This window comes from Anarhichas minor, unplaced genomic scaffold (genome assembly GCF_050575085.1).
Source record: "Anarhichas minor isolate MPS153535 unplaced genomic scaffold, ASM5057508v1 ptg000004l, whole genome shotgun sequence".
Lineage (NCBI taxonomy): Eukaryota > Metazoa > Chordata > Actinopteri > Perciformes > Anarhichadidae > Anarhichas > Anarhichas minor.
In genome coordinates, this window is record NW_027466450.1 from 15,797,153 (window position 1) to 15,926,528 (window position 129,376).

General features: G+C 43.1%; 4 protein-coding genes and 1 long non-coding RNA gene across 7 annotated transcripts in view; 1 reads left to right on the plus strand and 4 right to left on the minus strand.

Annotated features, from left to right (window-relative positions):
- Positions 1-14,935, minus strand: part of kalrna (kalirin RhoGEF kinase a) — a 109,666-nt gene extending 94,731 nt beyond the window's left edge. The window contains exon 1 of the mRNA XM_076112316.1: positions 14,869-14,935. Coding sequence (XP_075968431.1) covers positions 14,869-14,935 — 67 coding nt within the window. The remainder of the gene's footprint in view (positions 1-14,868) is intronic.
- A 10,340-nt stretch (positions 14,936-25,275) lies between these two features.
- LOC142964476 (aryl hydrocarbon receptor-like) lies at positions 25,276-54,605 on the minus strand. The gene is made up of 11 exons (XM_076104812.1): positions 54,043-54,605; positions 49,531-49,718; positions 36,040-36,143; positions 33,049-33,138; positions 31,635-31,767; positions 30,309-30,442; positions 29,979-30,181; positions 29,647-29,756; positions 28,640-28,781; positions 26,730-28,344; positions 25,276-25,425 (listed from the first exon to the last, which is right to left on the minus strand). The coding sequence occupies exons 1-11, from the start codon at positions 54,081-54,083 to the stop codon at positions 25,276-25,278; spliced, it is 2,910 nt and encodes a 969-aa protein (XP_075960927.1). The 5' UTR covers positions 54,084-54,605.
- A 6,156-nt stretch (positions 54,606-60,761) lies between these two features.
- LOC142970667 (uncharacterized) lies at positions 60,762-87,091 on the minus strand. Of its 3 annotated transcripts, none has more exons than XM_076111052.1 (11): positions 86,530-87,091; positions 78,599-78,789; positions 68,936-69,039; positions 67,264-67,353; positions 67,006-67,120; positions 66,776-66,903; positions 66,104-66,300; positions 65,811-65,920; positions 65,269-65,410; positions 63,395-65,099; positions 60,762-63,297 (listed from the first exon to the last, which is right to left on the minus strand). In XM_076111052.1, the coding sequence occupies exons 1-11, from the start codon at positions 86,586-86,588 to the stop codon at positions 63,220-63,222; spliced, it is 2,919 nt and encodes a 972-aa protein (XP_075967167.1). In that variant the 5' UTR covers positions 86,589-87,091; the 3' UTR covers positions 60,762-63,219. The 3 variants fall into 3 exon arrangements, with proteins under 3 accessions (XP_075967167.1, XP_075967156.1, XP_075967178.1); XM_076111041.1 differs by having other exon boundaries at positions 60,762-63,300; positions 86,530-87,090; XM_076111063.1 differs by lacking the exon at positions 86,530-87,091 and adding an exon at positions 85,226-85,847 and having other exon boundaries at positions 60,762-63,300.
- A 12,640-nt stretch (positions 87,092-99,731) lies between these two features.
- ndufa10 (NADH:ubiquinone oxidoreductase subunit A10) lies at positions 99,732-105,210 on the plus strand. The gene is made up of 10 exons (XM_076111076.1): positions 99,732-99,891; positions 101,372-101,540; positions 101,686-101,901; positions 102,100-102,186; positions 102,386-102,507; positions 102,747-102,826; positions 102,959-103,013; positions 103,099-103,184; positions 103,469-103,577; positions 105,015-105,210. The coding sequence occupies exons 1-10, from the start codon at positions 99,817-99,819 to the stop codon at positions 105,081-105,083; spliced, it is 1,068 nt and encodes a 355-aa protein (XP_075967191.1). The 5' UTR covers positions 99,732-99,816; the 3' UTR covers positions 105,084-105,210.
- Positions 105,211-116,512: 11,302 nt separating this feature from the next.
- Positions 116,513-122,348, minus strand: LOC142964483 (uncharacterized). The gene is made up of 2 exons (XR_012957529.1): positions 122,130-122,348; positions 116,513-116,950 (listed from the first exon to the last, which is right to left on the minus strand). It is a non-coding gene; the product is annotated as an uncharacterized LOC142964483 (long non-coding RNA).
- Positions 122,349-129,376: the final 7,028 nt, after the last annotated feature.

Genomic DNA, 129,376 nt, shown 5'->3' on the forward strand with positions numbered 1-129,376 from the left:
AAATGAAGAAAATTCAGGATTTACATTCACACACAACTGCAGTGCGACTCTCCTGCAAAGAGCCACTTGTGGTTGTACTGGAGTGTTTTCCAGCCATCTATGACACACACACACACACACACACACACATAAACCCACTGACTCAGGCCAAACCACAGCATACTAAATCTTCATCTGCCTCAGAGTTTTAGGCTGGAGTTAAACTGAGGACGAGCAAACAGTAAGGCAGGAAACTAGCTAGTGAAGAAGCCTCACGACAAGACATTTGATAAACTAGAATGAATCGCTTCGTGGCTGGAAGTCATCCATGTCATCACTTCGTCATTTTATCCTTTCAGACGTTTGTGTGAAATTGACATAATTAGCATAAGAATTCTTGACTTATGTTATGGACAGACAATCATTCAGCAACACCTACGAAAAACAACGATCTTTTCCGAAGTAGTGTTGTTGCCGAAACCTAACTGAGTTTCCTGTGAAGACGGTAGTTTATTTTGAAAAGACAGCATTCATGCAACGAGCAAAAAATGTACACGTGCTTTGTAGGAAAATGCACGAAAGATGAGGAGGAACTTTTCTCTATGAGGATAAGTTGAAACATCACACCGTCCTTGATGGCTACAGCTGTTGCCAGCATGGATCCATAAAAACTGTGAGTCAACAAACTGGTAAACTGAGTAAACCAGTCAGGGACCAGTCAACCCGTAAATCCGTCAGTTCATCAGTTACACAATTGGTTGTTTGGAGCTTTTGGGTCTTTTTTTCGGTGACTCGTCAGAACCAAATGAGTCAGACAGCGACATAAAACCATTCACAGCCAAAAGATGGAAAACTAACCCTCAACAACATTGTACAAAACTCAATTCTCAATGATTTTAAAGTATTTTTAGTTTGGAAACATAAAATCTGGTGGCCAAAGAAAAGCTCCAATGATTTTAATACCTTTTGAAAAACTATTTCAGGGGAACAAAAGCCTCTTTCTGAGCATCTCAGGAACTGATGTCTCGCTCAATAAAACCAGCACAACTGATGAGCTCCAAACAGACGCACCAGGATTCTCTTTCAGGGGTCGGCCCCAAAACAACAGTTATCCCACACTATTATTTTAAAAACAATATTTCACCATTCGTCAGTCTTCACCAGCCAAAGCTACAGTGCTGTACAGCTGCTGTTGTGTTAGTTAACCTGCAAACTACACGGAAGTAGTCACAGAAATCTCCTCAAACTTGTATCTATTATCATTTCACTAAGAATACATGCTTTTTCCTTGACCTCATTTGATCTCTCTCTTTCCCCCAACACACACACACACACACACACACACACGTAAACACACAGTAGTTTCCTTGCAGCCAATAAAGAGTTTTACTGCTGTGTAGTACAGAATAACAGGGTAATTACTGACTGCAGTGAACTAATGAGGAGCGCTGATGTTTAGGCATGGAGAGGGCAGTAAATCAGAACCAAACTGAACTAAAATGACTAACTATCCCACGTAGATTCACCACTTAAAACCTAAATCTAATTAAACCTACAATTAAAAACCAGAACCAGAGAAAAAGCAGCAAAGCCTCACATCTGTGAAGCTGAAACCAGCGAATGATCACAAAATGGGTCGGTGTGATATTGTTCTGCCTTAAAGAGCGCGAGACAAAGGAATCAATAACATGGTGTACGGGTCAGATTCTGATCTGCTCACAGACATACAGCTCAGCCAGCTGCTGGAGAGCCATCCCTCTGAGCTTCACACACACACACACACACACTTCACACTTAACCGAAGGGTGGTGAGTAATTACTCAGGGTCAAGCATTCTGGTTATCTCCAAGGAAGCCCTGTCAGGTGTGTGTGTGTGTGTGTGTGTGTGTGTGTGTGTGTGTGTGTGTGTTGACAGCCCCACTCAGGCTGTGACTGAAATCTATCCCGATTGGACGGTTGGCTAGAGACTCCAGGTGAATCACGCAGCTTCTTGCATCTTCTTTCTTGAGGGTATTTCTACTAACACATGGAGTTTGTACTGGGCCACCTGGGAGTCCTGCAATGGGTCCAGTTCAGTCGGGAGAGACTCCACAAGTGAAAAAGACTACATGAGGTTCAACGTGCTAAAGACACTGAGACATTAACGGCGTGTATTGGATCGGTTTATAGACGTACTCTAAGACCTTGTAAACCAAACTGTTTGTGTGGAGGAGTGGAGGCAAAGAGACAAAACAGGCTTGTTAATTTAAATAACCTTCAGCTCAGATGATCACTGGTTAACAGGAGAGCATGTGAAGAAATCCAAGTGAATTCATAGGATAAGAAGTAAGAGGGAATAAGGATGATGAATGTGTTGGGCTGCATCCACACTTATACCTTTCAGTTTTCAAATGCATAACTTTTGTTACGTTTTACACCGAGCGTCCACACTACTCCGGTGTTTTTGAAGCCCTAAAACAACAGACTTGAGACGGAGGCGGAAACAGAGATTATTTTGAAAACCATGATGCAGACAACCACATTTGCTCCCTGGTTGGTTCTTTTCAGTAACAACATCGTCGATCCCCTATCTCGTGACCCTTTTCGGGAAACAAAGCCTCGACTACCAGTCGTTAGTTCAACATGGATTTCTAATGCTACTACTGCCTACAAGTACAAGAGGCTATTATTTGAGCAAATGGCGTGTCCAGCAGTGTTATAAAGTACGTGAATGGTCATGTGGTATTTTCAGGCTTGTTAGTACGGATGGAGATTATTTCTGTAACGGTGCTTAAACACAGAGATTGTTGTATTAGTGTGGATGTAGCCTTAAACTTGTGCTAAAAGATTAATTTTTGCAAAAAAGTAGCAATCGTGAACCCGACATGATAAAGTTTAGCTGTTTAGTGCGGTTGAATCGGACTCTGGTATGTTTTCCGTCTTGGTATAAGTATTTTGGCTGAGCTGAACACAGTGGACCAGAACGACTGCACCAAGACCCTTTAGAGGAAGCAGCCTCGGTCTAAGCTAAACGGTTCCCATAGCTAGGTGCGCTTTGTATTCTGGGATGTGGATGAGCGAAATTAGGAGTTGCAGCTAGCCGCAGAATGAATCATGGTCTGACCTGGACTGGCAACAAAGTGCTCTTCTTTCTTCATGTTTAAACAGATAACAGGACCTTTTTCTTTGTCTCTCCAATCCGTTGAGGGAACGTTCTTGTGGCTTTGAATGCTGCATTTTGGCTCGCTTGAATAAACCAAGAAGAAGAAAGCAAACCAATAGTAAAACAGAACAAGTTTGCTAACTAACAAACTGATTAAAAGCAAAACAAATGAACTAAAGATCTAAAAACTCTATCAAACCCACAACCCGACCAGTATCCATTCATAAATGTCCTCCGTTTACCTGGCCCAATTCTTAAAAATTGCAAACAAATATTCGTTTTATTCAGTTGTGCTTGTTTCACTTTGACTTTGTTTGTGAATGAACCCGGCTACAGGACTCTGGTACACCTGCAGTGTTCACATTAAACAGATGCAGCAGCTACAAACACACAGTCATATATTTGGTGTTGATGACGGACTGCTGGAGTGCAGCAAGCCAGTCCAACAAAAATATGAAACAAGTGGTGACTCAGCTGCAGCTCAGCATGTGTCCACACTGCTTCAGGGGGTTTGGAGATTCGCCCACAACAACAAAAACGATCTGGTTTCTACAGAGACCGCAGATTAAGATGCTGTAGGTTTCTGGGCTTCGCTGCATTTCTTCTTTTTTTTTTTTTACTTACTACTGTCAGAAAATGCTGATCTGGGAAAAGAGCATGGAGCCAGACAGGATCGTTTTGTTGCACCTGTTAGGACAGGACAGCCTTCACTTTTATGATCCCTTTGGTTTTATGGCGTTTAGTGAACTCAGCAGATCTGTAACAGAGCTCTGCTCAAAGTCAGTCTGAAGAAGGTTGGATCAGCCAAAGGGAATAAAAACAACCCGGCAGGACGGAGCCAGGCTCTCTGCATTGATTTTAAAATGTCCACCAAGGCACGCACTGATCCATGTGGGGAGAGAGTGACTTATATACTTCAACCTTTGAGTTCAACGTAGTTTGTCAGTGTGTTGTCTTTTTTTTTTTCATATTTATTTTCTGATTATCATTGTGCAGATTGCAAAGCCCTCCGAGATACTTTTATAATTTATGGTCCCAGAAATAAAATAAACTTAATTTGATATACAAGTCTTGAAAGTACATTTTGAATCACAGTAAAATTTTATTCTTTATTCCCATTTTGCTTAACAGTCTGACTGTCTGAGGCTGTCAATCAGGATAAGAGCTTCCTGTCTCTGTCACACACACACACACACACAAAGACAAAGGCAAACACCTGCCCGCAGCAGTTAATAACATCAAGATCTATTAGCGAGCACCACTAATCAGCCGGTAACACACACACACACACACACACACACACACACACACACACGTCTGTAAAATGTCTTCGTGATCGATTATAGTCAAAACGGATGCTCATTACACTAACGCACACGCACCATATGGCTGCAGCTGTCCAAAGAGAAAGCTTTTAGGGAGGGAGGAGACAAAGGGAGAAGGAGGATGAGAGGAAATCCTTTTCTTTGTATTTATCTATTTAACACTCTTTCTCTCTTTCTCTCTCTCTCTCGTTTGTCCCCTGGTGGGTAATAAGGGCTAATCCACTTAAGCTGCCTCTCTCTCTCTTTCTCCCTCTCTCTCTCTGTTCCTGTCTGTCACCCCAACATCCCACATATATACACACACTTCATTCTTCGCACCCATCTGCCGCTGTTCTTGACACTGGGTGGGAGACAAAGAGAGGGAGAGATGGAGGGAGGGAATCTCTCTCTCTCTCTCTCTCTCTCTCCCTCCCTCTCCTCAGCAGCAGCATCTTATTGTTCCTGATGACAGCGGGGGGGAGACCCTCTCTATCTCTCTCCATCTCACACACACACACACACACACACTCTTCAATAATAGATGTGAAGCTCCTCCCTCCACGTTTCCTCACCATGACTCAGGACTGAGGCCTCATTTAAAGGAACAGGACACCCCCACTTCTTGGCCATAATACTTACTGTAAAAGTTAATCAATTTAAACTGCTGGCATACGGTATGAAATTTCAGTAAAGCTCCATTCTTATTACAAAAGACCAAAAAGCTGCAACTTTGCAAATATAAAGTACATAAACACTTTACAACCCAAAAAACGTGCCTTGTCCTGAACCGTTTGGTACAGGACAAGGAACGTACCGTTACACCCCTCCCCTGCAAGATTAAATGAGCCACAATAATGCTAACATAAGATCACTAATATACAGAAACATGAGATCGCTGAAACAAAAAAAGGCAGATAAAAAAATAGAACAATACTAAGATGGAGGACGTGGAACAACTAGTGGACTGGTGAAACACCTGAACGTCAACCAAACGAAAGACATTGTTACGCCGATGGAACCGTCCAGATCACACTCACTCACTACAAGAGCCCAGCAGCTCCTGCACGTCCTGCTAAGGATGAAGACAGCTCATCTCCCCCATCACTTATCACATTCTACAGAGGGACAATTGAGAGTGTATTGACCAGTCGCATCTCTATCCAATATGGGAACTGCAACGCCTCAGACGGGAAGAGTACCAGCCAGTCTGGTACTACTGTGATGAGCCATTTCATCTCATATACGCAACATTATCCTGTTCATGCAATGTGTACATTATACGTGCAACTGAAACCCTTATGTGCAATATTAACCTACATATGCAATTTTATCCTATGTATATTTACACATTTAACTTATTAGTTTTACTCTTTTTTGCATGTTTTATTACAATCATGAGCTAGGTGCGACATCATTTCATTCTGCTGTGAATAGAATGGCAATAAAGGGGCAACTGTGGCTAAGGGGATAGCAGGGCCGCCTTTCTATCAGAGGGTCGGCTGTTCAATCCCCGGCTCCGGCTCTGCTAGTTGCATGTCGATGTGTCCTTGAGCAAGACACTTAACCCCAAAATTGCTCCCGTAGTTGAGCCTACGGTGTAGAAATGTGATAGACTCTGAATTGTAAGTCGCTTTGGATAAAAGCGTCTGCTAAATGACTGTAATGTACATGTGCTGGTCATGAGTCTGAGCGTTTTTTATTTGCATGATATGACGTCCACTTGGAAGATAAAGAAAGCTGGTTATAAATCTACTCGCATATACAAAGGTTTATGACGTGCATGTTTCCACTCCTTGACGTCCAGCCCAAGAGTTGTATTTCTACATTTCCCACTCTGCTGGATTGGCTTCATCTTATCACCAGTAATGAAAGACAGGAGCAATGCTCTAATCAAGCTCAAAACTATATCGACAGTCCCGACAAAGCCCGTGTGGATTCTGTGCACCAGCTGCATTAACTGTCAAAATGACAGATCATACAAGTGAGGGGGATTAGCTCCGTCCCAAAGCTGCTTGAAGAAATTACATTTTAATGACATGATATTCCCAGATGGTACCGGTATGTCCCTGCTGTGAACTGAAAGCATGACATGATCATTTCCCTTTGACTCCATGGCAAATGGGAAAAAGGCCCCGATGAGCAATAATAAAAAAAGTTAAAGAAAGAAACATTTCTTTTCTCCAACAAAAGCGTTTTCTGGAAACATTTCAACACTAAAAACTGTGCACAATTTAGCAGCGCTCCTAAAGGCCCGATGAACATAATGCAGTATATAGCTGAGATCAGGGGTTTGTCTTGAACCAATTTCAGTTGCAACAGACTTCTGCTGGCTCGGTATGATAGGTTCTGGATTTTTAGCAGATTATTAATAGATGGGAGTTGGGACATGAGCTGAAGAATGCCATTACAGTTCAGCATTACATTCTGCTGAGGGCCAGATGTGCACGGTTAACTGGGAAGTCCACTGAATCTACACTTACAAGCCTGTTTACAGATGTTGGGGAGTACTACTGCATAAATCAAAACAGTTGCATAAAAGCTTTTTTTTGACTCCAGAGAGAGCTCCGTTAAGTCTGAGAAATTGAGCACCAGTTGGAGCTGAAGACTACAAAAAAATCTGTGTGTGGAGTTTAAAAAGAAGTTAGCTTACCAGAACTCTGTACCTCGCTCTCTGCTTGAGGCTAGCGATGCTCGAGGCTACATTAGCTGCTGGTAGCCTAACACAACCCAGTCTCCGATTGAGCCATCGACTTGCATTGTGGGTAATGTAGCTGTGCTAGATTATGACCGGGCGGCAACCTTTAGTTCTGAAAAGTGAAGCCAACGCTGAAGTGTTTTAAAAAGTGTTCATTCTCTCTACTGACCAGCAGGGGGCGACTCCTCTGGTTGCAAAAAGAAGTCTGATTGTATAAATGACCCTACGTCTCACTTGATTTATTAGTGTGTTAACGAAGCTCACCTGCTGCACAGTGAGAGAAGAAGTCGCTCAGTTAATTTGACTGTAATGTACGTTAATATGTATTCATGGCAGCAAATGATCGGAGGTGTCAGTGTAACTGCTTGCGATACTAGAGGATTAGTCCAAGTAGTGTTACTGATCTCATTAAGCTCTATTTAAACAACAGCCTTTACCATTAGCTTTAATCCCAATGCATAAACTCAGTAATTAATGACAAAAGTCCAAACTACAGCTAGCTGGGAGGCGGGATAAGTACTACAAAATCCTACTAAACAAAATCACACATCATAATTACAATTCATCCAAACTCTCCCTGTCGCTGAATTTCAGTACTCATATGGCAGGTTAATCTGTCTCTAAGCCTGGACGAAGCAGTGTGTGTGTGTGTGTGTGGGTGAATCAGAGTGAATCAATGGATTACTGTTCATTCATCCATGTAAAGTCTCAAATACACACATGCGCTTATCCATGTAAGCCAGAGTCATTCTTAGATGTCCTTAACACACACAAACAGTATCTGTAATGTAAACCGTGAGCATTCATTATTTCAAGTATTCCCTTCAGAAGAAACCTCTGACAGTAGAAATGTAGACTGTTTCAAGGCTACACGTTTGTTCTCAGGGTGAAATAATACTTCAAACAAAACCCGTCTAACTAGGGATGCACCAGATCTGAGTCGGCAGATTGTTATCGGCATCGATACGGACCTAATTTGCCAGATTGAAAATCCGCCAGATGTAACTGCATCCACATCATTGTCATTCTAAGAGTCATTGTTTCTCGTATCAGTTGGAGTCATCCAGTCACAGAAAGCTGCTGACTCGGTTTTTAGTGCGAGAGCCATCCCTGTCATCACGTTACCTTGTGTGAAAGATTCCAATAACTTCCGAGCAATGCGATATATACAGATTTTAAATCTGGGAGGAAAGAGGGTCACTGGTATCAGATCTTCCGCAACAAGGCAGACCTGCCACTGTTGGTCGGGGGACAGGCGGCAACCTCCGGTTCTGAAAAGTGAAGCTAATGCTGAAGTGCCTTAAAACCTGCATTCTCTCTAATGCCCATCAGGGGGCGACTACTCTGATTGTATAGAAGTCTATGAGAAAATGACTCTACTTCTCTCTTGATTTATTACCTCAGTAAACATTGTAAACATGAGTTTATGGTCTCAATCTCTAGTTCCAAGTCTTCTTCAATACAGCATGATGTTCATTTTGTACATTATGGTCCATTTAGAGTCAAACAGACCATAAAGCAGGGGATGCTTTAGGGCGGGGCATACTGTGATTGACCAGAGCCGTATACGCCGTCTCTACGTCACTCCTCAGCAGTCTGAATACAGTTACTTTGTATTCACTGGTCGCAAGAAAAAAACAAGATGGCGATGGCCAGAAATTCCGAACTCAAGGCTTCAAAACCGCAGTCCAATGAGTGACGCCACGAGGACTATGTCCACTTCTTCTTCCGCAGCGAGGCAGCAATTAGCAAGCGAGTGGGACACACAGACAGCTTCCATTCACGTGATGCATCGAATGAAGTACTCTCTTGGTATCGGCATCACTTTAAAAAGGTACTGGTGGTACTTCCAACCCTGTAAACTGTACTAATGAGAACAACTGCACACACTGTTGGACTGTCTATCCTCAAAGGCTTTCATGATGTTCCACTCGGCTGTACAGATGAAAAGTGACCAAGTTGTGGTGAAGAATGAAATAAAAAGAGAGAGAAAGATTTCAACCATGCCCACTTCAACACCTTTCCACACCTGGTGACAAGAGGGCATGAAGTGCAAACTCCACGTTGAAGCTGCAGCTGAAGCCGCCATCTTTTGTCTTCACCAAACCTCTCCATGGCGAACAGACATTAACTCACGGCTCTCAGCAGATTAGCTGAGACAATTAACTCTAATTACCTGCTCATGCACACAGTGAGTGTGTGCTTCAACTCCTCACAGCTGGAATATGAAGAACACACACTGGAGATTCAATCTCACGAGACGACGCAGCTATTCATGCCAAACGGTAACGGTATGAAGAAAAGCACAAAAGATTTTTTTTAATATTTGTATTTTAAGAGAAAAGTGACTGGATTTTAAACGAATCAGCATTCAGCATGAATCTGGTTTCCACACTTGAACACCGTCCTCAGCCTTCAGCCATGACGCCACATGGTCGTAAGGTCCCAGCATGCCCGTGTAAGGCTCTGCTATGCTTCACCTGTTTCTAACGCGACAAAGACCAGAAGGACGTCTCTAACTCCAGCTCGTCTGTTACTCTAACGAAGTGAGAAAATGGAGTTTTAACGATGTAGCGTAGCAACGGCAGCAGCTATTGACAGACAGCTGGCGTCAGCTGTCTGATGAACACTCAGACACTGCTCTCTGATTGCGCGTTTGTCACTTCCTGTTTCCGCCTGATGATTTAGGATCCTATTTATAAACCGCTGATTAGCATAACATTGAGCAGCCGCTTTCCTGTGCGGGTGTGTTGTGACGCCTTTTCTTCCTTTTGTTAATATTTTTATTTCTCCGCTGTTGCTTTCTTTATAGAATGTGAGAATTCTGTCTAATTTCCATTTCATGTTTTTGTCTTCTCTGAGTGCTACCACCATTTCCTACGCATACAAAATTCAAGTATGACTTTTTCTAAACACACCAACTTCCTCAGCCATGAGCAGGGAAAGAGAAACCTCAATCAAAACGGAATAAATAAGATAAACACAAGAAAAATACATGTGATTGGAGCTTTCAAGCTTGTATATAAATGGTGGTAAATCTACAAAGACCTTAACGTTATACCATCAGCCACCAGTCTGCGGAGGCTGGGAGATCATTACACTGAAGTTTAGTCAATAGATAAAATCATACCGTCGGTGGAGTTGAAGTAGGGGTGTAAGAAAATATAGATACACTTGAGCATCACAAGATTTTACATGCAAAGACCAGACAGCTGTTCATTCTGTCAAAGGTCTTTATTGCGATGATATTGTAGGGATGACTATTGGTGCTTCTACAAAATGTTCACACATTGACTTTTTGGATAAACCATCATCAGTAATGTGGATATAATGTTTATAATAGAACAGCTAGAACAGTCTGATCAGACAATTCTATCACTTTACTGTAATGCAGCCTTTAAAACCAGGAAAAGACCAGTATCATTACATCACTAGTCTCAAATCCTGATATCAAAACAATATGAATTCATTGCTGTATCATGATATGTATTCTATCACCAGATTATTGCCAATACACAGCTCTTTGTCCTCTGACAAACAGTCATTGACCATCGTTACATCAAGATTATTTAAATTTTTATAGCTGGAATCGGTGCTTTTGATGTAGCATGTGTGAGCCCAAAGACTACTAATTTGAAAAAGGGGCCGAATGACGTGCTTCAAGCAAGAATGATTTAATAATCCAGTCGATCGGGTTTCAGTGCAGAGCCGGCAGCTCAGCAGCAGTTGACCTCCCTCTTCTGAAGATCTCTCTCCTCCAGCTCTCTCAGTCCTTGTTGACAGTGCCTCTCCATCCGCCATTTCTTACAAATTCAGGTCTTTTTTTTTGCCATTTCTTCGCCTTTATAGCACAGATTGCAGCATTTAAACTTGCATGGTTCAATGTTTTGAGTTCACTCATTCAATGTTCAAAGCTCTCCTTACTGAGAAAAGAAACTGAGTATTGGTGGAAATATGTGTGGGGAGTGTAGGTTTCAAAACGTGTTACCAGGTTTAGTTAACATAATACACTGTATAAGAGAAGTGGAAATAGTCAAAGTGATTTGAGGACTACCATTTTAAAGCCTTGAAACCATCATTCTGGCCGTCGCCAATTTCGTTTTTGGCCAGTGCCATCTTCTTTTCTGCAAGCAGAAGTGACGCGAGAGGGTGGAGCGAAGTACAACTGAATGCTGATCAAGACATTTTTATGCAACTGAAATGTTACAGTTAACTGTCGTGAACTCTGAGACAAACCCAAGGTAGTCCCGCCCTAAAGCATCCCCTGCTTCATGGTCTGTTTGGCTCTAAATGGACCATAATGTACTAAATGAACATCATGCTGTATTGAAGAAGACTTGAAACTAGAGATTGAGACCATAAACTCATGTTTACAATGTTTACTGAGGTAATAAATCAAGAGAGAAGTAGAGTCATTTTCTCATAGACTTCTATACAACCAGAGGAGTCGCCCCCTGCTGGACATTACAGAGAATGCAGCTTTATTTATTAGCTTCACTTTCCCGAACCGGAAGTTGACGCCTGGTTAATAATTTAATAACTGGAAAAAGAATAAAGAGCACAACAGCAGAATGAAAAGTGTGTAATGTGATGTTAATTGTCAATATCAGAAATTTGATTGAACACTTGAGGACAAAGTTTTAGAGTTAAAGCAAGAGGCACCAGCATCAGGCTCCCACATGTGTCATTACTAAGTCTGACAGCACGCTGGTAGACTGAATTCAGCTTTGCAGAAAAGCAGCGCTCCTCCGCTGCCATAATGGAAGCAGCGGAGGGGATGTTAAATGAATGTCTCTTTTTTGTAATTAGCCATTGTCAGGAACACGCAAGCTGCTGATTAACAGCCGGGCGTCGTATCAGACAGGTATCAGTATTGGCAGATACTCAATAAGTTGGGATTGCTCTTAGAAATGAAGAAGCGGCGCCATCTCTAATTTCCTCTGTGCTGAAGTCGAAGTCGACGTTCGGCCGATGGAGACAGATTCCTCTCCGCTTCTCCCTCACAGCTGTTCAGACACAGCGGTGCATTTGAATGTGTGCCGGTAGCTTTGATATGTTTTACTGTGGACTAAAAGCATCTAATGTCACTCTTGTATGTGGATCACTTTCTCAAAGTGTCCTCTGTCTCAAAGCAAACAACACAGATTAAAGCAAGTCATACATGATTTGCCTTTCTGACAAATCATGTTTTTGCCTCAGTTTGAAATGCTGCATGACACTACATAAAAACTACACCACCCATGAGGCTCAGAGGCTTTAGAAGACGTCAGACTCGTGCCGCTTTCCAGACAACTTGAAACTCTGACCTCCTACTAAAAAGAGTACAATGAAACGCCACTCAAAGGCAGAAGCTCCTACCTGTGAACTCGAGTCAAACCCATCTCCCCCGACTTCACCGAGAAGCAGTAGTCTGACGTCACACAACAGTGGAAGCGCGTATTTTATATGGTTAACCATCAACTAAGAGGCAACAGTGAGTATATTTGCTGATGCTTAATTCAAATAATGCATACTATCAGACAGTAAAAACCTGTTCTGGATATTATTAATGTAAAAATATGAGATTAGATAGCTGGTTATGTTAAACAACCTTTTTCTTTACGTTTTAGGGTCGTGCATCTCGAACGCTTAAAAGGTCGGAAGCTGGAAATTTCCAGTTGGGGAAAATTCAAACGTCCGAGTTGTCTCAAACGCAGCATCGGTTCTATCATGTTGAGAATCAGAAGCGGAGACGCAACACTACGCTTAATGCAGCAGGACGTCAGCTCGCCGTCAGCTGCACCAGCGTCCCACTTGATAACTGGTTGGTTTCTTCCATCATCTCTCTCCGGGACTCACACTTCACTTCCCTCCGACAGTCGTCGTACCTTTTGACCAGATTTCAATGAATAACACTAGTTTTTTCCCTCTCAGCACACTGTCCTCATTGTTTGTCCTGATGAGTCAACCAGTAGATTTCCATGTCCATTCGCTGGAACTGTTCCAACAGACAGTCATCTAATATTATGGGAAGAAAACCAAAGCGGAGGAGATCACACATGGAGCCCTGTTACTTTATACAACACACACACTGTCTCACAGAGTGTGTGTGTGTTTTTATTTAATAAAGCACCTTAGCAGGACTGTTCATGATAAAGTTATTGTACCGAATTACACTGACAGAGACAGAGAGTGAGGGTGTGTCCCCCTCCAGCACTGTGTGTGTGTGTGTGTGTGTCCTAAACTGATAAAATCGTATTTTGATATTATTCTTGCACGTTTCTATCCCTCTCTCTGTCACACACACACACACACACACACACACACACACACACAGAAATACAACTTGAATTCACATAATCTCTGGTAGAGACCTGTCAATCACAGTAAGCCCCGCCCTAAAGCATCTGCTGCTTTATGGTCTGTTTGACTCTAAATGGACCATAATGTACTAAATGAACATCATGCTGTATTGAAGAAGACTTGAAACTAGAGATTGAGACCAAAACTCATGTTTACAATGTTTACTGAGGTAATAAATCAAGAGAGAAGTAGAGTCACTTTCTCATAGACTTCTATACAACCAGAGGAGTCGCCCCCTGGTGGACAGTAGAGAGAATGCACTTAAGACACTTTCTCATGCCTTCACTCGGCAGCATTTTTTGTCTGATCAACTGTCAAAAAAACACCAAAAATATTGAATTTCTAATGTCATATGACAAAGAGAAGCATGTTTAAGTAGCTGGAACCAGAGAATAGTTGGTGGTGTTGTATGATGAATGATTTTAAAACAATTAAATCATTTCTCAGAGTAGCTGCTGATGAATGCTCTGCTGTCCATACTAATTGATTAATCCGCTAATTGTTGCAGAAATTATGAAAAAAAAAACCACAACAAGTCAAACATGATCTGGTTTCAGCTTCTAACACAGCGCTGGCGGCTCTCATCTGCATTTCATTATCACTGCAGAACACAGATTTTTGGATTGTTGGTCTGACAGAATCAGCAGTTTGAGGACTTGATTGACCAGGAGATTAATCAATGATGCCAGCTGTGTTGAGCCATTACGCTCTGGAGAAGTGCCACACACACACACACACTCATTATATCATGCACACATCCATATACACACACACACACACACACTGTCTCTCACCTTTTGACCATTTTAGATGAAATGGAAATCAGAACTGTCATCAGCTGCTTTTTATCTAAATGCATCAGTGTATGACACACACACACACACACACACACACACACACACACACACACACACACACACACACACACACACACACACACAGCTTGCTTATTAAAGCTCTCCATACAGTAGATCGTGATTTAGTCGCATATCAGACAGACTTCCATGAGCTGACCTGATGCCTCCATGATTCCTCTTTCTTTTGTAGAGAGCATCGGACACACGAGCTCACACAGTATTGCACGCGCACACACACACACACACACACTGTAAATGCATGTAGAACATCAAATAGCATCACACATGAGCGCGTTTGTCGTGGTGTTTTGGGGTGAATTAGACCGATGCTTCGCACACAGCAGCAGAGCTCACACACACCAGACTCCCGGTGGTTATCTGCACATTTCTGCTGGTGCTGCTCACTCGGCTTCGTGCCTCCTCTCTCTCCCGGTGACATTCACCCACTCTCTCTCATCGTGGCGTTCCTTCTGTCTTCTTTCTGTTGTTTTTTTGTGGCACATTGTTTCTCATTGTGTGCCGTGTTTTGCAGCCGCTCGTCCGTCCTACCTGTTTTGTAGAAGGCATCAGTGTCGGGGTCGCTGGGCGCCTCCTCGGCCGCTTCTGCAGGGTTCATACCGGAATCCGGTTCAATACAATCCACCGACAAAAGGAAAGGCAGGAATAAAGCCCCCTCCGGTCCAAGGGGAAAAATAAAATCCTCGCGTCTTGTTTCTTATTCCTCACATGTTCTCCGTTTACCTCTCTCTCCCTCCATCCCCCCCTCGCCGGGCTGCTTTCTTTCTGTCGCCCTTTCGGTTTGTTTGGTGTTTCAGGGGCTGGCTTCGTCTCCCTCTATTGTTCCCGGTCCAACCTCCCTCTCTGCTGCTGTCCGCCAGGGTCTCTCTACCGCCCTCCCTCCCTCTCCCCCCGTACCCCCCCCCCCCCCCCCCCCCCCCCCCTCCCTCTGGCTCTCTCTCTCTCTGGCTCTCTCCCTCCCAATTCAATGCATTGAGCTGTATTGGCAATAAATATACGTTGTTGTTGTTAAAGGATATACATTATTGTCAAACAAACAGCAATACATAATTACCATCATCATTAATAATAGAATAAATCTAAATAAATAAAGTATTTTATTTATTGACATGTTTTGCTGATGGTGGCACTAAAGGAAATGAAGGTGCCCAGATAATAAGAGTTCATCCTCTGGGGAGCATCACAGCATTCATTGTTGTGTACAAATACAATGTGTCCTCCTAAAGGTTGCTGTGTTTGTTCATATACGTGTTCATGCATCATGTGTTGTCAATATATATGAATCACTAATTCTATATCGCAATAACGATGTTTATCACAAAATAGCATGTTTTCTGGTAATGTGATGAAGATATAGTCTACCTGACGTAACATTGTTTTTATATACTCCTGTGTGAATTAAGTACTCGACAAATGAAAAATACTGAGTATTTCCTCAGTAAGTTAAGATATTCAGTGTTGAATATATATATTTTCGGAGAAAGTTGAGTTAGTGTGTGCTTATTATCGAGGTAATTCTTTGTTTCACGATCACATGTTCTGATCCAAACAGCAGCACAGGATAGAGCAGCTTGTGATAATGATCTTTAGTTTGTTCTCTTTCAACGTTTTTTTTGGTCCAGAACCTGAAGGCACCTGGAACATGCTTGATGTCCATACTGTAATTGTACTACTAATACTTCTGTCTGTACATGAGACACTATGCACAGAATACATCAGTACAATCTCTCCCATTGTTCTTCCATTTAAAGTTGTTCCTTATTGGAACCCAGGTTCTAAAGACAGATGGTGTCGTGTGCTGCACATAGAAGAATAGCCCTGAAAACAATGTCATGATTCTGGGCTGTAAACGTAAACGTGACCGAAACGGAAACATTATGAATCATCCTCTGGAGACCATGACCATATTAAACAAGTACAGTAGTCCTCTGCTGATTATAGCTGCTGTGAATCTCAAGATGCATCCGTTTATTCGAAGCAGACAGCAAATTAAAAAATATATAACATTTACTTCACAGAGAAATGTAGAAAATGTGTAAATATTCAAATAGAAAATAAACTGATAACATTGTGAGGTAGACTAAATAAAAGCATTACACGTGGACACTCACAGGCTGCTATATAAATATAGGTGATGGTGAAACAGATGGGAAAACCTGACAGTCAAAAGTAAACTATAGAATTCAAATTAGAGGTACTGGCATGTCAAACAGGTGCTTTTGTATGAATATCAGGTACTTCAGTCAAACAAAAAGAAGCTTTTCAGACTGTGGTGACGCTGCAGAACAGGATTCTGTTGACTTGGAGTTGATACTAAGAGGCTTCTCAAGTGATTCATCCACTTGCGTCACAAAAAGCAGAAACAGAGTTCTTCCTACACTGTAATCTTGCCGATACACTTTCCAGTGTTTGACTGCAGTAATGCATGAGACATATTAATGTTCTCCATTATGGTCCAGTGTGCCTGTTTGAGAAGAGAGTGGAAGCTTCTCCTGCAGCTTTCAGGAAAAGCAAAACTCATCCTACAGCATGTCATCATTATTATTATTAACTTTACAGGTACAACAATGATAGACACAGGAAAGGAAAGAGGTATATATTTACAAACCTAATAAACCAAATATTTATATTCATTTTAATATTAACATCTTGCAGTTACTGTGACATAAATTGAATAATTACTGAAGTAATAATATGGCTAGCTTCTTTGTGTGTATTAATGTGTGTGTGTGTGTGTGTGTGTGTGTGTGTGTGTGTGTGTGTGTATAAGGGTAGAGAAAAGGATAAGAATGACCATTAATCATATACAAATATATAATAATAATAATACTAAGAAGAACAATAATAAGAATAAAATCAATAATAAGAATAATGAATAATTCATTGTTAGAAGGGAGGAGTGAAAATAGCTGACATTTAGAAATGTCAGCTATTGTAGGATGGGGGTCCTGCAGGGCTTGAGATATAACGGTCTGGGGAGGCGGAGTCACTGAGGCTCCTACTGGGCCGAGGATGTGTCCACGTCAGTATGTTTGTATATCATGTCAGTATGTTTGTATATCATGTCAGTATGTTTGTATATCATGTCAGTATGTTTGTATATCATGTCAGTATGTTTGTTTATTGGTTTATTTTACACAGGTCACTCCCCCCCCCCTCTTGTATTCAGACCACGGTGAAGAGTATAGTATCCACATCACACAACACCCACATAATCTACAGTTCTATGATCTTTGACGCCCAAATAATCAATGTTATCAATAAATCAAATGAAAGCATGTGAAAAGAGGTTTGTTATAGGGACAAACCTATGGGTAATGATTACCAACGTCTGCAATTATATTGAGCTACATTTTTAGCATCTTTTGAGTAAATTAATTAGCTTTTACAGCACATTTACTATTGAACACTGTCATTAAAGCCAAAGCTCCAATAAATCAACTTTATGCTTCCTGCCCAGCAGCAACACAGCAGACAAACAGAGGAATCAGTGAAGAGCAAACCAGAGCTGCTGGATCATCTGTGAGGTGTCTGCAAACGATAAATGCTACATTTATACCGCCTTCACTGGATACAGGATGATGTGTGCTAACATATGAACCTAAGCAAAGTTGTAAATGGAGAATATATGTTAAAGGATATAAATATGAAATAATTTGGCACACTGGGAATCTATATACTGACTAGATTTAACAGGAGAGTAAACTCAGCTCATTAAATTCTGTTAATCCATCACAGCTGATGAACACATTGTTAGATTCAAGCTGTGTTTCATCTCAGCAGAGTTGATGAAGGAGCTTCAGTCTTTGGTCTCCAGTCAGGAGGAGGCCGCCTGTGTGTTCACGGTTGAACATGTCCCTTTAACTCCCCTTTGACCCTCCTCCTCCCCCTCCTCCTCCTCCTCCTCCTCCTCCCCCTCCTCCTCCTCTGGTGTACCTGCCGGTGTGGGCGTCTCCTCCTCTCCCTGAACGCATCACCTCATCAGCATGGAGGCCTCCTTAGAAACAGCTGCTCCACAGTGTCTGGCTCATCTCGCTGTGTGCTGCTGCCACCTAGTGGAAAGCCCTGCACATGACGGCTAAATTGTCGTGTACGTTTTTGTCACATTTGACAGTTCCAGAGGGGCCGTTAAAGCCCTGCTCAGGCCACTTTTAATGGATGATTTGGGGCTTTTCAAAATAATAGACTTCTTGCATGCTGGCTTGTTCAACGACACTGAGGAGAGACAACCACAAACCCCCAATCTTTTCTTTTTCCTGCATTCCTCTCCTTTTCTTTCAGGTCCTAAATCATTGTTTTCTTGTTAGTCATAGTTTATAGTTTCTAATCTTTTCCTATGGTTGATCTATATTGGGATTTTTTGGTCAGATTCCCTTTTCTGTGAGCGAATTGTTTTACAGACTTGACTTCAGAGCGAATATGTGTCACAAGGAGGAAGTAACGTGCAGAAACAGTCCAGATGAAATGATTGTCCCTCGCTCTGCATATACGCAGACTCTAGAAGGTCATGAACCCAACTGTGGAAATGTGAATCCCACTATCTTCACTCTCTTTTATTGCTGCTGCCCTCTGGTCCCCCTCGTCTCCAGTCCCTGATTCATCGCATATTGTGAGCCAAAAGAAAGGTCAGAGCAAACTCTATAAAGCCTTTGCTGAATGGATGCTACAAATGCAGAACGTGTGTGAATGTGATGCTCTATTAGAGGGAAATAATACACAATATCCTGTGGCACTTTGATTTTAGACAATTTCCTAAATCCCATAGAGGTCAGTGTTAGACATCCTTTGTTTTCTTTTTGCGCAGTAACTTTATTGTCCCGCTCGTATGAGTCAAATCAGTGGCTATGCATTCTGTTTAGTACTTTGATGAAACAAGTGGGGCAAACTAAGCTAACTCATTTGATCTTAACAAAGCTAGCTAGCTGCTAGCCAGCAAATAAACATCCATTGATGCTAATGATGTGATGATGCTGGTAGCAAAAAGATTAGTGTTGAATGAATTCTCTCTTTTTAGCTACATAGCACAATCTTAAAGGAAAGAGCTGCCTCTGACAGGCTGAATCTACAGCACGGTGGACCGGTCTCTGCTGGAGGATCTGGGTCTGTCCACGGTGGACCAGTCTCGGCTGGAGGATCTGGGTCTGTCCGGTGGACCGGTCTCGGCTGGAGGATCTGGGTCTGTCCACGGTGGACCGGTCTCGGCTGGAGGATCTGGGTCTGTCCACGGTGGACCGGTCTCTGCTGGAGGCCCCGCTGGAGTCTCACCTGAAGAGGTTTCTGGTGAACCTGCATGATGTCATCTGGTTTCAGTGCACTCATCTCAGCCCTGAGGCTTTGAGCAGAAACATTCCTGGTCTACAGTGTATAAGCCTTCAGCGGTGATCATGTGTCTCCAGCCAAATGTTTTAAATTCTGTACCAGGCCTTGGTACACACACACACACACACACACACACACACACACACACACACACACACACACACACACACACACACACACACACACACACACACAGGTGTTTCCACTTAATTACCTCTGCAGTACTTGAGATTGGTTGACATCTTCAATCTTCACTCTCCTGTTAGTTGCGTTGCACCTGTTTTCATGAGCTCATGTAATTCCCGGCAAAGCTCCGCCCACCTGCGACCACAGCAGAGGTCTGATTGGCCGGAGTATAAGTGGGAACACCTGTGAGGTTCTGCAGGAAGGCAAATCAAAGCACTTTACATAAAAACATCAAAAGACAAAGTTCAAAAGAAACAAATTATAAAAGAACATTTTCAATCCAATAGAAAATAAGAACAAGCTAAAATTGAAATCCCACTGATTTAAAAGCACAGAAGCAACAAAATGTAATTTAAGAGAAGCTAACGTATACTAGTTCTGCTGAAATCTGTGTGAATATATTACATTAATACGGATGTTCAATGCATAACATGTTACAGTTTTAACTGGTGCTCGTCCTCCCAGGTGGTTACCAACTACCCCTCCAAAGGGTCCGAAAATAAATCTGGGGGTGTGTGAGATGTTTAACGGGAGAGGAAGCTAAGTACTGCAACATTTGTATTCTGGAATAGTTTTTGCCTCGAACAGTAAATTCAAATAAAATCGCGTGTAACGTTTAGATGGATCATCACACTAACATGGCCCCCTACTGCTTTTCTTTCGCATGGGGCCACCAGCCAAAAAGGTAGACATTGACTGGTTTCATTTATGAAGATGCATTATGTTTTATAAGCTTATCATATGTGTTTATTTGTATGTAAAAGCTTGGAGCTGAAGACTAAAAGGTAAATTGAGAGTGTGATATTTGCTTCTCATGTGTAGAAGTATAAAGTAGCATGAAATGGAAATAATATAACAAAATACTTTAGTTATCCTTTCCTTAGACAAGTCAAAATGTCATCTAAACACTCCCACAGCTTTTTAATTAAGATAAACTCGGCCAAAATGTTTCCGAGTGCACGATGTTTTTCTCTCGCAGCTTCTTTTTCTGTATCTGACGTCCGTGAAAACCACAGCGTGGCCCTGACAGGCCGAGAGAGGGGAGACGTACCGGGGGGGGTGAGTCACTCGTCCCTTCTCCCTCCACTTCAGAGGGCGACTCTAACATCGGCCAGTTATTATCTAAATATGTCTGCAGTCATGACAAAGCTCCCGTCTATAACAACACGCCTCGGGCACATTTAGTCCCATTGTTCTCTCTTTAGGCAGAGATGTCTTTGCATAAACAAGGCGAGGTTATGCCCCCCCTCCAACCACCATTCAGCCTCACCCTGGAAATAGGCCGCTATACACCCACTCAGAGTGACGTCACTGTTGCCTCTCTCTGACTCTCGCCTCCACATATTCATATTAATGTCGCTATTATTGGGTTTATCTTGTAAAATAATGTATGATCAAATTTACCACGACCGTATGTCAAATCTAAAACTAGGTTAACAATCGGAGTATGTGTGCACATTGAGTCATTTCATCCGCATCGCATTACATTACATTTACTTTAATGGACAAATCCTGACACATGTATCCGTTAAGGATCTACAACTATATGTATGTGATGCAGGTCTGGAACAAAGGCTATACATATCAAAAGGTTATTATAAATTTAGTAGATTGTGGAGCCTTGAATTACTTGAGAACTCTCGAAAGCCTTAAACCTGAACATAAATCTAGTCACCTTCCTAAAATCCAGGAATGCATCAAAACACTTGAACTGGGAACTGGAAACAGGATAAAAGCCTCATTTTCTTTCATTTAAATTAGTGGAATAATTCATGAGACATGGGACGCTTTTTTTAAAATCTATTGAACAATCCCAGAACGTTAGAGCATTTAAAACCTGGATAGTTTCCTCCTTGGTGGAGTAATACTAGTAAGTCCACTTATGACAGTGACTTTTCACACACTTGAACCTCCAAATCTTCTAACAAGTGTCTTCACCGTGTGAAGAAATGTGGAGACACCACACAGCTCCTCAGCAGTGTTTTAAACTGTGACTTGACACGGCGGATTCCCGTCTCGCTCATGCTGCCCCGCTAACGACACGAAGAGCAGTGTGTGTGTGTGTGTGTGTGTGTGTGTGTGTGTGTGTGTGTGTGTGACGAAGTGTAAGAAGCCTGCAACGGTGTGGGGACCATATTGTGACTGCGTGTCCCTCGTCGACCTATTCAGAATACCAGCGCTGCTCCCCCTCTGGCCGCCCGACATCACAACGCATTACGGTGAAGTCTGCAGGCAGGGCGTGCGATGTCAGGCCGAGTCCCGTCAACCGCAGCTGCAAGGATGCAGGAGTCTCTGTTTGTTTGACAGGAAAGTAAGAGGCTCTTCAAGGAGCAGGGATGATACAAACGATCTCAGAGTGGACTGATACCGAAGAGGACAACTCTTGGATTTTCAGCTGGGATGAGCTGGAGTGATTCCTGGACTGACTTTGTGAGCCTTTTGTTGTAAAGCGATGGTTATAACTGCAGCGTAGATTTAAAAGCCACACATCAGCAGGCTGGTGGAGGACATATTCAGATACTTTACTGATGTAAAAGTACTAATACCACACTGTAAAAAAAACTCTGTTACTAGTAAAAGTCACGCATTGCAAATGTTACTTCAGTAATAAAGTAAAAGCATGAAAGTGTTAAAAGTAAAAGTACTCAATGCAGAAAAATGGCTATTAGAACTATAATATCATAATATGTTGCATCATTAAATTATTATTACTCATGCATTGATGTACAATTGACGAAGTAGAAGTACAAGTCCCTAAAATTAGAACTGTACAGTATGTGAGTAAATGTACTTAGTTACATTGCTCCACTGCTGTGCAGCATCAAGAGCTTCTAAAATGAGCACTGAGCATCTTTGTTGTTTGTAGCGGCTCCGTTTCCAGTTAATCATGCAGACGTCTCAGAGTTAATGTGGTAATGATTTATTGATGTTAAAATGCTTCACATGGCACCTCTACAGGTCAGGAGCCGGTGACACAGGTCACAGAATGAAACTCTCCAACATCTATTGAACAAGTCTCAGCAGTATGGCACCATCTTCAGGCTGTCATAGAGTCCAGTGTTTCGTGATGAGAGTACTATTTACACTTTAAAAAACAAAGACAAATAAAAGAAATCAACAAAGGAGATTGATAAGCATGTGTTTTTAAAAATAGTGCTCGAAACGGGTGACTTGACGTAGAACTATGTACATAGCTGTATTTGTCGAAGCTTGTTTGCTTTTATATACACGTCTTTTTTTCACATTGTTAATAAGTCACATCAATCATATTAAATATAGCAAACGTTTCCACCCGTAGCAAAAAGAAAGGGAAATAAACGCGTCAACTCGAATGACATGTAACCACGCGTGTATCACATTTCAACATAAAACATAGAACAATAATATTAATACCAATAGTAATGACATTATTTGAGCAATTGAAATGGAAATCTCTTTTCAGCATCTCTTCGCCATGAAATGATTCTACTTCGCATCACTTTCCAGTCGCTTTGCTAAATACAAGAAACATTCAGATCTGTGTCCGTCCAGTAGAGATCTCTTCTTCTTCTTCTTCTTCTTCTTTTAAAACTCACATTTGGTTTTGTTTCAGTGTTTGCCATTCTGTCACTGCTGCGTAGACCTGAAGTCACTCACCTGATATATATATCGCCACGCTTTCTACCGTTTAAAAGAAAACGTCGGATGAGAAGATCGATATGAGTTCATCTCTGTGAGTTCATATCGGCCTTCGCTTCCTCACGTCCTCAAAGACGTCAGACTTTTCCTTTAATTATCTGGGATTGTTGCTGCGATGGACTTGTGTCTGGATTCACCGATTCCCTCGAGGAGAGCAAGTGCAACCGCCGCTTAGCTAAGAGGGGTGACGGAGCACGACGTCTTTTCTTATTTCTGTACAAGAGAATGTCTCACACATCAACTTCAGAACAATCAAGAATGCTTCCTTGCTGCAGGAATAAATACAGGAACAAAGGACTTCTTCTATTCAAGTCGGTTCAACTTTTAACCAAAGTAAAAGAAAGAAAACTCATCCAGAGGTCCAACATCATCAACGACAAAATAATAATAATACTTCAAGTGGAGGAAGATAAAAATGATGACACTAACAATTGTACGGAAGTGTTTGTGCTTGTGAGGACATTAACCCGTCACCTGAAATGTGCCTCAAAATAAGAATAAAGTAAAATGCAAACGGGTCCATGTTGCATCGGTAGCTTCAGAGATAAAGCGGATGTTTCTCATCACCACAGTATCCCCGACCACACGTCTGCATTAAGCGGCTGCTTGAAATAAAGTGCAGGATATTTCTAGCCATAATTTCCATATTCTATACTTTAAAAAAAACTAAAACATTTATGGATTAATCTCGTTGACGAGTTCAACAAAGAAAGAAATGAAAGATTACATTCTTGTGACATGACGGAAAAACCTGTGAGCGATGCTGCCAACTGCCGGAAACCAAAAAACCACGTTGTCACGTTGGGAGTCGTGTGTGTGTGATTTATGGTGCGTTCAGGTACAAAGTGAACCAAATGACCCTAAAACCAAATGATGATTGAAAACAGGAAAATTCTGATGGGAAACACAAAGTCACAACATAAAACTGCATTTGATGCTTTGTCAGATATTTGTCAGTAATGTTCCTCCTCAGTACATTCATGACGTGGAGATGGACGACCACCTGTCTCCGCTTCAGTTTGTTTGCTTCTCTTTGACTGTTCATATCTCAGGACTGCAAAATATGCCGACAAAGACTTCTTCAGATGTCTTGTTCTGTCCGACCGACTGTCCAAAACTCAAATATGTCCAATTCAATTCGAAGAAAGTCAGCAAATCCGGATCCAGCAGACGCTTGAAAAAATTACAAAAAATAATAATCAATTTTCCCATTGATCAGCTAATCCCTTAATCTACTCATAAAGTGGTATTCAACAATTCATACTAATAAACTGATATCCGCCATTTACCCAACAACACACAATATTAACCCGTTATTTATGAATATTCTAGGACACGTCGTCCTCGTGTTATCTTACGTTTCCACTGCGTACAAAATATAACAAAAAGCCATGAAATAACAGATCAATAATGTGTGTTAAGATTTAAATATTGGATAACAGAACTATCCATATTTTATTTTTACGCTTCTAACTCTAAATTCTGCTTCGTGTTGTAGCTGAACGCAGATTTGTGAAAATCATCTTAAAAAAACTTTTCTGTATTACTTCAAATAAACTGAGCTCTCTCGACTGCATTATTGTAAACAAAGGACTCGTATGATAATATGACTGGATATACAACAAACACACAAACAAAATAATAATTACAAATTGGAAACCTCTAGGCCTACGTTTATTCAGCTTTGTTTGTCGTGTTATCTAGAAGTATAAGGCTGGTCCAGTCACTGTGTGTGTCCTGCTGCGGGGCAGCTGGTCAGAGGTAGAAGCCGGTGGCCGGCGGGTCGGGGAGGCTGGACAAAGTCTCGGGGACGGGCATCTGGACAGCTGGGGGCGCTGCTCCGTTTCTATTGGGCAGAGCACAGCCTCCTGGGTAAGTACCGGTCAGGAGGCAGCCGTTCTCCATCTGCACGAGGCAAGAGGACGTCGTGAATACACACAGCAGGAAGTTATACTATAATATACAGTCATATATGGAGGAAGAGGAAGCAATGCTCAGGAAACAGAAACGCCCTCAACACCCAGTTTCATCATTAAAGTTAAATGAATTGAATGTTTAAACCCATGTTGTTAGAATAACCACGTGGGGGAGGTGTGGTAGTAATACAAGGAAAAACTCCAAGATTGAAGTTCTCAGCAGTATGGCACCATTTGTGTCTCCAGTGTTTCGTGATGAGATATACAATTTAAAAATCAAACAAAAATAAAACAAGCATGTATTTTTAAAAATAGTGCTCGAAACGGGTGACTTGACGTAAAGTACATACCTGTATTTTTTCACATTGTTAATAAATCACATCAATCATATTAAATATAGCAAACGTTTCCGCCGCAGTAAAAAGAAAGGGAAAGAAACGAGTCAACTCGAATGACGTGTGACTAATCTTCGTGGGTTTTTTTTTTCTCGTAAATTTACGACTTTAATCTTGGAAGTTTTTTCTCCAAATACTACAACATATTAAACTGTACTTCTTGCACCATTGTTTGCGTGTTAGGTTGAGAATCTCTGCACTGCATCTCTTCTCATTCTGTCCTGCAGAAAATAAAAAACAACAGTGCAGCGCTTCCATCTTTTGCAGGTCACAGCACATCCCGTGTTTTTAACCTCTGAATATTGAGCAATGACCCGAAATGAACAAAACAAACAAGACACAGATGTAGAAAAAAAAAGACAGCGCTGTTCCTCCTCTCAGGCCTTTTCCTCAGAACTATCGTCCTATTCTGGGTTATAGACATAGGCCTGATACACAACGTAGTTATTAATATAATTTGATTAAAGTCTGATCCATAAACAGTAAGATTTAAAACGCTTGAATCAAATTGCAGAACATCTCACTAAAAGTCAAGATGCAGGCTGAACATCAGACATGGTGACAAGCCCCAAATAATAATTCCACTATAATATTAGACCAAGAAAAGCAACACATTCTCATATTTGCAAACGTGGAACCAGCAAATGTTTGGTATTTTTACTTGAAAAAATGACTTGACGTTGCCAATCATTTTCTTTTCATCAATTAATCCATTGTTGAGGCTCTGTTGGACTGACCCCTGAGCACCAGTGCTAGTGTGGCTAAATACAAACAATGTTCCCAAAGACATTTTTTTTTTTGATATTATAGATCCTTATTAAACATACGATTTCGAAAACTCAAGAATGAACTGCCAAGTTCAAACCATAACAACATGTCAGCGTTTCAGCATCCTCACCTTATTGGGACCGGGGTCATGAGGGATCTCAGAGGCCACCATGCCATAGTGGTCCAACTGCCGGCAGGGCTTGGCTACTCCTAGGATCTGCTCCAGGGAGGCGTTGGGGGGAGGGCACTGCGACAGGCTGGAGATGACCTGCGCCAAAGGAACTGGGATCTGCTCCGGCTGCAGTTTACGGCTCATCCCCTGGAAGGATGAGACTGTGGACTCGGCCGCGCACTGTTGTCCATTCCTCCCAAACAAACCACCTCCGCTCATGGTGTAATCCGCATCGTCAATATCAGGCATGCTGCAATCCATGCAAGAGTCTAGCGAGGGGTTTGTCGGGGGTTTTCGGCCGTTCTCTAGGCAGGAGGTGCCTCCCAGACTCTGACTGAATCCGTAGTCCTGCCACTGGGATTTTCCCGCCACATGCTCCGTGCTGGAGATGCCACACAGTCCGTTGAGGTTGGCTGCCTTCTGATCGGCACGGCACTGCTGTGAGAGATGGTTCTGTACCCTGGGTATCTGCTGCTGCTGCTGAAGGTAGCGTTGATGCGTTTGCTGCTGATGAAGCTCTCCGTCCAGCTCCGAGGTCTTGCCATTGAAAACAGTCCGTTGCGTTTTATAGTGTTCCAGTTGTATCCCTGCACCGACTAGAATGTCTTGGGCTTTCCATTGTCCATTGGCGATTGATTGATTTTGCCCCAGCAGCTCTCCGTTAACTATGGTGCTGGCCAAGTGGTTGCTCTGCTGGTTCCAGTTGGCTACCACTTTATCTGGCCGCATGTTGAGGTGCTGCTGCATCTGCTGGGACAGCTGGAGGATGGGAGCGTGCCCCACCAGGGGAGGCTTATGGTGAGGAAACTGCATTTGTACGTTAGCGTCAGAAGAGGCATTGCTTTCAGGTAACGACACTGCGGTGGCTGTCTTCGAGGCAGAGCTGAGAGGCACCTGCCCTCGGTGCTCTGTGGGCTCCGTCTTCCCCTCTATGGAGTCGTAGATGTATGAAAGGATCTCATCGTTTGTCAGCAGGTCGTCCAAGGTGGGCACGCGTTCGGGGTCCATCTCAACCCTGATCATCCGCTCGTCTAGCAGCAGCAGCTCCAGGTCCTCGGCGCTCAGCCCCAGACCTTCCAGAGCTCCAAACAGATCGCCGTTTGAACAACCCCCCTCTTCTGAATCCACGACCCCTTGGCCCTCCAGAGAGAGGGAATCCAGAGTAGCCAGCAGCGGGTCGAAGCTGTTGCCCAGCTCCGTGAGGCCTGGACCCAGCACGCCGTTGCTCGGCTCGTCCCAGCTCCTGTGCAGGCTGGAGGGTGCAGAGTCTGAGAAGCCCATTTGCTCTCCAAAGAAGCTATGGAACGACATTTTGGGCTCCGGGGCGGGCTGGCAAACGTACACCGACTCATCCTGACTCATGAGCGCCCCGAGAAGAGAGCCAGGGTCCAAGCCATCCCTCACCAGCCTTTCAGTCCGGCTCTTCTTTGACTTAATGCCATTTTTGTCATGGCCTCCGTCTCTAAAGGCTGCTAAGGGATGGTTGGACTGGTAGAGCAGGGCCTCACCTGTCGCATAGGTAAAGGGTAGATGCATGGAGCGCTTACGCAAGTGTTCTCCTCCCTCTTCATCCCTATAAAGACGGAAAACATGATTATTGTCTGGACACAATTCATTTATTTAGGATGCTAGCTTGCCCATTTACCCAGTCTGTGTCCCATCATAACTGAAAACTATACATGCTTCTATTCATAGTTTTCACATGACTGAATAACTGAGCTAAATTCCCTGCATAAATCAGATTAAAACACATGGGAAACTATAATTTGTTCCCCTAGAAAGTTTTATATTATATCAAGGAGCTAGAAGTTTACTCTGCCTGTCTTTGGTTGGTTTACAACACAACAGAAACGGACAGTAAAACATACAGGAGAGGCCTCTGGGTGGCGATGATGTAGTCTGGTTTGCCGTTCTTGTACACCAGCCTGGCGTTGGCCTGGACCCATTTCCAGCGATTCTCCTTGGTGAGGAGCCTGAACACCGTCAGACCACTCTCTCCAGTCTTCATCACTACAGATATAGGACACAAACACACGTATGATGACTGAACTGCGTGACAAAAAGAATATAAACCCGCTGAAAGCATTTTATTTCAGCAGTGACAGAGTCCAAAACTGTAATGTTGCACATTGGTGGTAAAATCCAAGTATCATTTATCCAGCCGTATGCTAAAACTTTATTATTTAAAACACTACCACGTAAACGGTCTTGCCTGCACAAGTGAGATGTCAAAGATGTACTCATTTTTCAGATTTTTCTTTTAGCCTGGAGGCATGCGAGAAAAACTAAAGTTTTCCTCAAGAATTTAGAGTAACATTCAGCGAGTAATTCAAATAAAAACGGTCATTTTGTGGCTGAAGTTTTCCTTTAAGGGGAACTAATATTAAATGGAAAATCAATCAAGAGAAATCCTGTAAATCTTTGGGAACAAGTGGAAGCTGTGGCTTGCTGATGGCCGGTTACGCTCTGGGGGATCAATGATGAATATCAGCAGAAATGTTTGTCATTTATTATTATTTCTTTGACATTTTATGACTTTATTTATAATTTATAATTCAAGCCATATTATCTGCCCAGAGAATTGTTTTTGTTGCTGCTGTTTACGTTCCTCATGATGCAAATTTAAAAAATGCACAACAGGAATGCACTCCTGTTTTTGTTTTATTTTGTTTGTCATGTTTTTCTTATGTTGTGCATCCCTGTGTTGCATAATGACAACAAATGATGCTTGAATCCTTTATTAGAAAGACGAAAGGGAACGAAGGAGAGAGATAGATGCACTGAAGTCCTTCGGTCGAGACTCAAACCGCGAACGTCGTGGTTCCCGGTCGGTGTCTCGACCCCTAAACCACGGTGGCGTGCCAACACAACTTACTTCTGACATGGTTCTCCGCGCAGTACAACATATCCGCTGCATGGATGAACTGATAGCCAGACCCTCGTACCCGCAGTTCAGCCTCCGTGTACCCCAGCACGATCTTCCCCCTGCACAAAAAAAAGACCATGATTACACAATGACACATCATACATGATACACAACACATCTTACATCTCATCTCAGATCTTCTTCTAGGAAGTGTCTCCTACAATATAACATTACTTTCTGCTACGATTGTTTCATCATCTCTTAAAGTTTCTCAACAAGTCAAGTGACAAGAAGATATTTGACACTATGACATGCATGGGATGTTTATGTGTTAGTATTACTTTGCATCGCAGGCCAAAGGTGTGAAGTCCAGCTTGTGTTTGGTTCTGAAGATCATGTTCTTGGTCCTGATCTCCAGGATGGATGGAGGCTGCAGAGGAGTCGCGATGGCGAAAAGGGCGAGCTGAGGTGGCGCCTTCCCTCCGTTCTCCTGCCGCTGGTTCTGTCCGTGCAGGAACTTCAGTCTGCCCTGGATGTTCAAAGCCTAGACGGAGACAGCAAAACAGATCAAGTCTCTGAAATGTGTTGGTCTCTGAGAGACTGCAGAGCCCCACATGAGATTTTGCAATCCTGCAGGTTTTCTCTCTTGTGTGTGTGAACATCTGACCTACCAGGAAACCCGAGGAGTTGTCCAGGAGGCAGCGAAAGCGACACACGAAGCTCCTCTCCAGAAAGGACGAGTTCTCTGGGGGAAGCTGCTCGGGCTTGTAGGTAACCACGGCTGAGCTGCTGTCCGGTTCCATCTCTGTATTTACAAAAAGAAGACATATGGGGCTGACGTCAATTGCAATGACAATATAAAGTCAGTTTAACTTGAGAATTTGGCAGTGAGCTAACAATCCCCAACGTCCACTCTTGAACAATGCAATCAAAAAAATTATTCCTCTCGAAATGACACCCGAGTCACATATTGGGTTTCACTTTGAATTGTGGAACAATACGGAGGATAAATCTTAGAATGAGTTGTGCATGTGCATGTACGTAACACCTCTGAAGCAGTGTTTCTTGATTCCTGGAATGCCTAAATAATGTCACAAATAAACTAAAAACCTAAAAGCACATTTTAATAAACATATCATGCCGCCCACTGCATTTATTCTTGAGCTGGACTTTAATCTTGTCTGATATCATCAGCTGCCCTTCATCACATAAAGCAGACTTATGTAATGAGGCCTGGAGCGAACTGTCTCAACACACCAGGTGGCAGCATTTGTTGCAGCTGGTGGAGGAGGAAGACTGTGAACGGCGTCTCGGTGCAGCAGTGGGTTAGTTGAGTCAGAGCTGTGGGTCCTGGTCTAAACACAATGCTCAGAACCACACAGACGTAAGCAAATTAAAACCCAAATACAGATCTGGGGCCACTTTACTTCCTTAGCCACACTGAAGATTACAGAGTCATGTGACTTGACCTGAGCATGGTCTTATGGCTTAATGCCTCAAACTTAACCGTCTGATATTGATGTCCAAATGTGCATGTTCACACAGGCTGTGGGCTGCAGTGGAGCGCAGCACTATTTTTACACAGAAATTTAGTAGAAGTTTGCAATTAAGCCGTCATAGATTTCAGATATACAGAGACTTGTAGGAAGTTGTGATAATGCAAAAAGAGGAATCGATGCATGTTCAACCAATGCACGGAAAATACCTGCATGACGACCACAAAGTGACACAAAATATCAACATAAAGAGGCAAAAGCATCACAAAGTCTTTATGTCTTGGGGCCAGTTGCCACAAAATATCTGCAAACTGTACAGATTTAACCGCCCTTCTGGCATTAAATATTCAATTGCAGAAACACGACTAGGAGCCATGATGAGACAAAATAGAACCTTCATCTCAACAAACCAACTTCCTTGCCAATATAATACATATATTTTTTGTAGGATCTCTCAGTTTCTCTAAATAACAGTCTCACGTAGGAGGAGAGAGGCGTCACCTTGGGGGGAGTCCTGGGTGATGGCAGGCGCAGCAGCAGGAGGAGGATTCAAAGCCCAGTGCAGGTTTCTCCTGAGCTCCTGCTGGTCCTCCGTGTGGACCAGCTCGTACACACTCTGGTGCATGACGTCGGTCTGAGAAACGACAACGAGAGGAAGAATTAGCTCGTGCCGAAATAAGGAAGTTACATGCAGGATGTACGCAAGATTATACACCTGAAAAATAACTAGTACAGGGATTTAATGTATACTGACATCAGTCAGAATGTACTTATACATAATATTAATAATCCAAAACCAACAAACCCATCATAGAAATACATAATATCAGGTTGCATGCTTGTTGGTTTGGTGTTTAGGGTGTTGCATGATAGTAACTAGTAATCGGAGTGTACTACTCTCATGTTTTTGCAGTCACAGAGGTATATGGTAGTAGATGTAGCAGCAGTATTAGCAGCAGTAGTCCCACATGGGTAGACCCTCTCTGTAGTGTGTACTTCTTGGAAACACGAGTGCTCAGGTAAACACTCAGCTGTCAGAGTCTCAGTGTGTGCTGCTCTGTTCACTGCGGCCCCACCGCTGAGACCGCCGGCTCGTGCTAAAGGCTAAGCTATAAATAGGTCAGGTCCTGTTGCTGGTGTGTGAGCCCCTGACTGTGCACCATGCAGAGAGCAGACCGATGGGTCAAACGAGACCCCCGAGATGCTGCACGCAAGGCTGCCACCCGGACCCGGTCTTTGGGTTTGTAAAACAGAGCCTCTGGTCGTTTAAGATGATCAGAAATGTGCATCTATAGGTTCTACAGAGACGAATCAAAGCTAGGCTACACGATACAGATTCCCATACCTGAACTTGTGTATCGGCCGATATTGAGTATCAATCAGATACCAGTGTATTAAAAAAGAATACATACACACATAGTGACGGCTATGTGGGCACGATGATGGACATGAGACGGACAAGGTAGCCGAGCTAGCTCAAGCTCAATTCTTATACCTCTAGCTCATGAATTTAGGGGTTTAAAGGCGTGCCAACATTCCGGAGGCTTCAGGAAGAATGAGAACTAGCCTGCCTGCATATTTAAACTGGAATGGTATAGCTCGTATGCAGCTCATCAGTAAAAAAGGGACAGTACATTTAATTTATCTACCAATAAGTAGACATTGTTGTTTGCTATATCTGTCAGTCACATGACCCTCTTCATGCTCATTATAGCAGACCCTCATGACTGATTTTGGAGACTCCCCAGCCCCTCCTGGGGGGGGGGGCGGAGCTAATAAATACACACTGTTCAAGCCAGGTGCTGGAGGTGTGTGCGATGTAGAGGCCGAGACCACAGTGGGGGATCTCTATGTCACATTTTCTCTTTTTTCTGCTACAGCATCAAGTCAGAGGTACAGACATAGAGAAGAGTACCTGGTGGAAGCCCAGGTAGTCCTGGATGGTGTGAGAGGAGTAGAAGATGGTCCCACCGGCTGAGAGAACCATGACGAAACCGTTGAGAGCCTGTGGGTCAAACAAAGGATGCAGACAGTTAGCAGAGGCATTCAACTATTGTAGTTAAGACAATGGAAAACACATTGTAAGAAGCTTTGCCTGCGCTTTCTTCCAGTCAGTAATGATCGACCAAAATATTATACATGAGGAGGTGGTTTGCAAGTGATCCTGATGAATGTCGCTCATTTCATCAACAAAGAGACACAAGAACAACCACAAAATACACAACATGTCCTAAAATAAAAAATCACAAAACATCAAATGGCCGTAAAGAGACACAAAGAGACACAAAGAAACACAAAGAGACACAAAGAGACACAATGTGCATGCGGGCCCCTGAGCAGGCTGCTGTATTCGGTGACTTTGGACTGAGAACGAGTCGGTTCTGCACTTCGATATCAAAGAAGTGAGGAATATCGTCACAAAGTCTGCATCCAAAACAGATACAGTGAATCACAAACCTTTATAATGGAACAATGTTGAGGGTAAATATCTTTTTTTGTGCCCAGATGCAGACCGTTAGTCAATGAAGATATGATATGAATTATTTAATTGGTGTAAAAGGTAAAAGAATTTATATAAAGTTCCTCAATTTGTTAGTAACAGCAGCAGAGTGGAGGTTCAGGTTCGTAATGTCGGAGTAGATTGGAGCACTACAGTAAAATAAAAGCTTGGATCTCAAAAGGAAGTATAGTAGGAAGGAAGGAAGGAAGGAAGGACATGAAATGAGGAGACCAGGAAGGAAAAGGAGGAAGCATGCTGAGTGAAATGGAGCACATTGATTGTTTCTCTTCAAAAGGGAACAGCTGGTTCAACGTTTCCACCTCACTAAACGCGCCATGCCCTCCCTCTGTTTACCAAATGTTACCATACACACACACACACACACACACACACTCAAGCACAGTCATCTCTTTCCCACCCAGAGATGAGTAATGCTGGAGATGTTATCTTTTTGAGTCACCACACACAAACATCCAAATGTCAGGTTGAGCCACTGAGCCGGCGCTAACTTGCGTCCCATGATATCACTTCTTCACTTACTCGTGTTGCACTAATCTTGAAATAATCTTAACCTCTTGTGTAATTTCCCCACAATGTTAATTCAAATTTAGGAAAAGAAGACAATGCTCTGCAACGCTGTGCGACCGTCAGAAATGAGGCCATATCTTTGAATACCAGATATTCTACTCATGTGCCCTCATTAACCTCCCGGCTGCAAGTGATTGGATTCAGTCACGAGCGTGAGCACAAGAAGAGCGACGGCTTACAGATTTATTTAGCATGAAATAGAATAAATTCATGAGAATAAAGATCTTTGTTGTCAGCTATTGTCAACAATGACCAATTCTGCATGTTTGTTTTCAATAATGAAGAAAGAGTAAACCATAATTAAAACTTTCTGCCATGTTTCCTCCATTTTCTGGGTCTGAATAATTGATGCGCTCACATCTCGTCTATAATTCACCAACGTCTGATGTGAAGAACAGCAAGGAGACCGACTCAGACTCAGACTCAGACTCAGGCTTCAGAAATAAAGCTCGCATTCCTCAGCCTGTGAACCGCTCGCCTTCTGTCTCCCCTCTCATCCCGACTGAGGAGGAGGAAGAGGAGGAAGAGCCCCCCCCCCTGTGGAACACTCACTCGCTTTTCCTCCAAATGAGCTTTCATTTCTCATTACCAGCAAGCCGGGGAAATGCGGGCTTATCATAATAATGAAACCTCCCCCGGTCGGGTCGGGGCGCGGCGGGCAGGCTGTTTCCTCTCCTCTCCTGGAATGCCGTCGCGATGCACATTGGGAGGAACTGGACTGGAAAATCAATGACTCCGGCGGATCCCAAAAAGATCTGGCAGCCGGCGAGCTCGCTCTCCGCTCAATCCCACGTGACGGTGCAGAGGCCGCGTAACCGCCGTAAACCAGGAGGGATTGTTTTTACTCTAAAGCTGTTCATCGCCCTTTTCTTAGAAAAGCTCAACTGAGACCTGGAAGTCTGGCAAAATGTTTCAAATCGTGAATGTTGTATTTTACAAAGAGATGACATCAAATTATGATTATTTTTTAATTCTATTTGCTCCTTATGTTGTTTGTCTTATTGAACCCCAATAAGTTTCAAATGAGAGATTATTAAATATCTGAAGGTCCTTGAACGAATCATGTGTCAACGAACGAACGCTTCTGTTAGGAAACAAATCTAAGCTTAAAATAGTTTTTATAGTATATAATAGTTTTTTCTTAAGTGGCTGCTTTGTTTAAAATGTACTCGACATGTCTCGTAAAGCTATAAAGGAACTTCACCATGGTCACATGACTTCACGTCGCTATACCGCCAAGCTGAAGGCGAACCAGTCGGTGTGATGACGTTAAGAAGTCTCAGTTAGCCACAAAAATAGGACCAAAGTTGTTAAAAGAAAATGTTTAAAAACAGGTTGACAGTGATTAGAATAAAACTGACTGAATCTTGTCTTTGAACCACAAACCTCAAACGTCACAGCTCTGTTCAAATGAATCCATATTTAGGCAGGAATCATTTTGGGATAAATTATCCCAAACATGGAGCTCTTTCAGATTCGGATGCGGCAGACAGCGGCAGACGTATTGAGTGGTAAGCTGCCCTGAGCCTCTGAGCCTCGGTCATTGGCCTAAATAGATTTTGGGCACTTGTCAGGAAGAAAAAAAAAACCCCCAAAAAAACAAAGTGAAAACACGAGAGAGGTCCAGACACACAAACTGAATCAGAGCAACACATCGCTGTCCTCTGAATCATAACGAACGTATTGAATTTTGGCTGTTTTTGGGGAAAAGAAGCGTTTGTGTTCGCAGCAAACAATCTGTTGAGGAGATGATTAAAGATACATGAATGAATGTGACGTGGATAGAAACACAGAGAACAACGAGCACGGCTCTAATACCTGCAGCAACAGTTCGCCTTCAGGAATCTTGGCCTCCGCCGCCGCTGCTGCTGTTTTGCTGTCGTCATCGTTCACAGCAGCTGGAGTCGCTCCGGTCAGGGTGACTGTAGAGAGGGACAGACAGGGAGGAGGAGGAGGAGGAGGAGGAGGAGGAGGAGGAGGAGAGGGACAGACAGGGAGGAGGAGGAGGAGGAGGAGAGGGACAGACAGGGAGGAGGAGGAGGAGGAGGAGAGGGACAGACAGGGAGGAGGAGGAGAGAGGGACAGGGAGGAGGAGGAGAGAGACAGACAGGGAGACAGACAGACAGGGAGGAGGAGGAGAGAGACAGACAGGGAGGAGGAGGAGGAGGAGGAGGAGGAGGAGGAGGAGGAGAGGGACAGACAGGGAGGAGGAGGAGGAGGAGGAGGAGGAGGAGAGGGACAGACAGGGAGGAGGAGGAGGAGAGAGGGACAGGGAGGAGGAGGAGGAGAGAGACAGACAGACAGACAGGGAGGAGGAGGAGGAGAGAGGCAGACAGGGAGGAGGAGGAGGAGGAGGAGGAGAGGGACAGACAGGGAGGAGGAGGAGGAGGAGGAGGAGGAGAGGGACAGACAGGGAGGAGGAGGAGGAGGAGGAGGAGAGGGACAGACAGGGAGGAGGAGGAGGAGAGGGACAGACAGGGAGGAGGAGGAGGAGGAGAGGGACAGACAGGGAGGAGGAGGAGGAGGAGGAGAGGGACAGACAGGGAGGAGGAGGAGGAGGAGGAGGAGGAGAGGGACAGACAGGGAGGAGGAGGAGGAGGAGGAGAGGGACAGACAGGGAGGAGGAGGAGGAGGAGGAGGAGAGGGACAGACAGGGAGGAGGAGGAGGAGGAGGAGGAGAGGGACAGACAGGGAGGAGGAGGAGGAGGAGGAGAGGGACAGACAGGGAGGAGGAGGAGGATGAGAGGGACAGACAGGGAGGAGGAGGAGGAGGAGGAGAGGGACAGACAGGGAGGAGGAGGAGAGGGACAGACAGGGAGGAGGAGGAGGAGGAGGAGGAGGAGAGGGACAGACAGGGAGGAGGAGGAGAGAGGGACAGGGAGGAGGAGGAGAGAGACAGACAGACAGGGAGGAGGAGGAGGAGAGAGACAGACAGACAGACAGGGAGGAGGAGGAGGAGGAGGAGAGAGGGACAGACAGACAGACAGGGAGGAGGAGGAGGAGGAGGAGGAGGAGGAGGAGAGAGACAGTTTTTAGTCCTGTGATGATGTTTGCAAAGCACTGCTGCGACTGTCAGATCGCTTTATGTTTAGTGAGCTAAAGATGCTGCATGCAGGCCCGACCCCGGCTCCTTAAACATTCATCACATGCAATCTGAAGGTCTACTTCGCCAAATCCAGAGCTTTTGTTTGGTCTAACTTGCTCACATCATGATCTTTATGTCAGCAGTGATCTACAGCAGAACAGGGAAACAAATCTCTTGTTGTTCTTTCGCTCTGCAGCCCTGAAGCTTTACACACAGAGCAGTTTGATGCATACTGACTGGAGTGAATGAATATTAGTCTTTTACATCCTCAACACTGAATCTAACTACATGAGTTAAAGGGAAGCGTAACTATATCGACATACTTCATATGCTAAACGAATTGATGAGAAATCACAGCTGTTGGAGATATAAAAGCTTTCTGTCTTCCACAGAAATGAGTCGTTGCCACGCTCAAGCGAGGCGACAGTTCCTTTAGGCGACACGATATCTGCACTTTACAGCCCCCCCCTGCTCCCAGTCCTTCATTGGCTGGTGGCCCCAGCTGTTCTCATCCTAATGGGATTCTCCTTTTTTCCCAGCGTGACATCAAAGCAGTTTTTTCTTTCTCTGTGTTGTTTGTGTCCCAGCAGGCTTCAGAGGATGCAAATGCAAGCAAGCAGCACGGAGCTGACACGACACATGTACACAAGTAGGAACAACACACGAGCACTGGGTGTTGATGTTAAACTGTTAAATCTAAGATAATGTTTTAGGAAACTCATCGTTTCCTAGCTGAGAGTTCAGAAGAGTAAGACGGAGAACTTCTCTCTTTCTGGCTTTGTTTGGGAAATAATGGATTCTCTATGTGCATTTTATTAACTTGTTTGCTTCTCTACTAAATGTAATTGGTCACAAAAACAAGCCTGGGTGCGTCTCAAGAGGCAGGTTTACAGAGTTATCTGAACTCTGCTGAGAAAACACTGAACAGTTACTTCAGTCCAGGTTTAATTAAGTGGATTCCAGATAACTCAGAAAAGCCTCTTCTAGGAACGGATCCCTGAGCGTCGGATCACTCTCCGTGTCCGTGAATAAAAACACTGGCCGCGTGGCTCAAATGAAAGGTGCTCAGTTGTGCACAATGTTTACAATCTGACCGCCAAATAATGAGTAGAAGAAGACTGCAAATGTGAACAATGTATGTTTCAAATGACCTGAAACTAAGAAACATGATCCTGTTCTTAAGTCATAAACACAGCAAAGAATATTTAGATCAGATAATGGATCACCAAATTCATTGTTCTCACTTGCCTCTCAGGGCTCCCGTATGTAACAAAAACTAAATATAAAATGTAAAGTGTTGTCAACCACTGACCTAATAAGCTGCAGACTCATTGTGTTTGGTAATAACTGCAGCTGAGTTATCTCCACACTTTGGTGCTTTTGTCTCATTGGTTTCGTAGAGGATGTTTGGACTCATAAGACAATAATTTACTTTTGCAACAAATATCCCGATATCGATTACTTGAACGACAATCCGAATGACTGATTGTTTCTCCAGTGGGAAGATTTGCTGCTCTTCTTCGAGTTGAGATCTTTCAGTATTCGGACACTTAGCTGACAATAGATCATCGGCTGATTCATGACAATCAAGTAAATGGTTAGTTGCAGCTGATCTCATGAGAATCATTCGCTGTTTCTCTAATGTGAGACGATGAGCTGCGGCGATGTCATGAGAAAGAGAGCAGTGGTCGGCCACGTTAATCTCTGACCCCTGCAGGAGCACCGTGCTGCGACCCGCGATCACATTTGACCCCCGAGGGTGGTGTATGACATGGTTGGGTGACTGGGTTCTGGGTCAGATCTTTTGTTGTCTGCAAAGGGGGTTAACAAGGAGTCCATCCGAGGGGCGGGGCGGTGTTCGGAGTGTCGGGGCAGACACTGGACAACATACGGGCTTTGCTCGGAGGGTCCGACGGGGCTCGTACCTTCACACGAGGCACGGCTTTGGATCGACACCCCTGACCTTATTCCCATACACCTTGGGTCGACTCTTCGGAGAACAATGTGCAACTTAATCTAACGCATCGGTGAGGAGATGCCGTGGTGCAACACATCGCTAGATATGTCCTTCAGTTTATTAACAGCCAGGCTTCTTTGTTTGCGTCTCCCTTTGTTCGCTGTCCGTCTCCATGATCAGCTTTCACACATAAAAAAGCTTGAGACAATTATCACATTTTGATTGGTCATTTATCATTCAAAGAAGATGACCATTTCCTGCTTCCAGCTTCTTAAATGTGAGGGCTCAGCTAGAAATAGTCCATACGTCATATTTTTGAGTTTTGCACTGTTGGTCGAGTAAAACGAGTAATCTGAAGGCTTAACGTTGGGCTCTACTGTAGTGGGCCCTCTTCACTACTTTGCAGCCCAACTGCTTAACAGCATATTTGTTTGAAGTAAACATGTAAAAAGCCTGTTTTTATAAGTAACAAAAATAAACGTAAATAAATCATTTACCAATAATAATTCATTGGAAAAACATTTTTAGTTGCCATTTGTTCACCGGTTCAAGTTTTCCTGTAGAACATTATTTTCTCACTTTTGAATATATGTATTCATAGATGTACTCATGCATCCTTTAGCATTAGCACAATACTTTGGAGTATATTAACTGTTTTTGTGTACTACCTTTCAAAAGTGTATTGTCAACATGTCAAGTGCAAATTGTCCCCTTTCATACGACTTATTACTGCCATAAGAAACACGGATTTCAGAAATCTATAATGTCCAAAAATAAAAAGTATAACAAAAACAAAAGAAGCTACAGCTACAGCGGTTACATTGCCTGTACGTCACCTTTGTATGGAAGACTGGAGAGCACAAAGACAACAAAATCACAACATTTGAATTTAATGATCATGACATAACAAGTTGTATTCAGCTTCTTGAGATTATTATAAAAAAAACACATTTGTGACACTCTGGTGTGATAAAGATATAAATTGCTTTCTGCCAAAAGTTGCTTGATGTGTAATCTAACTAAGCGTTCCCGACCACAGACAAACAGGCACATTTTGAGTCTGTAATCATATCGTTGCAGGGCCTTGTAGCTGTAATTTGGCTCACCATCAATCACTAAAACATTATGGGACATTCAGACATTCAGCTTTAAAAGGTCAATCTCTGCCAGTTTTAGACCGTTACATCACCACTGGTTAAAGTCGAGATCGAAGTGCTTCATCATATCTAGAAAACAAAGGTTATCATCATGATTATATGATCATTATTCCCCGATAACAAGAAAGAAAGATTATTTTGATAGTTGTTTCCTAATGACGAGAAAGCAAAGTTTGTAATGTTACGATCATATAAAACCCATTGCCCTGACGTGGTGCCCTCTCTCTGCATCGGTGTTTCTTCTGTCAGTGAGCACTTCTCTTTGTCAGCATCTGTGTTTGCACTTTGGTAGTTTACACATCAGAAACCACAGGTACGCAGCAGCGGTCGCTGGCGTAATCCAGCCAGAAGAAATGGGGCAACACAAAGCCTCCTGAATGGCCAGGAGGAGGACAAAGAGCAGATCTCGTTATCAGGCTTCAGCGGGCACAAGTGTACATAATGAAAAATGTACATTTCCCACTGCCGTCACATACATGTGGCATAATAGCGCTCGGCCGATCTCCCAGAGGCCATTCCAGTGAACTGGATAGAACAGCTTGGCTTTCCCAAACATGCTTATCTTTGCATAACGGAGCTCCGAAGTGACTGGACAACAAAGAAAGTCAAAATGAAAACACAGAATATGACACGAGCGGGTCAGCGTCCATGACCCCTGTGTCCAGATGAGACCATCCTCACTTTGCTTCTATTTTTCTGCCTCAACATTGGTTGATTTAATCTCAACCCTTCTCAAATGGAGCAGATGGCGCCGTTTAACTTGGTTTTAAAATCCATCTTGGGCGATCGGATCACAAGTAGACGGCACTAAACTCAAACCACCTGTCTGTTTGACAGTTCTGAAGTGTAAACACTGATGCGTTCTTACGTAAAGTAAAGTACGTCATCAAAGCTGCAGCTTTTCTTCTCTTCCTCAAATTGGTGAAGCTGGCTTTGTCCACGACATCTGTAATTTTTTGAAAAAGCCCTTGAAGATATATTAAGAGTGTATCAAACATTTTGGACGATTCTGGTCAGTCTGTGTTGCTTGGATTTCTTCTTCTTCTTCGTTTAATGTTCCGGCAGACTAAGAGGGTCGGCGGTACGCTTCCGCAGTAACTCGGCCCTGGAAAGGCGTTACAAGCAGTGAACGCTGTTTGAGGGCTGTAAAGTGCTGCCAAGATGAACAAGCCGATGGGTCACACACACAGCTTCCTTTCAAATTCCAATGCCAGGTGTGAACTGATGTACTTAGGGATGCCCACTTGTGATCGGGTCCCCCAAGAAGCCTGACGATACCAGGTGTGTGCAATGGCCATTAGGTCGTCATCCAGTAATTTGGCTGAATTGTATCTTCTTGTAACTCGTTTTTTTTAGTGTTGCTCCAGAGCTGCAGTACAGTGATGAAGAGGAGGGCTTTGTGGGTCTTCTTCTCACTGGGCCCCATGTCGGCCCTCGGTCTCTATCTGCTCCAGTATTCGACAGATCAAACAAGCAGTGACCCTGAAAATCAGACACTTCAGCTGCCTTTGGCTGGTATGTTTGTCTCTTGAAGGTAGAGATGCAGCTTGAACCAAACTTTATCATAATATATATTTTAACTTATCTCCACCACCCATGCACCAAAGAATGGTGCAGTCACTCTTTTAGCGGACGTACATTGACGTGGAGGAGTTGCAGCCTTGCAGCCTGTTTCGCTGCTGCAGCGCTCTCCTTCAATACTGGACCAACTTTAAATAAATGTTGTCCCCATTAATCTCAAGACATGGGAAAATAGGGTTGTAAAATACTGAAATGACTATTTATTGTCTCAAAGCTAACCACACACTCTGGGGTCAAGGTCCTGCACTTTATCGCCTCAGTAGAATGTGTCACTGGAGAAGAAACGATGCCAGTGGACGTAATCCAGGCAGGAATTTAGGTTTTCTTCGTAGATTATGAATGTTGTCTTTTTTTTGGAGACAAAGTTTTAGAACGGCGCAGACCTGCAAAACTTAATGATGTCCAGTTGTCCTGGGACTGTGACCCAGAAGCCAGCTTGGCTCTGGTCCCGGCCTTCATCGCGGGGCCTCTGGCATAAAGCTTACCGACACCGCTCCACGGAGAGCCAGACCTCCTGGGGTTTATCTCACAGGGGGCTTTCACTCCGCTGGAGGCTCAGACCCAAAAAAACATTTAGCTCACTGCAAATATTTATCAAATATTTGGCCATTTTCAATTTGTCCCATAATGCTATTTACAACAGGATTAGCGGAGATGTTCTGTGCTTGTGCCGCCTCAATCCCCTGTCCATCCTTACATGCCACCCTGGCCTCTTTCCAGAGCGTTGTTACAGGTTGCTGTGTACCCTCGATGACAACGAAACACACACACACACACAAACATGACGCTGCCAAGAAGAGACTTACAAAGCTTTTGCGACCAATCACAGGACAGATCTGGGATAACGTGTTACTTAACACCAAAGAGCCGCTGTTAAAAGCAACACTTTCTCTTCTCTGTCGCTCATTACAGAGTTATTTTAAGACAGATGTAGTCATGCAGACTTTAGTGAGCTTTACAATGCGGCTCAAGCTACAGTGTGAGTATTAGTATTGATATGGTATGTCTTTCTTTATATAACTAATCAAATTAAAAATAATCCGTTATATATAGCCCTCTGCTGTATATAGCCCTCTGCGTACTGTTCGTTCGGTGACGTATGGGAATTATCTTGTTTGTTTACACCACATATTACATGTCTGAATCATGAAACGTGCTATATTTGGACAGCCTTAACCCAGCGTATTAAGCCCTGTAGAGGGGGGGGGGGGGGGGGGGGGGTGCACGGTGACAGGGACCCATGATGTTGGACGTCCTCAGCCGCTGTGTTAATGTTGACGATTAGAGGACACGCCCCTCCCACATGGCCCATGCTGTACTGGTTACATAGAGGAGGAGCTGCGGTTTGTTTTGGAGCCATGCCAGGACCGATTCAGGCCGCGAGGACGAGAGCGAAAGAACAGAATTACTTTTACTTTCACGGAGGAGAAGGCCGTCAGTCATTTGTGACCAAACACATCACACTTACAGACTATATTTACTGCACTGTCTGCTGGGTTTGCTTTTTCCTCCACATTACTGGTGACTTTCACATGTAGGTCATCTTTATTCTCTTACTTTTTGTTTCCTCCTCTGTGCCTCGATCCTGAAATGCACCTGCAGAGAGTTTGCATGCTTTACCTTTTTAGGTCACACTGTAGGTTTATTTAACTTTCTGAAAATGCATTAACATATATTTGACTAATGCGTCAAAGTAGTCTGTAAAATAGAAAATCAACTGTTACTCTCTATTAAAATAAAACAGCAAACTCTTGACCTGATTGAATGAACACTTGTATCTGCAGGTCTGTTATTGGTCATTGCTTTCTGATGAAATGCCTCCATAACTCTCCACCAACATGAGTTTCTGAATCAGTAAGAGATGAGCTAAATGCCTGCAGCTGCAGAAGCATGCTTCATGTGAGGCCTGCAGCACACTGCCTGGTTTTAGAAGCTGTATATTTGGATAATCAGAGTGACTTGAACAACAAATCAACGGACAGAGTAACGTGACAGCGTAACCTGCACCCGTGTTTGTTTTTCCATGAGCTTCTTTTAGCGTCTCTCTGTAACCAGGAAGTCTAAAGTCACTGCAACACGCTTCAAAACCGTCTGCTCAGCTCAGGTGATGATCTGTAACATGTTAGCACCGAATCAGGAAGTGCAGTTCAGGATGCTGACAGCGTGGAGGAAGCACTCTGGATGCAGATCGGCTGTGACAACTGACATGCAGTTTGTGTGCGTTGTCGTTTCACAGCTCTGTGCTGTTCAACTCAACCAGAAGAGAACTCAACGGGTTGTGAGGTACAACTATGTTTTGAGTTGAACGTTGGAGAACAATTACAGCTGCTTTAGCAGGTACATTTACTAAAGTACCGCGCTTCACTACAGTTTTGAGGTATTTGTACCGTATATATGTATGTTGAGTGTTTTAATTTTCCGCTACTTTATACTTCTACTCCACTATATTTACCTGATAACTTTAGTTATTTTGCAGATTGAGGCCAATAATTAAAGATAATCAACAAATAAATTACGATGCATTGTTACAGGTTAAGATAATATAAAACTTTATTGATATCCGGGGTGGATAATTCATAAACTACCCTAAAGAATATAAAGTCATTTTCCACATTTACCATCTGCAATTAAAGATGAACACATTAATGCATGAATAATTATAATCCAATAACAAACCTTATGAAATATGCCACTCTGCATAACAAGTACATTTTACTTTTGGGACTTGAAAGTATATTTTGGATGCACATCCATTAGTTATTAAAAGATGCGAGTGCTTCCTGCACCTCTGTTCAGCAGTGCTATGTTATGGGTAAGTCTCCCAAATGTTTATTTTGGAACACAGAACGTTTCAACACACCATTTTTCAGAGCAGTAATTTGTCAGGATCCTAATCGGCATCACAAGAACTACACTGTCATCACGTGACAGAACAAAAGCGTTGAAGGTTAACAAGCTCCACGGCAGCGATTGTGTTTCTCCATCCCCTCGCTGTGCAGGACGAGGAGAGCAGAACCAGCGACCGTGTGCTTCAGCATGCACACACACCGTGCGGTGCGGTGCATGCACACGGTGTGTGTGCGAATGTGTGTGTGTGTGTGTGGTAATTATTCTACCAAAGTGTGAATGGCAGGGGAGTAAATATAGAACGTTTCAATTCCTCCACCCCCCAAACACTGCAGTAAATGAACACGCGATGCAAACATACCGCCCCCACATCCACTAACATACACATGGATGCACGCAACACACACACACATACACACACACACACATACACATGGCCACACATATAGAAGCTGAACATGAACACGCGGTCACTAATGCAGGAGGGGAAAGCACGCACCCTGTGCTGCGTTCGTGTCTCCCGAGGTTTCTCGATCACATGGTTGCATATTTGCTTATGGGAGGCGAATCCAGATAGGTGGGAGGAGGAGGAGGAGGAGGAGGAGGAGGTGAGGAGTGATGGGATTTGGGGCGGGGTCACTACTGATTACCAGGTTTTCCCCCTTTGGTGGCCTGCATTCCTCACTGTGCCGTATCGTGATCAGCGGGGCTGGGGGATGGGGGTTAAGCCCTGTAGGGCAAGGACGGAGGGAAGGATGGGCAGAGGGAGGGAGGGAGGGAGGGAGGCAGGGTCGTCATGAAGGGATGACCCGCTGATGATCATGTAACCCAGATAGCTCTGCCTTTCGTATGTGTGCACATAGATGACCTACAGGAAGGAGGGGGAAGTGGAAGTGGCTTTTTCAAACAACAAATCATCGCCTTCATTCAGACCAAAACAGAGATGTAGGTATCATGACATGTCACAAGACTTTCACAGCAGCTTACATAACCGGTCCTAGAGCAGCAGCGGTGGCGGCGGTGTCGGCCTGCTATAGCAAGGCTGCAGATATTTCCAGCTGTGTGCCAATTCTCTGCGTGCCGTGTCATTGGCAGCGACGTATGCACATTAATTTCATTAAAACGGAGTTATTCGGCCTTGTTTTCTGTCAGACATCAGGCCCGTAGCAACACGTTCTGCAGAAGAACCCACAGCAGATGAATTGGAGTTGATCGACATGAATTCAGCTGCCAGTAAAACGTCTCACAAGAGATGCGGGACTCTACTTTAACATAGCTTCTATTAAATCAATCTACAGCGTGCTCGCTGAGCGTACGCGACAAAGCTACATTCTACTAGGATCAGCGCAGCGTTTTACATAATTCATTTTCTATATTCATGTCCTGATCCAGCGGGAGTCGCGTAACGCATGTGATGTGCAGGTCCATGTTTGCCAGCTCCATTAATGGAAGACATTTGAAGCCGGTCCTTTTATAATGGATATGATGGCCTACCTTATGGAAACTTGTGAAAAATTGATATCTCCTTCTGCTGCCGCTGAGAGGGCATGTGAAACAAAAGAATCAAAAGAATCACTGTCGATGTACTGCAGTGGACAGGGACATCAGCCAAACATATTTCAGACACCTAAAACAAGGCCAACTTTAAAAAATCAATGCAGTTTACGTCTACGCTATATATAGAATATTTCTGCCAGGTTACTTTGCCATGGGATAGCTATAAAGTATATGTTGCCGACAGGAAATTGAAGCCGGTATCTATGCTTTCTTAGATCTCTCTCGTTACCTATCAAAAAGAAACGTTTGGCGAGAGCATAGATGGATACAATGGCTTCAGTCCCCTGTCGGAAACAGCTGTTTCAATGGCAAAGAAAACTGGAAAAGGATATTCCTTTACATAAATATCATACTGCAAAAGAACGTGTTATGTTGCCTTTGTTCTTTTATGTCACATTTTCTTTATTAAGCTGAAAAATAACTGCATTGTATTTCAGCGATTAAAAACATGAAAGGTGACAAAAATGTCAACCGTATTTTAAGTTTCAGCAACCACAAGCTGTTGTCGCCGGCCTAGCAGCCACTTTTAACACTCAGCGTCGAGCCCTGAACATAATTTCCACGTTCGACTCATCACAGTTCTGCCTCTCACGCATGGAGCATAAATGATCCAAAAGGCAGACAACAGCTGTGAAGACGGTTCTTATGGCTGAAGAGCGGCAGCCTCACACCACAGAGTGGGGTGATCCCAGGGTTATCGGTTTTAAGAGAGTTAACGCCCCTCTCCTCAGACTGGCTGAGAGGGACGAGCCCTATGTAGCTCCTGATAATAACCAAGATGGCAGCTGGGCTGGATAATACGTGTCAGCCAGATTAGCCGGGGCTTTTGTTCGACTCCTACGACGTGTTCAGCTACACGCACAGCCATGACCGTGAGTGTTTTGGGCCCAAAAAACAAGTACCCAGCAAGAGAAACTCTGCACAGCACAAACAGTTCCAACGCATTGTACTGCTGCGTGTAGGTGAGCCTCCCCGAGTGTGGAACAGTTCTTCTGACCGTCCAAACAGAGCCGAGGGTTGAAGCAATGGCAGCGTTCCCAGAGTGTACTGGAGCTAAGTCATCGCTCCGCAGACCACCCAATATTTTATGCCTCAGACGAGCCGGATTCACGCCGTTTACATGCAACAACAATGGCTGACCACGGAGACGGCCCCGGAGCATCGGGCCCCCTCGGGGTCCGCAGAGCGTTCCCCTCCGCGGAGCTGCAAGAGCCCTGAGCTCGTTAATTACTTAGAGACCGTCCAGGAAGTAGGCTAATGCAGTTAGACAAGAGGGCTTGTCTATAGGCTACACTTTGACCTATTGGTGCTGAAATCCATTATCAATAATTTACTCTGACAGGACGAGTAGCCGGCGAATTATTCCATATGTTATTCTAAATTTCTAAATACAGTAAAAATAGAAAGTTTGCTTCATTTTGTTTCCTTGGGGCATCAGAAGCCTCTACGTATACACAGCATGTGAACCCAGCAGTCACACAACACACATCCGCCCAAAAAGACACGCTGGTATCACCGGCGCTGTATCCTGTCCGTCCCACCCCAAACTGCCATCTCAAAAAAGCCGCTGCCTTAAACAAACATTGCTCTACCTCCATTTCATAAATTCTTTAAACTCCGGGGTTTCTCTCAATTATTCATGCTCCACAAGAGCATCCGACGGCCGCATTGCAGCATTCTCCGTGAAAGATCACCGCCTAAAATAACAATGGCTTCCCTCTGCATGGTAGAGACGACCGTCCAACGGCCATTCGTTGGCATGCAGCTCTCTCTTTCTCGATGCTTTGGCGTATGGACGCCATGCAGAGCTCCATCTCCTAATCCTGGACTAAGTGATGCCGCACAAACACACACATGCACAGACGTGGGTCTTTATGAAATATTGAGGGGCCCTTCTCTGGGATGAAAACATCTGAATAAGGCGGCGGCTGGTTGCTCTTCTCTTGCCGCGGTGGTCGCCACATCTCTGGTTTAATGAGACGAGCCGTGAGATGTGGGGGAAACAAATACAGAGCGAGCGGCTCGGCTGTTGTGACATTCTCGTAATGGTCGAAGGGACCAAAGCAACAACTGAAGGCATTTGCGAGCAGCCGCTTCCCTTCACGTTTTGAATTTTTGAACATCGTATGCATGCGTTTTTTTACACGACCCGTCCACACTCTCATTTAACGTCATTATTTCCAGCTTTGTATCTGTAATCTCTGCTCGTCCAGCCCTTCCTGTCCCACCTGACTCTGCTGAAGATAAGAAGTGGACGTGATCACCGCGTGACGTCACCCATTGGTTTGTGGACTGACGTTTTGAAGGCTTGAGTTTGGCATTTTGGCCGTCGCCATCTTGTTTTTTCATCTTGAAAAATTACAGTTAACTTTCTTGAATTGAAAACACACTGTAAAAGGGTTAAAGTTGTAAGACGAAGACATGGACGACTCCCAGACCGGTGGTAACGACCTGTCAATCACTGTGTAGCCCCGCCCTAAAGCATCCCCTGCTTTATGGTCTGTTTGACTCTAAATGGACCATAATTTACTAAATGAACATCATGCTGTATTGAAGAAGACTTGAAACTAGAGATTGAGACCATAAACTCATGTTTACAATGTTTACTGAGGTAATAAATCAAGAGAGAAGTAGAGTCATTTTCTCATCGACTTCTATACAATTATAATTATTAATTTAAGTGATTATGTGATAAGGTTCATTAAGATGTGACAAGGTTCATTAGAATGAAAGAAGACAACTGTGGGATTGCCATAACATGTATTTTTTTCACTTATGATAGAGCTAGGCTAGCAGTTTCCACTTGCTTTCAGTCTTTGTGCTAAGCTAGGCTAAACCCATCGCAGACCTCTCTCTGTGTGCTGGACACATACAGTAGCTCATTCATTTGATATCGATCTTCTCTGAGTTTCATGGCACACGAGACGATTTCCCAAAACTGTCCAACTAATTGGAAACAGGTTTATGTGACAGACGCGATCAATGCGTCCATTTGCTCTTATGCAAAAGGATCAACCGAATAACAAAACACATTAATAAGAGAAAATCCAACTGCATGATGAATGATATGAAGTGACACAGCCATTCCTGTTGTACGCAGAGCAGTAAAGATTAATTAGATTTACCAGAGAAGAAGTTCTTGGCCCGCAGGTAGCTGACACTCAGGCGGAGGATGGAGAGTTTGTCCAGACTGGCGGTGACCTCCTCGGGGAACGGCAGCAGGCTGGCCAACCGCTCCAGCTCCCCGTTCAACCGGTCTCGGTGCCGTTTGGACGGGTTGGACTTGGCCCCTTCAGTCGGTGCCTGCTTCACCCTGACGGACGTGATAAACGGAGAAAGTTGTCACAATAAACTCATCAGTAGGCACCAACAGAGGATTGGTTTGCCTTGCTTTCATTGTGGCGCCGGGAGGATATTTTGGGTCAAAACAAATGTCTCCTACAAAAGTCGGCAGAACCGGAGGTTTCCCTCGAAACTTAATTGACCACAGTTTTGTTTTATGGGAATGTCATTTTTAGGAGACTAGGCTGAATATTTTGGGGGTAAAGTGACAAATATAATATAGAATATTTTTGATGGGGAGAAACAGGCAATGTGAAATAACCTTCATTCATATAGAGCGCTGCAGGGATGACATATTGTTGTCGGCCAAGTTAGCATCACTCTGGTTCCTTCCACAAATGGATTTTGGATTATTGCAGAAAATAATCTCTGTGGCAAACAAACATTTATGATACTTAACACATTTTGTTCAGCAAGATAATCTTCAAACATAAACACCACTTTTATGATGTTTTAAAGCCTGAATAAAATGTTCAGGAGTACAAAGCTAAAGTTAGGCTGTAAAGGAACTCCACCACGGTCACATGACTTCACCACCACTAAGCTGAAGGAGGACTAGTGTTAGTGAGGACGTTTAGTCGCCTCATTTAGACTCTCCTTAGCAACCGCCTTTATTTTAAGACACTTAAACGCTTCTAAATTCACCAGAGAGGTATTTACTGACCTCTTCTATATCGTAGAGCTAAACATTAAAGTCTCTTGAGCTTGTGTTAACCACAGACCTTATTTCAGGCGTCTAACCAAAAGCAGATTAAAGAAATGTATTGACTTCGAGACGAGGGAAGTGGATCTGCAAAAACGCTGACTCATTTCTGGGTGCTAGGACTCGTTCCAACTGCACTCTGTTTGATCAGCGTTTCCCAGTCTGACCGGAGTTCCCGAGCAGCGATTGGCTCTTTTAGAGACTCCTCGGCTCTGATTGGGTGTCTTTTATTGCAAATAAGGAGCAATAAAAGGAGGCTTTTTGACAGACTATCCGTCTCTTGTACTAATGTCACAATATAAATACAGTTTGAGCTAATATATATAATATAATATATTTCTATTAAAGTTACCGAATGTAGCTTAAAGTGAACCACAGACCTGGAGAAAACCCCAGCTCAAACTCAACAACAAACATTTGATCATTTGATGACGTGTAGCAGTGACTGATGCACTGATCGATCGGCAGCGGATTGAAACCGTCGTTCTTTGGTGAGAAACTTGAATTAATACAGTGGTTTGAAGGAACTTAAATAAATATTAGAGAAGGAATTATGACCTGTTCAACTTCTTAACACGAGCCAAATGCAACTTATATAATTAAAACTACTAATGCCATTATTCTCAAACAATAGAAAAACTGTTTTATTCCCTATTCCTTTGAATTGTGTGTTTTTACGCAAAAAAGTAACGGTTTACGCTGACTTCAAGATGGTTGAAATGATATTTTTGGGATGGTCATGGAAAAAGTTAGTCAGCAGCCTCGATGTCAATTAAAGCTCTAAGTAAGAAAATGTTAATCGGCAGGTCAAACTTTTAAAATAATCAAATCTGGCCAAGAATATTGCAAAAAGTGCATCTCCAGCACTGACTGTGTTCCCAAATGATTTCAGTAAAGTGAGTTCAGACTCTGATCTGTGTTTGATTGGCCAAGTCTCTGCATGTCTATATATTCTTATTATCATTATTGTTGTTTGATAATTACTTTCCATTTATTATCTTTAACATTAAAAGTATTCTACGGTATTTTACCTTTTTTTCAAGTTACTAACCATCATCTACAACAACAACAGGGTTTGAATTGAATTGACAGTTTATAGTCCATAATAAACAGTTCCTCACTGGGTCTGAGACCCTGCAAGAGATCTCAACATAAACTGGATGAAGAAAAAACATATTTCTGCTGCACAAATTTAGATCTAGTATTTTCTGTTTGTCTTTAATAGTAAACAGCTTCAGCTCCGCGGGGCTGTAAGAAGAGTTTAAGTTCCTGAGTGGAACCGCTCACATCCTCTGGGGACCATGATAGTCACATGCTGTATAAACAGAGGAGGTTGTAATCAGACAAAGACTGGTTTAAATGGGTCACAAGCCAAAGCGGTTGGACTCCACGTGGCAACACACAGATGTGGACCAAACATATTGCTGATTGTGTGTCACCTGCTTCAGATAAGAAAAGAGCCTTCAATGAACCGCAGGGGAGAAAATCAGGTGTTGCAGCACAAAGACCGAAATAAGTACAGAAAGAAAATGAAATGAAATGAAAATACGGGCCAAATCACAATTTTAACCATGTTAAAACCAAATATATTCAGATAATTTAAGCATGTTCTGTTTCTCAACAGAACAAAATGCATTGTTTTGTTGTTGTTTACAAACATTACTAATGTAAAGAAGCATTTAACTGAATCGGAAAATATTAACAAGTTAGATTTAATTGCTGTCTTTTTTATTTTTTCCACAAACATGAACAATATAGCAGCAATATGATCCGACATAGTGTGCAGTTCATGTACCGCGACACTCAGACACTGACACATGAACATCTGTTTATACTGTACACCATGGATGTCGGTGTGTTTGACCTGCAGTGCTGGTTAAACACACATGTGTGGATACAACTATAGGATAAAAAAATATTGCATCATAATTAATACCTTGATTTTATATATTTTCCCCACTCTGTCTATAAGCTGTCATGTCGTTTGATCAAATGTCTTTCATGAATTACCAGAGTACAAAGTCATGTCTCAAAACTGCACGTTTGATCTGATCAACAAACCAAAAATTTAAACGTTGGTCAATCTGGAGATTTCAGCAATATGGCTGCTCAGGTGGCAGACATTATTATTTTATGGATGTTATGAATAAATTGAACCTTGATATGAAAACACACAAAAGAAAAGCAATAATTATTCAGATTGTGAAAACTGCAACCAGCGAGCAATAAATCCATCAGTTATCAAAGCAGTCACTGATCAGTGTGTGTGTGTGTGTGTGTGTGTGTGTGTGTGTGTGTGTGTGGGAGAAAAGCCTCGTCATGAACCACACCTCTACACTGACCCTGCTCTGACAACCTGATCCACTGAGTCAAATCTGAGCTTCTCTGTAACCAAAAGGTGCCTCACCATAGTCTGAGTCCATCATGAGTCCATCATGAGTCCGTCTCATCACAAGAGGATTATGGGAATTTTTCATTTGTGCTACTTTTGCAAAAACTGAGTCTCTCTCTGTCTCTGTCTCTCTTTTTTTAGGAATTATCATCAGTTTCTGACATAAAACATTCTCCCAGATTAAAGCATTTTCAATGGAAACCGTCTCACTTCCTGTAACATGTTTCACTCGCAGGATATGAATTACTAATGATAAAATAAATGACTTCATCAGAAGAGCAAAACATAAAGACACAGAGGTGAATCATCCTCCTGTTCAGTCTTTATGAACACATGTTTACAGTGCTCACACTTTATAATAAAGTCAAGTTGTTCATATTTAATTTGGATGACCTCATCATCACTGCTGAGGATTTAATCATGATGGAAAAAAAGACGTTTGGGTTTTAAGTCAAAGCCTTAAAACATATGAAAGGCTATTTCTTTCAAATTGCGATTTGTAACATATTAAGCTCAACAAATACATGTTTTTATTAATAAACGACGGATTATTAAATATCCTAAACCAATCAAAAATAACCTGACGACGTTAAAAACAATGTGTCTGATCGTCTGAAGGGCGTTTTGACAGAAAATGGCGCAACAACCTGCATGAGGGCCCCACTGACTCAGAGACGTTATAACAACAAAATACAAAATAATGCGAAATAAAAAATGCGTGTGTTCTTTACGTTCATTTGCAGGAGTATTTTTTTTAAATAGCTCTATGAATACAAATCTAAGAGAGAAGCGTTGAAGGTTAAAATCAGGCCGCAGTTGCAGGCCTGCAGTAATCCGCATGCATTAAGAACCCGGCACAACGTTTTATAACGCACAGAAAACCTCCACCTTATTGTTTTCATCATAGAACATCAATAAACAACTCATTAGAAAGCATAAATACGCATCACCCAGCAGGTGCATTTACGATTATTTGCGTTAAAGAGCAAACGAAACCTGGAATATTTTCTAAATCGATGAAAGAAACTGGTTCTCTAAATGTTCTGGAGAAGAGCTGCAGGCTCGCAGCGGGTTCGTGCATTTAGGAACCAACATCAGAATATTCATGCTCTCCAGGTCGGTTTTCACTATTTAACACGAGGCTGTTTTCAGTGAATTTAATTGTCATTTACAATAAAATAAATAAATAAACGAACTTACGCTCTCTGGACTGGTTTTCTCCGCTTGCGTCCTGCATACATGACGGCTCCTCTTATATAAGCCTCCGATGAATCCCTCAGAAACACACAGAGCCTCTCTCTGCGCTACATGTAAGCCACGACAATATTCTGCTATAATCCTCCAGATCAAGACCGGCAACACATTCTTTAAATACAAAAATCAGAGAAATCAAACAAAATAATAGCCAAACGAAATAAGTTATAGGAACAGGACCTCGTTTTGTTTTCTATGGGCCGATGCACTTCGGAGTTAAATCAAAATGTGCAGGAAAAAAACAAGAGATTGGGCAGAACGCGATCCGCTGAAAAATTAATTTAAAAAAGAGAAAAATAAGGAAACAGTTGCGGTCCCATCGGCCCTCACGGAAAGATGAAGTTGTTCCAAGTAGAAAGACGATGTTGAGTTTTCATCCTCATGAAGAAAAAGATGAAATTATCTGAGAGGAGACGCAGTCTGCAGAGGAGCCCTCCTCATCCCCCTCCGGGTTAGAAATACAACTAAACAATCTTCAAATAAAACGCATAGAAAGCTCCAAGTATTTACATTTTATAATCTACATCAGTGCTGCACTCCAATTAGCGCCGGACATGAGCTGCAGAGGAGGAGGAGGGGGGCAGCGAGTGCGCGCATTCCACTGGCGGGCACACCCGACACAGATTTCCGACGGTTGCGAGCACGAGAAGCTTCTTATGAAATTTACAGGACAGGGGCAGGAGGCGACGCGCGCCCACGAGGGAGAGTCTCCTGGAAACACGGGTCCACGCCGGCGCGTTCGCGAGCGGGTCCCAGCGTCCAATCAGCGCTCACAGAGAGAGATGGAGGTTTATGTTGAGCCTGCATTGGCCCGTGCTGAATGTGGGTCAGAGGTTAGACTTTTTAAATAATGTAGCTGAGTTCATTCCAACGTTCGGAGGAACTCTCTATGTCTACGAAGAACAACCTGAAAAAACAACGATAATTGATCTGCAATAGAATATATTAGACAAAGTGACTGTAATTTATATTTTTGTAATAACAATGCAAAGAGTATTATCACCTGATTCAGCTGCTCCTCTTTACTTTGCTGTTTTGGTTCACTCTCAACGCTTTTCAGCCGCAGCTGGTGGGATTTGTTAGATTCCAAAAAATCTGTAAATAGTCACTTTACACTAACCGCTCAGCAGCAAACAGCAGACGGACACCGTTAGCGACTATCTGGTGAACACAGTGGAGCATTTAGCAGCTAAAGAGACGGATGTTTCCCCTCATGAGGTGGTGGAGACCAAAAACGGAGCTAAAAGAGACAGAATACTGGACTTTACATTCTTCAGGTGGCCACCACGTCCTCAGGAATACTTTTTCTTCTCGAGAAGATCCCGTCGTGTAAATTCTAAGGATTCCATTCATTTGATGATTTAGTCATTTTGACATGTCAGGACAACAAGAGGTTTCATTTTGTTCATCAGTCCCATTGTGCTCGCTGGCTCACAACAGATGCATCGTCAATGTTATTCATTTCACCTGTGCTGCTAGCTGCTCAGCTGCAGCACGTTAACCAGCAGGTAAACGGTGCAGGTGTGGGCCGACTCGTCAGTTGGCCCTTTTCACAGCAGCTATTTGGACATTACCTGCAGGGAAAACACGGGTTAATAACATTATGGCCCCATTCCATTTAGGTGGGTCAGGGCCCTGGTATTGTGCATGCTGCAGCTCACTGGAATGGCTGTGACACACGAAATAACAAAATTAATTTGATCAATGACACCTGTTCTTACCGGGACATGTCCACATGGCTGCTGGCAAAAAGAGCGTGTGCCGTACACTGTATATAAGAAGTGGACGTAGTCATCAGGACGTCAACCATTGGTCTGTGGACGGATGTTTTGAACTTGAAACTAGAGATTGAGACCATAAACTCATGTTTACAATGTTTACTGAGGTAATAAATCAAGAGAGAAGTAGAGTCATTTTCTCATAAACTTCTATACAACCAGAGGAGTCGCCCCCTGGTGGACAGTAGAGAGAATGCAGCTTTAAGGCACTTCAGCACTGGCTTCACTCGACAGAACCGGAGGTTGCTTCCTGGGCGTGACACACAGCTGGAATGTTGTGTTCCTTTTGTGTTTATGAGTTGTACTTATTGATGATCAAACTTTCTTCCCTTCAACGTTTGTGTAGCGCCTGGCAAAGGCTCCGTTTTAACCGCAAACCTTACTGACATCACATGTGTATTTATCTTGAATTTGTCAATTTATAATATATATACTGTACATATATACCACTATACCACTATAGTTATGAAAACTGTCATAGTCGTCCAACAAAGATCATGAAATGCAGCGGTGTGACAAAGCAATAGACAGCTGATGCAGCTGTTCCATAGGTCATATTTAATTTAAGTCTCTTTAAAATGACGGCTCCGAGGACGTCTCTTTGGTAATTGCTCGCTGCCTCGACTCCTCTCTCCTCGAGTCTCCTCCGCTCGCATCTCCTGTGGGCGGGACAAAGACGCTCGGAGAGAAGGCGAGGAAAGGAATCGAGGATTTACAAAACTGGGAAATGAGAAAGGCCCACTATCGGCCCATTGGTTTGTAAATTGCAGCATTTGTTTGTTTATATTTTCGTTGGTTCAGCCTGCTGTCAATCAAACACAGACACCAACACACCAATGAGAGCAAAATGTGAATTTCCTAATATCAAATACCTGTTTTAGACAATCATTTTGACTGCGAAACGATGATTTGTTAGACCTAAAATTAGAATGTCATCTAAAGTTATGTTTACTTAGTTAAACAAGGACATATTCAAGAATATCACTTCTTTGATAAGAATGTGATCAAGTGTTCAGTCAGTTCAGATTGTATTGTCATTTATTTTCTAACCCTTTTAATCCAGTAAATCTCCAGCATTGAAGAGAAGGCACTGAAACAGCATTTAAACCTCTTTGATGGGAAATAACTTGTATTACAGGAAATATAATTGAACGGTTTAACAGAATAAATGAAATATGAATAATTCAGATCATTTGCCTCGGGGAGACTTGGAGTCACGACTTCAGTCTGATCTTGTCAGACTGTGTGTAAACAGCTGCGGAGGTTTAATTAAACACGACTGTGTTTTGACAGCAGACAGAGACAGATATGTCGAGTTGTTCGTGCTATATGGAAATACATAGACCTATACATTGAGTCACATGACCACATCAGACCCCCCTCTGGGCACTCAAGACCCCCACAGCACATGGAGAATGAAAACTAGGCCAACATGCTGGTTGTATTGTAGTGGGCTCTATTATCTTTCATCTGTAAAGCATCAGAACTCCCCTGCTCTTCAGGATGACTTATGGTTCTATTTTTGACACTAACTGTCTATTAGTCGGTCAAAGACCTTCATCCAGGGTGTCAATTGGATATTCAAGGTTCCCAGAGGATTGACTCTTTCATTTTGGACTACATGGCCTTTTTTTATTACAACTATGCACGAAATTGACCTATAATCTAAAATGTGTTGCCCAGTTTAAAAACAAAGCTGGTGAAAAATACATACAGCTGGGTGACAAATGTAAAGGAAAAAAGCACAACATGAAGCGTCTTAGAATGGAGTCAGGCCACCACGAGCGTCTACAAAAGCTTCAGTGCTCCTCCACAAGATATTCTCTCATTTATATAAAACAACCTTTTATTAAATCAGGTAATATCATTGAGATCAAGATCTGCTTTGTAATAGAGACCCGAGTACAGCAGAAATAAAGAAAACATAGCCAGACATAACAAAAGGCAGAGTTACACTATCAGTAACACCGTGCTGCACTCTCCACTCTTTTATTCACGTTCTTCCTTGAATTTGTCCCCCGTCTGTAGTTGTTTTATTAAGGATTCAAGGATTCAAGGATAATTTATTGTCATTATGCAACACAGAGATACACAATGAAATGCAGATGCAGCAAATTCTGTGTGTTTCAGCATCAAGCATCAAGATGTGAACACAGAGTCCAGCTCCTCTGGTCCCATCAACATCAATGACACCACTATGAGAGCACTAGGACTTTGCCCACTGCTTACACGTGTAAGGAGCAACATTGTGCCATGTAATAGTACCGTTAAGAATACACAAATATTATGTTCATAATTCAAATGAAATACTGGTTTTGCCCAAGAGGCATCACAAAAGTGTCTGCTGCTCTCCAGCAAATCGAAATAAGTATTTTGGTGCAGCAGCGACCATCAGACGAGTGCATGTAAGTTATGGATGTGAGCCTTCATCCCTCTGCACAGACATTCAGCAAAGCACTTGTTTACGGTAAACTGTCATACATACGCTTCCTTTGACTTTGAATTGTGTATATTTTTCTGTTTTATGCGCCTGTACACACCACTGCAGAAATCCGTTGGCACTTGCCCTTCATGCTTCCAGGAGCTTGTGTGTTTGTTTAGACACTCGTGTGTCCCGCGGGACGGCATCGCCACGGCTGTAAATGTGTTTTTCATGCTCCGAGCCCAAGAGAGCGAGGAGGAAAGGGAGCTTGTGGGCTTTTTAAGTCTTGTCTGCCAGTCAAGGTTGTCCTGTCGGCCTGTTGGCCGTGTAGCATGGCGGGATTCGCAAGCTAGCAAACTAGCCACCAGCCCGCTGTAACCATAGACTGTATATAAGAAGATGACGCAGTCATTGTGTCGTCACCCATTGGTTTGTGACAGCTTGAAATGGACCATAATGTACTAAATGAACATCATGCTGTGTTGAAGAAGACTTGAAACTAGAGATTGAGACCATAAACTCATGTTTACAATGTTTACTGAGGTAACAAATCAAGAGAGAAGTAGAGTCATTTTCTCATAGACTTCTATACAATCAGAGGAGTCGCCCCCTGGTGGCCAGTAGAGAGAATGCAGGTTTTATGACCCTTCCGCATCGGCTTCACTCGGCACAACATGGCGAAAGTCTTTTTATCAGCAAATAGCACTGCAATCTCCCACTGTGGAGAATGTGGTGAAGCCATGCTTTAGGTTTACTGGCAACTCAGTTCCTCATTATTGTATGTTTAGGACACAAAATAAAAAAACGATATTCTCCTGACCCTTTGTCTGGAGAGTATTCGTATAATATAATGACTTAACTGTTAATATCATTACCTTATTTTTGCAAATAATCATTAATTATTTTTTTTTCAACATAATTATACAGTATTACCATCTTAGATATGAGATATCTTGCATGTAACATTGACAATCTGTCAAAAATGGGGCAAATGATACAGCCCTGTATCTATCATTAAAACAAACATGGCAGTACAAACAATCACTCAACCTTTTACGGCCTTACAACAGGGATAGACTATGAAAGAGAAGTGGGATGTCAAATCCTACAACGAGTTGTATATAATAATATACATTAGCATGCAGGCTCTTTGTCCACAAACTTTAAATTGTGCCTTTGCAGCGGAAAACTACTGAAGAATGTTTGAGGTTTGTGGCTTTTTAAGTCATCAGTTGAAATGTGGCTTGGGGCCCCTGAGGGGGAAAAGAGGGGCCGGATATTATTTTACAGCTTTAAAGAAAATACAAACCAATAACGTTGGCAAGTGGGTTTTTGGCAGTAAAAAAAAAGCATTATTATATCTCACTCAGTAACAAAAGAAAAACTACATGGAGAATGAATTAGTACACAGGCCACACATATTTAACTTCCTGTTCTCCTGAATAAAACCACAAACACTTCCTGGTTTGAAAGACATAAAGTCGTTTTCTAAGTATATTTATTTCAGTTCTTCAAGAAAGTAAAAGCCAAAGAAGAATCCTTCACATTAGTTGACGATAAGAGAATGATGTTGGGAGCATCAAGAACAAACATTTGTTACTGTACAGAAATCACAATGCCTTCGATTTTCTGCACTTTTCCTTCACTTTGTTGTGCTACAAACGTAAAGTGCAATTTAATGTCTGACATAGAAGACCTTGCATTTAAAAAAATAAAAATAACCTGAAAGTTATTTAAACAATGTAAATATCAGAATAAAATAAGTAAAAGGATGTCCAAAATGTAGTTTCCAGTACACAGCTTCCACGTCCAACCGTCAGGTTACCCCATTAAAGCAGGCTGAGTGTATTTTAGGTGGAAGTTACACAATCTTATACTATGATCCGACTGAGCATCAACCTTGTTTTTGCGGCTATACTGTATGTTTGTATGCCATGTTTGCCCGAGCCAAGAGAACATATATATATATATATTGGCTACTTATAACCTTATTCATATTGTATTATCGATGGACGTGTGACCACAGACTCATTCAAAGACTTCAGGTTAAATATTAGTGCTGCTTACATGAGACAGACGGGGGAGAGTGAGCCCTCTGGTGGACAGAACCAGCATTGCTCTCCAAAATGATGAAAAAGAATCTCTCACCAGTGCCGTGTGCTCCCACTCAAAACCCTCCCTTTTATTCTATTCTATCCTTTTTTATTTTACTGTATTTGGTTTTATTTATCTATTTACCATCATATCTGTATTATACTTGTACACGTTTGCCTTTGGTAATGTTCCTAATGTCATTGTTGTGCTCTTGGTCCGAGCAGAGGTGGGTCATGCTGGGTAATGTCGCTGTGTTTGTATACGTGTGCACATGGTTGTATTGAGCAAAACTCCTTAAAAAGAAAGTTATAAAAAAGAAGAAAGAAGTTGCCCTTTAACATGGATTTTTATAAACAAATGAGCCAAACACATTTTGAATCATTGCACACATATTTATGAAAAAAAGCATTTAACAAGAGACAAAGGCTGGTTATTTGTTCAACATATATTATGATATAGATACTATAACTACTTGGCTAAATATAAGTGGATTATAATGACACTGAAATATGGCAAGGCACATGTTAGCATAAAAACATCGACACAGCTGTGAATAACTCATTTGGCTCCTGGGTTTCTTTTCATAGTGGCTACAGTCACGTCTGTATTAAAGTTCAATATCAAAGGTGATGTATCGTCCTGACAGCCTCCACGGACCGAGATCTTCTCCATGATGGTGCTTTCAACACAACGAAGACAAACTAGCAGAAAGGACAGAGCATTACATCTGTGCCCTGACACCTTTACCATTGCTCTCTTGAGGATTTCACCATTTTTAAGCATTTCACTGAAAGCTATTTCCAAAAAAACGAAAAGGTCAAATACTGAGTGATTTCCCACAGTGCAGCAGGGATACGATAGAGCTGCCATGGTTTCTCAACTCAGGTTAATCCAAAACCATTCCTTGTAGTGTGGAAATAAAGAGCAGATATAACGGAGCTACAATGAAGAGAAGGAACAAAGTAAATATGGACAGAGTGCATTGTGGGACCTGGTTACTCATCAATGCAAGAAATCTTACCATCTCTACAGAGATAGGTCACGTTAAGTATTTTTTCCCTTGTTTCCATTGGTGCGGACGTTCTGTGTGATGGAGAGATTCCTCCGAGCCTTGAAATGCACTTAAGGATAAAACCTTTACTTTACAGTAAACACACTGCGTCCCCTATGGACACGGCTTCCCTCATGGTAGTGCAGCTCTAAAGGATGGCCGTAGAAAACAATATGTTACTATACAAGAAGGCACAGATACATTTACACGAAGATACGTTTTAAGCTGCCCACTCGGTACGAAAGGCACAAGGAAAATGTGTATATGGTCGTGATGCCATCATATAAATTAATGTTTGGGTTAATACACGTTTTAGGGCGTTCCTATGTAGGACCACAGAAGTCCATCCTTTGAAGTTGTGCATTTGATTTAGAACATACATCACATGCAGTAGATGGATGGGAGGATGTGTCATCTTTACGCCGCTACCTCGCTCAACGTCTTCATTTACTGTCTGGGTTTTTTTAGCATTTTGTTGTCCGTTCGAGGGCAACTTTGCTGCGACAGATGTGACGTTTTTGTTTGACTAAAGGTTTTGGTAACTGTTGAAGAGTGTAGAGCGGAGGCCCATGCATCATTCTCAGGAGCAATCTTTGAGAAAGCTTTCCCGTAAAACTACCTCACTGTTTGTAGAATAGAGATCATTCAGGCCTCGACTGTGACTCATGGACGTCTTAGACTCCTTTTTCTTCTCGCAATCACTGAGCATTCTGTTGAGATGAGTGCATGATTACAGTGCGGCGTGGTACGAAGAGTGATTCTATTGACGGACTGATTTCTTAAGGCTCATTGTCACGGGACTTCCAGTTTACTTTAAGTTCCATTACTGAATATAATAAGATGCATCTCAAAACGACCCTCGAGTACACGTCTGTATTAGCAGCAGCGCATTCAAAAGAACTCAACTGCAGCTACGCTTATTTTCAGTTTAAAAAAACAACAACACTGAAATGAAAAATAATGCGACAAATTCAAAATGCTGTCATCCCAGGCAGAAGTTTACAGGATGCAGAGCTGATGAGACAATCAGACGGGCAGTCGTTTCCTGACTGCTCTGCTTATTGCGGACATGTTTTCTGTCGGTCTTACGTTTATGTGTTTGACAAACCTCTGCAGCGTTTCTCCACTAAAGCACTGAACCTGCTGTACACGTGGGAGGGCGTGTGAGCCAGCGAGGCTCTTTTGGTGAAACGAATACTACCGGTTGGATTACAGATTGTATTTACATCAACCACATCTAAGAGTTTTCATTAAAAACATACAGATTATTTTATCTGTAATAACATTGAGTTGACGTTACAGCTGTGCTTTCAGGTCGCTGTCACTTTAAGTGATTTATTTTCACTGTTTCTTTAACAAAGATGATGACGACATCTTTGAGAAAAGGTCATCATCAACGTTTAGAATGATTATATATATATATCTTCTAGTATTTTAGGTATTCAAAATTGGGAGATGAATGAATGTCTCAGACGTGACAACACCTGGTTTCCCTCATAAAAACCTATTTCTTTGGCTGTTTGGATCTACTTGACCAATCCTCCTAGCTGGCTCAAGCTCCATCCTGCTAAACGCACTTGTGGCTTTATACTTCATTATTACTATAGTGTATCTTCACTCAAAACTGACGAGCACAGCTTTTAAACATTACAGACTGGACAGAGTATAAACGATATAAAACATTATGAATAAGGCTAAGCACGAGAGTCTGTGGATAAGCGCTGATACAGGCCAACGATACTGAGTTTTGGCCTGCGAAATAACAATGCGGCGTGACTCTACTCCGCCAGGTACACGGCCACGTCCTGAGCAGGAGTGGCAAAAACCCCACTGAGTTCAGCGGAGACTCTTTCATCCTGCTGGAGAGAGCAGAGAGGACACGAGGTCAGAGGAGGTGCTCTCTTCTTAGGGTCAGTTCATTAAATCATTTACAAAATAACAGAATGTGTTTACCTGAGTCTGTTGGTGGCATTCCAGGTAGTGCTGAATGTTGAGCGAGTGCTCTGACATGCTGGGCGGGTTGATGTTGGTCTTCTCCTGGTTGATGGCGGACGTGCCCACCACGGACTCGCTGTGGCTCCACTGGAAGTAGCAGGAACCTTGAGGAGGACTCTGATCCAGGGACGCGTCAGCCCCCCTCAGGCCCGAGGAGCCGGAGAGAGCCAGGACGTCGCCTCCTGCTGGACTGGAAGCAAAGTGCTGGTCGAACATGCAGCTGCTGTGAGCAACTGCCTGGCTGCACGTCGGCCCTCCCGGCTGAGCGTGGTTCAGTTCGGCGACGCTGCTCGGCCACAGGCCGGCGTGTGGGAGTGTTTGGCTTCCGGGAGTTTGGCTGTGGGGTGCCGGCATCAGCTCGTGTCCGTTCTGCACGAGGCCGGCGTGAGGCGGCTTCTGCTGCCGGCTCTGCGGCCACTGCTGAACCTGTTGGCAGTGCGTTTCAAATGAGGGGCTTCCTTGTAGACACGTTGTGGCAAAGGGAAGGGGAAGAGTAGGTGTGCTGATAGAATTGAAGGCGTTGCTAGGAATCAGGGGGGGCAAAATGTCCATCACGCCGGGCGCAACGTTGTTTGGTTGCCGAGCAGAGCTCTGCAGTAACTCTCCGTTTGGTGCGATTGCGGGAGCCGGAAAACTGTTTTGAGGACACCGCAGAAGCTGGCCGGGCTGCGTCTGTGCGGAAATCCCCAGAGGGCCGCCCATGTGGCTGATAGGTGCCCGCCCACAGGACGGGAAAGGGGCTGAGGCGTCAGGGACAGTGAGCTCTGGGAGCTCTATAGATGGGCTGAAAATATCCCGGAGCTGCAGCTGTTGAACAGCAGGCAGGTTCGGGTCAGCCTGAGTAATGAGGGGGCCGAGGTGGGAGAGTTTCTGGGTGAATATCTGAGCAGACTCTGCAATCACTGGGCCGTTCATTGTTTCCTGCTGGCGAGCGTAGAGACCGTTCATCGGAGAGTACGTATGATCAGGGCTCGGTGTCTCAAACAACTGCGGCTCGCCGAGTCCGGCCTGGGTGAAGGCGTCCGGCTGGTTGTTGTTGGCCGCTGTGAAGCAGCTGGGAGGGCTGGCATCTCCCTTCTGCTTGAACAAAACAGTATCGATGAAGTCAAAGATGTCATTGGTGAGGATGCTGTCCAGCTCAGCCTTCACGTTGCTCTGCTGATCCCCGTCCTGACTTAATCTCTTCAGGGTATTTTCCCACTCCATCAGCTCCACGTCGCTGACGTCCAGATCCTGCAGAGCCGAGCAAAAGTCGCCGTCTTGAGCCATTTTCTCCAGGTTGTCGATCACAGCCATCACCGACTGTTTGGCCTCCTCCTTCACGACGACGGCGTCGCCCATCACGGCTGTGTCTCCTCTCTCCTGCCACGCCTCACCGGCCACGCTGACCAGCGCCTGGCTGTCCATGAACACCTGATCCATGGGCAGAGGGGTGTCCGGCACCTGCATGTACACCGATTGATCCTGACTCAGGAAGCAGTCCAGCAAAGAGCCGGGGGTCACGTCCTTCTTCATGTCTTCCACGTTGCTGAACATTGTATTGAACTGAAACTGCGAGACGTCCACGGAGGGGCCGGTGTTGTAGAGGACGCCCTCTCCTGTGGTGAAGCTGAAGGGAAGCTGCAGCATCCTGCGACGCAGATACTCCTCGCCCTCCGCGTTGCTGAAACGGACCAAATAGCACACGTTAGATTCCTGACTAAAGGTCAGACTCTTACGATTTAGAAACCTGGTCAATCCGCTGTCCTGGATTGTGCCATCTAATCATCATCGTAACCAATCGAGACACACACAGTTCAGTTATTAAGGATGAAAGAGGATGGAACACTCACACTAAAGCTCTCTGATATGCGATGATGAACTCAGGTCTTCCTCCTTTGTAGATCAGCTTGGCGTTGGACTTCACCCACACCCAGCCACCCGACTTAGTCAGGAGCCTGAACACAATCAGACCGGTCTCTCCTGTTTTAATCACTGCGATATGAAGACAACAACAACAACACATTATGATGGTTTATCCAGCAAAGCAGCAATAAATGTGCAACCAGGGCAGGAATTCCACCGACCGGCCCGTGTATCCCTCAATAACAAAAACACAGCCACAGATCGTTTATGCGTATTGTTCATTACCAAACATGTTATTAACTTTGTCTGTACAACAAAGTAGAAAATAACATCAATCTTACAAATATTGATTTGTAAATACCAATGAAATATTTTGAGAGATAAACAGCTGTATTCTCGATGCGTAGAAGTACACTCGGCTGCCTGTCGTCTGATTACCTCTTGCATCAAACAAACAATGCGAATGCGCATCAAACACCAAATAATATTCATATTCAATGTTAAAGCCAAGTCAAAATCGCCGACGTACTGCGGATGTGGCTGTCGGCGCAGTACATCATGTCGGCTGCGTGGATGAACTGGTAGCCGGAGCCTTTCATGCACAGCTCGATCTCTGAGTATCCCAGAATAATCTTCCCCCTGGAGGGACACAAAAGATGAACAACATTACGTTTGTTGAACTGGAATTCATTTCAGTCGACAAGCAACAGCTGAACACAGCGGAAAGGGGAGCGTCTAAAGGTTCTGTTGCACGCTTTATTTAAAATGATACTTTAATTATATTTCACTTAGGTTTGCAAAGAAAGGAAGGATTTGTAGCACCTGCTATCAACGCCCATGGGTGTGAAGTCCAGCTTGTGCTTGGTTTGGAAGAGGAGCATTTTGGCTCTGATCTCCACGATGGTTGGCGGCTGGACGGGTACAGCGATGGCGAAGAGCGCCAGCTGAGGTTTGTTACAGTTCCCGTTGGAAACCTTCTGGCCGTGGACGTACTTCAGCCGCCCCTGGAACTTCAGCGCCTGGTTTGGGTGAAAGAACATCAAATCATTCATAAAGCCTCTCGCCATGAGGGCATTATTTGGCACAGTAGCGCAGGCTCTCAATCAATACGGCAAACACAAGCTACGCTCCTGGCTAGGAGACTCATGCTGCTTCAATGGAAGGAAACATGTCCCCCAACTTCCAACCTATGGATTAGAGATCTTATGCATCAAAAAGTTGTTATGCTACAAGAGGCTGTGCCTGCAACTTTTACACCATTTGGTTCCAGTTGTGGGTCGGGCAGAAAAGATGGACGCCACGGACATTTCAGATGTGCAGAAACAAGCCGTCCTCTGTGTTCTTTGTGTGTTTGTTCATCGTTAACACTTAATTAAAGTAAGAGCTTAGGGTTACTAGTGGGACGGGGTTTTGGTAAAATGTATGTTGTTTATGAGATGAGTTTTCTAATTCCACCTCATGTTTTGACAACAGAACCAGAAACATTGTACTGACGAGGAAGCCGGAGGAGTTGTCCAGGAGGCAGCGGAAGCGACACACAAAGCTCCTCTCCAGGAAGGACGAGTTCTCTGGGGGAAGCTGATCGGGACTGTACATCACCGTGCTGCCGGCACTCTGCAACACTGAGAACAGCAGATAGAGATCACCCTCTTGTCTGGTCCACACACACACACAGAGAGAGGTGGAGGCTGAGCTCATCTTTACTTTTCATTCACAGTTCTTACCGTCTCCGCCCGCGGCAGCAGACGGGGGGTTCAGAGCGAAGTGGAGCTGCTGTCTGAACAAGGACCGGTCATCGGTGTGGATGAGCTCAAACACACTCTGGTGAACCACGTCCGACTGTCGGCAGAGGAGAGAACACAACACGTGGTCAGCAATTCAGCTCCTTTAGACATGAGGTGCTGGTTTGAATAATTCAAATTCCCTCTTACAGTTCTTGACTTCCCTGTTCAATCATTGTATCTCATAAAACCTCATCTCACCTGATGAAAGCCCAGGTAGTCCTTGACGGTGGAGGAGACGTAAAACACCGATCCGTCTGACGTGACCACCATCACGAACCCGTTCAGCGCCTGCACGAGGAACAGACAGTCAGTCGACGCTCATAAAGCACATGCGTACACTTTAAAGTTTATTTTTCATGGCATCTCATTTTAGCTTTTTACTTTAATTCATTGGAATGTCAACTTTTAAGTTATTACTTTTGTGCATTTTGGAAAGTTGCCACACCAATTAAAAAGATGAATGAGATTGTAATCTTTGGATACATGTATTGTTACATTGTAGCTGTGTGTGAAGGGGCAGCGGGGGGGTGCAGGGTTTCATCTCTTCATGCATCAGACAGGAAACAGGCTCCTCTGATGCTTCCACTAACTAAAGAAAACTACAAAAACTACAGATCTGACTTGCATGTAGTATGTTATGATTTAACTTCCAGCTGTTTCAAAAATAATTACAGATTAAATCTCATTCTGTCAAAATAAAATCTGAAATCCTGCTGCCTGTTGATAATCCCAAAATAACTCCACCAGCTGCTGATTCTCAAAGGAACCTTTGTGTTTCACAATCACAGCCCGTTGTGTTCATGAGGAGGAACAGAGTGTGACAATGTTGCTGACAGGTGAGCGTCAATAAACGAGGCCGGGGCCCTCGACAAAGTGCTGGTTTTGTTAGGAGCCACAGAGCGTGGCCCGGCTTTGGCAAGAGGCCCCAAGACCAGCGGCCTCACCTGTCAAAACTTCCTCCAGCGCGGAAAGACCTGGATTAGCTCCACACAATGCAGCTAGCGCCCAAATAAACAAAGTCTGCCTGGGCATCTGTGCACCTGCAAGCCTCGGGACGTTGACTTATCCATCAGGCCGTGGGACTTTCTTCTACGTACAGCAGTCACATTCAACGCAACGGTTTAGAGGTGTGTTTACACTCTTTCTTGTGTCTATTGTGTGTGTGTGTGTGTGTGTTTGTGCTCTTGGCCTGTTGTGATCTGTGTGTGAGAGGTCTGGTGCTGCTCTCTCGTACAGGCATCTGACCTGGCTTCATGACCCCGCTCCTCCTGACCACCGCTTACAGAGGTTAGCGATGGAGAACAGGCCTTTCTTTCAGGGATGGGGAATTCCTCTTTCTACATTTTAAATGGCATTTAGTTTATGCAACTACTGCAGGAGAATAGTTACCGAAACCAAGAGAACAAGAGAGAAGTAGTGAGTTTAAGCGTGTTGGGGATAGAAACCAAAGCAAAACTCATTATGGTTCTTCATTTTATTGAAATTTAACGCATTTTTTAACGCATTTTTATCTAATGCAGTTTTGTGTAGTATTGTAGTTTGTATGTGTGTGCAGGAACTACAGTTGCAGGAACCCGGTTGTCCTGCATGGAAGGACTGCAGCTAGCTTCATGAGACGACACTCTGATGGTTGTCAGAAGAGCGTCACAACAAACACGCTGACTAGGATCCATGTCGAAGAGAAAGATGGTTTTCAGAAGCATCTAAAAGTTACAGTATTTGCTGCTTTCTGTTCAAATAAAAGCTGAAAGTAACGAGCAGTACGACAAATAATAAACGTATGACAGAAGTTACAAATGTGACCTTTTAGGATACATTTACAAGTAGTGTGTGAATGGGTGCCCCCCCACACCTGGGCCCAGTGTCTTACCTGGAGCAGCAGGTCCCCCTCAGAGAAGCCAGAGGTGTCCATGCTGTTCCCGTTCTGCCCGTTCACTCCAGAGAACATCAGGCTGCTGCTGGTGTTCATAGTCGCTGCAGAGAAAGGTGACAGAGTGGAGAGCAGGGGTCAGCAGAGCTAAAACATCTTCATGATGATTCTGTGTGACAAAGGATTGAAGGTGTTGAAAGGCTCGGGTGGGGGCTAAAAGATGAATAGAAATAGAAAAATGGATCTTCTATTTGACGGATACAAAGCACACAAGCAGGTTTGCTGTTGTAATACATGGGTTGAAAATGTCACTGTGTACGTAGCACAGTGCATTGGGAACAGACCATGCTTCTTTGAAACACATCACATGGCAGCGACATCTAATCTTTGCATCTTGCCTGAAGACGGCGCATGTAGAGGGCTCGATTAATAAACAGGCTCTACGCACACGGTGAGGCCTCTAAAGAGGCCCGTCCACACACGTGACTCTACTCAACCCAGTGCAGAGCTCCTGGGACAGGATTGGCGTTCACCTGAGCCCGTTTAACCGTTTCCAGGTAAGGGATTACAGAGAGCCTTGGCACCGTGTCTGCTTGCTATATTAGGGAGATGAGTGAGCTGCGTTCAGAGTTTAGGCAGGAATTGCATCACTTTGTTACTAACACCAAGTACAACAACTCCTCAGCTCCACTGTTTGCCTTGGCTTCATGTTGGCAGAGTGACTCAGCCACTGCCGAGAGCCTTCTCACTGCTCACCATTGTTCTCTGGGCAGCCCCGCCGTGTCATGTCATGTTTAAAATGCTCCTCAGAACTCACAGGAGTCATGCTATTATTCTGAGACGTTGACATGAGGAATCATTTTGCATGTGTGTAGAGTAGAGCGTGCTTCAAGCCTGGATACGATGCAAAAAACATGCAGATCTCTGTTGTCTGTGGCTCAGTAGAATAAGCCCTCTATTGACCAGCCGCCACTGGTTAATACATATCTGAATGTAAGATCATGAGTGAGCAGCAGCAGAAGAAAAAAAGCTCTACTCGAGCCAGAAGACAGGTTTTCTCATTGCTGGAGAACTGATCTAGCAGCCTGCATATCTGCACACACACACACACACACAGACATAACACACACACACACACAGACATAACACACACACACACACACACACACACACACACACACACTCGGGCCTCTTGCATCTGCCCCTGGGGTTTTATTTTTGTAAGCGATAGTCGACAAGAGCGCTTCCCTTATCTGGACCGCCACCACAGGAAAATCCAAGGATACGGCCTCTCCCAACCCGTCCGTCCAGCCCTGTCACGCTACTTCTCTTAAGGAGGGAAGCGGTCTGAACCCTGAACGCTCAAACACTCCCCACCTTTCAGCGAGAACTCACACAGTGTTTGCACAAACACACAGACCCGCACAGCCCGTACAATCACACGACGACGCGCCACACAGAGCTGCAGGTCTGACACACAACGCCATCCACGCCATTCACGACCACTGTCAGCGTGAAAGGAGAGTCACCATGAAACTTCGCCAGTTCATTACTCACACTAAAATAATCATCTTTTTTATTACATGTTTTCTGAAAATGTGTGTTTAAATATGCAAATGAGGCGTTATCTAATGGTGACTGTTGGTGAATTCAGGAAAAATCTACAGACACAAATAAACAAAGTAGTAAAATGAAGAGATGAATGTGTGTTTTGGATGTTTTCCTCACACTTGTCTGAAAGGAGAAATGTAATGGAAGCAAAGTAACTGACCGGTGCATGAAAAACACTGTTGTTGCCTGCAGTGTCTCGCCCTAAGAGCTTGACCAGAAGTGGGAAAGACATTCCTGAAGTCCGTGGGAGGCAGTGAAGGAAAAACAAATCGAACCTACTGTACACACCACCTTCACAGAGCAGGACGGGCTGTATACACAATGTATACATAATGTATTCAGCTCTGTTTGAGATCAGTTAATGGTGTCTGATGGTGTTTGTGTGTGAAAAGACACTGAAGATGTGTTCTCATTCACTGAGCTGGTGGTGGTCTCGCTGTTGACATCTTAACTGATTTACAGCTCAGCCTGGGACGTCCTGCATCCATGCAACACTAAATAGATCATTGTAGTGCTGATTAAAGGATTAGTAGATCAACAATTTGTGATATGCATAAATCATTTAAAGTTATTTATCACACAGAAATCCGTTCTCTTTCCTTTGTTTCATAGAGACCCCCAGGTCTCAGTGGTGGGATTTGAACCCATGAACAACCTTGACGGCAGTAAGTCTTGTCTTTGATGTCTTATAAGTAAAAAAAAAACAGCAAAAGAAACAACTTCACATTGTGAAATGTACAGTTTACGGCTCTTGGCTAAAACAGCCCCTGTATCGTACTAAACAGCGATTATATGCTCTCGTACCAAACATTTAACAGATGCCCGAAAAGCTTCTTCCAATACTTTCAAAAAGTGAAATCTGACACCAAGAGGGGGTCACTTTTCAGCATCAGAACTGTAGCTTCCTGTTTCAGAAGGCAAGCCATTATAGGATCGGTTAAGTGCAGAGCATGCCTTTGATGCAAGACTCACTCCAGGCAAACATCCCCGTCACTCAGGGAGCGAGGCGGGCTTTAACAGGACTCGACGTCTTTTCATCATGCGGCAATTAAGTGAAATCCAAAGAACTGTGAGGAGCCGAGGAGGAGATTATCGAAATGCGATCTCGTCTGATTACTCAGGGAAACAAGTTAAAGCAAAAGGAAAACAAGTCGGAGTGTGAAGCAGTGACGGGGAAGCCTGGAGCACTGAACAGTGAGAATAAAACACAGACCTCACTAGATGGACTCGTATATTAAGTCTATGAAAAACTAAACTTCATCTTGAAATGCTGTTGAACTACTGAAAGTTGAACTAAAGAAGAAAACAACTACACCGGGTCTCCTTGAAAGTGTTAGCATGTGTTATGGAGTCGGGACACGGTTGAAACTGTGGAGAGAAAAGGGAAATGTTGTCACGGGTTGGAAGTCTGCCAGATCCAGAGAGAGTATAAAGCATGCCGGCGATGCACATAGGGGAATACTATCTTGATTTGAAAACATTTAGTTCCAGCAGATCCTGTACAGAGATCGCTGTTCTCACGCGGATGTGCAGGAAAGGGCGGCGCTCGTAACAAATAACAGCCAATGAGCCGGGTCACAGTCCGTCGGTTCAACCTCCCATTAGCCTCTGGATGAATGTCCCTGTTTACAACAATGACTTTAGGGGAAGGAAACAGCCGCAGCCTTTTTATGATCAGACAAGAATGTCATCGAGGCATGTCAAGGAAAAGAGGGAGAGAGCCGCTTTGGAGGGAAAACAGAGTTTTGCACAGGTTTATTACAGCTATGGATATACTTTGTAATTTAAAAAAAAAAAAGAACAGGTATGTTAAAAAGGTCAGAATGTTAGTTTAAAACATTCAAACTTACTGTGAATGGACCATACGGTTCCCCGATTAGTGGCACAGCAAACATGCCGAGGTTACTCTAAATGAAATAGCATTTTGACCGACTGAGCTTCAACAGTTTGTTTGAATTTTGCATATTCCTTCCCTGCTGTTAGTTAATGTTAATTTAGATTGTATGGACGTAGTCGAGGTTATCTGTTTTGGAGAAGGTGGCCACTTCCTACGCATTGGCCCTTTGGATGCTGTCGTTTCGGGCCCCCCAAGAGCTCTCTTGAGTGACCCCTGTAGGTTTTGAAAAGGCTTGTGTGCTGCAGCACAGAGCCCACGAGCAGAGACTGAGATCAAACAAACACTGATTCTTTACTATTCAGGACACAATGTGTTCTGCTGGTGGCGGTGGGGGACACTGGGTGCATCTGTTCTTGTAATCAACACACACTCGGCTATTTCGGGCTGTCTGGGCTCCTGTTATCGGCTGGAAAAGTAATGTCGTCGGTTTTAGGACTGGGCACAGACACAGAGGAGAAAACAAAGCAGAATTCAGGTTGCTGCGATAGGCGTGCTGAGATGATTCCTATCAGTGTGCAGGCGGTGATCAGAGCTCTGAGGGGAGGAGGTAGAAATACCAACTTTGCCTTCTACAAGATGTCTAAGGTTAGCCAACAGATAGAGAGTTCTTGGATGTTGAAGCTATTGGAAATATATGCAAATTACACTAAAGTCTAACTTACACTCCTAGATAGAAATATTTATATTATCAAATTCCTTCCGAACCCTAAAAGAGTGTAATCAAGAGCCTTAAATAAATGAAATAATGCGTGTTTCTGTGTTTCTGATCCCCCAACCAAACTCTGAGTGGGGAAGACGGCCCATAAACAAACACGAGCACTTTTGGAAGACTCTAAATGTCACAGAAAGCCTTGGTGGGCGAGCTTGGCTCCGGAGCCAACATCGAAACCGGGAGAAAAAAAGAAAGAAAGAAGTCTGGGTACGACGAGTGATGCAGCGCTGTGGTTTCTAGAGCTGGAGGGTCGGAGAACAAACCTTCCAGAGAATGGAAATTGGGGGGAAAAAATGAAAACATGATTAAATCTGTCTCCCAGCGGTTGCTTGCATTCTCACGACATACTGAAAGGCGAGTCATGAATCCGGAGCCAACAGGCGACTTCTGTCAGCCCAGAGAGACGTCCTCCTCTCACATGTTATGATACCGAGTTGACAGGTGAATCACGTCCAGGTTTTAAGTGCAAGTCCGGGCTTCTACCGCTAACATACTCTGCTACGAGCTGCAGACCTTCTCCAGGACTTAAAGATGTCGTCCTCACCCCTTTCTTCCTTCTGTTACACTTGTGTCGTGTGGACGGGTTTGTTCGTACATGGTTCAGATATCCCCAATACCAAATTACATCAAATTATAGCACACGATACAGGGTTACCACATCAACTGTGATTGCTAACAGGCCCTGGATGTTTTCAACGGAACTTGGAGAGCAAATACACATTTTTCAGCAGCAGCGAGCAACAAGCCTTTCAAAATATCCAGCGCTGCCTCATAAAGTCACGCTATGAGGCCGAACAGTCCAGTCTGAAGAAAAACAGAAGAAAAAAGATCTGCCATTCAAGGCAGCCATACATAGCTCATTTCATTATCAGGTCTTGAAATCTCGCTCGTATCCACAGTCCTGCTAGCTAAATAACGCAGCTAACAGCTAACGTGTGCAGGTAGCATTGAGTTACATTGTGATGGGTTCAAGCTCGACTCAGTGAAAATAAGGCAAAAGGTAAATAATAACGCTATCATCAGATGTCCTCGACTCACATTGTGGAGGCGTTTACTGGCAGGAAGAGAGCTAACGAGATCATTTGAGTTTTTTAAACTTTGACCAGCAGTGAGTGTACCGTCTGTGTGTCTGTTAGCAGAGCAGCTGTAGCACCAACAGTTCTGTGCACGTGTTTCAGCTACGACCGTGTTTACAGGCACACGACGTATTAAGGGCCAGTGGGCCACCCTCACACTTTGGTTTGGTTCTGCTTTCAAGGTTTTTTCTCTTTCTCTAGTTTTCACAACTAAACCAGGGAGACCGTCTTCAGTCTCTCGTTGAGAGTTTAGAGTCCGACTTCTGGGTCTAGTTTCAGCATAAAAGGGAAGCACAGGCTCAGTGATAAACATGCTCTATTATGGAACAAGTGGTGTCTATCCCATATCATGGCACATGTATGTATCTGGCCATCTGCACCACCAGCAGATGAGCGTTTCCACACCACATGCCACCATTCACCTCATTGTCCGTCCTCGTTAATACTCTGACGTCACAAGAGCTGCAACCAAGTCACAATAAGCAAACGTGATTTCTAAACGAACTGATCGAGTGTCTGAGAAATCAACACCCGGGTTGGAATAAACAGTCAGTAACCTGATTTACTGAAGACGACGTCAGAGCTGTTTGATGACAGCAGACGCACACGATGCTGCAACTCAATATCCCACCTCATAATGAACGACACATTGTTTTTTGGCTTCCACTGTGCACTTCAAACAGCCGTGTCTCTCTCACACACACACACACACACACACACACACACACACACACACACACACACACAGTTGGCGTGGCTGACACTGCATATCTGCAGGCTGTCTAGAACGTGTTTGACGCCTGTAAAAGCGTTCAGGGGGCTGTTCTGTTTTAATCCACACCCTGATGCCTCCTCCCCGCAGCAGACAGGCGTCTATCCTGTGCTGGACCTGTTCGTACTGGACGACTGTCGCGGGTTCATCTGTGATTGTTGCCGTTAGTGGAGACTCCAGTCTGCAGTGGAGTTTGCTCGCTGCAATTTACTGCTAAACCGTAGAATTATGTACAATTGCTTTGCATAATTACAAGGTAGGTTTGCTTTCTCTTGTTCTCTTATCACCCACACATGGACGCCGGCTCTCTCTCACTTTCTTCCAGGCTGGGTCGGATATCGGTGACAATGGGGCCGATCTATAGAGAGGCGAAGTCCCTCCCCTTCCAGTGTCCCTATGGGACCCATCACCAATAAGGTCTCATCGTGGTCCACAGAAAAGGGCGGGACTTTGGCCTCTCCATTCAATTCAAAACTCAATGTTTTACTGTATACATTATGTACTGTAATTTTAATTCCTATTTTACACATCCAAATGCATCTACAGGTGTGCTCCATTGATTTCCATGAAGCTACGGGCCTCACATGAGACAGATGGAAGACAGAAGCTGGTGTATGTCTTCTTAACACCGGATCCGACATCATTGCTTGGAAAACGCTAACAGCTTCGTTGACTCCATGTTCCTGGGCCTCTTGAATGTCCTGTTAAAGCTGAGATCATTTAATAGACCTGACAAACTGCACGACGTGCACAACTCAGACGACATGTGAACACGTGACTCTCTGTAAGCTCTCACTTTAAATGTAAACATACCACAGATGCTCTGTTAATGCCACGCTTCAAACTCGTCTCACACACTTCCTGTTCTTCCAGCTAACGGCTATTTACTCGTGTTTCTGCTCTCAGAAAACAATGAATATCTTGAATAGTAGAGAGACGATAAGCACTGAAACATAACAGCTGAAACATAATGATAATTGACCGATCCGGTAAGCGACTCATTTCACCCAGAGTAATGCTGTCTGCTTGTATCAATAACTAGATTAGTTTATGTCTAGTTACATAAACCAATGAGCGACATACTATTTCATCAATACCTTCGGTCGTATTACCTGCTAATCTTGTGGAATGGTACACAGTGAGCGAGGTCTACGGTGACAGAGCAGCAGTATTTATGGGGGTGATGGGTTGCATATGGGCTGTTAGATGGGACATGTGATTGTGATCGCTACAGGCCACAGGGCGTCTATTCAGAGAGCCGGATCACTGCCAATGTCAAACGAACTGGAGGAGACGGTGAGACGAGCAGAGGCACAAACAAACCAGCTGCAGGAGGACGTCTGCGATGCACAAAGCTGCACAAAGAAGAAGAACAAAGTGACAAACCGTCAAAATCTCCACGCCGGTCTGAAGATAACGACGACAGCTGAGTTTTAAAAAAAGTTTTATTTCAAAATGTGCCGTTGTAGCGTTTCCAAGAGTCTATTAGTGGTCAAACTCAGCACCATTACCGCAGACCTTTAAATCAGCTCACACACCTTCAACAGTTTCTGTTTTCCAATGTGAATTACAAAGACCTTTCATTTCTGTTTTCTGTGGCTGATGCAACCTTAGTGCGGGATGTTTTTGGTTGACCTTTGCCTCGAGCGTTACGGGAGAAAATTAAGACGGTGGGAGAAAAATGGTTGTGTTGGTTAAATGAGGAGGACGGCATGCTGTGATTGGTTAAGGACGGTAAAATGCCAAGAGGAGTTCAGGAGAGGAGGAAGCTGTCAAACGTTTCTTTTAAAACAGGATCTGATGCATAAAATCAGAAAATGCATGCATGCCCATATTTGCATCAGGTTTATAGAGTGTCAACTGTCAAGCACACTTTCTTTCTTTCACACTGGCACCATTTGAATTGATAGGGGTGTAAACCGCAACGCGCACTGAACTGAACTTTAGATACATTATTCACAAATAAATCTCTCTCTTAATTTCTCAGTTTTTCCTGTCTGGCACTATAAAACCATGTTCTGAAATATGCACGAGGTGCACACATTCTCACGCAAAGTTCCTCATTTATCAACACACATTTACGTGTGAGAAAGTTCATGTGCGTCAACGAAACATCTGGCCCCAAGTGTTTGATACGGCTCCGCTGATGCTCCACATGTGCTGTCTGTCCATTTATTAATACCGTCGAGGAAAACCACGTTGAACCTGGTTTTTGCATGGAAAACTAGGTTTTTATATTTAAATGCAGGTAATGAAAGCTGGTGCAGAGTTTCCCATAGATTAGAAAGGTCCTGTTGTAAATGCACTGGAGCAGAGTTTATAGAAACGACTACATGATGGCGCAACTACAGCCTTTCAGCCCATCGAGCCTGTATAGCAAAGAAAAGTAGGCAAGAGGTTGTGAGAACAAGCAGCGCTGGAATGTCACGAGTCTGATGACTACACGTCCATTCACCCCCGATGTTCACACTGCTAATTACAGTCTGCAGCCACAGATGTTTCAAATGCATTTGGGCTGTTTGTTACGTTTATATTTTCACTGGGTTTACATCGCATGTAATAACAGGTTGCACAAATCACATTATAGAAAGACGACTGCTATAACGTACTAGCACAACAATAAGGAAACTAAATAAGACTACAAAGATGTCTAATCCTGATAACATCATGGCGACCGAATACATTCTGTGCACATTTAGTATCGAAACTCAATCAGCTTTGTGGCTGGATTTACAAGAAAGACAGTACTGCAGCAGCTGCAACCCGTGCAAACAGGATTATGGTTATGAACACGGAGATGTCTGAGCCAGCAGGCTAGAAGCTAACGGTGCTAAAAGCGCTAACAACGACAACAGTGCTGAATGAGTTTCAATCTAACTGTGTAGAAACTGTGGGGAACCACGGGGTGGTCCAGCGGGTAAACACTATGAGCTCGCCAGTGGAACACACAGCTTCCATTGGAATGCCTCTACGCATTGGAACTGGTATCATGATGTTTTAAACGACCCCCAGCCCGAGCCACTACTCCGCTGGCCAACAAGCTAGACACTAAATCCAAGATTCAGTCGGGTTTTTTGTTGCGCACACAGATCCAGTGCAACATGTCCAGCTAGGAGATAGCACAGACAGAACAACGCACAGAAAATGCACCAAAAAAAGCAACGGAGACGAGTCACGGATATTGTAACAACATCAGTGGAGCCCCGAGGCAACCGGGCAACTTCCTCAGGAGCCTGTCTGCCAACACCTCGGCTAACATGTCTGTTTGAATCATCTCTGAGTGGTGGACATATTATATGTATGACTCACACATAACTGACTCATCATTCAAAGCCAGGGTGCCTGCAAGTTTAATCAACTTACAGTGTGGACGTGGATCTTAAGGCAAACAAAAGCGTGTTTCTTTAATTGTGACGATTGTAAGTGTTGCTGACAGAGAGGGTGGAGTAAAGTTACAAGTATCGAGGATGTGTTGTTTCCTAAAACCAGATTCCTGCATGCTTCACATTCCTGCCTTGGCTGTTAAACGCGCCGCCGGTGCATCTGCATGCGCCGCCGCTCTAGAAACCGCTTCCAGGTGCCGACCGATCCTCACCTTTGAAGTAGCTCTTGACCCTCAGGTAACCCACGCTGAGGCGCAGCACCGACAGCTTGTCCAGACGAGAGCGCACCTCCCCCAAGAAGGGCAGGAGGTCGGTCAGCCGGTCCAGCTCGCCGTTCAGCCGATCCCGGTGGCGCTTTGAAGGGTTCGACTTGATGACGTCATTGCTTTCAGAGGCCTTCTTCCTGTGGAGCGGGAGGAAAAACACACGGTCGGTTATTGAAGGGCCACATATGCAGAATGAGAAAGCCCGCCATCGAGACTGTGAACCAGGGCTGATTCAGTTCAGGCCTGGTGAACCGGCTCTGCCTGAGCATGACATCTGTTGTGACACATTCCACATCAGACGTGAGCCGTTTTAACTCTCAGCAGACGGCTTTGAACCTACTATAAAAACACGCAGCCATGATTGTGACTAACAGTGCGGATCAGTCAACAGGATATCAGCTCCCATGATGAGTGTAGATAGAGGAATGAGGTCTTTAGTAGTAGAATGCACAATCAGCATTCTTCCAGATCCTCACGTTAGCTCGGCTCTCCATACAGAGCAGGTGTTTGATTGATCTGCGCAGTGACTTAACAGATCACACTGAACTCGGCTGCATAAAGGTTTTTCCCCAGGGCCGCTGAATGCACCACCAAGTCTGGAAGTCCAGCACCGTGAACCAGAGCCCTGGTCTTCAGGACTTCACACACTGCCGGAGGCATGACAAATAAACACGAGAATACTTTATACTTGCCTGCGAATATTTTGCATCTAAAACTATTCGTACCAGCAGTGATGCGAAATTGCAACCGTCAGTGCTGTTGAGATTCAATACAGTATCACACGATATAATATCGTGATAACCCCTCCTGACAGCTGCTGTTAAGCATAAAACAATAAAAACCTGCCTCTTAAATGTTCTACTGGTGGACTATCTGCGGTTCGTCTACTCGCCCACTGTCTGAAAGTGAAATAACGCCATCAGCCAACAGCTCCAGTCCACTTTCTGTCTCCTACAACACAGTGTGTGTTTGTTCCTCCAGGACACAATCTTCAGCTCACAATGAACTACACAGACGCCAGAATAGAAGATATAGAACGTTACCACAAGTCACTCCGTTGACTGCGTATATGTGTCGTTTGACAGAAGCATCTTTCACCATGACGGCAGCTTTATTCGCTCCGCTTCCCTTTCACTTAGTGAGACCACCCAACGCTGGCTGGAGATCCATGTCATTACTCACAAATCAGACACACATGCTGCACCGGGAGTGAGACCGAGTGTGAGTGAGAGGGTGTGCGGTGGGGACGCCATTCCTCCACCGCACACCTGCTAGGAAAAACACTTACGATAGGGAAGCTCTTTCCTGCCGGGAGAAGAATGGAGGATAAGTAGCAACTCAAAATGTGTATCTCATAATGTATTTTCCCTAATTTTGAACTTTTTTTATGCATTTATTTAGTTCAGTGGTTGAATGTCGAAAGGCTTACATCCTGAAATGGGTGGGAAAGCGTAGCTGCCGTCTGCTCGCCTCCACCAGACCGGACGCTTTTATAGGCAGCGGTCGCATCTAGCAGAAGGAGCGAGGAGTCAGCCGGGGTAACGAGGTTATGCACCAATGAGACGAATGTGATGTTAATAAGCATGAGCCAATCCGTTGTTTAGTTTAACCAAGTTTAATGAACTAATCCTGACGAGCGCCAAGCCCTCTGCCACAAACGTGTCTTTAATGCACAAAGGCCTCTCTGTGTGCGCTGTGAAAGACATTAATAGCACCAATTATCAGGGTTAATTGGCTTAATTGGAAACGGTTGTTGTCATTTTATGGTCAGACTAAACATTCACGAGGCCTATAGTGTGAGAGTGAAAGCAGGAGTCTACAGCTGTTTGGACTGACAGCAGCAGGCTGACTGTTGCTGTCCAATCACAGACATGGACATGATGCAGACAGCCAATCATTGCATCCCTCTGTGAGACAGCTGAGCGTTGTCATATCTGTGGAGCTGCACTAACAGCAATGAGGATCAGGACCCAGCCAGAATAAATCTGTGTCATTTGATTTGATCTGTTTACATTAAAGACGCCCGCGCTGTGAAATGATTATTGATGGTATTGGATTTATGCAGCTGGGTGTAAAGTGTGCCAACACTGGACTGCATAGAAATGAGACATTTACTACAAATATCCTTAATATGATTACATTAATAGATGAGATATGAATGCTGTGTAGTAAATGCATGTGCAGACTTGTCTGGTTCCTGTTCTGACTGGAACAACAATTCAAATATAACCAATGCAACAAATATTAAAAAATGTTTAGATTTTGGGGTGCACGTTTTGCTCTCCTTATTTTAGTTTTTTTATGTTAAAATGTTGTTGCCACTGATGGCAACCAAGAGGCCACAAATTGTTTGCCAGTTCCTCCCCTCTTGCTTCTGAGCCCTGGTTTAAACAGAACCACTACAGTTGCGTGGCGTTCGCAGCTGTTTGGGAGCATAACCGGGCCTTTATGGGTCACTCTCAGACATGAGGCTCAGTCTTAATAAGTCAGATGTCCTTATTAGGCAGGAGTTTTCTCTGTTAAGATTTATCAACAGGAACCAATCAGTGATCTGTATCAGACTGGCCCAACCTAATCACATCAAAGCAGTTGGTTCCATCTATTAAAAGCCTCCTCCACTTCTCCAGGTCTATTTCTACTGAAGCATATCTGCCGTCTCAGCATATGAATTACCGACCCAAATTCCTCCCGAAATTTTTTTTCTCTTTATACCGAAACTTTGGTTAATGATAGGCTATAAAATGTCCTCCTCTGCCACTGAATAGTCAGCGGGGAATGAAGCCTGAACTTGATTGCTGGCTTCAGACCTGAGCTCTACCTTCTCTCACACACGGAGCCGGCCTGATCTCACTCTCAAGAAATGCCTCGCAGAGACAAAGGCCAGCATTCACAACCTTGTTTTCTCCTCCACCTTGATTTGCTGTGGATCACGGGGCTGAGCAGCAGACTTCAAGATGTCCATTGTAGGATGTTCTACCTCATCACTCAGTTTTCTATGTGGTTCCTTATCTCAAGAGCAACAGCGTAGAGGTCTGAACCCGCTCACCTCTGTCTCAGAGTCAAGGCGGCTCGCGCTGCACTCGGCCGTAATGACACTGACACACATTCGTCTGCCCGATCCAGAGCGATGACTCAGCGGCTCTAAAGGAGGAAAAAGCACGCTTTGCTTTCTGTACACGTTTTGGCTGCTGGAAAACACAGACTTCAAAATGTGGAAGGAGGAGAGTTTACAATAGCAGGCCTTGGTTCCAGACAGAGAGGCAAAGAAATAACATATGCTGCACGGAAACTTTAGGTTTTCTGTTACTTCAAAAAAAAAAAAAAATGTGGTAAATGTGGTCCTCTCCAGCTGCATAATACAGCGCAGAACTAAATTACGAAGCGGCATTCAAAAAAACAAATCAAGGACCACGTCGCCACAACATCCAGTGCATCCACTGCATCCAGTGCATCCAGTGCATTCACTGCATCCAGTGCATTCACTGCATCCAGTGCATCCAGTGCATTCGCTGCATCCAGTGCATTCACTGCATCCAGTGCATTCACTGCATCCAGTGCATTCACTGCATCCAGTGCATTCACTGCATCCAGTGCATTCACTGCATCCAGTGCATCCAGTGCATTTAGTGCATCCAGTGCATTCACTGCATCCAGTGCATTCACTGCATCCAGTGCATTCAGTGCAGAGGCCATAGCATGACTCACAGAGTAACGTATGTAAGGAGTGTTTGAAGCGTGTTGCAATGTGGATACAATTGGAGAAATTGGATGCAGAAGTTTCTATAGATGTTTCACAACTCCCATCCTCTGGGAGGGAGCGAGCCACAACCTCTGAAGAGATGACTTTGAAAGCACTGGCTGCAGGTCAGGTTTGCACCAAAACGGTTTTGTTTTTCTTGGGCTGGAACTGGTTTGGCCAGAGTAAAGCATTCTGGGAAGGAGCCGGTTCTTTAGTCCAATGAAGCGTGCTTCTTATTGTCACGCATGCAAAGTGGTTTTTTAAATACTTTTTAGGGATGCTGCTGGGATAGCACTCGTGTCTGGAAAAATGAGAGCACGTTCCCGGCATGAGCCATTGTTTAGATTACAGACACGCTTCAACACTTTGTCTCCAACGTTTACACACATCAGGGTTACAGGACGGGTTCTTCCTTCAGAGCACATCAACATGTGGAAGTACAGCCGGGGATCAGACCTCCTGCCTTACTGTTAACGGCCAACCAGCTCTACCGCCTGAGCAACAACGGCCTCATTTCATATCCATAACACCACACACTATAATTATAACATAACAAAACCTATATTTTACCTGAAGCTAGGTTTGGTGATCTAACACAGCTTTAACAAACACACCAAACTATAGTATTCTATCGTTAGCCGTGCACACAGCTTTATTTTTCATAAACTGAGACAGCTTTGTCCTGTAAGCACGTTGATAATAAAGTGTCTCACCGGAGTTTGTGAAGACTGCTCTTTGAAAACCAAACATAGGGCAAAGAACAAAGGGCAACTTTGTTGCCGGGAGTGTTTTGGTGTTGTGCCAAACCTCTTATCAGCATGTCTGCCTGTGTGTGTGTGTGTTTCTCACAATCCCTTTGGATTACTGTGCAAAGCACATTTACACTGCTTAAGAATATGATCCAGTCTTATTAAGGATTCCATTGTTTGCTAAAATAAATGCTTAGTCACTATGAAGCATATAATTCATAATCCACTCTCTCTCAGTGTTAAGTACACATTACCACTGTGCTCTCTGGGGGGGGGGGGGAGGGGCTACACACTATAATTAACTCATATTTCCACAGCAACCTGTCGGAGTGCTGCAACTGTTGAAGAACACGACTGCACCGGGCTGAGAGGACAAAGACACTCAAATGAGTTTCCTGTGTTGTCAGTGTGGTTCAGGGCAGTGAGGGCTGCCAGGCGGCTACTGGCAACCAACTTGAGAAATTGGCAACCTATTCTTGGCCACAATGTGCATCCAAAATAAATAATTATTTGTTTTCATATTTGTTGCATTAGTGATATTTAAATATTGGTGGAACCAGAAAGATGCTGTACGTGCGTTGTGTGTTTACTGGTGTGCACAACAGGCTTCTGTTCTAGAGACGATGGAGAAACTACATTCAGCCTTTTGGCCGTGAGGTGAAACGTTTCGACGAACACGTCAACATCACCAGCGAGTCTGTGAAAGTAACTCGACTGACAAAGACAAAAATGATCCTGCAAAGCAACGCACACATGACATGGAGACATGTGTTCACTATTAAGCTGACATATAACTGCATCAAATCTTAACTACTCAAAGTACAAGGTGACTAAGAAATGGCAACCATGTTTTCTGTTTCGGCGACCAAAATCTGAGGCCGAGTTTAAAAGTTAGTTTTGATTCCCTGGCAGTCAGCAGTGCTGCACTTCAGCTACAGATAGACAATTTAGCAAAAGCAATGCAATAAGTCACTGCCAGTTGTCCTTAACTTGTTAGTTTAGGAGAGTTGAGGTAGAAATGTGGGTTTTAATGACGACATGATGGTCACCAGTTTGGAACTTGTGAGTTTGCATTTTTCACATGTGAAGTTAAGCACATGACGCAGAGTTTAAGGAGTTAAATGCACGAAGACAATGTTGCTTGCATACAGACTTAAAAATAGCGACTGTTTTAGAATGGAAGGCTTCTTTTCCTCCTCTGGTGGTAGGTAGGATACGTTACACGGGTATGTTTATTTAATAATGCAACAGGATGCTCGGCGAAAGGAGACTGGCAACATACGCAGAAGGCGGAACGGTAATAAAAGAGAGAATTCTGGACGGGCAGATCTGCCGTGGAATGCCCCTGTGTAGTGACCACAGCTTTTTTTTTTTTACAGTCGGGCTCAATGGTGCCTTTGTGCAGCGGAGCCCAGCTGGCCGTCCAGGAAACCTCAGTCCTCGCTGCACAGCCCCACGTCTTCAGATAAACACAGACGTCTGCACACGGCCCACCGCCTTATTCTGGGACTTTACACTGGGAACGGCCTGTAACCGAGTCACACATATCTATGCTCCACTCCGCTGCCTCGTCTGTGTTCAACAATATCATTCTAAGTGTACATCTGTCCATCACCTACGTCATCGTAACGGCTTTATGTTATTGTCTTTACGTCCGTCTTTCACTTTTATCTCACTATATGTATTTTTTTTGTCACGGTGCTTCACCAATACAACAAAAAGAAGACGAGTGGACCCCCCCCCCCCCCCCGAAAAACAACAACAATATAATTTAAAATAACTGTTAAAGTACTGTAATTACATTTTAAAAGTACCGCTACGTTTCTACAAATATTGCTTATGTAAACAACGCTTTACTTGGATTTAGCTTGTTGTCTATTGTTAATCCCTACATAATGACAGACGTCGATCACTTTAATTCACATTTCAATTGTGACGGAGGGCAAGGCCTTCTGTTTACATCTAATTAATGTGGGTTTTAATGACATGATGGTCACCAGTTTGACAGTTTGACACCAGCTAAGCACATGACGCAGTGTTTACATTACATTAATGTAAACCAAAGGAAAATATGCCTTTACTTACCAGAAGGCTGGCGTTACTATAAGTTTCATTTTAAAGTTTGAAACTTTGGGTCAACGGACGTCCATTATTCACTCTCCTTTTAGCTCTATTTGGGTCTCCACCAACTCCTGAGAAGAACAAACAGCTTCTTGTACAGATGATTTATCAGATATTAATCATATTTATATTATTATTACATTTGTCTACCTGTCCCCTCAGAATTCTTCCTCTATTTTTGGACATTTACACCACAAAGTAATCTGCAGATTAATCAAAAACAAAACTATTGTTTTTTGTTTGTTTAAAACATACACATTATGCATTTAAAGGAGTACCACAAAATACTTCCTGGACAAGCTCAAACATTAACAAAGTTACTGCGTGTGTGTTAATACACCAATAACCAAACACTGAACAGAGTTTTAACTTATAGTTGAGTACATTTGATTATTGTATGAACGAAAACACTTGTACTTGTAATGCAATACTACTCTATAGCAGTATTAATACTTGTACAAGTTTGTGAAATAAACTTTAAAAAAGGTAAGAAACAAGAGGGTTAAAGAAAAAGGAGAGAAACAGGCAGTACAGCACACACACACACACACACACACACACACACACGCACGCACACACACACACACACACAGCACTGAACCCACAACGATGGAGCGCGAGGCCGTATCAGATTACAATAACATACTCGGATCCCGCGAGCCCCCCCCCTACCCCCCTCCGCCCTCCTCGGAGCATCGCGTGAGAGCAGCGGCCGAGTCTCCAACTTGATTGTGATTAATGCGCGAGGGCAAGATATCCATGCCAGATCCAAAGCTAGACGCATTCTTAAGGTAGTCCGCGAGAGTCGAGAAACAAACCCCCCCAAAAAAGAGAGATCATAATCATCAACACAAAAAACACAAGAGCACACTTCAGCGGGTGTTACTCCTTATTCTGATGTACTTTTGCTGCACAGTTATGGATATATAATCGATATAATAACGATACACGAGGACGAGGTCAACCTTAATTAGGTTTATTCTCATTTTCAAAAAGACGTCTGATTTAATAATCTAATTTATTACAACTTTTAAATAAAGCATAAACTCATTTTAACCACATGTGTTTAGTTATAAGCACATACAGTCTACGGTTATAACAGCAGCACTTTATTCACTGAACTGAAAGTCAGTTAGGCGGTCCGCATGGTGCGTTTACGTACCCAAATATACCTTTAGTTTAAAAATGTACGCTTATAGTTTCACAAACTAGGCAGAGCCACAACAGCTGAACGCATAATGCAAAGAGAAAAGCAACAGTTTTCTTACTGTTTGAGAACAGGCTTCTTCCTCTTCTTGTTGGCGTAAGACCCCGGGTTTCCCAACATGGTGTCACTTCGATTTTTACGCACGCAAACTTGAACGTTCAACGAGCGTTTGTTCGGCTAGTTCACTCCTTCGTTGCTGCAGCTTTTCTCCATCCGTGTACAGGGGTCAGTGTGTTTTAGTCCGTCGCGTTTGTTCAGCCAGCGAGTCAAACTCCAATGTTCAGAAGAAAAAAAAGGAAAAGAATAAGTTGCCGGAGTCCCGTGGAGGTTTGGTGCCGCGTTGCCAGTTCCCGTGGGCGGACACTGAAACTGACCTTGGTCGGTGGTGCGTTGAGGGTGAGATTGAGGCAGTAGTGCGAATAGAAACCGGTGAAGTTTTGTGTGAAGGGGGGGTGGGGGGGACAATTTAGAAAAGTTTGGCGCAGAATTCACCACAAGTCCAACCCATCCCCCTTCTTTGGATAAACAACGCAGCCTTATTATTATTATTATTATAGTCACTTTTTCCTCTCTCTCTCTCTCTCTCTCTCTCTCTCTCTCTCTCTCTCTCTCTCTCTCTCTCTCTCTCTCTCTCTCTCTCTCTCTCTCTCTCTCTCTCTCTCTCTCTCTCTCTCTCTCTCTCTCTCTCTCTCTCTCTCTCTCCTTGCACGGGGCGTTTTCAGGAAATGTGTATGAACAGTCTGCCAGAGCTGTGTTTTAAGGTGGACTGGAGTCGTTGTGACTCTCAGGCTTGTTTTACTTCTGCTTTTGTGTACTGCGATTTTTCTTCTTCTTTTTTACTTAGTTGGGAGAATATGTTCTTTGGCCGAGTTTTCTGACCACAGCAGGAAATGTTATAGAAATGTTTTCCAAATAGCTTCCATGACATCTGATGCACACATATCATATTGTTTGTGTAACTCACTACAACCTGGCTTTAGTGCTATTTTACCACTATATCACTGTATGCTGTTGTGACTTAAAGCTATTTAATCCATTACATACAACCATGCACTTTATTCTCAGTGGAGAATAAACTAATGCTTACACATCCATGATAACGGATTTTAACGGACACAAAAAAAATGAAAGTGACTGTTTTTAGAGAGTTAAAAGCCTTTATTTGGAATGTTAATGATTTACCTTTTTAGCACCAACTGGCACAGAGCTTCAAGCAATACAATGTTCAGTATGTACCACAAAGTTTTGCTCCATGGGCAAGTCAAAAAGTTTATAGTTAACAAGTTAAAAAGGGGCTTTTAACTTGTTAACTATATCCTTATTTTATTCTACAAACTTTATTACATGGCCATCTATGTTAACACCCAAATAAACTATGTGTACACCCAAACACCACACCCACATGTGATTTAGCATCCCATTCCAAAACAAAGGGCATTAATATACAATTGTTGGACCCCAGTCAGCCACATGATCATTAGTCATAGTGGGATTGACCACTGAAGTTGGGCGATGTTTCTTCCCCGATGGACTTGAAGTGCTTTCATGCCAAACTGGGGAAAAAACACTGTTCTTCATGGACCTGGCTTTGTGCACGGAGGCATTGTCATGTTGAAACAGGAAAGGGCCTTTCCCAAACTGTTGCCGCAACATTGGAAGCATCACTGCAGCTATCACAGTATGCTGAAGCATTAAGTCTTCCCTTCTAAACGTCTTGACTCTAAGCAGCCCAAACCATGGAGAACAGCCCTAAACCAAAACTACTCACAGATGTGTCCGCAAACATTTGGCCACATCGTGCATTTCCAAGCGTGTTTTGAGGACAGCAAGTCGTGCATTCACGCTGGCAAATAGGTAAAATAAGTCAGTATGCATATACAATATTCTTTGTTTCTCAATGTGCGGTTGAACACTTTACTTTAGGTGTTTCTATTATTTTGTCCACCCCATTGTTTTCAGTGAAAGTAGACTAAATACAGATACGCCTCACTGTATAATTGTTTAATGTTTTGAATTCCTGAGTGTTTGAAAAGCAACTTTCTTGCTCACCTTGCTACACATCAGTGACAGCTAGAGACATGTTGACTGTTGCCTAGAGACCATTCACACCCTAATGCCTAATTTACACCTCTGCAGAAAAGCTTGCACCGAACTGGAAGCTCACAGAGAGCCGCCGAGACGCACCGCACACCTCCTGAAAAATGTGACTACGCACACGGATGTATTACTGAATGGGCCAACCGGGCACAGGCCCAGGGGCCCAAAGACTCCGGGGCACCACTGGCCTTCTGTACCAACCAGGAAGAGACTCAAAATGAGCACAAAGAGACTCAAAAAGATAACAAAGAGACTAAAACAACTACAAAGACATGCAAAACAGCTGCAAAGAGACACAAAAGAGACTCTAAACGACTATGAAAAGGATCAAAACAACCACAGAGAGACACAAAATGACCACAAAGAAATAAAAAATGACTACAAAGAGACAGTATTACTATAATGAAATCAGGGGGGAAAGAAATGACCACAAAGAGACCCTAAACAGCAACAAAGAGATGCAAAACGACAACAAAAACGGGCAAAACAACCACAATAACCTCCGGGCTATGGGACAGGGAGGCGGGACAACAACGATTCTTGGCTTATCGTCCAACTCTTCCATCATGTTTTTTATCAGCTTTGGAGTATGTTTCTTGTGTTGGGCCAAATGTATATGCACTACTGAATCTCACACCTATCAAATACATGGAAGACCGCCGGACAAAGGATTTAAAAAAGTTCTAGTCCATATCAAAAAGAAATCACACGGCACGGGCAATCCGCCACAGAACTAGACACGCCTGGTTCCCTCACAGAGCGCAGGAATATGAATCAGGCATCTCCCAATGGTTCCTCTGTAAACATCTGTGTTTATCTTGGGCCAACTGTACTTCCTCATAACAGCCGTCTGTCATGTTCACATTCCGTGTCTGAAGTTTGTCTCTGGTTCACGTGGTGAACTCTGTTTCCTTGATGGCACAGCCGGGGCATTGCAGACGATCCTGACGGCACACAGACATTTTTTGGTGCAATTTTGGAACATTTTACGGAAAGTTTCCAAGAGAAGAAAAGCTCTGGATTTTTTGCACAATTTCACAATATATTCAATTATATTGTTCACTTTAAACCCTGAGTTTGCACACGGCCCACAATGTGGGCTCAAATGTTCACAGTACCTTTACTTGACTTGCTAGTTAACTCACCACATGTCACATTTGACAAATCAGAATCCGGTTTATTGCTCAGCAGGTTTCCACATACACCTCTTTGGTGTATTGGTGCATGACATTAACATAATAGATAAAAAAAGGCGTGTGGAAATATGTTATAAAATAATACAATATATAAATACGAAATGAAATTGCTGTGCAGTTGTTAGTATAGTTTTGTGCAGAAATGTGCAAAACTGTCTGAGGAATGCGCCACAGTACAAAATATAAAAAGAATATACAATGCAGAGATATTGTCCCAAAGATGTGTCATAATGTAACACATACAAACAGATGTGAAGACGTTAGTGTAACGTGTAGAGTCTCTGGAAAGGGGATAACAGGCCATGTGAGTCGGGGTCCCGGGCCTTGTTGATGAGGCCAGGTGCAGGGGAAACTGGTGTGAGGTTTCCCTCCCCGCCTCAGGGTCCTGGAGGGACGGCAGATTGTAGATCACCTTCTCAGCAGAGCTAATAAAAGTCAGAAGTTAATGGATCTATTTGGCAAATGAATGGATTATGTCTGCTTATGATGGTAAAAGGTTACTTTCTATCTGCATATGACACTTCCCATACATTCCTGTTAATCCACATGTAAGGTTTCCATCTTGAATATTCCTGGAGTTTAGCAACACACACAATAATCTCCACAATGACAACATGTATTTGTAGCCTCACTTTTGTGTCACGACTAAATGATGTCACTTGTAAATGCTCGATTCGATTGGAGGGTTGTTTCATGTTCTGCTGTCTTCAGTGAGCGTTTAGTGTTTTTTTTACAGATGCAGTTTTATTGATTGTGTCACGATTGACAAAACATTCACTGTTGTTTCCTCATTTGCATCTGAAAAACAAAAGAAATCTGTAACAGAAACACAGAGCAGGAAACTTCAAAGTGTAAAACCTCCCAAAGAAAAAAGAAAAGTGGAAGTGGAGAGCAGACGTGTCGTGCTCTCATCAGGAACTTCAGGTGATTGCAGTTTGACAGTTTGACAGTTTGACAGCTGAGAGACGCCTGAGGTGAAGGCTTTCACATGGAAGCGCTGTCATGTCTCTGAGGAAAGATAGCTCTTTACCTGCAGTAGGAGATGTTCAGAGTCGTAGTTACATCCGGATCTTTAGGGTCTTTAAGGCCGGTTCCGCAAAGATACTCTAGACCTGTCGGTAGTGTTCGGCCACTCTTAATGTTGATCTTAGATTAGTCTAATGCGATGTAGACTGGCTTCTTTTAAGCTTAAAGATGGTTTGCCGTACTACCCACAGGCTAACTCAGTAACTAGCAGCCATGTGTCCATGGTAACAATCAGTGGGCTCATAATTCGTGGTTTACTGACAATGTTATGGTGCGAGCAAATGGAAGGGAGGGAGATTTAAGAGGCCGCAGTAAATAAACAGCAGTGAAGACAATGTGAGTGCTTTTTGTTTAAAGTTTCAAGTCTCAAGGCTCCCTCCAACACTGCTGCATGGAGAGAAGTATAAAAAGAGGAGAAAAGCGCACTCAGTAGCTTCTTTCCCACCCTCCGAACAAAGAAGCGTTGAATCTCACTCAGTTGACCCTCCGGGCTCCCTTACAGTCCAGATGACAGAGAAGATAGCAAAAACAGGGATTTATTCATCTCGTATCGTGCCTTTAACTTTGGTGGATCATAACATAACGGGTATGGAATTAATCTGCAGATGCTCCGGTTCAAGATGAGACCAAACTCTTCTATGGATGTTAGTTTTTGTGCCACGACAAACGCCCCAATGTGGCCTGCAACAGACTAGGAAAGGCTTGCTTTTAGCCGAGATGATTGTAAAAAATTACTTTTTTACTGAAGCAATTGTTGATCACTCAGCAGCCGGTTAAGAGGAGGGAGGAGTCAACCGCTAATGGTGGTATAAAACATCCACCGCAACCACGAGAGGTCCTTGAGCATACCGTCTTAAATAAGCATAACAAATATTAGCCTGATGGGTCAAGTAGTAGGTGAGAGTAGCCGTGGACAGACTGACAGAGACACACAAACACACACACACACACAAGACCCAACGCATGATCTCCTCACAGTCAAACGTCTGGGGGCGATTCAAAAATGAGAATCCAAGACTCAAGACACAAAGTAGTACAGAAGTTAAAATATAGGAATAAAATAGAACAAAATTAGATACAACAAAACCGTCTTACGACTCTGTTGAGTACTGTTTGTGAAAAAAGTGTTAATTTACCCAGAATTCATAACAAATAAATCCTACTGAGAATCTTTAAGAACTAGAGCTTTGTGCAACGGAATGATTTTAGACGTAGATGCGAAGTGTGACTGTTAATTAAACTGTTAATTAAACTGTTAATTGAAACTGAGAAATGAGGGGAGTCAGGCTGAATAATGCAGGAAATGTCGACCGTAGAATCAGCAACTGTCAGCAAAGTTCTGAACAACACAGTGTTAATTATAACGGTAACAGAGTAATCTGGGTGCATTTTCTGTAATATAATTTTTTCTGACATTAAATCAAGTTAATAAAAAGGTGAGTTTTTTTTTCAGCAGCATCAACTCAGCTTATGTAGACGTTGCTGTCTCCGGCCGCCCCCCCCCCCCCCCCCCCTGAGAGCTAGTTAAAGCTGCAGCTACAGGCCGTGACGGAGCCCCCCACACTGAGCAGGATCACACAGCAGACAAGCTCTGAGGGGAAAAAAGAAATGTGAAACGTGAACATGGCAGCTGCCGTGCCACATGTTGGCATGTGGTTGCTGGTTTTCGCCCTGTGCAACTTTTCCCATGCGTTTAATCCGCTCCGTGCTTGTTTATTTGGCCCCGGTGCATTCCTGTGTGACAGCCATCAACACCGGGCTCCATGTCTTTATTTCACACTAACTTTAGAGCAGTGTTTTATATCAGCCCAGCAGTGGTTTCCATTCAGGAAGGCCAGCTACCTCACTGCCTTTTATTGTTCTCCACCCACTGCATAACTTCCCTCAAACTTATTACAACACTGTGTTTTTTAAACTGTTTTGATTCCACCACTTGAACAGTTCAGTCTTGTCCTGGGATCTGTTCCGCTCAGAGACAAAGTATTTAAAGCTGAGGCAATGAGCCTTGCACACTTTGAGTGCAGTGTTAGACATCTTCTGGGATTAATTCTTTCCTTGTGTGCTGAGCAAGATTTATGGAAACACATTCCCACAAAATTAAATATCAAAGTCAAAATGAATTATTTCAAATGAACTCGAACGTATGGCTTCTTATCTCCTTGTTTAGAATGTATCAAATACACATGATATAAGTTATGATTACAAGATACCGTGTCATAAATAAGGTGTCACAGCCCGGCTCTTACCCTGGACACATGGGTATACTTAACAAATAAAGTGATTTATTATCCACAAAATAATGAAAAACAAGCCAAACTAATAGATGAGAAGAATCTGTAAAGTCAGTAGTGGATGAGTGAAAATGTGCTTCAGGTGTAAAAACAAGAGAATAGAACCAAAAGCCACAACGCAAAGATGTGTGTGGAAGCCCATTTATGACAATGTGATGAAAAAAAAAAGATCCTGGAAGTCATGATAAACTATCTTGAAATAAGGAATTTATATCTCAAAATAATGACATAGAATCTAGAAAATAAGTACATTTTATAAGTATTTAAAAATGTAGAGATACAAAGTCAAGATATTGAAATTCTAACTCATTATTTTTGATATAGTTTCTCGTGATAATAATTATAATCTTATTTTTTCATCAAAATTGCGGCGATGGGTTTCCATAGCTGTGTGATGAGAGGAGATCTGCCAACAAAGGACTACTTTTATGCCTGGTGCACACCGCCCCAGGTGTCTCCCACACCGCGGATGACTCTCCGATCCGGTGTGCAGCAACAGCAAAGCGATCAAGCAGAGGGGCCATCACAAGGGGTTAAGTTATGATCGTGACCTACTAGGAAGTATTTATGAGATATTACTAGGGAGTATTTATGAGATATTACTAGGGAGTATTTATGAGATATTAATAGGAAGTATTTATGAGATCCTATACTTTTTAACACACCAAGTCATAATCAGTGTTGAGCAGGACATTGTTAAAGTGAAACTATCCATGGTCAGCAATGAGTGAAATAAGTGTGAAAAGAAAGTATGTAAAGATATGAAGTCAATATTTTTACTCAGATAAAAATCATTTAAAGTTATTTTAATATAAATTCTGATTTACTACAACATACATACACATGAGAGTTTTCATTTTTGCCTCTCAAGCTTTATTGGAGTATTGGTTTTGGTGGTTCGGAATGTGTTTCCATGAGATTCGATGCTGCAGCTGCAGTAACGGGTGGAAACATCCACCATCTGAGTCCTTTTCAAACAGGCAGAGGCTTGACAAGAAGCAGGACTGCTGCCCTCTGGGAAGGGAAGGATCGCGTGTGAAGGACGGGAGGGCAGTTTTTAACACAGCGAGATGTAACTGAGATCCATTACACCCTCAACCGCAGCGCCGTTAAACTGAACAGAAGGCCGTATGAAGCAGCCAGTGGGTGTGATGAGTTCTCTTCATTTGCACTTGTTATTAGTTGGGGGTGGAAGTTGCTGCTGTTTTGCTGGTGGGCAGCCAGACGGAGAGACCTCACCGTGGGATGAAAAGTAGAGCAGAAATGTATTTTCTAGAGTAGACGATTGTTGTCTCTCCAGGGGAGTACTCTTTACAGGAAGTGCACACACGACAGTAGTGATGGGTTTTCATCATGTACTGTTGTGGTTCAGCTTCGGCTACTTGAAGTTAATGTTCAGGGAAGACCGTGGATCTGGTTCAGTGCTGGAAAAGCACTTTTTAAATACCTCAAAAATGTCTGTGCTTTTCTGTAAGATGCCTAAAATAACCCCCATCATGCACCAGTAACCAGGAGTGGACACATGGTAGAAAAAACAAGTTTCACATTCTTCAATGCAGACTTTTCTTTTAATTGGCAGTGATTACTGACATCAATGTTTCACTGTGATGATTAACAACAAAACAAAATCCTAGTGGCATTACGTTTAATCTGCAAGTTTGTTGTAAAGGAATATAGAGGTTTACTGCCCACTTATTGCTCGACATCCCTTTAATCGTATTTGATAATAATAAAAGCTTTAAGATGCATTTTGGTCATTAGGTCGTTAATGGGGCTGCAGTTAACTCATCTTCATTATTCATTAATCTGATGATTCTTTTTTTGGATTAATCAACTAAATGTTTGGTCTACAAAATATCAGAAAATAGCAACAACAGAAATGTCCATCCGAATGTATTATAACACCCACGGTGATGTGAAGCCAGTCTGCTGTAAAGACAATGAAAAACAGCAAATCTGTGAAATTGAGGAGCTGGACTGGAGGAACGTTTAATATCTTTGCTTGATAATTGACTTAAAGAATGAAACCAAATAGTTTCCGTTGGTGGATTAAATATGAATTGCCTAACTGTTTCAGCTCTAGTCAAAAACAACACATGTCAAAGCCCCCTTTGTAAAAAACAAACAGGTATATTTCACAACCCTGCAAACTGATTTCATATGAGCACCCTGCTGTGTTGCTCACTCTCACTCAAAGGCCTTTTGTAACATCACATGTTGTAACGTTGACGGCGCAGTCAGAAATGACCACAACAGGAAACGATACGAGGCGTGAGCCAGTGGATGTATAAAGTTTTTTGAATCTGCTCTTTTGATTTACAGAATGTGATTTTACTGGAAAAACATTTCCAGAAGAATGAAGTGTTCAGATGAAGGCTTTGATATGTGTAAATGATAAAATAGTGATTAACTATAGTAAATAAGAAACCACTTTTGGTTGTGTTTGACAATATTTGATACTGCGTCACTATCACTGACCGTTGCATACTAATCAATTAATTAAGTTGTGTGTCCACCACGAAACAGGATCATAATTTACTTTTTTTTTGGCATTGTTTTGTGCTGCAAGACGTGAAAAAAGGACAATTCGTATCCATGTACATAAAACTAATAACATGTACTTCCTGTCTATTTCCCACCATGAAACTGGGACGTTCATTCAGAATATGATTTGAGTATTATAGGCTACTATAGAAGATGCATATCCCAGGTATAATAATCTAACAATACAATAAAAAATACAAGTTTAACGTGCTTGAAGAATGAATAAATTAATAAGAACAGAGAGACTCACGCACCAACATATGAATAAGGGGAGCACTGACACTTATTTTCTTTCCACTTTAAGAACTGATTTTTATGTCAATTATTAATTATTTTTCTATGGTGTCATGCGACACGTTGCTGTTGTATGAAGTCAAGATGAAGCCCACTGCTGCTGCCGTAGAGCTTTCTGTGTACGGGTTAAGGAAGGTGGAGAGTAGAGCAGAAAATGTAAGCTACTTTTTTTGTCGTTGCCATGCTTTTGAGTTGTTTTAATGATAAACAATTCAGACTAGCCTCCTCCCTGCTGGCACTGTTAAAGCCAGTCCAAACTGCAGAGGAGCGAAATAAAACCTGCTGTAAAAACCAACGGAAATTTGGCAGAGATGGATTTGCCAAACCCTTCAGCTGGCCTCACAGCCGTGAGACCTGAATGTGGAGTATTGTTGTTTTACTGTTGACTAATTGCTCTGGTTCCTGCTGTGGGGGGGGGGGGGGGGGGGGGGGGGGATAAACTGTGTGTATGAGTGTGTGTTGAATAAATTAATTGACATTCACATTTGCTTAGTCGTCTATTAAAGTAAACTCTTTTTTTGACAGGTTCTTTTTTCCATCAGTGTAATTTAAAATGACAAAGACATTCAACATCAATCCATCCTTCTGTCCAGAACAAGATAAACCTTGACAGTTGTTAGCCTGACTGCCATTTTGGATGTTCATGGACCCAAGAAGATAATTCCCAGGCGTGATTTTTTTTTTTCGACTAAGGCAGGACATGCCGTACTCCTCCTCTGATTGGCTTACCCTGATATTCTTACCCTAACCATTCTTAATCCAGTACTAGCCAATCAGAGGCAGGGAGATGTATACCTTCGCCATAGTAGGATTCGTACTTTACAAATGTTTTGTTAATAAATTCAGTATGAACTCAATGCAAAAACAAGTTAAACTCAACTAATGTCAAAGATGCTGTCATGCTGTGAGGAGTAGTATACACTGTCGCCTCTCGGGGCCACTACTGAGGCTTTAAGCTTTTAGCTCTCAGAAACAATTACCCTAGATTGTGAACATTGTTTATCTAAAAAGTGCTAAGTTTCAAAAAGATTGCAAGTAGAACATGATGCAGCATCCAAGGCGCTTGTTTGACAAAATCAAGGGAGGAAGAGGAAGAAAAGAAAATCTAGAGGAAACAGACAAAAATGCAAAGAGAGGATGTCTGTTGTTGCTGTTGTGTCTACATTAATTTCATTTAGATCTGCTGGAGGGTTTTTTCGTATGAGCAGAGTTCAGTGTGCAAAATCGGAACACTAGATCACATACTGACTGGCTTATGAAACATGAAGCGGTGTAGTTGACTGTCAGCCGTGTTTACATTGGTGGTTTCCTGGCCTACGGAGGAAAGAGCCGGTGACTCACGCATGTATGCTGACAGACCGGAGGTGTTGTGTAAAGTATCGAGGGTTCAGGTGTGAGCGTAGTTAGCTCGTAGCTGGGAGGAAGGGAAAGTGCAAGAAAAGATGAGGAAAAATCGAAATAAGATGATTATATGTGTGTATGTTGTACGAACATGAAAATAATAGTTGTTTAAACTAAGCATCTCGTTAAATCAATTTATACATTTCAGTTATGCAAACAATAATACAAGTTGGCTCAACTAAGCATCTTGCTGAATTAACTTATCTTTTTGAGGCAGCCAGGTAACTTTTTCAGCAAGAGTTCATCTTAGTTGCAATGTTAAGTTCATCAAAGAACATTCAGAATGCAGCTTTATTCAATTTCAAAACATACAGTGGCCATTTTGTTATGAATCTACGTATCAAAAAATAAGACGGTGATCATATGTGTGGAGTTATTATCACTGTGACAGAAAGAATTAGTAATGATCATTTGTTTGAGTATCGTTAGACCAGCTTGATTTAATCAACAGCATCTCCGCCACACTTCACCTGCCCCGTTGTTGAGTCATCGCTGCACTACAAAGACACGATGAGAAGGCAGTGCCTTGTTTACACCCACATTATGTAAATTCCATTCCCGATCATGAAGATTGAAAACATCTGTCCGTGCTGAACCAGAACACATTTGTATAACTACTTACTGGACATCTCAGGCTTTCCCCTTTTCATGTGAGTTCAGGGTCGAAGTGACAAAAGAAAAAAAAATAAACTGAGCTCATGTTGCTTCAGGCTCCACAAAGGGGGCCATGAGTTTCTGTTTCTGCGTATCTGTGGGAGGATAATGTGGTTTGAATCCTGCTGTTCACACCATTGCATTACAAAACCTCAGATACATTTTCGGGGCGGTCTGGGTAGTGTTACGACTATTTACATTTCTTGTGGGAAAGCAGACCAAGCTAAATTATTTAGCCCTCTCGTGAGCCTGGTCCGAGCCAGAGCTCCGACTTTTAGCTGTTCCCGCTATAAACATGAGCATGAAAACCGAGGGTCCTGCCGATATAGGGGCCAATTTGGATTCCTGCCATTTGTGGAAGAAGAGCTCTTTAATGAAGTAAAGGTAGCAATACCACAATGTCTACATTGTGGTATTGCTACCTTTATTGCTACCTTTACTGAATAAAGCACCATTCTGAATGTTCTTTGATGTTGATGAATCGTTTTTATGTAGCACTGTTAAAAAATAGAAGCTTTAGTTGTGTGGGCAAATTACACAGTATCATTTCTTGAATTAATTTAACATTGCAACTAAGATGAACTTTTGCCGAAAAAGTTACCTGGCTGCCTTAAAAAGATAAGTTAATTCAGCAAGATGCTTAGTTGAGCCAACTTTTATTTTCATGTTCGGACAACTCAAGAAATCAATACAAGTTTGTTGTTTAGCTAATTATTCTATGTTGCCTCAACTAGGCTTAAAGTTTGTACGACTTCAAATGTATTCTTGGTTTCACAAAAAAAAAAACTTGATTTAACTTAAAGTATAAAGTTGATGGAACTATTTTGCCAGCTTTCATTTGTCATCTCAACTATTTATTCTAAGTTTAATGAACTAAAGTTTCTTAGCTTCCCTAACTCAACATTTAAGTCAGCCAGGTTGCAAATTATTTTAAGTTGAACAAGCTTGTTCATTTTTACAAGTAAAAGTCTTGCGTTCACAATAATAAAAGTGCTAAAGTATCAGCATCAAAATATACTTAAAGTTTCAAAAGTAAAAGTACCCATTCTGCAGAAGAATAGGTATTTAAACATTGGATTATAATTATTGATGCATTAAGGTTTGGCATTTACTGACATCAGAAGTGAAATGGGCCTCTTTTAAAACAAATGAATACTGTCATCTGCTGGTGAAAACACAGAGCTGCACCAGCCGTTGATCTGGTAGTATTGGCTACCGGAGTAATACTCCTGGGACCCTCAAGGATATATGAATACAAGTAAGTGTGGAGTCTATGATCAGAATTTAAAACCCTTACAAGAATTATTATAGTGGTCATTCTTATGGGGAAAATATTGCATTTCATCACACAAGTATTTAATTACAAAACCCAAATGATTAGTCAATTTATCAAATAGTGGATTGTCATCCATTAGTTAAGAGTTTTATGTTTTCAATCAAAAATATGCCATTTGCTGGTTCTATCTTATCAAATTTGAGTATTTAAAGCTTTTCTTGATAAACTGACTTTTCGTTATTAACTGAATGTCTTTGAGTTTGGGACTGATGGTCAGATAAAACAAGCAGTTTTAATATGTCAGTGCTTTGTTTTAACTTTTGTGAAGTCTTTTTTATTTAAAAAAAAATCTATTAACATACATTCATCCGCGATGTATTGTAATCATATTTTCAGACATGTTTTATTCATCAAAAAAATTTAAAATAATCAGGCATTAACAAGACATCCTTTAACGTATGAGCCAAGACTCAGGAAAGGCCCCCCACTCCCTCTGACGTGTTATTCAGGCGCCTGGTAGCGGTGATTTCTCGGGTCAGGTCGGAGGGTTTTTGGAGGACAGTGGAATCATGGCCCTGAGGGTGATCCGGCTGGTCGTCCCATCGGGAGCGACTGCTTTTAACGCGGTGAACGCTGCTCAGAAGGTAAGAAACAGGAAATACACGGACTCTCATTTCTCACTGCAACACGAGTGTGTCAAGTTCACAAGGGCAAGCTAACTTCGCTAGCTAGCTGCCTAGCCGCTAGCATCACATGCTGCTGGTTTGTTTATAATGTTGTTGACAGTTGAGAGCCAAGAAAACAAGCTGTCAGTACATCTGAGTACATTTTAAATGATGTTGTATCGACGCTTACACGACGTTCCCAGTCAAACATGTCGACAGCCACCTTTAGATGATGCTATCTGGTTAAAGCTAGCCAGTCTCGATGTTGCCAAATGCAGAGTTTCAACCAAATAATTGCCAATTTAAAGTCTGTTTACTTTCCTTTGAGACAAATGAGGTTGACATAATGTAATACCAGATTCAGTGTTATTGTCATTGCACAGAGATGACTACAATGAAATGTAGTTCAGCATCTAAGTGCAGAGTAATGCACAGAATATGAAATGTGGAATTAATAGTAAGGCAGTATTACTGGGTAATCTAAACCTGTCCACACGTTTAACAGATGATCCATGGATGGAAATGGGAATATCATTTCCTCTTCTTCGTGAAGTTAACAAGGATTTCTTTCTTCCTAATGACATTTAGAGGTTTGTTATCATGGCACCATGTGGTTGGACCTTCCACTTCCCTCCTATAGGCTCTCTCGTTGCTGTCGCATTTAGACCAATCACTGGTGTGTCCTCTGCGCATTTTATGACGCTGTTGTTTTCATGTTTGGCCACGCAGTCGTGTGTAAACAGACCGTAAACTAGGGGACTGAGACAGCAGCCCTCAGGCTTTTTCATTACAGCTCAATATAATTCAACAGCTTCCCAAACTACAGCCTTCAGAATAACCATAAAGTTGAATCAACACCTCTCTAATACAGTTTATGATAAAAAACTTCATGAAGGCAGGATTCATTGCCGGGCTGTTTAGAGTACAGAAACCAGCAAGTCACCACTGCTTGTAGTCTAATCGTCCCATTTTCAGTGAACTATATTGCGAATTGTTTGTTGTCACTAAAAATAAGTTTTCAAAAGGAGAATACGAAAACAATAACAACCGTTAAACTGTATATTCTATAGTGTTGTCCCACCGAGCACAGCGGGCAAATGTGTCGGGTCTCAGTTTATTGGTGTGCCGCCTACTTTGTAATTTGCATTAATTGCTCAGTTGTTTGGTAATATGTACCAGAAATGGCTGAGGCCCTGTGGTTGTTTGTGCATTCTACATGACCTTGATGCCCATGGCCTCAGATGAGTTGTATTACCTGTTTATTTCAGCTGAAACGATGTTTACATCGTGCATACTCAAACACATTTGAGTTGACTTTTTCACAAACTGGCAGCAAGGTGTTTCTGTGTATCAGCTGGTTGTGTTTCTTCTTGGGCCTGTGTGGATTAATCTGGCTCTGCTCTGTTTACCCCGATGTTATCGATTAAAGGTGTTGCTTTCTTTTCGTTTTGTCCTCCAGGCAAGTGTTCACACGAGCTCGGTGAGAAGCCTGCGCTACGGCTGGTTGGCCTACGCGCTGGGCGAGAGGACGACGCCGCGGTTAAAGCAGAACAGCAGAATCATCACCCTGGAGGGCAACTTGTCCTCGGGGAAAGGAGCGCTGGCCCAGAAGCTGGCCGACAAGCTGGGTAACTATCTCACTGTAGGGATCCCCCACGAGGGTTCACCAGGACAATCGGTCCACATGTGAACGCAGCCATCGACTGAGCTGCTTGGATAATTGTGGGAGGTATTTCTGTTGAAAAACAATAACTTCTAGTTCCGTATGCACAGGGATGCTCTACATGCCCGAGGCGGACACGTTCTACTTGGACAAGATGACCGGGGAGAAGCAGCCGCTTCCCGTCGACTTCAACGGGATGTGCAGCCTGGAGAAGTTCTACACGGAGCCCAAGGCCGCCGACGGAAACAGCTACAGACTGCAGATGTGGATGTACACCATGAGGCTGCTCCAGTACGCCGACGCCATCGAACACCTGCTCACAACAGGTAGCACCGGCCCAGGGATGCACCGCAGTGTCCAGCCGGGTCATTCTACATGGCAAAACATCAGATTTATACACATTTTACAACCCACGTGTGTGACTGTTGTATGTAATCAAGTTAGCAGCCCTTGTGATATCAGTAGACTGACTCTTTTTATGAACTGAATCACTCATCTACCTCCTGATCTTCTGTGTTTTTAAGGCCAAGGAGTGATCCTGGAGCGTTCTCCCTTCAGTGACTTTGTGTTCCTGGAGGCCATGTTCAAAGAGGGCTACATCAGGAAGGAGTGTAAGTATCCAGCGTCACGAACAAAGATGCAGGCGAACGGTCCTGATTATCTCAGTAGCCTCTAATATAAGACAATATGGACGGGGATTTCCCAATTAGGTTCGGTTGTCACATCATTTGATTTCAGTTCGATTAAAAATCCCCAAAATAAACGTTAAGTTTGTTTACGACGTCTTAAAGAATGTCCCGTGGCCCGCAGGTGTGCAGCACTACAATGAGATCAAAGGCATCAGCATCTGTGAGTTCCTGCCTCCACACATCGTCATCTACGTCGACCTGCCAGCTGAGGAGGTGCAGAAGAAGCTGAAACAGAGCGGCAAGGTAGAGAGACGCAGTCACTGAAACCACTGGATACTGTATCACACACTGTCACACTGTCATCTCTGCAACATACTCTCACACTGTCCCAATATTTCAGTCTCAACTTTAAAGAGAGGATCACTTTCCAGTTGGAAATACTGAACAAAAAAAACACCTTTTAATACGATGTAGATATAAAGAGGATAGTGAGAAGTGGGATGTTTTAATCATTTGTTAAAAAGGAACCTCTCTATTGTCAGTCCTATCTTCAGAATGTGCCCCTGACGTATCTGAAGAGCATCGAGGACAGCTACAAGAAGTCTTTCATGCCCAAAATCAGGTGAGTGAAACACATGTGTCAAATGACGCATGAATCACACATGATTCTTATGTGTTTTGATGTTCAAAGCTCCGAGCTAGTTCGTGGGCACTTTTCTTACCTCGCCGAGGTTTGTGTGTTTGTCTTCTTTAGCGCCACATCAGAACTGCTCGCTTACGATACAACCCAAGCCCAAGATGTCGAGAGGGTAAGACGAGAGTGGAGCAGCTGGTTAAATGATCATTGTACGCACTATTCCTGCAGACTGCGTATTCATTGTGTGACGTCCACAGGTGGCAGAGGACATCGATTACCTGAAGTTTGAGAAAGGCCCGTGGCTGGAGCAGGACGACGTCACCTACCACCACATGAGGATGCTGTGAGTTCTTGATCGATGTTTAGACGCTTCCCACATTTAAATGCAAATTACACGGAGGAAGAACTCCAAGCGGGTTGAGTCAGATGCACGACCCCAGCCTCTTGTTTGTCACACTCATTATGGATAAATATGCAAAGTACCTGAAACGAATCACGCAGACAACTTTAAATGCAGATTCGCCCTGATTGCATTTTCTATGCCGTCCTCCACCCGGAGCTCAGCATGCAGACGTTTGCTATGAGCCGCTGTTATTGCCCTCTTCTTATTCTCCTGTGTTTTTACAGCGTGGAAGACAAACAGAAGGTGGCCACCCTGACCCACATACCGAAGTTCCTGCCTGAGATCACCATCGGGGCCCACGACTACGATGAGAAATACTACGCCTATAGAGCGGTATGTAGAGACGAGAGGATCCTTTTAAGAATCATAATTTGGTTGTATAGATGTAAACGATGGTGACAGGAGAGTCTCAGCGCACAAAGCACAGCAAACGGCACGCTGTGGTCAGTCCGCCTCGGTTAACAGCAGCGACCGGGGGTCCCGTACCTGTCTGCAGGGACAGAGGGGCCCTCAGAGTCCGCTGTCCCGGGCGGAGCCTTTCAAAGGATTCTTAGATGCTTTAGAAACAGGAGGTCTTAAACATCTTCATTTGAGTAAATATTTAGCAGCCAAATCAAATAGTTTACAGGATACTCAACCTTTGTTTCTTTATAATACATTTAATACTGGACAAAGGTAATAAAGTCGTCCATGGATATGAGTTTAATAAAGATTTGATGAATCGCCCGGCCCTTAAGTATACAGAATTAAAGATGTTAAGAGTCTTTGATCATGTCGGCTAAACAAAGAATAATAAATGATCATGTTTCATAACGAATACTGATGAATGTAACCGAGTCTGTTCTGCCCTCACGCTGAACCCACAGCTGTAGGAGTTGTGTCTTGTCATTATCTGAGGATGTGTTGTTTCTCTGTGATGATCCCTTTATTAAAATAAATATCATGTTCAGGCACTCTGCCAGCGTTCTCCTATCGAATACTTTCTGTTCCTCGAGCCTTTGATCCGTGTGACGCACCGTCGCCGCGATGGAACTGATTTCCCTCCGCTGAAATATCGAGCGACGCGTAGCTTCAACAAGGCAAATGCCAGACATGGAATATTCCACGAGGCTTTTTGGTATCATCAGTCTTGCAGGGAAACATTTGGGTCTGACCTTTTCTGTTTATTGACTGGAGACTTTTTTGTCTCTCCTTTTGCTGCGAAAAACCGTGGCGCGTAATGCTACAGGAGGCTGTGACCTGACATTTAGCTCTGAGCCTGGATCTCAGTGGAGAGAATGAGAACTGTGACGCAATCTCCCTCCGCGCGCTGGAGACGACAAAGTGAAGTCGTGGAAGGACGTTTTACAACTCGTGTATTACAACCGCCACTGAATTTATCATAAAACATTGAATAACCGTCAAAAAACATGAAGGAATTCCATTTCAAATCATGTTATTTGTGTTTTCTACTCTCATAACTGATTCATCTTCTATTAAAATTGAGTAATTTTCTGCTGATCAAATAAACAACCTTCCTGCATCATGAATTCTACGTCTTTATATTCAGTGTTAAAAATACAGAAATTAACTCTGCAGGCGACCCAGTCCTGATTAGATGCTTTCAGCTATTTCAATTAGAATATGTTCATTTGGAAATACAAAATGATTCTCCTGCATCGAGAACAAAAGCCCGTTCATCTTTAAGAAGCCAGAGCTGCTTAGTATGCCATTCTGCAGCTCTGGTCCCTTTTAACTTTAATTGTCGATTTGTTTTTTTTGTCCTTGCAGCTCCCCGGGAAGAAATATGCGTCCGGTTACAACGCAGATGTTGGAGACAAATCCATCTGGCTGAAGTGAATGAGTCCACAGCCCCCCCCCCCCCCCCCCTGGCTGAGTAAACTCTTATTGATCCAGGTCTCTCCTGTTGTACGTCCTAAATAATATGTATGTATGTATTGAAAGAATAAATTTTGAATCTACAAAATGTCTTTTCGTTTGTTCTGATTCGGGACGGCGAGATAATGGAAAGTTCTAGTTTCTTACTGAAACAAGGATGGGTCAGACTTGGTGCACGTGAGTCCCCGATGTCTCCCCACCTTCTCATTGGGGGGGGAGGGGGCCCGTTATCCAGGTGGCTGGGGTCCTTAACGATTCTCCTCACCTCATCGTTGCAGCTCCTGGTGTAAATGTCCTTCAGGCAGGGCAGAGCACGGCCTGCTAGTTGCTGTTTGCAGGAGGAGGCTCTTGTTCTAATTAAGAATTGATTGACCAACACAGATAGAAGGATAAAGCGGTCTCAGCAGCGTGGAGTAGAGCTCACCAGAGAGCTGTGGGGGGAATAAATCTCTAATAACGTGCTTCCCCGCTGCCAGATCTCAGCTCCCTCTTCACCACAACAGACCGGTGCTGCGCCCAATCTAATCTGTGCTAAAAATAAATTGCTCACCAGTGGATAGTGAACGGGTTGCAACACGTCTCTGCATATCAATGGCCTCAGAGCGATGGAGACACATGCAGCCTCTGCTGAGAGCCCTGCTCCTTTTATACTTAAGAATATGAGAGGTGTAGTCAGTTATATATATATATTAGTGGCAGCACTTTAAAACATTCTGTGGCTAACTGGAATAGAGTGTAAAGATTTCAGAGCTGGAGTAATGTGCTCTGTTCTTTTAGTCCTGGGTAAAGCTAGCTGGAGCGGCTTCATGCTGCCTTTGGGAGGACCAGTTAAGAGGCCATTGCAGTCGGTCCACACGTACTGGAAATAAAAGCAGGGCTGGTCTTCTCTCGGCCATTTCGGGACACCAAGCCATTGATTCTGGCGATTCCAAGATGGCGAGTTCTCCTTGAGGCAGGACAAGTTCTGTGAGGACGCGATTTGTTGAAGTGTAACCCCAAATTAATCAGTAACTGTTCGGTCAACAGCGTTTCCATTCAGTGTTGCTTTCCCCCATCAATCCAACGATGCTCTTTCTGGTCCCTCTATGATCATCCATGACTAGATATCTTGTAAACGAGCTTAGTAACAGTGATTGATTTCAATTCAAACCACAGTTCTGTTAGTTTAGCGACTATGATTTAAATTTTGTTTCATATTTATTCTCATTATCTACCCGAGATCTTCCTCGTTGCCAGTGTTTCGGTACAATTCGTAAAAAGAAAAACAGGTTTCATGAAATCTTAAGTAAAGAGGGGAAAAAGAAACGTTTGGTTTTACATTTTGTACGACCTCATCATTTCAAGAGACGGCTGGTTCGGCCTCTGCAGACCTTGAAGGTTGACAAAAGTTCTGCCTTCCACAGAAATGATGTTATTCTTGTTCCAACCCTTCCCAATGGAGCCCAGGGATCTCTGTCCGAAGGTTCCTGGGCCAAACACTCTGTGTTGAATGGGGGGAAGCTGCTCAGAGCGATGGAGGAATTCTCCGTCTGAAGAGTTGCTATATCTCAGGTCTGGGAGACGGCTACATCCCTTATGACGAAGCCCGAGGAACTGAGCCAGAAATGATGGTGAAGGACAAGTCTCCTGAAGGCAGAAGGAATAAATGTGCTTGTTACAAAGTGCCAGGTAACACACAATACTGCTGCATGTATCTTAATTACCGTACGTCCCATGAAAACTGACCAACCCCCCCCAAAAAAAGTAAAGTGTGAACAAAAGCACTTTACCTTTACAGGTCGCTCAAAGTGTGAGAAAGAAAGAAATCAACTGTGGACATTCAGCAGACAGCGGGGGGCCGGGGGCCTGCCAGGAGCTGAAAACAAAGTCCTGTCTACTTGCACTCCGCGGCTGCCAGAGTGCCAGTGCTGCTCAGACAAAGGCGGTGTGAATAATTGACAGCACAGCAGCTTGGTGCAGTCACATTGAACTAATGGAGGATGAAAAACATGAAGTCTGGGGAAGGGGAAGTTGGGTGCACGATGCGGTCTGGTATAATGTGACACGGAGGTCTTATCGCGACTGCGGGGGGAAAAAGGTCACATTTCAGAGGCGGGACAGATCTGGAAGCAGAGAAAAAAACCGCAGACAGGAGGAGAGAAAATAAATGCAGTGATGTCACATGTTGTCAGGGTGAAGTCAGAAACACCCTCATAAACCCAGGAGAGGGTCTGGGTGAGACCGGCAACCAGCAAGCTGTATTAGAGTCCCAAGAGGCCTCACACCAGGTCTTTAACTGATGATTCACGCTGTTCTCATACACTGTTAGTAGCTATACCTTCAAATAGCAATGCACTATAATTTGTATACAATCCATGTAATCCTGAGCCAGTACAGGTGACGCAGCAGAGAGCAGTACAGTCCACGTAGGTAGGAGGTCTGTATGGATGGGTGGGTCCCTTTGACCCCCGAGACCGCTGTTCACGCCCCTTGTGAAACCAGAAACCAGTTCCGTCTATCATTGATTAAAACCATAATGAATATTCAATTCTAATTCCAATTATTTTACACACAAGAATGTTTCGCTTTGTTCTGTCAGTATCCATTTATTATTATTGGTGAAGATGTAAACATATACTGTAAATACAAATCCCCTTTGTGGCCCAAGAGATTCAGTAAATCACAGTTAAAATATAAATAAAGAGTCGAATTTGGGAGATTAACAGAAAAAGGCGGTCATTAATCGGTGGTCTGACTCTGTATCAATACACTGAAAGGGTTTCTGGCTTTTGGAGGCAAATGATGGCTGCAGGAGCTTTGCCATGTGTTAATGATTTGGGGTTTTGACATCCCCGCGGAGCACTTCACTAAAAGCCGTCTTTAAACTTTCATCTAAAACTCACAGCTTCCAGGATTAAAACTAATTTAACGCCATACAGCAGGCTGATATTGAAGGTGTCGCACCAGAAAGCAGATTTCGCTGCGTTGAGACGCCTTGGGAAGCCTCGCAAGGACTCAGTGATGGAGCTTAGGGGAGGTTTATTGGTGCTTGGGTTCATTTCTCAGCTGCAGCGAGTTGTGGCTGCTGCTCGGCATCATGGGAGCCCCCGAGCCAGGAACAGAAAATCCCAGAGCAGGAGGGAAAAGGAAGATTAAATCACAGTAAGGCTAATTACCGTTCATCAAGCACCTCGACTTAACTGTTGCCTGAAATCTTTTCATCGTGTCTTTTTCCAAGGTGTCTGTTGAGACGTGAAAGGCTGAAAAGGAAGCTGGTCTGTTGATCACCCATCAGGCTTTAGTCCAGGGGCAGCAGATGGCAGTGTTGCTATCTGGATTCATTCCGTCTGAAGACAGTCTGTGCAACCCAGCATCCATGCCACCGTACTATTCAGTGTGGCAGAAAAATATTTAGTATGTCCCCAATACACAGTATGTCCAATGCAGTATGCCAAAAAATACCAGGCTGTCCTACTGCATCCGGTTGCATTTTGTATTATAAAAGCTACAGTATGCAGTATACAGCATGCTTTTCTCACCCGAAATCCTTTGCGCAGCAGATATATGAGCAAGAGGGTCAAAGTTGTCTTATAACAAGATATAAATGAACAACTAACACAACATTAAGAGTGAGAAAAATGCATTTTTCATTTCAGTGGAACTTTAAGTAATGCTTTCTTAAATGGTATTTCATTAAGGTTTACAGGGGCAGCTATTCCAATGATTGATGGCATCATAAACGTCTTTTCAAGGCAATGTTTTGGACGAGGTAACATGATTAGGCAATCACCTGCTGTTCTGGTGAATTATTGTGAAAGTCACTACGGTTGGTAATTGAAAACTCAGGTTTTGTGTAATAAATGCTGAATAGTGAATAGTGCTGGCCCCCCCCGGGCGCCTGTCATTGGCAGCCCACTGCTCCCTATATACAGGGATGGGTCAAATGCAGAGGTCAAATTTCGTGTATGTGTATATGTATATGACAATAAAAAGGGTTTATTTTCTTTTCTATAGTTGAATGACCATTGATGGACGAGCTGATGTGTCATTGGTCTTGATATTTTCGTGGGATTTATTGACAATTGTTACGGGGCATGATGAGGACTCAAGCGCAGACAGTCAGATGCAGTGAGAAAAGGGTTTTAATGAAATACGAACACAACAGGGAATCTAAGGACGAGACAAGAGACGAGGGGGGAAATCCGGGAGGACGAGGGGGGGCAGGCAGACCGGGAACAGGATGAGCAAAAACGGGCGTGTAGGTACGAACAATGATCTGGCAGTGGGTGACTGGGAGGCAGGGGTTTAAATAATGGCTAGAACAGGTGAGGAGAGTTGTGCTGATGAGGGAGTGCTTGATTAGTGATCAGGGGCAGGTGAAGGGAGTTAGACTGGTGCTGAGGGAGTGGCTGACAGGTAGAGTGAGGAGCTACAGAAAGACACACACAGAACACAGAAGGCAAAGCCTGATCGTGACAACAATAGACAAAATATAGAAAAAAACAGCTTCATAAGGAGAGGAACCAACTGAGCCGTGGAGTTTTTCAGGAAGAAACGACCAATCACCAAGCTTAAAATTAAAATGCTCGTTGCTAACAGTAAGCGGAGGCTAAAGCTAAATCAGACACAACGTTCAGCAGTTTAACTCAATTCTATTCGGCAATTATGGTGCAGTGGTTTTGTTTTTTTACAAACTGAAACAACAAAGCATATTTCACCTCCAATTTCTTCTCTATTGCAACAGCTGCTAAGGTTCATGGGTATTGTAGTATTTAGAGCCATCTACCAAAAGAAACTTGAAAAATTAGATGATTTCTCAGAAACTAAGTATAAATAATTTAGACAGATAGACTGTCAATCATCCTGTTTTTCAATGAATATTGAGGATATTAGTAAACATTACAACGGGAATATGAATTGGGGAAAATATTTCCGCAACCAGCGGCTCCTCTCACGTCGCAACCCCCACTCACCCATTCTACAAGCAACAGTGAGCGCGTATATCACTATTGAGTGGTGTTACGCTGAGACATGTGTCCAGAGCTACACATGATACTGTCGAAAGCTTCTCCCTGGACACTGGTTGCAATCTAAATCACATATTTTTTCTTTTTACTTTTGGTACATACTGCAGTTGCCCCTACAAAGTACACACTGTTGCAAGCAGTATGCATTCATTGGGACAAACTACTTTGTAACATAATCATAGACCGTACATAAGAAGTGGACGTAGTCGTCGTGATGTCACTCGTTGGTTTGAGGACTTTTGTTTTGAAGCCTCTGATTCTGCGTTTTTGCCCATCGCCATCTTGGGTTTTTGCAACCAGTGAACAGGAAGTGACTATATTTGGACTGAGGAGTGACGTAGAGACGCTGCATATGTCTCTGGTAGCAACCTGTCAATCACTGTGTAGCCCCGCCCTAAAGCATCCCCTGCTTTATGGTCTGTTTGACTCTAAATGGACCATAATGTACTAAATGAACATCATGCTGTATTGAAGAAGACTTGAAACTAGAGATTGAGACCATAAACTCATGTTTACAATGTTTACTGAGGTAATAAATTAAGTAATTTTCTCATAGACGTCTATACCACTTTTTAGCGGTCCAATCAAATACAAAGCATTTGATTTAAATCCCTCTTGTAACTGTACACCTTATAACTATTAATCTCACTGTGTAATACATCACAGTGCAGAAGCTTTGTATGACGTTTGTTCTTTTCCCTGGTGACGGACCTTGAAGCTAATTCATTAATTAGTTAGAAATGATGTAGGTGAATGTACCTCATTGCTCCTATTTGTGAACGGCTAGCGAAGGCGCCTTCCCCTGATTGCATGCAGCTCATTTCGACTTGCTATCACAGAAAGTACACTTCCATTTCCAAAGTTCACACATGCAGCTAACACCCGAGTGTGTGAATGTAACAACATCGGTTTGGATCGCTGACTGCAAAAGAAACAAAACAGAAAGACGGAACGTTTGCAGGATGATGTGATGTGACACGGCGGCAGAGTTCTCTGTCACATCCACTGACGGGTCACATAATAGGGTTATTGATAATCTGTCACCCCCGGTGCTTTATGTGTTGCTGTGGTTCAAGTGTGATATTTGAGTGAAAGCGCCTTCGGGTTCTTGTGGATGTTTCCACCGGCATCACACTGTACACTTTATGGATGCCGTGCACCATTTATCTGACCTGTTATTTTCATCCTGTCCGATTCCCAATATTTATTTATTTTCTCCGGGATATATGTGCCTGAAGAGCTGTGTGGACTTAGTATTGATATCTAATAACAGTGCCAGCTACTAGCCCGGGCAACATCAGTACAATCTCTGATAGCAGCCTTAACCTGATCTGTATTGATCGGGAAAGTTGAGCCAGAGAAGCTTCTAGTTTCTCTTCTGTTTGATTTGAATAAGTTTCTGTATTCTTTATATTCTCACTCTTCATGCAAAGTTGTAGAGAGTCTATTCTCCCAAAATCAATGTTTTCTCTTTTGAGCATATGCTGCCAGTTCCTGAAGTAAAAGCATTTAAACCAAGACTGTTAATTAATAAGTGTTACAACACTTCACTGCTAACTTCCTGCCTGCTGTGTGATCGTGGACATGTGGAGGCAGGAAACCAATAGAGTGTCAAAAAATGTCTGCAGGATGTACAGCACATATATAGGGACAAGAACGGGCTAAGTGTGTATCACACCGCCCTGTGTGCCATCTTGGGGCTGTGATTGAGTGTCCCTGCAGCCTCCTGCGCTGCCCTTCCCTGAGCTGCTCGGGTCAGTGCATCGTGACACTTCTTCGGACACGCTTTCAAGATAATAACTTGTGTCATCTGGTATTTTTTTCGATGAAATTTCGGGCTCAAGCGAAGACTTCCTCTTTTTCGTTTTCAGAAGTAAAAACAAAAAAACAGTTGCGGAAGAGACTATTTCATTGCATTAGTTGCACAGCATATATCTGACTAATGGTCACACACACACACACACACACACACACACTGCATGCCTTGGATTCCTCTGCTAATTAATGTGCCTGATACATGCTTGCGGGATGCATTTGCAATTGGTTCTTGATAAGTCTGCAGAAGACGATAATGCGAATAGAATTTCCCTTCGTTATCTTGCGACTGGTACAAATGGTTGTATAGCAAATGTAATTTCCAAGCCATTTGCTTATCTCTGCCTTGCTTTCCCCCGCGCACAAAAAGCATTGCTTCTCATACTTGTGGAGCAACGAGAACATGAGATGAATGACAACTATCCCTTTGTTTCATCTTACAATAGCGGCAACGTTTTCCTCATCCTCGATTGTTTCTCTCGGAGCACTTCGGCAAGGATATTCTCAAGGAGTTGCGAGTGATGGACACGAGTAGGTGCCCTTTGCATCAGCTCAAAGAACAAAGCGCTGAAAAGGAGCAGTGAGTTCCCTGATTGACAAGCTACAGCAGAGCCCTCTGTGGGGCAGTTAATCTTCCCCTGCGAGTGCAGGAATTATCTTGCTGGACCTACTGCCCTTTCACTAAGAATAAGAAGTCAGGTTTGGGAATTGGACAGCACAAGGACGTGCTTCGTCGTGTTTAAGCTGCACAAGGGAGGAATTTTAGGTGAAACCTCATTCGTCTAAATAACAAAGTTTGGCTGAAGTTGCCTACAATTTCTCTCAATCTGGATTCAAAACAAACTTTAACAATGCAGCTAGGCAAAGGGAAAGGGATAATGGCTTCCTGGGGGAGATTGAGGTGGAAAGTAGAGGTCTTCAAGCAGACGAGAAACCCAAACTGAGAACCTGATTGAACTGCTGAACTAAACAGAAGCTGAACAGAGTCTGGAGTGGTTAAGAACAGGCACGCACACTCGTGTTCCACTATTATTCAGAATATCACAATACTTAGAATTTGATGTAAACATCATATTCCGTTTGGATTTTCTGAAATTTGAAGGAATGAAAGAGGGAGGCTGTGTTCACACGATCGAACACGTCAGCCACCGGTGGAAAACTTGAAAAAAAACATGTTTTGACGGAAGGAAGCAAAATGGAACGATGGGCTGCTGCCATATACCATCTTTAAATATCTAGACGCGCTCAAAGACATGTTCGGGCCTCGACCCGTCAAACACAGCCGAGAATGCCGTTGACGTGGGATTCACTGGCCCCGGTGATGAGGATGAAGCATGGGGTCTCTTTACGATAGTCGGAATATGCACGACTGCATGTAAACAGGGATATTAGTGGAATATTAATTTCCATTAGTCATGTAAACAACTTAATGAATATTGTCTTTTTCAAAATAAGAGCAAAAAACGAAACATTTGTTGCATGTAAATGTATGTAAACCATAAAACAGCCCTTAACAGACATTCTAATGTTATGTTATAAGCATAAAGTTGGCGCTAATTTTTTAGTTTCACGCAGGACACGAACAGCGGTTTCCGGGGTGACAGTCCTGTATTTGTTTGACTCTTCCAACCCCACGTTATAACCTTAATATTATACCAAGTAACTTTCACTGATGGTCAGTCGGCTACACTTGCTCCGACTGAATGCAAAAACGTCCACACGACACGTCAATGTATCTGTGGTTTGCCGACATTGTTTACTGGCGACTGGGCTGCTCATGTCTGTACAAACATCAAAATGTTGCCATTTAACTCGTGTCATTTGCTCTTGTAACGACTTGTTAACCATCACAAGAAGACAGTTTGCTGTTATTTTGATTTCATGATGACGTAAAATAGTTTGACAGCTTATCATGTTGATCACTTAATAATAATTTTCTTATCTCGAGTCAGCAACCTTGCTGTGAAAACAAAATGACTTTCTTGTGCGCATAGTGACAGGATTAAAGTAAACAGCTGTGCCTACACATCTCCAGCACCGAGCTGAGTTTAAGATGCTATGAATGGAAACGTGTGGAAACTATGACATGATTAAATACCAGCCGAACTGATTGTGATCTAACAAAATAACTTTCAAGTTGCTGTACAGCAGGAGGTGTGTAGAGGACAGCGTTCCTGTCGGATAGCTGACTGAAAACAATCTTGTCAGTCGCTGAAAGCATCAAAGAAATGAACAAAATAAACATTATGGCAACAATTCCATTTCATTATTCACATTATGATCTGTTTGTGTTAAGCGGTTGCTGTTTCGGTATTTGTGCAACCAATCACTCGTCCCTTTGACAGTCAACACTGGACCTGTGGTAGCGTTTGTGAAGAGCAGTTCATGTTATTATGCAGATTTAAATCTCTGTATTTCTGTAACTTAATATACAAATGATATTAAAATCATGTTTTTGTTGCTATTTTTATAAAGCTTATTTTGCGTGCCGTTATGAAAGCATCATCCTTAACCAGGAGGTAGAACTGTGAGGAAGCGATGACGAGCAATAAAAGCCAACAAGAAAACAATGAAACTATAAAATGTAATGAAAGTATTCTGAATAAAGAAAATGATTTCATCAGCTGTACTGGATCCAGAATGAATATCCCATAAAAACAGAATAAAAAGGCTTTTCACTTGATTGCTGAGGGAATCACTGATGCTAATGGGAAACCCAAGCTGAGCTCGTTGTGTTGCATTTAGGCTCTCACTGATTCCTGCTTCTGTCAGATGCAAACAGTAGGTCCTTTTCACAGCATGTTACAGTAGGACAGTAGCAAAGGTGTGAAAAATAAAAATGAATGATGGCTGAATTCCATTACGCCGCCTCAGTTTCACGGTCCTGCTACTGTGCATGCTGGCTCACTGTCACACTGACTACTTAAATAGAATGGAGCCAATGCTAATGTTGTTAGTGACGCCTGTGTTTCTCCTACTAAGTCAAAATGTCTACTGTGAAATGCGGTTGAGAGATATGCTGATTTGTCACGAGTGTCTTCTGCCGTCAATTATGTTCTGTTAAAATGTTAATGTCAGATATTAAATTATAAAACAACCCATAATCACTCCCTTCCTTATTTAATGGACAGTCAACAGTTCACTCAGTAATTAGCTGGAAATTGAGATTTCGGAGGCTTAAATCATCATTTTTATTGCTGTAGAGTCACACAACTAAATGTAATGATAGTATTTTTTTGTCAGTACGCACATTCATTTTTTTCCATTGTTGATATATGAATATTCGTTAATGCAGTTTCCCCAGGCGGCAACCTCCGGTTTCTAAAGGTGAAGCTGATGCTGAAGTGTCTTAAAGCTGCATTCTCTCTAGTGTCCACCAGGGGGCGACTCCTCTGGTTGTATAGAAGTCTATGAGAAAATGACTCTACTTCTCTCTTGATTTATTACCTCAGTAAACATTGTAAACATGAGTTTATGGTCTCAATCTCTAGTTTCAAGTCTTCTTCAATACAGCATGATGTTCATTTAGTACATTATGGTCCATTTAGAGTCAAACAGACCATAAAGCAGGGGATGCTTTAGGGCGGGGCTACACGGTGATTGACAGGTCGCTACCACGGTGTTCTCCAATCTGGGAGTCGTCTGTGTTTTCGTCTGATAACTTTAACCCTTTCACGGTATGTTTTCATGTCTTCTTGTTGTGAAAAAACAACAGACGGCGACGGCCAAAATGCATGTCCACAAACCAATGGGTGATGACACGGTGTCTATGTCTACTTCTTCTATACAGTCTATGAGTTTTACTGTCAATAAAGTGATGCACATGCTGCCATTGCCATTGCGAGAGCTGGTTCGGTTATTTCTCTAGTTCTTCCTGGCCAATAACGTTAGTTGTTACTGAAGTGTGTTGTCGCTGCTGCATTGTTATTCCAGTCACTCCTGTGTCCATGCTTTTGTCTGAGTTTCTCAATCTCTCACTTCCACTTGAGAGCACGCTGGTTAATTGGATTTTTTTTTTTCCTTGGCCAGCAAGAGGAGACATGTCGGATTGTGACAGGACCAGGGCTCACACACACACACACACACACACACACACACACACACACACACACACACACACACTTTTTGCCTCAGTATATGCTAATTATAATTGCTGTCCACACTGTACTTGAAATTACTATCATTATGGAGATGGGATTGATGTGAATGTGTGAGAAAAGGCAGGTTAGAGAGCCAGAACCATTTACACCATTGAGTGCGTTTACAGGGACACTGATAAGCCGTTTAGGAGGTTTATCCCGTTGATGATCAGATCAGGGCTGTGGTAGTTACATGAGGACGGAGGAATCATCTTATTCATATTCTCCGTATGCATGATAAATACTACCGTTGATATATCGCAATAACCGTTGAAGGTGTAGAAATCTGGCTTCGATATATCCCGGTTTCTTACGGAGTAATCTGCAGAATAAGGGAATACATGGAAGAGCGTTACGCTATTAGGATACAAAAGAAAGCTCACTGTGTTCTATAAGAATTATGGGAAAAAAAAGACAAAATCAGATGGTGTTCACTAAAAATGGGGATTACAATTTCAGAATACATTTAAAAAAACAGAACGATATACGCCATATGCACATATTACAATACAAGTCTCACATTATCTAACATTAATGAAAAAAATGCTTTCACTGGGTGCACATTTCTCCATTATTTAGTCCAAAGCAGAAAGGGGTGACTAGTTATGACAAAAAAGTGTGAATAGCATAATGAAATAGCCTGATTTAAATGAGCATTATGTTCAATGTTTTGCAGCCAAACACACAGGCGGAATATGTTTCATTTGATTTCTGTATACAAATCCGTATATATTATTCCAAGTATGCCTCGACACGTTTCTGCTGCCGGTCGGTTGTCTTCTTGCTGCGGCAGGTAAACAACGGCAGAGGAAGAATACTTCTTCTTCTCAAACTTCTATTTTTCGTGCCACTCACCCACAGGCACTTCCTGTTGGAGAAACAAAGGGTTGCAAAGGGTCAATTGATTTTTGCCTTACATCATGATTATTGATTTAAACTTGTTTCTTGAGTTTAGGCTGATTTTAAACTGCCAGCTTCACACCCGGCCGGGGACTATGGATGAAAACTAGCCTCCTGGCTAATTCTGCCATATTTACATGAATGTTTATTAATATTAATATGAACTGTCCCTGAGCAAATAAACTGAATAAATAACAATAAAATAAAACTGTTCATTTACAGTTGAGCTGACTTGTTTCGCTCTTTTACTTTTACTCTATGTGAATGTTTAGACAGTTACTTTGTTGGGTTTCTCATTGGGACTTCTTGGTAATTTATACTGGAGATACTCCCTCTTGCAGGTACTTTGACAGCTCGTATATTCTCTTTTTGGTATCTCATCTTTTGCACCTACGCACGCATTATAATGAGGGCAGACGACTCTCATATTTTAGAATAAAACAACTAACACTAACAACTCCAATAAGATGCAGCTGCTGCATTCGTCTGTTTTCACCGTGAGACGGAACCCCCCCCCCCCCTTCCCCCCCCAAAAAAAACAACAGCGGAAGAAGCCATGAGCTGCATTTGGATTGACAGCTCGATGGATCAGCCAACAGGCGGCCAAATGTGGGAGTAGTGGTGGGTTCATGGTGGCCTCGCAGTGCTCTGTGTATTTCTATCCTCCACAGGAAGCATCTCATCAGCGGATGCATGCGGGCAGACTCTGCTGAGAAGTACTAGTCCCCACCCTGTCACGGCTCGACTACCGCCATCAGTATGTAGAGGGCTTCTTTCGTCATTCCTCCTGAAAAGCTGAAATATGCCCGAGCTGTTTTCTTTTTTTGCCTCTGTGTGTCCCATTTAGAAGCTTCAATTAGCAAGTTGTACTTGCTGTTGCATGTTTTTAATGTATTCCGATTCGTTTCAAAAGTCTGCCTCTGTCTCAGCTCTGCCGGCTCAGTGTCTGCAGGTGTGTTTAGATGTACAATGAGTACCTGAAATAATTGTTGGACAGCAGTCTCTTGCGATGCCATGCCGTTGTACCGACTGCCCATTAATCCAAAACCCCGGAAAAAGTCCCACTGGACTGAAAGGCCATCTGTCCTACAGCCCGTTAGCCAGAAAACAAACTCCCATATTGTTTCCGAAGGCCCATCGCTCCGAAAATACTAACTCGAATGACGTCATCCTACTTTACCGGTCGCAATTTATTTTCGTTCGTACCATGACGAAGGCTTGAACCGCCGTACTCTGGCCCTGGGTGAGGAAAGTACCATGATGCTGTTCTGCACACAACTAGCCACGGTGCCTCTGTTTGTTGCACGGAGAGTGTGTTTATTTACTTTTGGATAAATTGGCCTTTAGAAAAATTGACTCTTCTTTTAAAGATAACCTTCTGTTGGATAAAGAATTTCGATTTTTCTATTTACTATTTTCGTGGTAGTGGAATGTTGAAATAACGGGCCATCGGAACAATGGACGGGTGTTTTCAGGATAAGGCCGGTACGTTCAGTCTCTTGTCCTGTTAGGGCGACTGTGGCTCAGCGGTGGAGCGGGTCGTCCTTCAATCAGAGGATTTGTGGTTTGATCCCCTGCTCCGCTGGTCCATGTGTCCCTGGGCAAGAGACTTAACCCTGAATGGTTGAACAGTTCTGATGTTTTGGCATCTTGCATGGTAGCCCCTGCCATCAGTGTATGAATGGGTGAATGACATGTAGTGCACTGTTGCCATTTGGGTGACATTGGACATTCTGGTTCTTTTGCAGTGTCGGAATAACGGGCCGTCGGAACAATTCATGCGGTGAAAATACAGCATGTCATTATGCACATCGTTACAATGAATCCTCTTACGTTTTAGTTCCAGTCAAGTAGCTCTCACACAGCAAGTTAAAAGAATGCTCAAAAGGAGCGTCTCATACACGGCAGCTCATTAACTCAAAAGTTTGGTGCAAAGAAACTTTGTCTGTGACTTTTCTTAATGCTAAAAACAGTTCCTGTGCTCCCAGGAGGTTGCGTAGGTGGCCCTGAAGTGAAAACACAAAAGTAGCGAAACTAATGAATAAGCAGTGGAGGTGATTCCAGCCACTTCATCTCATTTCTCTTGTTTGTTAGACGTGTGTGTGTGTGTGTGTGTGTGTGCCCACGCATGTGTGTGAGCGTCTCAGGCACAAAAGGAGAAAGTCAAACACATGGAGGGCAACAGTTGGTGAATGGGATACATGTGAATCCATCTGCGGGGATTTTAAATGAGTACCAGCTGTGACTGAGGCTGTTACCAATGTGGAGTCATTACATTACTTCTATCAAAGAGCTTCACTTATCACAACTTGTGACCGGTGCTGTATATTTTCTGCCCAATTTAGCGTGATTGAAGTGGGCAATTATTCACAGTAACCTCTATGTGCACAGATGGAGCCGTCTCACACAGCGTCGGCGGTCTGCGCGGCTCTTCTTTGCAAAGATGAATGTTGAAATGAACACATATCAAAAGGGCTGTATTACAAGCATGACCGGTTTGATATGTGGGCCTGACTGTCGGGCCACACTAATTGGCCACTCGCTAAACCCCAGCAAAAGATTAAAGTTCAAGTTTACTTTAGTTTAAAAAGTGGGCAAGTGTGAAAACCAGACAGACAGCGAGCTCGGGCTAAACAGAATCACCAAACTGTGGAACAGACATGCAGTGCTGGGTGAAGACGGGGCCGGTATGTATACTGATGGGCTAATCAAGTAAATGAGGAGCAGCTGAGTAAGTAAGTGGAGAGGGAGTGACTGGATCTGCAGCGTGTTGCTGAATTAATGTTCAGAATCTGGCACAAGTTTGTGACAAAATGACATTAAATGTGTTCTTCTTCAGCCACCGGCTCCCTTTAGTTCCAGCTGGTTCAGCGGCGGTTTGCTGTGCGCTTCGGTCTTCACTCTTTATTTCCATTTCCATGGTGCTACATTATCACATTGTCACGCATGTAGCATCAAATATACAAATATATGTTTACTCCCGACACTTTCACAGGCGCCTTATATGCGTTCATTCATTCACACACGTCAGCTAGGTACATTACAAAGTGAGCTGGAAATGGCTTCAGCTCACAAACAGAGTTCATGTTAATGAGCTACCTACTGCTACTCCAGGACACGTTATTTCAGAATTTATGTCTGTATGTATGTACTTGTCATCTTTTGATATAAGAAACAGATAACACCATAATATTAAATCTAACGCAAGAAGTCAGAGTGTTGGGGGGGAATTGTAACACTGACAAAATAAGTTATATTAACCCGCTGTATCACAAATAAAAGCACCTCAAATATAATACATATAAATATGTAATATTCACACTTTATGTCAATATCTAATATTGTTTGAATACATATAAAAACCTACATTATTTTCTGAAATGAAGTGTTTATTGATGAGCTGCTACACTAGATGAAACACAATTTGAATACACTCCTTTTGAATGTCATTTTACGTTTGAATTAAGTGAAATATGTTCATTTTCTAAAAGAAAACACAGACAAACAGGTGCTGACATTGGGAGATGTGGATTGTAACACTGTGTTACAATTGCCCTCCATCTTGCAGCCGTGACAAAATGTTGAATGCTGGCAAGCAACACCTGTATTCCCATTGGTTCATTTGTAACCAATTACCGTGAGATAAAATGAATGCAAGTTTAAATTCTCAGTCATCTAAACTTTGGACAGCAGAGCAAAAAGTGACTTTCATACCTCAAAATTAGAGAATTGGAGAATTAAAACTTTTCCCAAGGTGAAATGATGCATCTCCTTTTCCACAGGCAGAGAGAGAAGCCTACTGAGCGTGTGCAGAGGAAGTGTCATCACTCTATCTTGTCTCTGATTGGAGGAATTGAACGTGTTGAAATAACTCAGTCAGACTGCAGTTTGGGAAATAGTCACGAAATGCAATCTATCGGTTTTTGTGTACAGGGACAAAAACTGTCTACGCTACAAAACAAAAGTGAGGTTTGGGCTTAATTATGTTTAGGAAAAACATAATTGTTATTAATTAAAACAACTAGGCGGTGGTAGGTTTGGGCAACAAAACCACATAGCCTTTAACTAGCGTGTCCATCAGTAAAAAGGATCCTCTTTGACTTTCTATTGGCATCGTTTTCATGTTGAGGGACATTCATGTCCTTGTTAACAAAACCACTCGATTTCATTCTGACACTATTTCAGCCATGGTACTGGGCTATAAGACTGGAGATATTGAGTGGTGAAGCTGTCATTGTTGTTTTTATTTTAAACTCCATAGGTGTCGAGCTTGACAGGCACAGCAACACTAGGATGCATAGTTACTGCACAGCGTGTATGTATATGCACACTTAAACCTCATGGTTAGTGAAAGATGAGGGTTACATGATAATACCGTTAACAGCCTTTGTGATTGGATGTTAACCTGCAGCGGCGGGGTTGAACTCGACTTTCACACCCGACCGGATGTTGCCACATTAAATATAATTGCTGACGCAGAATAGCTGCATACAGAAGTAACTGTAGGGCACGGGGTTGTTCTGTACCCAGAGCAGAGACATATGGAGAGAAACTGTTAGCTGAAGGTAGAGCCACCACCAGCAGCACAGCACGAGGGGCAGAAACAAAAGGCCACGCGGCAAATCTCTCACACCTGCCACCAGCGTGTTGTCAGAAAGCTCTGACAACACTAAAGTTAACTATATTATGCATGTTACATATATGTTGTGCATGGGCTACAGTTTGTCCCCATGACTTAAGAATATCAGCGGCTGGAGACCGGCTCGGGTTGTGAAGATGTTGTATTTGACTGCTCTGCCGTGAGACTTGAAGGCTCAACTTGTCTTGAGGGCTCGGAGCTGAGCATCAAGACCTTGGATCGATAAATATCGGGAAAAGAATTCTGTGATGTGCATAGTTTTGCATTTTGCAGCTCTGACAAACTGTTATGAATAATTAGTGATGTGGCAGGAATGCACGTGCAAAGTTTGCATAGTTAAATTCATTTCAGAGTTTTGTCATGTGGGACGCTGCAGCGCACTTAATCCAACGAACCAAAATCACATCAGATAACGCTGCTGTTCTATTCTACAGAGACGTATTTTGTCATTTAATTTGGAGTACTAAAGTTTAGCTGACAAAACGATCTCAACTCAAGGTCCACTTACTCGCTTGTTCCGGAGCTTTCGAGTATCCACATCAGCAGGTTGAGTTTGCTCAGTTGCCAAAGATGTCGAAAACCACCAGAATCTCCGGTTCGTTGTGTAAATTCCCTCCAGTCTCTCTCTTCTTTTCTCTCATGTTTGTACATCTACAAAACAGATTCATGATGATTTAGTTGAACATTTGAATCTTTATCCAAATGAGGGCGAAACTCACGTGGTGGTGAGGCAATGTTTTGCCGAGAAAATGAAAACAAAAAGCAATGCAGCGGTGGGCCAGTGAGTTAGTCTTGAGCAGCCAAGTGTGAGGCTGATTGCATGATCGCTTTTTGAAATATGTGAAGGGCAGTCATCCATACATACACGGACAGACAGACAGAGAAGTCTTACTTTATATAGTTAGAAAATGTAAATGTGTCGTGGTCACTCAGACTTCATTTTTGGCATTTGAACTATATTACGATGGCCAGCGAAGGAAACATTGTAATGAAAATGAAAAATCCCCAAAAATGACAATTTATTTGGTCCAGAGATGGTCTGTTGTGACAGTTGCTCAACATTTGTACGAGGAATAACAACAAAAAAAGGTTTGAACATAATTCAAAATGGTGTAAAAATCGACACGGAAATGGGCGTGGCTTAAATGGAAAGACTCGTCTGGACCCAGAAAATCAATGAAAAGAAAGGAAGCAATATTTTAAGGGTCAAACTAATGTCTTATTCAGCATTCGGTTGTAGCTCCGCCTTCTTGTGTCACTTCTGGTTGCAAAAATGGCAAGATGGCGGAGGCCAAAATATCAAGATTTCAGAACCATTGTCAGCTGTCCAGATCATGTTTCTTCCAGCTAAGAAATATCAGCAAACTGAGATCTGTGGTCTCAACAACTGAACTAGAGATGATCATACACGCCTTCATCTCTTCATGCATTGACTACTGCAACACACTTTTCTCATCACTCGGTGTATCTGCTCTTAACCGTTTGCAGGTAATTCAAAATGCTGCCGCCAGATTACTCACCAGGACAAATCGACGCTCTCACATCAGCCCCGTACTCCGATCTCTCCACTGGCTCCCTGTAGCATTTAGGATCCATTTCAAAATCCTCACTCTCACTTACAGAGCACGACACGGCCAGGCTCCTACATATGTCTGAATTACTTCACCCTTATTCACCCGCCCGTCCTCTCAGGTCAAACATGTTTAATTATCTGTCCGTCCCACGCACTCGCCTTAAGACGCGTGGTGACCGAGCTGTTGAGACAGTAGCACCAAGGCTGTGGAATGCTCTGCCTGCACCCCTACGCTTCTCAGAGTCTGTGAATTCATTCCAGAATCAGCTCAAGACACACCTGTTCAGACTGGCGCACAGAGACGTCTCATCCATGTTGGTATAAAATGTGCACAAAGGAAGCAGCTTTGTGTCTAGTGTTGAAGGATCCTTGAAGGATAGAAGTGAACACACTTCAATTAGTAAATACGCCAGAATGGCACCAGATGATTGAACCTTTCAGTGCACCAATATTATAACACAGCACACCCAACGTAATGCAAAGTGATTGATCGTTCTAGCTGTGCTCATGTCTATGAACAGGAAAACATCTGCAGCCATTTAAAACATAATGCTGAACAAAAGAGAAAGGAAACAGGAACAGGAGACAGGTCGACATCGAGAGAAAAGAAAGAAGCCATTAAATGCAAAAGAAGTGTGAAAATGTATTTGCTTTTGTTTGTGAGCACAACTCAACGGCACCAGCAGGCCTGCAAAACACAACAAGGTGACACCATATACCAATTAGTCTTCTTTGAAAATACCTGTTCACGCAGTTCTGAATTGATAAGCAGTACAACATTAACACATTTACATAAGCTACAAACTGGTTCTGTCATGCGCTTTTCAAAGTCCCTCTGTGCGTTACACTCCTGACATTCTGTTAGCAGAGGATACAGTAAGTATGTGTAAACCATTGAAAGCTGATGTGATGTGAAAGCTGATTTTACTGTCAGGTTGAGCTTGTGTTTCTGTACCTCTACATGTAAAATTACATTTCCTGACATCAGATCCAAGTATAACAACCTTTCTTCATTATTATTATCATTATTATTATCATGTCATTCTGCAGGAAAACAGTGGAGAGGGGGTCACTGCCCCAAGCGAGGGAGTTTAAGTATCTCTGGATCTTGTTAACGAGTGAGTGTGAAATGGAGCGAGTGGAGTGTCAGCAGTGATAGCTTTTGATTTACCAGTCGATATACTTTCCAACCCTCACCTATGGTGGAGCTTTGGGTCGAAAGAATGAGATTGCGGATACAAGTGGCCGAAATGATCTTCCTCTGTCGGGCATAGACTGTATATAAAAAGTGGGCGTAGTCATCGTGATGTCACCCATCGGTGCCGTTTGGAAGCCTTGAGTTTCGGCTATTTCGCCGTTCCCATCTTGCATTACGGCCATCACCATGTTATTTTTTTTGTAGCCAATGAAAAGAAGTAACCATATTTCGAACGCGGAGGAGTGACATAGAGATGGCGTATACTTCTCTGGTAGCGGCAGCGACCTGTCAATCACAGTAAGCCCCGCCCTAAAGCATCCCCTGCTTTATGGTCTGTTTGACTCTAAATGGACCATAATGTACTAAATGAACATCATGCTGTATTGAAGAAGACTTGAAACTAGAGATTGAGACCATAAACTCATGTTTACAATGTTTACTGAGGGAATAAATCAAGAGAGAAGTAGAGTCATTTTCTCATAGACTTCTATACAACCAGAGGAGTCGCCCCCTGCTGGTTAGTAAAGAGAATGCAAGTTTTAAGACACTTCCGCATTGGCTTCACTCGGCAGAACCGGAGGTTGCCGCCTGCTGTAGGGTGTCTGGGCTCAGCCTTAGAGATAGGGTGAGCAGCTCAGACATCTGGAGGGAACTCAGAGCAGAGACGCTGCTCCTTTGCGTCAAAAAAAAGGTGTGGTGGAAACCTGAAATTAAGATTGATATCTAAATTGTCTTTCAAGAGTTTATTATAGCATTTGCACATGGGCTCAGATTATATAGAGATCAATCGTCTCCACAGAACAAGAGCGCAGCACTAAAGTTACATCTGGCTTTTATACCTTGGCTCTAAAGGATGTTGGTGTCATCTGCTTAAAAGCAGACTGTTAGGAAAGTAAAGAAAAAGGTCTGCGAAAGGTTAAAGGTTCTTTCGCAGGGTCCAGCGGAGGTGGTTCAACATCTGATCAGGATCCCCCTGGACGCCTCCCTTTAGAGGTTTTCCAGACGAGTCCAACTGGTAAGAGGCCGCTCGGTAGACCCAGAACACGCTGGAGGGATTATATATCTTGTCTGGCCTGGGAACGCCGTGGGGTTCCCCAGGAAGAGCTGGAAAGGGATCTTGGGGAGAGGGACATCTGGGATACGTTGCTAAACTCTGCGGCTTCCACAAGCAGGCCGAGGATAAGCAGAAGATAATGGATGGATCATTATTTCATTGATCTTTGTATGCAGCAACTGTCCACCGAAGTTTATTTTATGGATATGCGAGGCAAGGTAATATTCATCAAAATGAGTACAGGATATGATTGGATCAACTGAAAATAGTTCATTAGTTTTATAATATTCAATACCGTTTCCCATGTAATTGCCAAATTAGCATAAGTATGGTGTACTTCACATCAACTGCCATGATTCATGACCATTCTGTGCAACTGCAACTCAATTATACTCCAAGCCATCAAAAGCAATTTCACTTTTAACAACATTATAATTTTAAATGCCCTCAAGTCAGCGATTGTGGAGTCTGACTGTTTTGCACTGAAAGCCCTTTTCATTTCTGGACATGATTTCGGTCAGTTACTTAGCATAATTGTCTATCAGTATATCTGTTTTGATGAAATTTGAAATTTCTGAATTTCTTGACAACGGCACAATGAGAAAGTCTAGACTTCAAAAGGAGTAACTGTTGCCAATTTACAACCTTTGTATCAAGATGTATTCATTATTTCCCAACCCTTTTGCAGCTATATTTAGAAAAATGAAACAAGCAATACATATTTTCACCTGCCAGCGAGGCACAACATGGGAGCTTCATGCGATCCCTCTCCAGATCCCAGGAAGGATGTAAATCCCTCACCGGCTTCCCACCGGCAAGCAATGTTGTACTTGGACTGAAATGACTGCTGGGCCACAGGGAGAAAGACACAGACGTAAACGCCTTTAAACACCGTACATTCGGAGCATTAATAGAGCTCAAACTACTATTTGCGTGGTCCCGGAAGCGTAGCACCCATCCTTCGGTTCCCCTTTCAGGTAAACACTGTTTGCACGTTTGCCCTAGTTAGCACCGTCAGCACTGTTAGCCATTAGCACCGTTAGCACTGTTAGCCATTAAGAGGCAATCAAAATGCTCCAGATTTTGGGTCTTGCACCTTGAAATGATCTTAATTACAACACATGAACCTGTTTAAAGCTGTTGAAGTCAAGCCATTTCACAACAGAGAATTAATCAATATATTCACTTTTATTATTAAATTATACATCTATACAATAGATCCTTAATAAAACTGCAGCTATACAAATCATTAAGAAGAAGTAACCACGTGATATAACCCATTGCAATATAACCAAGACACTGAGAGGTATGTATTCATTCACTGATAACTGGAGATCACATGTTGAGACATACTTGAATAACAAGGACATGCACAGATGGGGCCCAGATGATCCTTTGACCATGCCACTACCTCGTGTCACTTTCAGTGACGTGAGCTTTAGCCAGACAGAGGCGGAGCTTCAGAGAGGAAGATAATGTTCATCCGTCAGTCCATCGGTGCATTGGTCCAAAAATCGGAAAACCAGACTGAAATATCTTCACAATTGTTGGATCGCTTGCCTTCAATATTTGTACAGATATTTATGATCCCAAGTGGTTGAATTGTAATGACTTCATTCATTCATGACAGGATACCCAAGGAAAAAATACAATTCCCGTCAGCCTCAGATTCAGCTGTTCTTTGGGCTTAACCCTTATTTTTAGCATGTTCAGCTCAAACTACTACTGACACCGACAAGGACAGCTAACCTGCGTTGGAGCAGCTGAAGCCAGTGGACAATGAGCTAAATCTGTTGAGCTGAGCCCAACAAGCTGATTTACAAATCTAGGTAACATCGCTTTCCCTCTCGCACCACCTGCAGGTCAAACTTAGTGCTTCTAGCCTCACAAGTGGTAAAGATCTAAAAAAGAAACAAAAAGGAACGTCTCCACCCTTCATCCATGCTTTTTGTTCTCTGGTGTTTAATGTGCATTACAGGACCACTAGGAAGGCTCTAGACGTTTTGCCTCGTTTGTGTGTTTATGGATTTCTTTTTTTTTTCTCAGGATCAACCAGTGTAAGATGTATATAAAAAGTAGTCAGCTAGAAGTATATAGAAAACACCACTTATCCCTGTAATCCAGATAATAAAGAAACATATTATGTGGCCTTTTTTTCTTGGTTGCAAAAAGCTCTAAGCACTGCTGGCCAGCGCTGCAAAATAACAGACACACTAAACCTTTGCATCAGTTTGGTGTACAGTGTCAGTTTGGCCCGTCATATCGCCGAGCTGGGGGCTGAGATACAAGCATTGCAACTTCAAACAGCGGTACAAACTCACTCAAGTACTGTGACAAAGTGTCGTAGAGCAGGTCGCAACCCTGGAGATAAGTGTAGCTGTGCGAGCTGTTTTCATACTACTGCAACTCGCACGGCTGGTTTAACCAGTCTGCTATAAGTACTTGCCGAGCTCAACGCTTCCTGTACGTACCACACTGCTGCCCGTTTGTCAAAGAACACCAAAGATACCGCTTGAGAGCTTCACGCTTTGCCAGATTTAATACCAGTACCAGTAGATGCAGGTTTTTGTTCCTGTAGATGTTATTACTGGCTGCCTGCAAAGTTTGGCGAGATTCCTGACTGTTGGTTGGTTGGTTACAACCCTTACTGCTTTATATGACTGCTTTGTATATATGTAAATATGATAATCCTCTCCATTAGTTATCCCATTTCTGCTACCTTCATGATTCAATGTACATAATTGCCTTTGAAATCGTACATACTTTAAAAGTTGCAACGTGTAAGATCTGGCCAAAAGTTTGCTTTGACTTGCATCCTTGCTTCGTCCCCCAGTTACCAACCTCCAGATAGCAGTTAGCTTAAATGTAGCAGCAGTGCACTGATCCCAGGGATCTGCCCCAACTCTCCCCCTGATCAGGGGCCATTCTGTTGACGTGTTACACAGACTAGACCCCGAGCCAGCCTGATGTGACTCCCCGTACTGGGGTTTTGTGGAGGCTAAATGCTAGTTGCTACAGCTAACCGCTTGTTTTCTCATTCATTTTTCATTTTAATACACAAAGCATCAAAGTGTACACGGGCCGCACAGTGAAGAGTATAAGATAGCAGTGTTACTTTAAGATGCAGGTACTTTTGCCGTGCTGTTTGTTAGAAGTTGGCTTTATTTTAATATCTGATGACTGCACATTTAGATTGTATGAACCCAGCAGTGAAGGTGAAATGCTTCCCTCTATTTTATTGGAGCAGGTGGCCGGATCTCACACATTGCACCTTTAAGATAATAATTTAAGAATTTGCACAATTAAATAAAATTCAAAAGTTTTCCGCTAGAAATTCCGACAACAAAATGCACGCGGTCTGAGTGGTGTGCAGTGCTTACTTTTTGGGGACAAGACTTGAAAACCTGAAACACTTGAAAGTGTTGAGTTACGGATCTGGTTCGCATCCAGTTGACAGAAGATTAGAGGATTTTGGTTTGTCAATTTCTCTGCTTCTTCAAACAGGCGGTGAAAGGAACATCACGGATGGTCAGCTGGCCGACGTTGTGCATGAGAGGGGAACTCAAATCTCCTTTTTTATTCTATGCAGAATGGGGTTTTTGCAGAACTGAATGACAATAAGCTCCTCTCTATGTAAATGCGATTGCTTTTGTGCAGATCACATGAATAACTTCTAAAATGTTCAAATAAAAACTTGTATGCAAATTAGGCACTCATACAGTATAGGCAGTGTTGTCCCCCTTTTCTTCTTCTAGAACATTCACCACCACTGGAAAAAAACAAAGACAGCAGCGAGTGCACGCATATCTTACAGGCCTGGCCTACATCTCCTGACTCGCAAGGTACAGTTTAGTGAGTCCCGCTGCGATGCGGACGTATCCCGCAGTTGAGGGCTTCCAAACTAAATATTTTAAGTTGTGCGCATTCAGG

What these genes read in the sequence shown, in the direction of transcription:
- LOC142964476 (XM_076104812.1), bottom strand. Translation starts at nt 54,083, where the DNA reads ATGTATGCAGGACGCAAGCGGAGAAAACCAGTCCAGAGAGC. An exon ending in GGCCAAGAACTTCTTCTCTG is followed by an intron (nt 36,144 to 49,530) that starts GTAAATCTAATT and finishes CCCTCTCTACAG; the next exon opens with TCACCCTGACCGGAGCGACT. An exon ending in CGCGGAGAACCATGTCAGAA is followed by an intron (nt 28,782 to 29,646) that starts GTAAGTTGTGTT and finishes CTATATCTGTAG; the next exon opens with TGATGAAGACTGGAGAGAGT.
- LOC142970667 (XM_076111041.1), bottom strand. Translation starts at nt 86,588, where the DNA reads ATGTTGGGAAACCCGGGGTCTTACGCCAACAAGAAGAGGAAGAAGCCT. An exon ending in TGCTGCCGCGGGCGGAGACG is followed by an intron (nt 66,904 to 67,005) that starts GTAAGAACTGTG and finishes TGCTGTTCTCAG; the next exon opens with TGTTGCAGAGTGCCGGCAGC. An exon ending in GCATATCAGAGAGCTTTAGT is followed by an intron (nt 65,100 to 65,268) that starts GTGAGTGTTCCA and finishes GGTCCGTTTCAG; the next exon opens with CAACGCGGAGGGCGAGGAGT.
- ndufa10 (XM_076111076.1), top strand. Translation starts at nt 99,817, where the DNA reads ATGGCCCTGAGGGTGATCCGGCTGGTCGTCCCATCGGGAGCGACTGCT. An exon ending in CGAACACCTGCTCACAACAG is followed by an intron (nt 101,902 to 102,099) that starts GTAGCACCGGCC and finishes TGTGTTTTTAAG; the next exon opens with GCCAAGGAGTGATCCTGGAG. An exon ending in AATACTACGCCTATAGAGCG is followed by an intron (nt 103,578 to 105,014) that starts GTATGTAGAGAC and finishes TTGTCCTTGCAG; the next exon opens with CTCCCCGGGAAGAAATATGC.